The sequence below is a fragment of the Prionailurus bengalensis genome, chromosome B4, assembly GCF_016509475.1.
Source record: "Prionailurus bengalensis isolate Pbe53 chromosome B4, Fcat_Pben_1.1_paternal_pri, whole genome shotgun sequence".
Taxonomy (NCBI): Eukaryota; Metazoa; Chordata; class Mammalia; order Carnivora; family Felidae; genus Prionailurus; species Prionailurus bengalensis.
Window position 1 is genome coordinate 133,255,646 of NC_057358.1, and position 125,290 is coordinate 133,380,935.

General features: G+C 48.7%; 2 protein-coding genes, 1 long non-coding RNA gene and 1 pseudogene across 5 annotated transcripts; all 4 read left to right on the forward strand.

Annotated features, from left to right (window-relative positions):
• Positions 1-4,990: 4,990 nt before the first annotated feature.
• GRAP2 (GRB2 related adaptor protein 2) lies at positions 4,991-66,778 on the forward strand. 3 transcript variants are annotated; one of them, XM_043562665.1, is made up of 8 exons: positions 4,991-5,316; positions 46,640-46,731; positions 53,790-53,881; positions 56,515-56,634; positions 60,036-60,204; positions 62,504-62,689; positions 63,881-64,003; positions 64,628-66,778. In XM_043562665.1, the coding sequence occupies exons 2-8, from the start codon at positions 46,654-46,656 to the stop codon at positions 64,805-64,807; spliced, it is 948 nt and encodes a 315-aa protein (XP_043418600.1). In that variant the 5' UTR covers positions 4,991-5,316; positions 46,640-46,653; the 3' UTR covers positions 64,808-66,778. The 3 variants fall into 3 exon arrangements, with proteins under 3 accessions (XP_043418600.1, XP_043418601.1, XP_043418602.1); XM_043562666.1 differs by lacking the exons at positions 4,991-5,316; positions 46,640-46,731; positions 53,790-53,881 and adding an exon at positions 54,997-55,102; XM_043562667.1 differs by lacking the exons at positions 4,991-5,316; positions 46,640-46,731; positions 53,790-53,881; positions 60,036-60,204.
• Positions 66,779-68,189: 1,411 nt separating this feature from the next.
• On the forward strand, positions 68,190-70,301 carry LOC122472788. Its single transcript, XR_006294521.1, has 2 exons — positions 68,190-69,530; positions 69,561-70,301. It is a non-coding gene; the product is annotated as an uncharacterized LOC122472788 (long non-coding RNA).
• A 15,486-nt stretch (positions 70,302-85,787) lies between these two features.
• Positions 85,788-119,233, forward strand: FAM83F (family with sequence similarity 83 member F). The gene is made up of 5 exons (XM_043562668.1): positions 85,788-86,363; positions 108,196-108,363; positions 108,902-109,023; positions 111,577-112,271; positions 118,927-119,233. Exons 1-5 carry the CDS (start codon positions 85,857-85,859, stop codon positions 118,974-118,976), a joined length of 1,542 nt encoding a protein of 513 aa, XP_043418603.1. The 5' UTR covers positions 85,788-85,856; the 3' UTR covers positions 118,977-119,233.
• On the forward strand, positions 109,067-109,829 carry LOC122472790 (annotated as a pseudogene).
• Positions 119,234-125,290: the final 6,057 nt, after the last annotated feature.

The following is a 125,290-nucleotide window of genomic DNA, read 5'->3' on the forward strand; positions in this document are numbered from 1 at the left end:
TAGACTTAGACAATAGCAAAATCCTTCACAGATGGAAGTAACTTTGTTTTTAGCTCCTACGACTTCAATCATAATTATTATTTTAACAGATCTCACGATCAGTACTGACACGTAGGTAGGTAATTATAATCTAAAATGGCAGGAGATATGAAAGAAGCTGGTGTGTTTATAACATTGCTTAGCTGGCTATCATTTAGAGGAGTGAGGATAGTAGCCAGGGGGAAATTAAAAAGGTAGCCTAGAAACAGATTGTTCAGGGCCTTGAATGCCATGCTAAGCTGTTATTCTATAAAACAGTGGGGGACAAACAGCAAGTATTTCGTATAGTGAGCGATAGTTTATGAAGATTTTTTTTCTAGGCATATCTTATGTAAACTTCAAAGGAACTCTGAAAAGTAGGTATAATTATTCCATTTTACAAATGAGGAAGTTGAGTTTGGGGAACATGCATTCATTCTACATTATTGAGCACCTGCTAAGGGCCAGGCACGATGTTGAGCTACGGGAATACAAAGAAGTAATAGTCTAATTAAAAAGACAAAAATAAATTAGCAATTATAATAAGTTGCTGTGATAAAAATGTTTGGGGAGTAAAAAGAGGATTTGTCTAAATCTACATAATTAGAGAAGTCTTCCTGGAAGAGGTGAACTTGAGCTGAGTTTGAAGGAACAAATAGGTTACACAAATTGCCCAGAGATATTCAACTAGCAAGCTGTTGGGCTGGAACTTGACCCAAATTTTCAGCGTCCAATCTATGCCCTTTCCTCTACCCCAAGGACCAATTTTTGGTCTTTGATGTTGAGCTCTATTGACATTCTTTTTTTTTTTTAATGTTTATTTATTTTTGAGAGAGAGAGACAGTATGAGTGAGGGAGGAGCAGAGAGAGGGAGACACAGAATCCGAAGCAGGCTCCATCCAGGCTCTGAGCTGTCAGCACAGAGCCCAATGTGGGGCTCGAACTCATGAGCCGCGAGATCATGACCAGAGCTGAAGTCAGACGGCTACTGACCTAGCCACCCAGGCGCCCCTCTTTTTTTTTTTAATATTATTTTCAAGTAATCTCTACACCCAATGTGGGGCTCGAACTCACAATCCTGAGATCAAGAGCCACATGCTCCACCGACTGAGCCAGCCAGGCGTCCCTCCGTTGACATTCTCAGTCACAAGTCTACCTGTTGCAGTTTGAAAAGGTTGGATCCCAGTTTTTCCTTTTCAAACCCATTCATTTCCTCCTTTTGGAATGGATCTTCGGATGTCTTTGAAAGGGAGTTGATTAGGCTCAGCAAAACTGTAAAGTGTTCTCTACCTAGTGGAATTAACTTCATTAAAGTGACATAATGTGAGAGGCCCTTCTCTGCTTTCTTCCATTTGGGGGCACCATAATTTAGGTGCAGTACTGTAGCTCACCAAATACACGGTTTTACAATTATGACTTGGTGTGGTTTTTTTCTCCCCTGAACTTGGAGTTTTGTAAAAGTGAACAGTTTCCTTCGCTTGGTTTCTAGGATCTCGTTGCTTGTCATCTCCTTGGCTGGTTCCTTCTCATTTCTCTGACCTCTCAACTTTGAAGGGGTCTGTTCTCTATCAATATTCATTCCCTGGGTGGCTTTATCCACTTTCATAAATTTAAATACATTCCATCTCTCTCAACAACTCTCAAGTTTTTATCTCCAGCACTAACCTCTCCTGACCTCCAGACTCATATCTATCTTGACATCCCCACTGGTCTTTCTCATAGACATCTCAAACTTAATATGTCCAAAACCAAACTTTGGATCTTCCAAGCTTGTTCCCCCAGCTCAGTGATGACACATCCTTGCTTCTCACTTCTCAGGCCACGAACCTTGGAGTCACCATTGACACCCCTCTTTGTCACCCAGACTTCACATCTTATCATCAGCTCACCGTTAAATGCAGGGTGGCCACCAAGTCTGGGTAATATGAGGTTGGTAGGTGATAAATGGTTCATCAATGCCACAGTGTAATTCACAGTAAAGTAATAATATTGATGTTTCCAGACTTTGTGGTCGCCCTGTATATTCAGAATTCACACATTTCCCACCACCTCCACTCTCTACCACCTGTCCTAAGTTGCTGACTTCTCTTGCCAGGACTTTTGCAGTAGCTTCCTAACTGGTCTCCCTGCTTCTCCTCTTGCTCCCTTATGATTTAATCTCAACACAACAATCAGAGTGATGCTTCTAAAGCCTAAAACCCAAGTGAGATCATGTAACTCCCCAGTTCAAAATCTTCCATCGGCTCCTGTTTGACTCAGAATATAACCATGACCAGCAAGATCCTATGTGTTCCGGCCCCTGCTCTCTCTCTCACCTCCATCCTGACTCCTCTCCTCCTCCCTCATTGTATCAAGCTCGCTCCCACCATAAGGCGCTGCACTTGCCGGTCCCTATACCTGCAAAAGCTATTTCCCCAGAGAGCCATCAGCCTGGCTCCCTCACTTTGTTCTGGACTTAGCTCAAACGTCCTTTGATCTCCCAATAAATTTGCAACCCCTGCCCCCCCAACGTCAGCTACACTCTCTCTAACCCTTGCCTCATTTTATGATTCTCTATAGTAGTACAACCATCTGATATATGTAATTATTTCTCTGTCGGCCAGAAGGTAAGATCCAGGAGGCCAAGGACTATGTTTGGTTCCCTGCTGTATTCCCAGCACTTAGAACAGGCCTATTGCAGAGTGGGTATTCAAACTTTATTTACTGAATGAATGGAAAGAGAATGTCTGAATCTGTACTACTGAATGAGAAATACACCCTTTACCATAAAGGTAAGTTAAACATAATTATGTACAAGAAATTCTGATATTAACAATGACCCCTCAAAAGGAACTGCTGAAAAATTTTAAATGAGTATGGTTTTAAAAGAAAATTTCTCTATTATGGAGAAGTCCAGATTTCACATATTCTTGAATCCTCCCAATTTTGCTGATATTTTCGGAGTGTCCCAGGATTGTGCCAGCATTCTCGCATTAGAGTCTTTATTCTTAGCTTCTGCCTTTGCACTTGCTCGATTACAGAGCATCCATGAAATAGATCAGTAGAGCGGCCTCACTCTCCTGTCAGTATGCTCTATAACATGTCTGTTGATCATTACTTACTATTGAAATAACTTCTCTTTTTTTGAGATTTTCCTGTTCTGCATTCCGTCCCACACTTGTAAGGGAAAGGGTTCTATTCTGCTCCCCGAGGGGTAGTCCCCTGTGGAAAAGCAGCTTCCTCATTACAGTGCAAGCTGAAAACACCCTGATACTTCCTACAGTATCCACTTGTCTATCCACTTGTCTTTTCTCCTTCCTTCCCACTCTCACTGTTCAACAACTTCGAAACCACTGACTTGGGATAGGACTGTGACCAGAGGATTTCGGTGTCTCAAAACTGGCTGTGAAGCTACTGGGTAGAATGATGGAATCCAAAAAGGTCCTTAGACCATGAAGACTGAAGAACACTAAGGCCAACGTTGAGATGTTTATTGTTCTAAAGTCCGTGACCTGCTGTTGCCTTTAAAATTCTATCTTAATAACCTGTGGAAATAGTGGGAACTCTGATCAGACACAACTTGCATTATTTAACAAGCTTGCATTAACAAAAAGAAAATCCTGGATTAAGGAGTTGGGAATAGCAAATGACCTCCTTTAACTCATTCAATAAATATTTGTTGAGCACCTACTGTGACCAAAATATGCTGATGATTCCAAACCAGATTCTTCTTTTCTATTTCAATAAAATGGCTGAGCAGTTACAACCAAGGAGAACTCCCCCTCCCAAAAAAAGGAAATTTCAAACAAGATTTTGGTACAAGGGGGCGAAAAGTTAAAAAAGGATATCATCTCATAATGTAGCGTGAGTCTAAATTTTAGAACTCCGAACTGAGTCTTATTTTTCTTATTATTTTTTTATACTTATTTTTATTTTGGGGAGAGAGACAGAGTATGAGCAGAGAGGGGCAGAGAGAGAGGGAGACAGCGTCTGAAGCAGGCTCCAGGCTCTGAGCTGTCAGCGCAGAACCTGACATGGGGCTTGACAAACTCAAAGAACGTGGGGCTTGAGATCATGACCCGAGCCAAAGTCGGATGCTCAACCAACTGAGCCACCCAGGTGCCCCCAAACTGAGTCTTATATGATTCCCTCCTTCTTAGCCTTCAAGGAATTAATGCTAGGAAGAGCCTGTGAGCCAACATTTTCCTCTTTCTCTTGAGCCTAGTCCCTAAACTCTGACTGGTATCACGTAGCAAGTAGCAACGTCTCTTATTTTGTGCAAAGGTGCAGCGTTGGCAATCCATTTTCTAGCAAGAGCAAAGAGAGGAAGAGGCCTTCACAAGCTGCACTTGGTATGGGAACCTACGGGGGGGGGGGGCATTGTTTTTTGTGTTTTTTGTTTTTGTTTTTTTTTTTTTACAAATTTTAAGGTTAGAACAAAGGAAGCTAAAGGTGACAACAACCTTAGGTCAGTGAAAAACCTTTAAATCCTAGAAGGCCTTTAGCCCAGCCAACTCAGGAGAAAGGGAAATCTCAAAAATCTAAGTAACCAGTCCCAGCTCGTGCCTGACTGGCAAAACTGGGGTTAGAACTAATCCTGGCTCAAAACTGCTGCTTCTTTTTCTTTCTTTCTTTCTTTTTCTCCCCCCATTAAGGGTAATGTTACGGACTAAGAATAATATTATGGGCTGAGTGTACTAAGAAAGCATTTTTCGCTGGGATTTTAACTTTGTGAGTGATCCCAGGGTGATATTAAATAAGTTCCCCGAAGAAGTCCTAATTTTTCTCTGGATTCTTCAATGTACTAAGAGAAAATGGGAGCTTTCCTTCAGAGCGGCAGCAGCTTTGTTGATGGATCATCTCTAGGATTAGAGATTTTCTTATGTGAACATAATTGTTCGGGGGGGAAATTGTTAAAATTGAAACCAAGCAAAAAGAAGCAAAAGTGTTTCAGAGAACCTCCTGCATTTTAGTTCAACTCTGGCAGCAAGAAAACAAAACCGCATAATCTAAGGCTCACGCCCAACTCTCTGTAGCCCTTGTATCTGCTAGTTCCTGTGTGGTTTGCCTACAGACTACAGGGCTAACGGGGGGTAGTTTGGAGGAGGGAGTAAGAAATAAGGCAGAGAAGGAAGCACTATTAATGGATCTGTGAGCTTGTACCCTGTTTTAATGCAGTCCTTGGAAGACACAAGGTGGACCTGTACTCTGACATGCAGTAATTTTGACGTGAGACTTCACCTTCCTTCTTGCAAGAGAGGATTCTATTAACTTGGTGTCAAAGCCAAGACATAGACTCAACCTCTTCTCTTCAAAAAGGTATGTCATTATACAACACTGGGCCATATACTCTAGAGATCTTGAACAGTTTTACAATTTGCAGCATATTCTCTGTGAGTCAAATTGAATTAAAATGAATCCCTTGGGCTCTCTAAATATTGCTTTTTCACATTGTGGTCCATCAGCAAAGGTCTGTGAATCTTTGGCCTTCTCAATGCTTCTGGTGATGGGGTTCAATTTCCAGCAAAGGAACTTGTTCCTTACCTAGCTCAGCACACAAAATTCTCCACTAATTGGCTTCTGAGCCACCCCAGGGAGAGACTTGAGACCCATTACAGAGGTGAAATCCTCCCTTTCCACAGTCAGCATTCAATCCCTGTTGAAGGTGGGGGTGACGGGCTGTGCAGAAATGAGTGAACGTTGGCACGATGGGGCCAGGATTGCTGTCTTACTTACATTTCTATTTCTCTTAATATTTATCTTCCCTTTACAAAGAACACCACTTTGGATTTCTTTACAAAGAGAAAACTTTACAATGAAATAGGTTGTGAGAGAATATCGTCAATCTTTGTCTCTTTATTGATAACTAGCGCCATGTCCTTAGGGTGGTGTCCAGTTCAGGCATCGAGTCTGAAGACAAACTCCTTTATGTTCTCTGTCCCAACTGCTCCTGAATATGCGGGTTGAGTATACCCACCAAGGATTCCCCTAACTTAAAAATACCGTGTTTATGTGCCTGGAATGAGGCCTTGTTACTAGTGTATGTGTAACTTCATCTGCACGGTACTGAAAACACACATCCCCAGATAAATTAAGAGGGAAATGTTTAGGGTCTAAAAATCCAATGGAAAAGATCGCATGTGCTCATGTTATGTCGTCTGAGGGTGGGAATCCTCAGGCCGAAGCATCTTTTGTTCTACACAACTGCATTTATCATCGACTGATTCGTTCTTTAGTTGGGTCACCTTTTTGTTTGTTATTTTTGGTTTCAGAAAGAACATTTAATATAAGCAGATTCTGCTTATAAGTAGACCCAACATTGTCTATAAAACTTCATGTTTATAACATAATATGAAAGCAAACCTCTTTACAAAAGGATCCACTGTTAAACAAAGAACACCATGTAAATCTAGAGCCATCTAAGTGCATTTAGATTTCAGGTTTGAAAAATGATTATTTGGACTCTTTTCAAGAACTCTGTTTTTTGTAGACAGAGGCCTGTGTCATTGAATAAAACTACCTTTTTAGACTGGACTTGGAGTGTCTCTCATGTAGTAAACAGGAATCTTATTTTCCCTAAATTGTGATAGGTTCTTTTTTAAAATGACTTTACTGATACAGAGGGGAGGGAGGCTATCAGTTTGCTCAATATCAATATGAGTAATACCTCCATTGCTTATATGATATTCTTCTGAATATCTTCTGCATCTTAGGTCCTGATGAAATTCCTTTCATAAGCCTAATTCAGTTGCTCTTCATAGAGCCTACTTCATAGGGATACTATAAGAATAAATGAGTTCGCACAGATGTTAAGTGCCTTGGGAAAAAGGCACTATGAAAATGCAAAATTATATCATTATGGATTATTTCTTTGAAACTTGGTCGTTGTCTTTCCACTTTTATATAAAATATATATCCCTTACTGTCTGAAACCATCTCCTTTAGAACCACTGCCTTCTGGAAGAGGTGAAGTTGATCTCGATTCCCACAAATTTCGTGATTCTCAGAGAATAATACCAATTCTTAAACAAGTAACAGTTAGTTGCTGCTGGATTCATCCTAGGGATGTAAAACAAATTCAAAATTTGGTCAAGAATCTTTGAGACCTAAGGTATTTGAATCAAAAGATGGGGTTGATTGGCCCCCATTTTGTCCATTTTGAGTATTTGCTAAAGCATATCTTGATCTGTAAAGGATCAACACAGCCTCATGTGTCTCCATCTTTCTCTCCCTGTTTCTTTCTTTCTTTCTTTCTTTCTTTCTTTCTTTCTTTCTTTCTTTCTTTCTTTCTTTCTTTCTTTTGCCTGCCACTTTAAAATTCTCAGGAACAAAATAAATTTAACAAGTAAGCATTACAAACATGTATTGGGCATTTGCTATGTATTAGACCCTGTATTAGGCACTGAGCTCTCTTCAACAATGTTAATATTAGGTTTCAAGAAGCTTGAGCCAATAGACAGTCAGTAAGCAATTTTTAAAAACACTTTTCTTTTTAAGTATGCATTCACTGACAAACATTATAGAGAATGAAAAGAAATTATTACTAAGTACAGGAAGATAAAAGTCTTATATGCTCTCCAAAGACGATGTAAGACATTTTATGAAGAAAGTGAGGGAAATTGTCCAAACATAAAGAAAAGTTGAAGTATTAGTATAACGAATACCTCTAGACTCTCCTGCTAGGCTCACCAACTGCTATCTTTTTACCATATGTGTTCCATCCTTTTGGATTTCTTTCTGAAGTACTTGTAAGTTGCAGACAAAATGACACTTCACTCCTCAATAATTGGGTACACATCTAAGAATAGGGACATTCTCCTATGTAACCACAATACTAACATTATACCTAGAAGATGAATTCTAATTCCTTAATATCATCTAATATTTAGACCGTATCTAACCTTTACCATCTGACCTCCAAACGCCTTCTGTACCTTTAAAAACAAAGTAGGATCTAATTTTTATAAAGAAAAGCACATTTTGCAATCGGCCTTTATGTCTTCTTGTTTAATAACTGGATTTTTTTGAAGAGTTAGACCAGTTATCTTGTAGAATGCCCCATGTTCTGGATTTGTTGTTCCCTCATGGTGTCATTTAATTTACTCCTCTGCCCCCTGTATTTCCTGTAAACTCCAAGCTTTGACTAACACATTGATTAGATTTCGAGTAAGCGTTTTTTACAGGCTGCTCCATATCACATCTCATCAGAAGGCACATAGTGCCAGGTTGTCCGTCCATTTGGGATTCTCAGTTTGATTATGGCTCAAGGTAGCGACCTCACTCCAGGGAGCTCTCGTTGTAAAGGTACTTTCTCCACCTTTGCAATTAACGAGTTACCTGAGGAGGTGACCGTTGGTGCTGGGGTAGCACCTTAGTTCCCAACAAACTTCACCTGATGGCATTAGATGATAATCCTTGCCAAAATCAACTCTTCCACTGAGGGATCGTATCCATGTTTTGTATACTTTGAAGAAGGATTAGACCCACAAATTCGTCACTTTTAGCAGCAATAGCAGGCATTATTAAATGTATACATTCAGGCAGTAACAACTACAACAACGATAATAAGGAACATTTCCTGGGTGCTTGCTGTGGGTTTGGGGCCAATCCTCCAGGTACTACCTGGGCCAGGTGGGACAAGCTAGTCTTTCTGTGCCTTCGTTTCTCAAGTTACAAAATGAGAGGAATAACGGTACCTATCTCATCGCATTGTTTTGGAAACTAAATATAGTTGACTCTTGAACAACACGGGTTTGACTGCACGGGTCCGCTTACACTTGGATTTTCTTCCATAACTACAGTACAGGACTGTACATGTATTTTCTTTTCCTTATGATTTTCTTAATAACATTTTCTTCTCTCTAGCTTACTTCATGATAGGAAGACAGTGTATGACACATAGAACAAGCAAAGTTGGTGTAAATCGAGTGTTCATGTTATTGGTTAGGCTGCTGGTCAACAGTAGTCTATATCAGTAGTTATGTTTGGGGGGAGTCAAAAGTTAAATACAGATTTTCTTTTTTTAATTTTTTTTAATTTTTTTAATGTTTAAGAGAGAGTGCACACAAGCGGGGCAGGGGCAGAGAGAGAAAGGGAGAGAGACAATTTCCAAGCAGGCTCCACGCTATCAGTGCAGAGCCCAATGTGGGGCTCGAACCCATGAACTGTGAGATCGTGACCTGAGCCGAAATCAAGAGTTGGACGTTCAACCAACTGAGCCACCCAGGCGCCCCTAAAAGTTATACACAGATTTTCGATTGTGTCCCAACCTGCACACTGTTCAAGGAGCAACTGTAAATTACACATGTGAAGTCCCTAAAATGGTGTCTTTCTGAAGACAGGCACATTTAATGAGAAGTGACACAAATGGAACCAAATGGGAATCAGTAACAGGACCTCACCCCCCCCCCCCAGGTTTTAAGTCCTTGTAAGTAACTGAAAATCTGGGAGCCAAGATATATTTTAGGTTTTGTTCATCTGAATGATAACAGTACATTAAGCATAGATGAGGATACTTATTGCGTTTACATAGCTTAAGTCTCTGTATGAGAAACTTTCAACAAAAGATGTCACTAGGAACTGAAAAATATAGAACCATGAAGGAATAGGAAGGAAGCAAACAGAAAGGAATAATACAAGAGGGAAGTTATGAGTCCGCAGAGCCCTGGGGCAGGAGATGGTATTTTGATATAGTCAAGAGGGGAAAAAACTCTCTCTCATTTTCCACATTTCTGTACTGTATAAGATTTTACCACTAAAACACAGGAGGATAGTCATTGTCAAATTTATAAAAGCTCCCACTGGATTTCTTTATGGGACGACGGATGAGTCTTGCAAGTAGGTAACTTCCCTGGTTGGGTATCTCATACTCTCAGATATTCCAGAAGGCAGTCTCTGCTTCTGAAACAAAGAACTGTATGCAGAAAAGGCCTGAAAACCAGTGTCCGGCCCTGTACCTTCATCAGCACTACAAAAGAGTTCCAGTCCTGTCTTCTCCACTCCCTCAATTGCCCTACAGAAAGCTCTCAAGTGTAATTTTCTAAAGAGAACTAAGAATAAATGAGAAAAAAAAAATCCAACATTAATAATGTTTTTATGCACTTCGAACACAGCCATTGCTAAATTGGTTCTGCCTTTTTATGTTTTTTAATGAAAAGCAGCCTAATTGATCAATTGGTCATGAATAATACTTTTCCATTTGTTTTTCTCCACGCCGCCCAGCCTTCCAGAACCACGGGCGTAATGCGGCAGCCTACAAATGGTTTATGATTTGTGTCTTTTGTCTAGTGCTTTATGGGAAAATACTGGAAGCAAACTGCTGAGAACTCAGTAGGAACTCAGTAAATAATAAGTAGATAGTTCACTTGTTAAATATGGCTTTAAAGAAATCTCTTTCAGATAACCAGGAAATATTACAAGGGAGGTACACAAGTAGGAAAAAAAAAATAACAAAATCCCTGGTTGATTGGTCATTTGCAATTTCTATTCACTGGGGAGACTGGGTAGCTGAGTGGGTTAAATGTCCATCTCTTGATCTCAGCTCAGGTCATGATCTCACAGTTCCCAAGTTCGAGCCCCACATCGGACTCTGTGCTGACGGTGCTCTGCCTGCCTGGGATTCTGTCTCACCTTCTCTCTGCCCCTCCCCCACTTATATACACACACTCTCTCTCTCTCTCTCTCAAAATAAGTTAATTAATTTTAAAAAATTTCTATTTGTCATTTTATAGGCCATAGGTTTCCCGTCTTTTATGGAGCAAAATGTGAGGTCAGATTAGCTTTCCTCCCCTGAATAGATTTATGTTCTAAAAATACAGATTATGGAATCTCCAAGGCCAGCAAGAAAATCTCAGCCATACATTAAATACATGAATACAGTCAAATTTGAATACGTCAAGCTTTGAAGTTGATCATAAATACATTGATATCCATAGCACATAGATTCTTACTGGCAGTGGTAAGGTAGGGGTCGGAAGAGAGTGTCAGCCACACATTTAGAAACTGATGGAAGCCATAGAAATTCCTCAGGGAGATTAAAAAAAGGGGGGGGGTGTCTAGCACTCATCCATATGCAACTTTATACAGAATTTCTAGTGTTCCATGAATTCCCTGGAGTCTACACATATATTCTCGACAAGAAAATTTTCCTTTATCTGAAGTTATTTTATCCTGAGCCCTATAAAGTCTTTCAGAAGAGTGTGCACACATTATTTCATTTGATCTTTGAGGTAGACACACCACATGTTTTACCTCCAGTGTTGTAGTGTGGGAAAAGCAACGCTCTAGAATTTAAGTGACTCTCTCAAGGTCATTTTGCTAACATCCGCCAAGACTTAAGACCAAGGCTGTGAAGTGGATACGCAGGGCTCCTTGTATGACACCGGTCCGGGCACAGCATTCTGGGGACACAGGAACCCTTGATGGGCTTCTGGAGATCTGAATGCTGGCTCTCCTAGAAACTACCTGCGTGACTCTAAACAAGGCCTCGTAATCTCTCTGGGCCTCAGTTTCCTTCGCGGTCAAGTGAGAGGTTAGACCATGTGCTCCAAAGCCTTTTTGGTTCTAGTGCGAACTACTTGACCCCCCTGGGTCTGAGAACAGAGAGAAATGACCTTTTCTGCCATAGATGGCAAGACCTTTCACCCTTCCCTGGAGGTCACACAAGCTGGTGTCCAGGTCACGATGGGTCCCTTTGCAATATCAAATCCCGTTAGAAGCTATAAACATAATAGTGTTTTTGTGGGCTGCTTGCTCATTGTTCGGCCGGTTGCTTCATTTCCCTGCAGGGCTGACTGCCTCGCAGCGGATTTGCTCTCTGTGCTCTGCCTCAGACAGACATCCCGCGATTATTTATTATCCCTCTTGGTTAGTTCCGAGTATAATATGGAAATAAATAATGATGATGGACTTATTTGGGGCTGATAAACCTTATCCTTCTATAAAGGTTATTCCTCTTGAAAGACCTAAACCTTCCATCTGATTTTTCATTATTAAGGGTTATTTCCTTTAATGTCCCTGAAATGTGCTTGGAAATCGGAGACCCGTGAGAGGCCTGCAGCGCTGAACACAGAAGCCCTGCAAGTAGAAAGGATGTGACCGAGCCTTTTACTTGGGGAGATATCTGGAGAATCTTTGGGTCCGTGTAATTAGGACAAGTTCGCGTTAGCATTTGTTTCCGATTTATAAAAAATGTCTGTCACATATGCTGCCAAGGACACAAAATCCATGATGTAGTCCCAGCTTAATTCTAAGTCTCTCTAGGAAGCTAAAACAAGCAGAAAATTCTCATGCTCCCTGTGTCAGTTGCCAGACAGACCCTGAGAACCGAAGGTCTGCTCCGCGTAGCAGGAACCGCCCTGCTCTAGGCCTTTGGACTAGTCTGAGCCTAGTACTATCGACAGGGCTGGGCCGGCCACCTCAACCATCAGGAAGGTTGCCACAAATCTTTATTTGTGATGACTAGCCAGAGACACGAAATCGGGGGCCCTGTTGCTCAGTCCTTTTGCTTTGTGAGTTTTCTCAATGACCTTCAGGCTGGCGAATGGAGTTCTAGCACCTTCGTACCGAGAAGTATATAATTTGCTCAGTAGCATGTCAGGTCATTGACTGTGGGAAGAAACACTGTCCAGCGATGAGAGCAGTCTGCTCTTTGCTCCTATGTTCTGTGCTCTTTCCTCAGCTTTGTGGATGACCCACCGTGCCCTATCCCCTCCTCTGTCCTTGAGTGAAACCACACCATTCTTCAACCTGCTACACAGGACCCTTGGGAAGTGACATGCATTGTTACCCTGAAAGCACTTCTCTACCTCTGACATAATATGAGTATGCAATATCTCATTTATAAAATGCATAAGATGGTGCTTTCTTGTGTAGTCAAACTCCTTTTATGGCATTTCTATCTCTTAGACCAGTATTGGTGAGTAGACTACTAATTCACTTCATCAACTAGGTCTTGTATGATGGTGACACTGGTACCTGGTAAATACCCAAATAAACAAAGAAGGAGAAAGTGTAAAGTCAAAAAAATGCCCTAGCTGGAGAGCAATTCCTAAGACCTGGAGCCAGGCAGATGGTGCTCTTAGATAGAACGTTTTGGGTTTTTTCCAGCACGGATACACAGTTTTTATTTTTAAATGCAAGATGTAAAGGGCCGCCTGGGTGGCTCACCGGGTTAAGCGTCTGACTCTTGATTTAGGCTCAGGTCATGATCAAGCTCATGTAGGGCTCCGTGCTGGGCATTCTCTCGCTTAACATTCTCTCTCTCCCTCTCCCTCTGCCCCTCCCCTGCCTGCGCAAGTGCGCACGCAATCTCTCTCTCTCTCTCTCTCTCTCTCTCTCTCAAAAAATAAATGAATACATAAAGTCCATTAAAATGCAAGATGTAGGGAAAAGTAAGATTTACTGCTCAGCCAACTTTGTCAGCTCAAATTATTTCATGAAGTGAAGGGTCAATTAGGTGCTATTATCATCAAGAGAACAAGCTGTAATGCTCTGTCATATAGATGCTATAAAAAATTACCTGTCTGGTTACTTTAATTCATCTTTGGGCCACCATCAGCAGACATCCCCTCAATCCCTAATTCACGACACCCAGAGCTACCAAGAACATTTAGGGTAATAAAAACAAAAGAAAATGGTTCCTTTCCCCTAAGGAACATACAAGCTGTTAGGGAAACTGGGCAAATGAGAACCACGGGGCCCAACTCACGCCGAGGAGATCACAGAGCAAGTGGGGCAAGGAGGACTTTGTAGAAAGAGCTTTCTGGAGGAAGTGCACCTGCAGGAGAGGGAGGTGGCTTGATGAAGAGGCATAAGTGTATGCACACACTTGCATCCTTCACAGAAATCAGGGGAGGAACTGGGTCTTCTTCGCTGATGACCCATTTATTTTATCCATTTGCTTATGTTAAATGACAAGCGTTGAGAAGGCTCTCATGGTTTGTTTGTTTGTTTTTTCCTGGAGGAGCCAGAAATGTTACTTCTGCCACTAGAAACCGTGCCTCGGGCTCTTTCCCCAGATAGCCCACTCTTCTCTCACTTCCAGTGATGTCCCTAAATCGTCTTCTTCAAACGTTGATATCCTTGGTTCTTGTGACTCCTCTCCCATGATGGGATTTTGCATCCATCATCATTCTAAGTGCCCACCTCTGACGGACTCCCGTTGAAGGTCCCGCCTAGATCGTGGTGCCCAGAATGGGACAGAGCGCCCCAGGAGCCATCTGGCAAATGCAGAACACCACAGAGTCATTGCCTCCCCTGCTCTAGGCCTTATATTTCTATTAACATGGCCCAAGATTGTATTAGCCTTTTTGGCGTTTGTGTCACACTGCTGACTCATACCGAAATTGTGGTCAACTAAAACCCATGAGTTCCCATGCGTTACTATTAAGCCAGATCTTCCTTATTCTCTACTTACGCTATTAATTAAACACATACACACACACACACGCCTAGGCACAGAGGTTTAAATGCAAAGACATTTATCCCTACCGTACTAAGTCATATTGATAACAACCTATCAAAATATTTCAGGGGCGCCTGGGTGGCTCACTGGTTAAGTGACCGACTCTTGATTTTGGCTCAGGTCATGATCGCACAATTTGTGGGATCAAGCCTCGCGTCAGCACTATCAGAGCAGAGCCTGCCTGGGATTCTCAGTCTCCCTCTCTCTGCCCCTCCCCCGCTCCTGCTCTAGCTCTCTCTCTCTCTCAAAATAAATAAATAAACATTTAAAAATTATTTTAGAGCTAGCAAACTAGTACTGTCTCCCAGCAGGTATTTGTTGCTGGCATAGCTAGTCTCATGTTGGATCCCCCAGAACAGGTCTCAAAAAGGATCAGGACTTCATTATCTTCTTCCTATCAGTGAATTGTCTGCAACCCTGGACAAATCTACATCCTTAGATAAGTGAGCCTCAGTCTGTCTGACTTGGGAAGAAATGTGAACGGCCATTTCCTTCCCAAGGATGTACAACAGTGAGTCCGCTGCCTACAAAACTCTAAGTACAAGTTCCTTAGAGGCATATCCTGCGAGAGGAGGAAAATGTTATTTCAGGCTCTCAGCAGCTTTTGGAAGATTTGGGTATGCTTACCACTGTCCGTTATAGTAAGTAACATTCATTGCAACTGTTTTAAACCTGTAGCTGAGTGGTCTGATTTGGGGCCGTGGTAATTTCTTGTGATGTCAGTACAGTTTCAGTGCAGTTATTTGTGATTTGAGTAAACATGATAAGGTGTATCTGTTTGGTCGCAAAGCTTGGTTTAAAGCGATTCTTCTCTCTCCATCCCCTCCCCAGCTGCATCCTTACCCCAACCTCTTCCGTTAGTAAAATAAGGACTTCAAAGACCTTAAAGTTTAGGTTTCTGTCAGACCTTTGGAAACCCCTAAAAGTCTTACCAAACTAGCTTAGCAGATCATAGGGTTTCTTTCCCGACCAAAGCAGAGAACTCACAGTAACCTGTATAACATGTCTAATTTCCAGCTAATCGAAATGTTGCATTTCAAAACTCACACTTGTGAGCAGTTTTGTTTTGTTTTTTTTTTCTTACAGAAAGGTGCAGGGAACATCCGCATTTTCCTAATCTGTCACTCTAATGCAAATTTTAATGTTGCTCTCATGGCCTTGTAATCATTAAGATTCAAAGAGCTCCTCCCCTCCCCCTCCCCAGTGATTTTGATCTATGGCATCGCTATCAACTATTCAAACACCAGTGTTGATTCTACCTAGGAGCCTGTTAGAAATGAGGGTCTCAGACCCTGCCTCAGAATCGCAATCTGAACTTTAAGGAAATTCCCCTGGTAATTCTTATGCACAATAAAATATGAGAAGAACTGCCCTACGGTACAGCGTTTTCACCCCACTTTACCCAGCATCCGTCTTGTATCATAATACAGTTGTAAAATTGCATTTCGTGTTGATTAAGAATTTAGAGTAGCTAATTAAAATTTTACCGGATTTAAAGAGTTTATACACATCCAACTATTTCTCAAAGTATATATCACTGGCTTTAAAATACTCTTGACTTTCTGAGTTGTTGTTGAACAGGGGTTGTCAACAGAGAGCTATTTGATATCCCCTCCCTGCCGGGGACACCTGGCAATTCCTGGAGACATTTTTCGTTGTCATAATTTGGGGTGGGGGATGCTACCAGCGTCTGGTGGGTGGAGGCCAGCAATGCTGCTAAGGATCCTACATTGCACGGGACGGCCCCCTTAGCAAAGATTTAACCAGCCCCAAATGTCAATAGTAATAATGTTGAGAAAACCTGTTACGGAGGTATATAGTTTGTAGGTAAAGAGTCAGACGTGCAACCATACATTACACAACTCCATGGGAAAATGGAGCTTTGTGGTATGTCACAACACGGCCAGAGAACAGATAGGCTGGCAGTGGCCTGAATGATGATGGTAGGGACATGGGAGGAAGGGAGTAGGGGATCCAGCCACAGGTGAAAAGAGACATCTAGAACACATGGCCACCAGTGCTCCGTGCACAAAGACAGCCAGCTTTAGGGAACAGGGATGGGGTTCAGAGACGGGACACCAGAGATGAGCCGGGGGGAGGTTGGAGAGACACAAAGCTTCAGTCCTAGAGTGGATACTAGATATGATCCCCAAATGATGTTAGGCCTGGAAAACAAGAAAGGATTTCAGGTGTTAGCCTCGGAGGACACAGTGGATTTCAGGTAAATCCAGTAAAACAGGGACTTAGGAGCAAGACAAAATCCCATTCGCTAGAATTGGGACACCTCTGAGGCCGGCTGCTGCAGGGGGTGACCTGAGGCAGAGTTAGCCAAGCGTTCAGCCACAGTGAGCTTCTTAAATCCCTCCCAACCGAGAAAAGGCTTAGTGCTGAGTTTACAGTATGGTAGACTCGCAGGAAGGGGTCAAGTGCTTCCAGCTATGGAGAACAGTAGGCAAGGATCAAGCCAGGTCCTGACACCAGCTGGTGAAAAATCATGGGAGAGAACTGCAACAGAGCTTACAAGGTCCTTGGGGTCATTTCCCTGCTGCACCGCACCGAAATCATTTCAGAAAGATTATCTACTCTTCAACTGTAAAATTTCCAGAGAAAGATGTCTTAAAGATCGTGTTGATACCTTATAATCCATCTCAGTCAAGCTTCTTCGCCATTCCTAAGCCCAAATCCCCTTCGTGAGATGTAAATCGGCCTTCTTTCATCCAACCAGGGTGGCTATGTGCTCACATTCAGTATGCTGAACAACCCAAGAATGGCCGTACCCAGCCTTCTCTTTCCTAGGGTAAAGGATCTCCATTGGATTAGCACGGCACCCTAGGATCCTCTCCCCAACCTCTTAATCCCTTTGATACTGTCTGGAATCCTCTCCAAGTCCTGCCTGCTTGTGATAGTCACCACCAAAATGTATTTAGTAAATGTATACTGCGTGCTGACTGCCCCTTTGACAACAGAAGGCAAAGAAGAGAGAATCTAAAAAGATACATGTTGGGTTTTGTTGGTTTTCATTAGCCTCTTTTGTCTCTCGAAGGAGTTGTCATTCTTTGCTGAGTTCATAGTCCGGTTGGGGTGAGAGTCCTTAGGCTAAGTTCCACTGCAGAAAGTATTCTGCAAATACTTTCACTGTGACCCTCACCTGAGGACAATAGAGTACGCTGTCATATAAAATAGCTCCGATGTGAATTTAGCTGTGAATAAAACTGGGATAAATGCATTTGTTCAGTTCCAGAGAAGGCATTATACTGCCATGTGGATTTTGTTTCAAATGAGCTGCAAAACAAAATTCTTTTCCACAGAAAGGGATTTGTTCAAGTGAATTCGCTCACTTTGCTGCGACTGGATTAATTTCATTTCACATCATGTCTCTAAGTAGAAAAGTAAACTGATTTGCATCAGGCTAAATGGATATGTTGATGTACCCAAAGTCAGTAAGACTCATTCCAACTAGATTACAGCAATCACGGTGTCCTGGTTGTTTTAGCTTCTACAAAGTAGTTGCCAAAGCGCGCTGCTTCGGTATGTGAGAGGCAGTTTATAAAGTCACCATAGATGGAGATGTTGCAGAGCGAGAGACAACACAGAGGCATCAAAAGAGATGAGCATTTCTCCCTTCCTCCAGGTTGACCCACCCTTTCACTCCTCGATGTTACAAAAGAATATTCATTGTATTCTGTACCCGTGTTCTAAAAGCCACCATTTTATATTTTTGAGTTGTGCTGTTAGCACTGCTCAAGATACACACCCAACACCCACTCGTGGTGGCACGGGTATTGACTATGGGCTTGCTGAGTGTTCGGTACTGTGCTAAGTACCACCACCCACCCCCTAATGGACCGCTACCCTACACGCTCTCCATCCTCTCTACCTTCTGCATCACTCATTTCCAAAGCCACAATCCCATCATCCTCCTGTGACTCTCCATCGCTATCTATCTCAGGACCCTTTCTTTCATTTCTCCCAAATTGCTGACTGTATCCTGGTGTGCACTTCTAACACAATAAGGCTGCTAGTGGAAATTTTTCTGATTTCTATAGCTAGTAGTTTCTATAAGTAGTAGTTACTTTCAAAGGAAATAGCTTGTGGAGATGAGCCTGCGGTGTCACAGGGCTGTTATGTGGATCAAACGCAATAATGTGGATAAAAAAGCCATTTATAAATTGTAACATGCTCTCCAAAGGTAAATTATGACCGTATTACATGATTTTAGGGTTTAAAAAGCAGCTGGATGATATATAAAAATTCAGTAAGACTCAGTAGCACAGCTGGAAAAGGAAATGAGAGAATTTAGGGCATTGACCTCCCCATCAATAAGCTAGAGGCCCCTCAACGTCTTTTACAGCCAGAGCACGCCCATTTTGTTGAGAACATACACTCGGTTCCAAGAACCATGTCTGCTCACCATTCTGGAACAAGGCCTTCCCTCTTGCTTGAAGCTACCCCTTCCCCCACATGGCCACCTTCCTAAATCCAAGCCAGCCTTGAAGGGCTAGCCCCAAACCTGCCCCTTCTTCCTAGTCCTTCCCCAGACAGAATCAGTCTTCCTCCCCAGCACTCATGTCAGCCTTATTTATGAGGGGTTCGATCCCCTCAAATAGACTGTGACATGCTGAAGGGCAGGATCCATGCTAGCATCTGCCAGGCCCTCCCCTCAAAGTAGACAACTCAAAGTAGAGTTGCCAGAGGCTAAAAGGGGATTCCAGGGACCAAAAATGGCCTCCAAAAAAGGTTTTATCCCCAGAGACTGGTCTCAGACATGGAAATATTTTCACTCACGTAACCCATCTAAAATGGAACAGGGCCTATTAAAAAGAGTCGCAAAGACTCCATACGTGGTGGGGTCGTAGAGGCTTTTTATTACTCCTCTTTGTCCTTTCCTGTACATTGCAAACTCCTACTTTGAAGTGAGTTAAGTAACTTTTATTGGCACCTGATTTTTAGCCCTGAAGTTTTCCTGTAATTTAAATTATAAAAATCATTCTTCACTTCCAGCTTAGTTGTATTTTCTCTACTGAACATGGTCCCCCTGAAATTGTTAGTTCTTAGACTATGCTTCCTTCACACAATGCCAGATTGCATCGCACCCTTATTGAAAGGATCTCCTTGTGCAGAGTGTGTGTGTGTGTGGGGGGGGGGGTTCTTGGAGGATGAAAAGCACCAGTTTTTAGCACATTAAAAAAAATCCTTGAGCTGTTTTGTTATTTTAATACTTTATCTTTGGCAGAGCAGAAAGTCTTTTTTAGGAATTATCTCTAAAACGATTAGCCATATGACTATTGCCAAGTACGTAATAGGTGCTCAATAAATATTTTAAAAATAGATTAAAATACTATGCACTTCGAAATGAAAGATAACTTCAGTCCATCTAAAACAGAAAGCAACGGGTATAGTTTCCGATCGCTCCTCTTTTGTGTTCATTAGAAATCACAGAGGGGCACGTGGGTGGCTCAGTCGGTTAAGCATCCGACTTTGGTTCAGGTCGTGATCTCGTGGTTCCTGGGTTCGAGCCCCACATGGGGCTCTCTGCCGTCAGCACAGAGCCTGCTTCAGATCCTCTGTCCCCCTCTCTTTCTGCCCCCCCCCCCCCGCTTATGCTGTCTCTCTCTCTCTCAAAATAAATAAATAAATAAACATTAAAAAATTGAAAAAAAAAGAAATCATAGAAAAAGGGGAAAATGGGGAAAAGATCCAACACCATTATGGACTCTGCACTGATGAGAGCAGATGGTAATTTTGTGGATAGCAGTTTGATGCGCAATTATTTGAGGGATTTATTGTCATCATGGTTTAAAGCTGTGTCGTTACTGTATTACAAGATTGGCCCAGAGCCCTCATCTGATACCAAACTCTCCAGCCTCACCTCTGCTTTTTCATCAGCAGTCCACGCCCCGCTTCTGTCAAACTCTGTGCCGCGGTCCTGGCACGGGCCCCAAACCGAAAACTCCAGCCAACTCCTTAACAACACACGACCTCCCCTTCACCTGCCAGATGCCTCTTGTTCTCAGACACTGCACCCTGAAATCGGGGGCTTTCAATGAGTTAAAAAGGGAAATATAGAATTACCTCGCTCTACCAGTATTTTAAGTGTTCTTGTAGACTTAATGAGAGCTCTTGTATAAAACCACTTGAACTCTTTCTTAAGATACGCTCATTTTTTTCTCTCTTTGATTGAGCTGTTGACCTTCTGGATATAGGACCAGCTATTACCTCGAGTATGTTTGGAACTATTCTTGCCCTAACCATTCTAAAATGTAATTAGCATTACAACATTATTGTAGGAACTCATCCCCTTGGGCTGGGATCTCATTAGACAGCACAGACCGAGCAGACTCGTGCGTGCCTCACACTCAGGGGGAAAGATCTCTAAGAAAAATCCATGGCATTGGGGGGGAAGTTAAAACTGGTGATTTCGTGAGCCCTCTCTTGCACATCTCTTTGATTTGTCTAAGGATGTAAAGAGAGAGAGGACTGTGGTTCTTCTGTTTGAAAAACGAAAGCAACTCTGTTTTCTCAGAGTTCTGCTTATGCAATGTGGCTGTTCTCACAGCTCTGGGTCAATCAAAACCCTAAATAGCGCATTTTAGAACCCTGGCTTCTCCCTCTAAGAAATGCATCTCATTTTAAGGCATGATCCCATTCACCCTTGCAGCCACAGATGTTATAGGGAATGAATATTTTCCAGGGGGTAGGTAACAAACAGGGGAAAATTGAGGCCCAAGCAGGTGTAATACTTCATGGGTTATTCACACTCTTCCTTGAACATTCTCCACCTCTCCCCCATAGAAGATTTTTATTTTCTGCGTTGAAAATCATTTCATGCTGCCTGCTCGGTTATTTCAGTACGTTTCCTAACTTTTGGACCAATTCCAACTGTTATGAAATCTTATATGAATAATAATGAAGCTCTTCATTCCTGGGGATCCTGAAGGTTACCATTTTCGGTTCATCGCAGGGCGCTTTGGATGCCTCGACCGAGTCCTAAATGATCGGAACCTTCAGGAGAAAGCTTGCCTGATTCTGCCATTCACCTCCTTTATGAGTCTATAATGCGTTTTAATGTGCAGAGATAAGTCACATAAACAGTCATTTCTCATTATTATAATAACACTTTTCCTTAATTGCAAAAATATATCTGACCTGAATTTATTCTTGTCATGGCTTGTGTGCACAAGCGGAGTCTTGTTTGCCTCTACATTATATTAATAATGTATAAATTAGCTTCCCAGTGCTGCCCAAATAAGAAACAGAAAGGATTTATCTAAATCATGAAACATGAAATGAAGCTAACACTTTGTTAATTATATTTTAAGGGCAGTCTTGGCATTAGGTAGTGTAACAAAATTTAGGCCTAATTTTTGAGAGAAGATAACAGAAACCCCACTCAATTAACAAAACATTTGTTTAGCACCGACTGTGCACAAATTCTGAGAGGCAAAAGAGGCTAAGACAAATAAAATTGGCCAATTCAGTTCTATAGCCATAGCTAAAAGGCAATAAACGGCAAGGTAACATAAGTGCTTTGATTCAGTGTCAGTTAGCTTAAATATATTAAATTGAACCATATGATGGGGCGCCGGGGTGGCTCAGTCAGTTGAGCCTCCAACTTCGGCTCAGGTCATGATCTCGTGGTTAGTGGGTTCGAGCCCCGCATAGGGGTTGCACTGAGAGCTCAGAGCCTGGAACCTGCTTCGGATTCTGTGACTCCCTCTCTCTCTGCCTCCCCTGCTCGAGCTCACGCTTGTTCTCTCACTCTCTCTCTCTCTCTCAAAATCAAATAAACATTTAAAAAAACTTAAATTGAACCGTATGAAATTGACAATGTCTGACCATTTTTCACCAAAAGAAGTGGCAATTTCATATGATTCAACCTCATATTAATGCACTCTTAAAACGTACCATGTCCTAAAACATTAGACTGTTCATTTTCTTTCTGTTTTTTAAATTAAATTACTCATTTTAAGCTGTCATTATTAGAAAATCAATACAAGGTAAATACAGGTCAGAGATTTTACTCCTGTTTTTTTTATTTTTATTTTTGTAGACTCAAAATTAACATAAGTTTGTAGTTTTAAAGTGTCTGATTATATTAGATATTTCTCTTTATTTGCTTTAGAGTCACGGACCCTGCTACCTGTCCTTCCATTCAATTTTTCATGCCATTCCCACTGTGATCTTCACGCAAAACCATCATCTCCGTTCCCTTCTTTTCTGCAGAAGCGGATGTTTGACTGCAGAAAACTCCACTTTTTTGAAATATTTCTCTATAGCGGATTAAATCTAATGTCCAGTTTGACCCAAAATTATAGGTTCCCAAGAAATCAAAACAAGTTGCCATTCACGTATGCCACTAAATCCATTCTTCTAATTCCTTCAACATTTAACAAATAGTTACTGAGCACCTATTTTGCACAAGCATTGAAACTGGTCCTCTGCCAAATATGAAGTTGTATCAACAAAGATGTGTGCATTAATATAAATACAGATTTAATGCTAACTCAATACCAGGCACTGCTCCAAGCACTTGACATGTATTAATCTATTGAGCCCTGCCCAAGGGGGTGGGTACCATTGTCATATCCATTTTATAGATGGGGAAACAGACCAGAAAAGTTAAGTGAGCTTCTAGAACCCAAACCCTTAACCGAGGCACCGATAATTTATCTAGTCATGGTGGGGGACCCATGTTAAAAAGTAAGTGTTTCTCCCAAACTATGGCCCCTAAAATCTGACCAACTCCCAGAGCCTGCAGATGCCCTAAAATAGTAAGTACCAACCCAGGCGACTCGTATACAACATCAGAAAACATTTGTGCCTAACCTAATGGGTCTCCTCCCAGCTCAGGACACTGAAGCATGCCCCCTGGAGGCCCTCAGCACACCCCGGGACACACATGCTGACCTACACATTCCTGCAGAGTCACATCTTAACCCAAATCTTATCACAACCCTGCCAAAGGCCAGGCACTATCAAGAAAATGTTCACCCTTCTTCCCGTTAGGCCCCATGTGTGAACACTGATAACAGATCTAAATTCGAAGAAAATCAACAGAAGTCATCTCAGTCAACCTGAAAAGTGTAGTGACTCATTCACACCCTTTCACAGGGCTCCTACTGGGCGGCCCTGGTTCCCCGGAGCAAGCCTCCAGGCATCCTGCAGCCGGGGCACAGCACGAGGACCCGAGGAGCCTTAACTTCCTTGTGCTCAGCATCTGAGTTGCTCAGCAAGCTGCCCCTGTTCTGTGCTGCCCATGACCCCCCTGCTTATGTCCCCAGGGCAGGCTAAACAAGGTTGCCTTGGAAAAAAGAACAGAGGAGATGCTGACTTTTCAGCCCCAAGAGTAAATTCCATCACTATGGAGCTAAAATCATAACATCTAAATTTGACTCGACTGGTGTCTGCTCTTATAAATACACACACACATGTGGATGCTTAAACCATGTGTGCGGACTGCCAACAACAAAACTAAACACAACATCTCATTAGAAAGACGAGCTGGTAGACCAACTCACTAGAACAAAGAAAAGAAAAGCAGGTACTCCAATTTCACCAAACACACACACACACACACACACACACACACACATTGGTGTAGTGAAGCCCATGAGAAAACTAGTTGCCCTGGCAATGAAGGACAGTTTACGTGCTCAAGGATTTTCTTGTTCAAATTTAAAGGAGCCACAGGAACTTACTGAGCTTCCGTGGGCTAAGTTTTAGGTCTCCGTCCTGAGACGATGGTCTGTCTGGCTTCTATTTCAGCCTCTAGTAAAGCCGTAAGCAGAGTAGGTAAGAGCAACAGCTCGGGGGCCAGGCGGCCCTGGCTGGAGCGTCAGCACCGCCATTTCCCAGCTGTGCCGCCCAGGTGAGTTACTTAACCATCAGTAATGGCGCCTCCATGTCCTCACCTGTAAAATGGGAGAGATACATCCAAAAAACGGACCTGCCTGGGTTTGTTGTGAGGATCTGGTGAAATAACACATGGTAAAACATTTGGAACGATGCCTGGTTCTGAGCAAGCCTTCCACAACATGTGAGGTATTTGCAACAATAACTTGAAATGACTTCCCGCATCCCACCTGAAACTGACTTCTTTGTTTTTACCGTAAGTCTCCCAGCACTGTTAATCTCATTTTGTCTCCTTTTGTGTGCATGCAGAGGGAGGATGTTTAGCTGTCCTTGGAATACAATCTCTCCTTTCATTAAGAACCATTATTAAGTCTCTTTAAGTTTCTCTCCTGCAGTAAATGATCCAGATGACTTAATCGTTCTGCTTTACATGCTTTAATCATTTATTTGAACTTCTCAACCATCCAGATTTAGTACACACAGAAATATCATCTAGGAAACGTTGGTTTCAAAATTCCTTATCATCTGCAGCCCATGAGCTCAAATGTTTAAAATCCATTGTTTGTAAGAGCAAACTAAAGGTCTTTACCATATTAGTCAGTTGGTTTTCCTCTGTCACATTGCCACAGTCACCTCATTCTCATCTGCATAGCTCAGCACAGGCCAAAACAGAAGAGACGGAAGGTCATTCGTTCATTCATCAAATGTTTATCGAGGGCCCACCATGTGCCAGGCACTGTGCTGTGCCATAAAATTACAAACGAGACCCTCTCTACTTGGAGAAATTTACAGCTTAGGAGGGAAGATACAGAAGGAAACAAATCATTGCAAAAATCTTCCATTAAATGATGTAGTTGACTGAGAAAGTGCCAGGATACCCTTGGGGCAGAAGGGAGGGAGAACTCAGCTCTCCTTGGTGGGTCTGGAAAGGTTACACAGAGAAAGTGACTTTGGAGCCACGTTATCGAGTGGCAAGGATTGGAGAAAGGAGGAGGAGAGTCTTTGGGGAAGATGGAACACCTAGGAACAATCTGAACGTCATGTCACCCGGGAACCTTCCTTGGTGCTATTATGACTGGGGCCTGGGGTCTAGGAAAAAGACAGAGACACAAGGCTGCCCACCCTTTGGAAAGTCAGTAGGGAATGTCAAAGTCACGTGTAAAGAGTAATCTATGTATTCTTTACTAGTTATTTTTTAAAATACCTCTTAATATATGTGACATATATGAGCTAAGATAATATTCACGGAGGAGTCTTCGTTTTTAATTTTCTAGAAATTAATTTTCCAAGTACAATAAAATGGTAGCATTATTTCCATTATTTATGCCTGGCACAGTATGTGTCTTCTTACTTGTTTACTTATTATCTGACCCCCCACCCCCGGCCAGAAGACAATCTCCACGAGGTTAGGGACTTTGCCTCTTTTGTTCACATCTGCTTCCCCAGCACCTAAAACAGTGTTTGATTCATGATAGGTACTCAATAAATATTTGTGGAGTAAATGAATGAATTTCCATGTGGGTAAAAAGAAACAATCATATCCTTTGCTAATGAGGAAAGAGAGACCCTGGGACTTAAAACGGTTTTTCATGAACCGATCCAATTTGCAAAACTGGAACTGAAGTTTAAAAGCTATTTTTCTTTCTGAAGCTCTGCTTCTGGGAAAATCACAGCTGCCAGCTTAGATGGTGGTTTTAACTGCCCAGTTACAAATTCTGCACAGTTGTACATATTGGCAGAGCTCAGCTTCCTTAAATGCTCTTGGATCACTAAGGAAATGGTGATTTTCCTTATTGACTTAACGCCATTTCTTCTTTTGTGAAAAATCCCATGTGCTGCTCAATGGAACACGTACAATAAAAACCAAACATTGGGGGCCAAAAATTAAGTGAGTCTCTCGTGTTCCTCTTCAGTCGTGTGATGCTAAACCATTTCTACTTTCAAGCTGGAGGGTTCGACCGTTTTCCCTTTTAAATTTAGCAGAGTGATTATTCCTCCTGGTGGATTGCATATATGCGCCTTTTGATCTGTGAAATAGCTCGTTCCTGGGTGAACTTTAAGCTCTGAAGGAATGCCTGGAAAATACTGTTTACGAATCCTAGCAGAAATGTTTCACATTCTCTTTACTCCAAAATGGTGGCAGCAAACCACTCTCTCCAAGATTTTTCAAGAAGAGGGAAAAAGAACTTCGGGCCACAGCACTGTGGTAACAAAATGATGATCATCCCTCCCACGGATTTTACTCAATGGTCTCCTAGAAGCTATAGTGCAGGAAAGCCATCATCAGCAATTATTTATCACGAGCAGGATACTGAGCTAGGTCCATAGACTACAAAGAGGGAGGAGGCTTGGTTCCTACCCTCTGGAGCTGACAAATTAGCTGGCGAAGTAAGACACAAACCGCCAAGTGAAATTCACGGTCACTAATGGACAACATAGTGTCACACAGGATTCCCAAGAGTCCAGAGATAACCAGACAGCGTCCCTAGAGGAGATCGTCTTGAATTTGAGTTGGACCTTTAGTGGGGGTCTGGAGGAAGGAAAAGCAGGAGGCAGGAGGGTGGGAGGCAGGCGCATCAACAGGCAATTATAAGGCACTGCCATGCCTTGTAGATGGTGTCACGTAGGCCATGCATGGACGCCATTGCCGGGGGCCCCACCTGGCTGAGGTGAAGGTTGTAGCAGGTAGGGTACGGGACAGATTGGGGACGGCCTCGGATGTCACTCTCAGAACTTAGTGCTTGATTCTATAAGGAAAGAGGAGTCATCAAGCTTTTGAGCAGAAAGGATATAAGCTAAGCGGTGCTGCAGAGAAATGTAATCAAGCGGGGATCCGTGCTGTGCATTTAATTGGGGGTTCTTCAGAATTGAGATAATGAGACCCTGACCTAGGCTGGGGACAGTAAGATTATCTCCATCACACGGTACATTCCTGGGCATACTTCTTAAGGATTTCTGCCGCATCGCACTCAGTATGCCTGCCTATCTCTGTCCTGTCAGACAGCGATGCTGTGATACTGCGTGCTGCTCAGAGGTGGCCTCATTCCTTCAGAGCCCCACGGTTTGCACAGGGAACAGGCCCAGGTGTGGTCTCTGCACAAACCTCAGAGCCCACAAAGTCCACATCCTCAGTTTGCTCATACAGAAGCCAGCTCATGAGTGACGGGTGTGGGACATGACGGGATCTCCTTACTGCACTTCAGCAATGCTTCCAAAGCAGGTCCAAAGTCTGCTTTGGGGTGTGTGTGTGTCCACATTCTGGCACCATCCAGAGGAATTTGGGTCCTACCTGAAGTTGAAGCTCCTTTCTTTACTCCACCCAGACCCCTTCCCTCCAGATCCTGCCTGGGCTCTACTTTATTTTTGTCAACTCCTGGCCTCGGCGCTTTCCCCAAACGCCCTCCAGCTTCTAGCCCTCTGCTCACACCCTGCTCTTTCTCGTGTCCTGCCCTTGACTGTGCCACCCCTTTTGGAGCGCTTTACAGCCCCAGCTTAAGCCTCACCACCTTCAGGACACCCCTCCACATACACCGCTGTCTCGGCCCCTGCCCTAGGTAGACCAAGGTCTCTCTCCTGAGAGCTCCGCGCTACCTTGCCCGGGGCTCTCTCGCCGTGTCCCCGTGGTGTCTTACAATTGCCTGTTTACCTGCCGGGCTCCCACCCTTCCACCGTGAGCTCCCTGCGGCCAGGGACTGTGGGTACCCGTCACTGAACACCCAGCATCTAGCACGTACTAAGGCACGTACTGGCACTTACTAGGCATTCCAATGCCTGATGAACGAATGAATGAATGACATTCGCCTTGCTGGTGCATTCATTCATTTAATAAACATTTAGGAAGCAATTGCTTACGATCGGGACCGTGGTCGTCAACATTGAAATGTCAAAATATACGACGGCACTCAAGTTCCAAATGATGTGTGCGTAAATTATGCACGTGGAATGAACATGCACACACAGCAAAGACTGCCTCCCTCGCTACAAATACCAAAGCTAGCAAATGCAGTAAACTGTGTACCAGATGTCCCTGAAATTGACAAAGAACCGAGAACCAAAAATGACAGTTAGCTCCATAAGGCCTATAGAAGAAAAACGAAAAGAGTAAAAGAACAAAAGAACCTCCAGCAGAAGGAAGTGGCTATGGTTTTCTTCTATGCACTAGAGCTGGGGGTGGGGAGGATTTCTACAAGCATTCTATGCTGGGCAGGTTCATGTAAGTCTGAGTTCCTGAAGGGTTGGCTCTTAGGAGCTGTTAGGAAAATTCATTGCCATGCACGAGTCAGGGGACTGTTTTTTATTCCACCGGAAATTGTTAATGGGGACTGCATTAGTGGCCCCTTATTGTTCTGCCTGATGGAGAGACAGCAGGTTCACCCAAGCAGTTCTGGAACCCTGATCGCTGCCAATTAGGGGAGTATTGTCTGGCTGACATCATCAAGTGAGTATAAATATATTTATTGTGATTGGAAGGGGGAAGGGAGACAGCGGAAAGATTGAGGCAGAAGCGGCCACCCCTTGCCTGGCTCCAGCCTGGATCAAACTGAGCATTTCTGTCACCACGTGCTCTCGGTGAAAGTGGCCACTGGCTTCCTGAGGCGGAATTCACAGTCGAGAATTCAGGACTAACTAGAATTGTTTTTCCCAGAAGGGGCCCTGTCTCTCCTTATTTTTTGCTCCTCCCTCCTTCCCCTTTTTTCATGTTCACTTCTGTGGAAGCTGAATAGAGAAGAGAAAACCAGATGCTGCGTCGATCACATTTTAATTCTGCCCTGTCTGCCATGCTACCCCCACTTAGCTCATCCACAGTTCAAAGCGATCGCAGACAGAACTCACTCCCCTCTCTGCCTCCCTGACGTACGAGTCTGTCTGGCACGGGGTTTATTTCATTGTCGACCGTGGAACTTTTGTAGGAATATCTGTCATGTGTCTCAGAGCTGGGGTTGAAAGACCCTGATAAAAATAGTTTCCTGCAGCGGACTGATATGGGAGGGATTTCTCACATCTAAACGGCTAAAAAAAGGAGGCACGTTTAGTCACATCTGGTGACATTCTCGTCTGACTGGAGAGCAGGGTCTGTGTAAGCATCTGCACAGATTTAAAAACGCAGGCTGTATCCCCAAACAAATGGCTTGGTCGGATACAAATGGCCGAAACACGTTGTCATGGGGAAGGTCAACAAAAGCACTGATCCCTGGGCTGAATTTCAATTCTGGTCAACGCAGGGCCAGTCCGTCCAACCCATGACTTTTGTTCTCTCATCCTTGACTATCAGATAACAGCATTTATAGAGCCGACTTGATTTCAGCTCTTTTCCTCTGCACTTGACCTGTGAGTGCTGCTCTGTTCTTGGCACCTGCGGGCGGGAGACCCTTTCCAACGGCTACCACAGAGTAAGGAACCCCTCCCCCCCCCCCCAATTCTTTGTGTCCTGTTTGTTCCCTGCAGCCCATAGTTCTTCACAACTGCAAATTGCTCTCAGCCTGTCTTGACTTTGACAGGAACGATTTTATTACTGGTAGCACGGATATGACACATGACAATATAAGGCAAGGTGTAGATACACGAAATAAATTTATAGAGATCACTCAGCCTGAAGGCATCTGACCACCCTTATCCAGCCTGTTCCTGCTAAATTCTTCCTTCTTCAGCTGTTCAGGAATTGCCAAGGCCGACTGTCAAATTCTTTTTACCCAGCTACCGGAAAGAAGTATTTTGCTGAAATTTCAAGTCTTAATGGACAAAACACTTCATTTTTCTGTTTTCTACCTCTTGCCAGATGTATCATGTTTGGAGAACCAGAGCTCATTTATCTCCCAGGGAGAAAAAAAGTCATTCCATATTTACTGGTTAGCAAATTACCACTGAGAGTAAAAATACAGAGGAACTCTCACTCTGTTAATTAATGGGTTATTCGCCTTGGCTGAACCCTGGCTGATGGACAGCCACTGTTCCCTTCAAGTTGGCTTAATTTTCTCTCGTTGGTTTTTGTTTCCTTGAAGCAAGAAGATTTCTTGGTTCTTTCTTCGTTTGATTCTGCTTTTGAGGACTGTGCCTGTATCCTTTGGGTCTGTTTGTTTTGTAGGCCGGTCCAATTAAACCCCTAGCATTTATTGAGGAACCTGTCGTATCGGGTACTGCGGATTCCTCTGAAATCCTCCCGGCATGGAAGTTGGATGGAGTCACTTGTGCTAACTCTCCTAACCCATTGGTTTTCTGCTGTGTAGATGGGGCATGAAATAGCCATCTATCAAGAGATAGCGCCATGTCAGAAACTGAGGCTGGGTTCTGTAGTCACGGAGACCTGGGCCATACAGCAGTGCGATTTGGGGCACCTTCCTGTCTCTTCTGAGTCCTGCAGCCCTCGCTATAGATCCTGATGGGAACAGCAGAACTGTCTGTTCTTCTGTTCTTTGCTGTTCTCCATAACAAGATGGAGCCAAACAGGCAGTGAAGAGTCTGGTCTGACCACGTGATGTTGGTACAAGTTACAGACAGCTGTAAGAAGGTATTTGGGGCCTGGGCATTTAGGTGGCATTTACTATTGTATTTGACGCGTGTCACTTAGTTACAGGGATAAACCCTCTTGAACACACATGAAGTTCTGGACCTGATGGGGCATTAATTACATCTCACCTCATTTTGATTCTTTTTACTCAGGGTGCTTCCTACTAGGAAATGATCAAAGAAAAGCCAAAAGTCCCCTTGATAGCATTACGCCAATGTCAGTTTCCTGGTGCTGATACCATGCCATGGTGACGTACAATGTCACCCCCATGGGAAGAAGATGAAGAGGACAGGAGACAAATTTTTGCAACTTCCCGTGGGTCAATAGTTATTTCAAAATAAAAAGTTTAATGAGAGAGAGAGAGAGAGTATGGAATGGCAATTGGAGAAATGGGTGCTCGTGTTGGTTTTTACTTCCTGGCTGAACAAACATTTACATTTTGTTTGCCTCTTCCTCCCCTTTTTTGCATCTCGATCTTGTGAGCAGTCAGCCATAAAAGGGCTCATTTTTCTGTAGAAGAGAAAAAGGAAGCAGAGGGGCCAAGAGAAGCCCTGCCAACATTGGGTTAGAAGGCCTACTTCCTGTCTTTCCCCACTCTCTTTACCTACACCAACTTACCTTCTGCAATCACAGTCCCTTCGTCCTTCCTTCCCACTTGAGAGGAGATACCCACAAGTGAGCCCCTCCACCTACACGAGATGTCCATCCCTTCCTTGTGTTTCCAGAGCTCAGTCCTTGTACATAATCGCCCCATGTGAGTCCCTTCTAACCCTGGTTTAATAACCACCTGTCTGGCAATAGCTTCCAACTTTATATGTCTGCTCAGACTTTTACGCTGAGATCCACACCTATGTATCCAACGCCTGACTAGGAATCTCCACCTAGATGTTTCCCAAGCCTTTCAAACTCCTTCCAAATTATCTTTTTCCTCCGATGGTCCCTTAACTCTGAGAATGTTATCACCGTCTACCGTATCATCAACAGCAGAAATGGGAGAGCCATTCTGGACCCACACTGGTCAAATGTGGTAGCTGCCAGCCACGTGTACTATTCAGTACTTCAAATACGGTCGGTGCAAATTAAGATGGGCTGTAATTATAAAGTACACACCAGAGTTAGTCCAGTAAAAAAGAATGCACAATATTTCAGTAGTACTTCTTATTGATTTCATGTTGAAATGATAGTATTCGGGATATATTGTGTTAAATGAATTATTAAAAATGAGTTGTTGTTTTTTTTAATGTGCTACTGAAATATTTAAAGTTGCATATGTGGCTCACATTTGTGGCTTGCGTATTTCGGCCGGAGAGCGCCGCTCTAGACGCCTTTCTGCCTCTCAGCCACCGCCAGTTAGTCGAAGTAATACACCAGGGACAACATTAGTGAAGTGCACAGGCTGAATTTGAATTCTGGCCCTGCCGTATCTTGATACACGTGAACTTGGGCAATTTTGTTGCCTCTTTGCTCCTGAGTTTCCGCATACGTCAGATGGGTATAATAACAGGACTTACTCCTCAGGATCTTGCAAGTGTTAAATGAGATAACACGCAAAGCACTTAGCCTGGAATCAAAACCCAATGTCAAGAGGAGCACAGTCTCTCACTGTCAGATTTCAGGCCCTCACCGTTTCTGACCACTGCATTGGTTTGGCTGTCTGGAGTTCCACCTCGCCCTCCAGTCCTTCATGCTGCACCAGACTGAACATTTCCGAATGCAAATGTTAGCAACCCCTTCGGTGATTCCTCCTCACCCTTGGCATAAAGTTCAACATCCTTGGCAGGCTGTGCAAGGCCCTTCATGATCTGCCCCCCCCCCCAAATCACCAATCCCATCTCACGCCAATCCACTATGGTTATAATGAACCAGATGGTCTCCCCAACTCCTATTTACATGGATCATTCCCTCCATCGGTGATGTATGTGCCCTCGACCTGTCTGCAAGGCTCAGTTTATTTGTCATCTCACTCGGGAAGCTCCCCCTTGTCTCTCCTGCACCTGTACCCTTCCCAGGGGGGTTAGGAACTCTCCTCTGGGCTCCTCAACCACTTGAGATTTGGCTTAACTGATCTCACTTGCTTGGTCAACTTGTGTGTCTTTCCATCAAGACCGGGAGCCCGCTAAAGTCTAGGACCGCTCTCTAATCCACTCTGGATCCCCACGGAGCACAATGACTGGCACAAAGTGCGGCCCAGTAGATGTCTGCTGAGCGAATGCATAAAGCATAGGAGATAGTCCCGAGAGAGGTAAGGAGAGTGAGAGCCCGGTGAGGTCAAGCAGCAGAAAATCTGAAGACCAGACTGAGGAGAAATCACCACTCCTCGGCCATGCAGACAGAGTTAGCAGAGAAAAGGGTCTGGACAAGTAGTCAGTAATGGAGGATTAGAAATAAAAGAGAATAAAAAAGAGAAGATCAGGAGGGGAACAGAACCCCATTTGGTACCACTGGGGGTTCAGTAGCTTCCTCTACCGTGGCCAGGAAGAGGCAAAGCTCTAGAAAAGCACAAATCATATTTAAAAATAATAATAATAAAAAAAGGATGATGTATCAGCAACCAATTCAAGGATTATTTGTCATCGGGACTAGAGACACAGATAATATAAGTAAATGTCAACCTGGTGACTATGTGACAGGACTACTAATAATTCACTGGGGCCGGTGCCCAGGAGGTTTTTTTTACTGTGGTGCAAATGCCAAGCGTGGAAAAATTTGACAAGTTATAGATACGAGAGAGCAGATAGTGAATTTGAGAATAACGATGTGAAATGCCAGAATAATCACAAGAGAAGTATCTGAATACGTAAGAAGGCTTAGAGGATTCCTGCTTTAACACAAATATGGATTACAAGAAAATTCACTTACAGAAACTGAAATTCCAATCTATAAAACCCACTTATCAAAACACATAGTATTTCAGAACGCATAACAGGAGGAGCGTGCTTTTTGGCCCACACAACATTGAAAGTGGCAAATAACACACGAAAGGCAGAGAAAGTGGGAAGTATGACATTTTGTGGCTCCCTGCATATACGAATGAGAGAATATATGCTTCTACATGCCAACCATAACGTTCACAGGAACACCTAAAGGCTCCATTCCAAGATGGCGGGTCTCATGCCACAGATCGGCCCGCTCCCCAGTTTTTATGTCAGAGACCTAACAGGGCAAGCGTTGTGTGATGTGAAGGGCAGCAGAGAGAATGGACAGGACAGGGTGGAAAGGTCAAATGATTGCTTGCCATTAATCTTAACAAGGCACCATCTACCACTTTGAGATTCTTGTGGAGAAGGTAAACATTTGGGATATACTTACACTAGAATATTTGTCTGAAATTCAAATGGAACCGGGCATTCTGTATTTTATCTAGCGACCCTACTTAGTGAGGGCCACATTTCCTCACTCCTACTTTCCGTGAGCCACAGCCCGTCTCAGTCATTGTTAGCTATTTTGGAATATGCACAAAGTAGCGGGAGCTAGCAAGCACAGAGTGCCTCCTATGTGCCAGGCACCATTCTAAGTGCTTTGGGTGGCATTTCAAGTATTCAAATATCTTCACTAGAACACTAGAAGGCAGGTATTATTATCATTCCTGTTCTAAAGATGAGAAAACGGAGACCCAGAGAGATTAAACAACTTTCTCAGGATCACCCAGATAGCTGGTGGGACAGCCAGGACTCGAATTCTGGTAGCCAAACTCCAAAAGGCCAGGTGCTTGCCCACCTCACTGAATGTGGTGGCAGCACCAAGCAAGGGGTAAATACGCCGAGTCCCCCAGAAGAACAAGAGAGGAGAAGAGCATAGGGTATGACAAGGGCAGACCCCGAGTCAGGTTTAGAAGGAACAGTTGCAGTTAGACCCGATGCCTTTGTTTACGTTGGAAAAGTGTGCCCCTAACTTTGGGCAGACGCAGCCCCACATCAGGCCTCAAAGTTTGATAGAAGAGCGCCGGTTGGATTTTAGCCCCCACGGCAGGCTGAGCCACAGGCCCTTGTGCAGTAAACAACCTGCACAACGGTACATAGCCACCTGAGTCGGGTGACGGAAGGAAGACGGCTGCAGAGGTGAGGATGGAGAGGGAGTGCTTGGAGAATAATGAGAAGCCATTTCCTAAGGCATGCGTGCATGGGTGTGTGGTATTCTGAAGTCCATTTGGACTTAGATCCCCGTGGGATGGGGAAGAGATTGCTGAAGACCTAAAATGGGGGAGAGGGTGAATGGGGGCATGGTAGACAGCAGCCTAATTAAAAGACATAAAAAGGGGATGCCTGGGTGGCTCTGTCGGTTGAGTCCAACTCTTGACTTCAGCTCAGGTCACGATCTCACTGTCGCGGGTGGAGCCCCGCATTGGGCTCTGAGCAGAGCAGGGAGCCCGCTTGAGATTGTCTCTCTCTCCCTCTGCCCCCCTCCCCGACTTGCGTGAGTGCTCTCTCTCTCTCTCTCTCTCAAAATAAGTAAATACACATTAAAAAAAAAGAAAAGACATAAAAGGAAATTCAACAGGCTAGGAAAATGGACAAGGAGTGGGGAACAGAAAACACAAAAGAGGGAAAGTGAGTGAAAAAGACAAATTTCTTCCACGTTGCATTTCCCTGAGTATGGGCCTGAAAGAGAAGCTGACCCTGCTCTGGTTTACGTTCTTTCCTATAAGGTTATTAGAGCACCACGTAACGAAAGGGCCACCGACGTGTCCCAGTTTGATCTCAGGAAGGCATTGGGGTGCACTTTTCATGAGCTCCCAGGGAACAGAATGAAGAAAACCATGGAGAATGGTACGGAGTCAATCCTCAGAGTGCGTCGATGAATACGTCCGTGTCAACCTGGAGGGAGTCATTCAGGAAGAAATTGAGCTCGGAGATCACCAGTTTGCCTGCGATCACACAGCTGGTGGAGGAAGGAGCAGGACCCTCGCCCAGCTGTTCTTGACTCCAAAGCCTGTGTTCCGTTTATTACGGTGTAGAGGCCACAAAGGCATTAAGCTTGCTTGTACGGAAAGAGTCGGGAGAGAAGCCAGAGTGGGGGAATATAAATCCGTGCCCAGACAATGGCGATGGACTGAAGACCTGGCCAGTGGCGAGGCCCCAAACAAGATCTAAGCCAAAAAGACAACGTTTGAACCTCACGTTTTGGCTCCCAAAAGCCTCTTGCAGAATCACAAGTGGAGAGGCCTGGTGTGGCCCCTCTTCACGCTGGGGGACCCTGGTGCTTTTGTCCTCCTGGTTTGCTGTGGAACCCCGACGGCCGGCAGTGTCACGCGTGGTTAAAGCTCTGTCGTCCGGCTGCAGGCATCAAACGTGTCCTTCCGCTCAGCCGGGCTGAGACCATTTCCTTAAATACTGGGCTCAAACCTGTGTAACGCATTTTGAGAAGAGCACTGACAGACGGTGGTGTTACCTGAAGGAAATGACCGGAAGAGCGAGGAGCCTGAGCCCAGTCACCCGGAGGGTGGTGGAGGACCCAGGGACAGTCACAAGATTTTGAGACTTGTGAGAGTCCTCTTTATACATTCCTTTTGGTTTTTTTTTTTTTTCTCCTTAGGGAAGGATTCAAACTGAAAATTACAGCGAGACATGTGCTCCAATATAACCAATGCACCACACTGTTTCCAATTCAACCTCCCCTCTGCCCATTCTCTGTCATCTCAATAAATTCGAGAGAGACCGGGTCACGTCCAACTTTGAGAATCTGAGGTTTAGGGCATCAAAACTAGCAGTTAAAAAGAAAGAGACTACTTGAAGCAAAGCAAATACAGGCGTTCCTCAGTTCAAGCAAACTCAAATTATGACCTACATTTCCAAAAAAGATAAGAATAATTGGTAACTATTCATCGGATGGAAGTGAGGCGCATTAGCATCCCTCCTACTGACAGCTTTTTAGTGCCTTTATGGGGCGACTGGGTATGTAGAAATGTAGTTACCTCCAACTTTTGAGGGATAGACTTATCAAATGAAGCAAAGTAAACTGTTATACGGGTTAATGTCCACTTTTGCAAGCTTTGAGACCAGCGAATTAAAAAATGACCCGTATTCCAATAATAAATAGGGGCTTGGGAATATAAGTAAAAGTGACAAGAAGATTAAAGCACTTGTGACCACACAGTCATCGACTCTCTGCTTTTGTGCTTTGCCCAAATAAGAATTAAGGTAGCGCTAAGTGCAGACTGAGGGAAAGGAGAGAGGGTGCTGAGCGCGGGCTGATAGCATTTGGGAGCGAAGTTGCAACCCTGGCGACGTCAGGGCCAGAAGACGGAGGTTTTCAAATATATGACAAATGAGCCAAGCGTTCAGAGCCCAAATCAATAAACACAAACATGAAGTGAACAGACGGGAAGAGAAGGAAAAGAGAACATGAAGGCACCATAAAATGTCGGTGATACGTTTGAAGAGAAATCATGATGTGAATAGAAATTAGGAAGTGAAGGGGGAGTTGGGGAGAAAGGAGAAGCCTGGGGATTTGTAAAAGGTCTGTCTGTCTCTTCGCTGCCCTCCACTCACATCCACCACCACCCCCCCTCCTGCCCTTCTTGTAGGGCTCGTGGAATAATTTCTGATTCTGGGGGGCAGGTGTCTTTCATGCTCCATTCTTGTTTGGACTTTGCCAGCGGGATTCATGGTGTTTCTGTAGACAATTGTTATTGCTTTAGGGAACAATCAGGATAAAACAAGGAAACAGCAAGTGATAGCTCAGCCTCGGGAGGCGGCAGAAATACCGGGCTTGAATTTTGCGGCTGTGTGAGAATTGCTCCCATCAATTTCTTGGCTGAAGGACAGCCACCCAGGAAGGTCTGGGGGGCCCTGAGCTCGTTGGTAATTACCCTGAACTAGTGCAGGACTTTCCACGTTTGCTAGGACCGGCAGAGGCACCGCGGTGAAGGAAAGCGAGCACGGCCTCGCCAGCCAGCAGACTTGCACGGTAATCGCCGCCCTCCATTTCCCAGCTATGAAATGGGAGTGGCGGTCGGGTAGCGCTAGGAATAACGATCATAATCATATTAATGTAGCAAAGTGCAGGTGAGGCCCTTGGCCCATGGTAGACCATATGGATGCGTGGAACTTAGTCTCAGCCGGTTCTGGTCTCTGGACTTGGGTGAGGCATGGTCTGCGTGAGCTCCCTGCGTGGCTGTCCTGGGGCTTCCTTTACAGATAGCAGTACAGTCACTGAGCTCCAGGCAGAGGGCAAAGTTTAGAAGCCAAATTGGTCTTCTGTTTCTCAGCCTTCCGTTTCGCCACTGCCCTTTGGTTTGGGCTGTCTCTTCTCTTTACTTACGGGATTGTCTTGATTACAGGACGTTGTGTCATACCTTCTGCTGTTGCTGCAGCCGGGACTCCATAGGGAGTAGAGAGAAGCTAGCGCTCACCTGGGGTTAAGTGAACAAAAACGGAGATTTAAGAAGCCGGACAGTGGTATAGGCTTGGTGGATTTCTAAAAACGATTTGGAGACTGTTTACAAGAAAGGGAAGTAGAGGGGCGCCTGGGTGGCTCAGTCGGTTGAGCTCAGGTCATGATCTCACCATCTGTGAGTTCGAGCCCCACGTCGGGCTCTGCGCTGACAGCTCAGAGCCTGGAGCCTGTTTCGGATTCTGTGTCTCCCTCTCTCTCTGCCCCTCCCCCACTCACGCTCTGTCTCTCTGTCTCTGAAAAATAAATAAACCCTAAAAAAATTTTAATAAAAAAAAGAAAGGGAAGTAGATAGGTGAGATGCGAAATGATGGGAGAAAGAGACACTGAACTATCGAACGTCAAGGATGAGCCTATCCCTGGCGACACTGGGGATGAGGATTAATATCTGAATTCTTGATGCAGAACCTGAGGGGGGGTGGTAAGTTTTCCCAGCGAGCAAGGAAGCAGCCAAACAGATCTGAAACCAGGTCTCTCTCTGACAGCCAGGTCTGTGCCTCGCCACCGTTGCTGGCAATCTTGCCTTGCAGAGAATGGCAAGTTAGGAAAAAGAGAATAGGATTTGCTTGAGTTTGATAGAACGTAGACATTACGCTTAAAGAAAAGGATTTTTTCTTACAAAAAGGGGGAGGACGAGTGAAATTTTACGTGACGTGCTTTGAACTTGGAAAATAAATAAATAAATAAATAAGAGGGGCACCCGGCTGGCTCCGTCGGTCGGAGCGTGCAATTCTTGATCTCGGGATTGTGAGTTCAAGCCTTCCACTGGATGGAGAGATTGCTTAAAAATAAAATCTTAAAAAAGAAAAGAAAGTTAAGTTTGATAGTTCAGACTGGTGTGGATTACAGAAGAGTAGGCTGATAAATAACCAGAAGGAAGAGCAAATGACTCTTTGTCCTGGGCGTCACTTGTCTTGGCGCCACTGGGAGGGGCAGGGGAGGGGAGGGGACATGCACAGGGACACTCTCCTGATTTGTCTCCACCTTCTCCTCCCTTCCCCTTGCCATCCCTCCCCACCCAAAACCAAAAAAAAAAAAAAACAAAAAAAACCTTAAGCAGGAAAAGAGGAGCTAATTAAAAAGGAGGAAAACATCCTTGAGACCAGTGAAATCTCCCTAATCCACAGTGACAGGCAGGGACCTACAGAACAGCAATTTGATTAAATAAGGATATAAGGGATTTAGAGGGACTCTCCAGTTGTGTCAGGTTTGTCTGCACGTCTTTGAAATATACTTATTTGGCTCCCAAAGCTAAAAACAAGCTGAGGAGATGGTTCCCATGGGAAAATATTTCCCATGGAAAATTGGGAGCCATCTCAAGGCAAGGCCAAAGGGTGGATTGAGACCCTAAGAGGTTGGCAGAGGGTCTACAGGAGGTGCACTGGTAGAGAGAGCATCCCAAGGTCAGGGTGGGTGAAGCCAGCCTCGCCGAGGGGGTAACAGACTGCTGTCCCAGACGGGGAGGAGAGAACGGCACACCTCTCCCGCCCACGTCTCATCTCTCGCTCCAGGACCCGCTGCCCGTGAGTTACCTGTCATCGGAGACAGCCCTGTGGCTGCTTCCAGCCGAGGTGAAACAGCCAGAGGATGGTTGTCACGTAGGAAACACACCTGCAGGGAAGACGGAGCATACCCTGGGGGTTCTTCCTGAGCCACTTCCTTGTGTCTTCAAGACTTGCGTCAGCAGATCAACCACCGAGGAATTAATGTTCTCGGACGGGCCGTGGAGGTCCCCTCTAGCTCCCTGCCGGTCACGCGGGGGGATTTGTGCCTTCCTAGGGCTTTGGAGGGGGAAATAATGAGTCACCTAGGGACAAGAGGAAAATAAGAACGTCTCATGTGTGCAAAATCATTTAAAATGGAGGCTCTTAGTACTAAAATCTCAGCCAACTAGCCAGAAATGGTTTAGTGGAGTATATTTCACTTGTCTTTGCTTACTCTGGTTGCCATAAAGTCTGAAATGTTTATGTCCCTTAGAGAGAACACCTGTGGAAACAGGCCAGGTCTTCCAGAGAAGGCTGTTTATTCCCCTGAGATCCTGAACCTAAAGAGGAATGGTCCTGCGTCCCTGGCTGGGGAGGTCTAGATAAGCATGGGAGCTGTTGGTTGTAAATCCTTGAAAGCAGAGGCCCCTGACGGCCATTCCCAAGTACATGGCTATCTATCTGCAAGCTTGGTGCTGCCTCAACTCCCACTTAGCCTCTACACGTGGCCACAGATCCGAATCTCCAGAGAAACCAGAAGGAGGATCTCACTAGAATAGGACTTGAGGGTTTCTATTTTAAAGGCTCCAGAAGATGAGTTAGAAGTAATTCAAGAGCAGGCACAGTAAAGAAATACGCACGCCTTGTTAGACCTTCAGCGAGAAGGCTAACATTTTCAACATGGCCAGCTGATTAAGAGGTATTCTGTAAGCAGGGATTCCGCTGGTTTAGAATAGAGCACAACTGTCATTTGAAAGCCCCAAATGAGGAAAGGCCAGCCCTTGATCTCTTGGCCAGGCTCAGCCTTTTTCTTTCCTTTTTCTCACTTTCTTCTCCAAAAGAGATGGATTTGGGTCCCTAGGAGAATATTTAAGCAATAGCCAGCAGGTGAATCCTAAGGTCGTTGTCCCTCCTAAGCCTACACGTTTTCAGGAAGGGCCATCTATGACCTTTCTCAGCGTCCTGGTCCGACACCTAACGCCCAAGAAAAGGCAACTAAGGCAAAAAGGCTCCAACCACAGCTCTAGAGTTCAGATGAAAGAAAAACACACCGTAGGGGTTTCAACACGAATCAATAACCTAGACTCAAAAGCGGGAGTGAGGGTCTAGTCACTCTGAGAGGAGCAGAAACACCTTTCCAGGAAACTCAGGGAATTTAAGTGTCAGAGAGCGAGTAATTGCAGATGGCTTCTAGCTCTTTCCCGGCAAAGTAACTCATGTGCTGTAGGGGCTTGAGACTCGTTGAAATGTTAAAGTTTACACGCCTTAAAACACACAGGAGACAATGAGGACAATCACCAAACCTGCCTAGATAAAGACTGCGGGCACTCAAGATGGAAAAAAAAAAAATTTACGGGATGGAATCCACGGTTTGGGGTGCACCATTGCCCTCTATTGGATTAAATAAATCAGACCTCTAGTGTGGGAGTATGTTTTATTATCTCCGGCTGAGTTTGCCGAGAAGTCAGGGCACCTCCGAGTGGAAAATTAATTGATCCTTGTAAATGGGTCCTCTGTCTGCTGCCCCTTCCCCGAGGAAATCAATTACAGTTATAATTCTGAGGGCAGGTTGCTGATCGCGTTTTCAAACACTCAGCGTTTCCCAGGTGCCTACTAAGCACCGGTTCGATACGGTAGGGAATCTGAGGATAAATGACAGCAACCACTCCTACCATTTATTGAACGCCTACTGTGTGCCGGCGTCTTTATACGCATTAACACCCCTCTGGAGTCAATGTGGTTACTCCTGGCTAATGGATAAGCAGGACGCTGGGAAAGTGAGTGACACCTCTCGGATTTAAATCCAGGCCCATCTACTCCTAAGCCCACACTCCGTCCACTAAGCTACAACTCTTCCCCTCCAGAAGTTTACAAACTATTAGGGGAAGTAGGATATACATATAAACACCTGTACCCGGGGTCCACAACGTATAGCCAGTAGGCCAAATTCCACCCATCACATGTGTTTGCCCATGAGCCAAGATGGTTTTCACATTCGTAAATGGTTGGGAGAAAAAAATCAGGAGAGGAAGAATACTTTGTGGCATGTAAAAAGTATATGAAATTCAAGCTTCGGTGTTCGAAGTGTTATTGGAACCCAGCTACACCCATTCCTTACCGTTCTCTCAGGCTGCCGTCGGGGCTACAACTGCACGACTGAGTGGTTGTGGCAGAGACTGTATGGGCCGCAGAGCCCAAAATATTTACTCTCTGGTCCTTCCAGAAAAGGTTTGCCGACTCCTACTCTATACTCCAAGGTGAAATGTTACATATCAATAGGAGAGGCTTGTAAAAAGTGTTCTGGGACTTAAGAAGAGGGGAAACTAACATTTAACCCACCGGTGGGAGGTGTCGGAAGGATCTACAGGTGTGCTCTGTTTTAAGACTCAACACATGAAAACCCAGCATTTAAAACAGATAAGGTAAAAGCAGTTATTTGCATAACAAATTTTCCTTTTCATTTGGTAAAGGGATTCACCATGGGGTTGCTTTATAGAGTGAGCCTCTATAATGCATGCTAATATGATTCCACTTACAAATACTCTATTCCTAATAACTTTCCGAGAACATACCTATTGTGTACCGTGAGGCTTAGCTATAATCTTTTTTTTTTTTTTTTCCTGGGAGTGTAAGGTTTCTTACTGCTGAAAAGTAATGGAGCTGACCTTGCCAATTCAGCGGGGAGGGGAAGCATTCTGCGTTACCTTCTCATGGTCTCCAAGAGGGGCTTTGCCTGACAAATGGAAGAAATGCCGTGGGTTCCAAGTCTCTGCATTATGTGAAATTAACCCGCCGGGAGAATTTTACGTTTTTAGCCAACCTCCTCTTGGTAACTGCAGTTAAAGTCCTCACATGTAAACTCATCACTATTCTATCGCTTCATTTCATACACAAGATGCAAATTAATAAAAATCACAATATTTATAAGGAGCAATGTTTCTCTCTTAAAAAAAAAAAAAGAACACATTAGCTTAACTGAATTACAAGTGCAAGTCATATCATATTTAAATTAGAGCTCTCCCCCAACAAAATAGGAAGTGGTGTGGCCAGTTCAGTATAGGACCCAGTTCCTTCTTTCTTCGGGTCCTGAGCCTGAATCTTCCAGCAGCTTTGCGGTGTTATGCAATTGCTCTTTTCAAGAGATGCATAAAACGGAAGCCGCGGCTATTCATAGCCAACTTAGGAGGAGCTGAAATCTTTCAAGAAGTTTCTTGCCTGGTACCATCTCGACAGTAACTACGTGTTTCTGAACACATCCAATTAATCTGGATTTCACAGGGCGGCTCTTTTAAAGAGCCGTCTTGTGGCTTTTGTTTTCATCCTCTGTGGTGACTCTATCTTAGAAGTGGACATACATTCCTGGTATCTAAGCCTGAATGTTTTTCGGGTGTTTTGGTGGTAAAAGAAGCCTAAATGGAAATGCAAGGGCAGAGAAAATCATGCGTGGGGAAGTCCTGTGCCGCCAAATGGCGTAGATCTGTGTCGCGGGGCTGCTAATGGATATTGTGCGCAATCCATAAAGGGACAAAGTGAGAGAGACACAGAGGGAGGGTGAGAGACAGAGCCAGCATTAAGGGCAGGAGCCCTGCATGGCTCTGAGGCAGGAATCCTGGGCAAACGGCGTCGTCAACGGGCTTGCGGTGGGTGGGGGATGCTGATGGAGGTGGCTTGACTGCCTCCGGAAACTGTCACCTCAAGTTCACATTCTCCAGCAGGTAGCTTTGCAGCCATTTCTGAAGCTCAGCGCTGGAAGGAAACGCACATTTAATCTGTCTGTGAGGTTCTTTAAAGAGATGTCTCTCTCTTCATCTCCCCCTGAGGTCAGGAGCACGGTAACTGCACACAGTAGCTAGAAGGCTCCATTGCGTTCTTGAATTCCTGAGGTGGCCAGCATCAATCGATGCATCATGGAAGGTACTGACTATAAAACAAATGGACAAACACTGAGCAAAATATGGTAGTTCAGTGTTCTTCTTCCCTGGTGGTAATTCAAAAGTTTTCGAAGTTAATACTAATGGGTACAGACAAATGGGATATAAATTTCCATGCATTTTTATGACCAAACAGAAGCCCAAGCCCTGGGGGGGTGGCCCTGCTATTAGGGAAGCAGGGAGCAGTAAATGCAAGGGGAGAAATTGCAAAACGCCGTGATTTCAACGAGACTAGAACACTCCCACAGGCCCCCCTGAACGTCTCCCTCCTACCAAAGAGCATCTGAACAGATTTCATTTCACAAATGGAAATGAGACGCAAACAAATTTTTTTCAAAGTGATCTCATTAAGAGTGGGCCTGGTTTCATTGGGTTTTCAGAGCCAGGATTAATATTATAAGCTGGGGAGTTCTGTCATGCGCCCCGGGGGGAAGGCAGAGAGAGACCTGGTGCTTCAGGAGCAACGCTGCCTCACCTCCTCACGGAAGTTACGCACGGCCAGCCTGGTCCAAGCGCCCAGGCCGGATCCGAGTTCCATGTAACATAGGAAAGATCTTCCCAAGCTCAAGGTCATATCTAGAGCATGCCTTGGATATTTTTTGCATCCCTAATTTATGTGACTTTCTAATATGTTTAGCATTTGCCCTCCCCTTGTCTCCATCCTGCTTATTAAGGTAAATTTGCATAGAAATGGGATCTTGGATTTCAGGACCATTCACCTGACACTTGATCTCCTGAGGTGACCAGTATCTGTGTCAATACCATGAGGGTGACCCACAGACACCACATCTCCCTGCAAACTCAAAGCAAGGCCTTAATTAGGGGAGGCTTTTCATGTTAAAGCCAAGGGGTGAAGCAAATCAGCAAAAGCATTTAGCACTCACTAAGGAGGGCAGAATACTCCTTCCTGTTGAGTGGGCCATCCTAGGTCACAATTTTAATTTGCCTTAGATGGACAGATCCTGAAGAAAGGATACAAAAAGTATATATCTTTGTGGGGGGGGGGGGATAAATTTTGGCACACAGTTAACTATGACATTTTGCTTGGGCTCCTGAAATATTTTTTTGCCCAATAGCTATCTTTCAGATGGGTAATCGTCATCTCTACAAATTACCTTTGGAAGACCAAACAAATGTGGAAAGTCAGAGAAACGGGTCACTTGGCTGCCATCACTGTGGCAGTGGCTTTAATCCCCTGATCTCTGCGTGCCGCACCCTCCCCACCGGGCAGCCACCTTCCTTAGTCACCTAAATCTTGTCACTTGGGTGGAAATTCCCACAGAGAGGGTGATTGTGGTCCTGGTTTACTGGTCACTGAAAGTCATTAGGTGTGAGTTCACTGACGTAAAGGGGTTCAGACTTTGGCACATTCTGACAAACGTAAATGCCAAACAACAGCTTCCAAGACTGTCCCAACAGCGAACTGTCTTAGCACAGAAACAAAGGACTTGCAGGTCTTGGAGAATAGGCATCAAATTCCAAAGAGGAAAGTTCATAAAAGATGGGAGAAATCAGGAGAAAACTCTTCTGTCTTTTCTGTTTTTGAGCTCTTTTTGGCCAGGCTCCCTTGCTGAGGATAAATTCATTCAAATACAATTATTTTAAAGACAGAAAGACTATCTAGTTTTATCTCGTGCAACATTTTGCATCTATTGTTTAATTTTTAAAAAAATTTGTTTTCATCAAATTATTTTCATCAAAAATAAATATTTTTGACAGAGAGAGAGTGTGAATGGGGGAGAGGCAGAGAGAGAGGGAGACACAGAATCAGAAGTAGGCTCCAGGCTCCGAGCTGTCTGCACGGAGCCCGATGTGGGGCTCAAACTCATGAACTGTGAGATCATGACCTGAGACGAAGTCGGACGCTTAATCGACTGAGCCACCCAGGCACCCCGCGTCTATTGTTGAATTTAATCTCACATCCTTATAAGTTGAATCTTATGATCTCCACTTTACAGATAAGGAAACTGAGACTCCAAGAGGTTTAGTTATTACACAAGAACATACAGCTATTCGCCAACAAAACCAGGACTCTGCTCTATGACATCCCCCGTCTCCTAAAACAACAACAACTGTATTTCATTTGTAGGCTAACTTTCTTATTTCACACAGGCCTTGCGTATTACTGGGGGTGGGGGCATTTTAACTCAATTCAGAGGTATTATAATGGTATCTTTCAAAATGTGCTTGGCTTACACTATAATAATGCAATAAGGAATCTGACTAATCGAGTCCCCTGACTCTAAAGCCAGAATGTTTTCCACTCTCAAGCCATGTGGAAGGATGCTAAGTTCCCCACTGGCCGATGCCGCCTAATTCTCTTAAATGATTCAGATGTAAAAGAGAAAATGGCATCTGTCTAATTAACACCGCCCGGTTAGCTATAGCTGCCAAGGGACAGCCTCAGGACGATGTTTACAGTCTTTCCAGCCCCTCGGGCCCCAAGTTAGAGATGATAGTGAATCTTCAATCCTTATCAACCAGAAGCAGAGATGCCCCAGAGATGGTGACAGGCCCGGCAGGCAAAGGGCGGCGAAAGGGGAAAGGTGCTGCTGGCCTTCATTTCCCGCTCCTGGAGCTGGGGGATTCAGGGAACGACGGGAAGCAGATCCCACAGGCTCCCTCCCGCAGCAAGTCCACAAAAACAAAAGCCCTCCCTGCGAACCTGGGTCTTCCTCTCAGGCCCGGAGACCTTCGGCCAAGCGCCTACCACCTGCTAAGACGGCTAGGTGCCCGCTGCTCTGAGCCCTTCCCTGGACAGAAAGGCACAATAAACACATCACCTCTCTTCCAGCTTCACATCACGACATGGAAGCCATTGCCAAGTTTGACTTCACCGCCTCCGGCGAGGATGAGCTGAGCTTTCACACCGGAGATGTTCTGAAGGTAGGTGACGTGGGGCCCCGGGGAGCCGCGGGGGAGTTTGGGTTACTCTGGTCTGGTCACTGTGTTCATCGAACAACCCATGGCTTTGTTTCTTTTCTTTTTTAAGTTTATTTATTTATTTTGAGGGAGAGAGAGAGAGAGAGAACGAGTGGATGAGGGGCAGAGAGAAAAGGAGAGAGAGAGAGAGAGAGAGAGAGAGAGAGAGAGAGAGAGAGAATCCCAAGCAGGCTCCACACTGACAGTGCCGAGCCGGATGTGGGGCTCAAACTCACAAAATGTGAGATCGTGACCTGAGCCGAAATCAAGAGTCAGATGCCTAACCCACTGAGCCATCCAGGTCCCCCCACCCCCATGCCTTTGTTTCTTCAGAACTGCATGTGGTTTCTTTCAAAAAAGAGAAATTCACCTCAATCAAAAGGGTTCCTTCTGAGCTCCCGGGTGCCAGTTACCAGGGTACATGACGGAAATAAGTCACCATCCTTGTCCTGAGATACTTGTGGTCTGGAGAGGGAAAGAAATCCATCCAAAGGGCTCTTACAGATGTTCTCGTCTAAGTGCTCAGGGAGCACAGGTGAGGGAACAAGGGGTCCCACTCGAGAGATGGGGGGGGCAGGAAGCTGCAGCAACACCTGTGGCCGGGGAATGCAGGGAACGTGGCTGGACGTTTACCGGAAGCTCAGATGTAAGCAAGCCCGTGTGGCTTCAGTGAGCACTGTGAGGTTCAGTGTCGCCAAAACTCAACCGAGGGTGCAGGCTGGAGACAGCCGGGAAAAGATGAGTGGAACAGACATGGGCCAATGGAGGCCATGCACACCCCGGCCACTCGGGGACGCCTTCAAACCCGCCTAACACCCACACTCGAGTTGTTGTGGCTACGTGCAGAGACAAAGTGGCCTTGGACTTCCACATTCCATGCATCACACTTGCGGGCTTCACATTTTAACCCCGATTTTGAGCAAAAGCAGAAGCCCTTCTGCAGGCCATCTGGGGAGTCTGTGATGCTAATGCCCACCCCGCCACCGGCCTGGCCACAGAGCACCCTCAGAAATCCTGATTCCCGCTCCTCAGCAGCCGACATGGGCCTTCTCAGCCTGCACAGCAACACTGAGGCCACCAGTCTCGCCCCTAAGAAGTATATTTGCCGTAGTGAGAGCCTTGTCAGTACGTGACGGGGTGACTCAGAAAGTCACTTGGTTTGGGACTTGAACACCCCCAGTAAGCTCTAGTAAGATAGCTGTGAAGGGTGTGCCTTCAATGCTGGAGCTTCTCAAGGTCAAAACGTCACCTGGGCCGCCCACCCAGGGAGAGGCGACCTTCACTTCTGTGGGATCTTACCAAGGTCACAGAGGCATCTGCCACACGGTGAGCAGTCCCTCCCTTCTCTCTGGGATATTGTGACCATGTGATTATCAACCGCTATACAGGGTCCTCGCTCAAAAGAGGCCAACGGGCCAACTCCCACCCCTCATCGCCCATTGCGAACAGAACCCAATATCTTGCTCAAGAGTTTCCTATTCCTCAGAAAAGCAGAAAGAAAAAAACGTTCCTCAACTCTGCTTCTCAGTCCACCTCCTGATTTCTTTCTTCTCCGTGGCTCCCAACACCAGGAAGAGTTCCCTGTGCTGGTGCCTCTACTTCCTCACCTCCCACTGAGTCTGCTGGAACTTTCTGGAAACTGCCTCTTACCCTCAACACTCCCTTCAAGTCCACCCGTGATCTCCTTAATGTATCATAGCATGACACTACTATAGCGCCTGTAGGTGACACTGTTAGCTGTCCCTCTTCTGCATCTGACCGGAGCTCTGCCTCGCTCCTCAACATTACTCTGTCCTGAATATTCTTCTTGAGATCTCTCAAGCAATCCCCCGCCTCACGAGAGAGGAGTCTGGTGAAGTAAAAAGGAGCAGGAGTTTAGAGCCAGAGAAGTTGGGAGTTTGAATCCCAGCTGACTAGCTGTATGGCCCTGGATCAGTCCCCTGCCCCTCTGAGCTTCACTGTCCTTCATCTGCAAGCGGGGACCGTAACTATTTTGCAGGGTTTGGGGAAGGATTAGAGGTAATGGCCCCGCCTCAAAGTGGATGTTCCGTGAATGGTTGCCGTATTCCAGTATTGCCCATTCCTGCCACCGTTCAGACCATCGCCACAGCCCCTTGACTGACTTCATCACCTCCTGTCTCTTACTCCTTCAATCATTCTACGTACTAGTCTTCGGAGGATCTTTCTGGGAAAAAAATCAGGTCAGATCACCTCCTTGCTCAAAAACATTCAGCGGTTCCCCATTACCAGTTGATAGAAAGTTAAGCCACCTGGCCCCAACCCGCTCCCCAACCTCCCCAAGCTCTCGTCCGTGAACACGCACACATACATACACGCACGCGCACATACACACACCCTTGTGTACGTAATGCCCAGGTCACGCTGCAATATATACACCGAGTTTCTCGCACTCTCCCCGTACTCCAAATGCCTTTCTCCTCCACAGCCATATTTGACTACCTCTGCCTCGGAACCCTCACTAATCCTCCACACCCCCTATGGCCCCAGCAAAATGAGTCACTCCCTCGTTAGCTCTTCCACGGCATGGCAACACACGTCATTCAAGGTGCTGCTGATCTCCCCTCCCGAGACGGTTATTTATGAGCAGCCAAACCCCTGTGCTCTTACGAACACTACACCCACCTCCCATCACTGCCCTTACCCTGTGGGATCCTGACCGCCCGTGCATGTGTTGGCTATTCCACTCGCCAAAGCTCTGTGAGGGCAGGGGCCAGGTCTGCCTCAGTGTCCAAAACAGCAGAAAGGTGACCCTCCCTAATATTTGATGAATGAATGAGTGGTGGTTTCCTCCATCTAGGAGCTCCCTGAGAGCAGAGCCAAGCTGGTTCATCTTTGTGTCTTCCCAGCAGCGCCCCCCACGCAAGTCACAGCCCCAAATAGGTGCTCAGCGCAAATTGCATGAATTGTTAAATTGCATTTCTGCACGCTCGTGTGGAATTCCATCAGAAGGGCAAACCTGTCCTTTTCAAATCCTGTCCCTGGCAGCTGTGCTGATGGAAAGAAAAGTGGAGAGGGGATTGTTGGCCGAACCCCACAGCATGTCTCTATCATGGCGGTCAGTAGCCCTGCCCGTGGGTCTCTATGTATGACTGCAACATCTGCCCCTCCGCTCCAGAGATGGGTAAAAAGCCCCAAGATCTTGCAATTGCTTTCCAAAGCAGCTCTTGACCGCCCCAGCAATTTACTCCTGGGATGCTCTTTCATCCTAGACTTTTCGTGCTAAAAGACTAAACAGACTTTTTCACTAAAAGGTACAAACAATGTCTGGCGAGCTCACCACCAGCTAACCCCCTCTAGACTGTGAGTTCCCCAGGACACAGGCCTCAGCTTCCTCATCTCTGTATTCCCAGCACCTAAGCGCAAACAGCAGGTGCTCACTAGATGCCGATCAAAGGACGATGAACAAGATGATGGACGGGGAACTCTGGCCGAATGGCTCGATCCAGCTTCTCCTGTGACGGAAATATTAGGAGTCAGATAATTTTATGTTCATGCCTCAACCCCTTGGACCTGCAGCTCTGTGCGGCCCCAGACTTAACATTTTCCCTCTTAAATCTGCCGCTGTTTAAAAAAAAAAAAACAACAACAACAACAACCCAGTCCATTTCCACCTGCTTCTGTACTGTGTCTAACTCAACCCTGTTTCTTCCTACTAAAACAGTGACCTGAAAGCATGAAGAGTTAATCCTATGTAATTAACTGCAATACTTCAGATTTCTGCTATGCCTCTAAGAGCTATAATTCCATCCAATTTTAAAATTCTCCCAACTGTACATTTTGTCCTCTTCCCACGTCTAACTTATTCTCAGGCCATGTAACCCAGAAAATTATTCTCGTAGGCAACATTATACGAATTAACATACAGTAAAGTGAAGTGTAAAACCTCGTGTGTTCAGGCTGAACCCCTTGCTCGAGTTTTCATGATGGGGACAAGAGATAGGGGGAACCGAACAGACAGAGAGATGAGAAGAACAGGAAGTATGGGGCCCTGGGCCAACAACGGCAGAAGGAAACCACCTCCCCCCAAACACTCCTCTTTGCAGAAAATGAGATTCTTTTAAAACCTTGCCTTCTATACGCCATAAAAAGCCTGTAAATTCACCTCTCTGGGAACACGATCTTAGGCAGACGGAGCACCAGGTGGTGGGGAGAAATGGCCGCCATCGTGGGATAATCTTTCAGTTGCTACAGGAGGTAGATGGGTGTGAGCCACAATGACTAAAATTACAGCTGGTTTCAGGTCAGAGAACAAAGTACATAGTTGGTTCTTACCGTGATGAGCCAATTTCCACATGGCCTCTTTTACCTTATCCCCGCTCACCTTCGTATTTGACATGTGCTACCCAGCCCAAACATCGCACTCCCATGTGACGGGAGAAAGGAACTCCAAAGCCATACGTTGAGGGGTGAAGGCATGGAGTGAAATGTCCTTGTGTTCTCTGTGTGAATCCCGGGCACCAGTGCCGGGTTTCCAAGTGCTTTTTTTGACCTAGATTTTTCTGCTCCCCCCACTCCGCCCCCTCCCGGCATACACATACCCATGAGTCCTTAGTGATACCAGCAGTCATATTTAATGATAGAAACTATAAAGTTTTCTGTCCTCAGCAATTCTAGAACTCAAATATGAGACACACTTTTATTTCTTCAGAACAGGTGATTAAATTCAAAACATACACATATAACGCTTTAAAGAACTTATAAACCCTACTATGTCCTTCGGAGCTGGAGGTCTCCCTCCCAAGAATACCACATTTTGCAGAATTGTGTTTTAAAAAAATTTTAATGTTTATTTACTTTTGAGAAAGAGAGAGACAGAGGGAGGGAGGGGCAGACAGAGAGGGAGACACAGAATCTGAAGCAGGCTCCAGGCTCTGAGCTGTCAGCAGAGTCTGCTGCAGGGCTCGAACCCACGAACCACGAGATCACGACCTGAGCCGAGGTCAGATGCTTAACCCACTGAGCCACCCAGGCGCCCCTTTCAGTATGCACTTTCTGAAGGACTCCGAGGTACCAGAGCTCATCTGATCCTCACATCAGCTCGGGAGATGCTAGCTGGTTGTCACTGTCCCCATTTATCAGATGGCTAATTGACCTGCGGAAAGTCACACAGCGAGTGACAGGGCCAAGCTGGAAACCAAGCCTTCTCAATTCCAAACGCGGAGGGCCGGCCCCTTTCTTCCACCCCGGGGGTGATATTCGAAGTATCAGTTACTTCGCTGTCTTCATCTCTGCTCCTCTCTGGGACAGAGAAACCCATGGGACCGAGACTTCAACTCCACCTGCCGTAGGACGACTCTGAAATCCCCAATGCCAGCCCCGACCTCTCTGCCCAGCCCAGACACACATCTCCAACGGCTCACTGAGCTTTTCTCCTCAGACTCAGGGGGCAGCTTGGATTCACCCACATGCACCCACATGCAATCTGAAGCCCATGGGTTTTGCCTCAGACCTGCTTCTCCTCATGTATTAGCAAAGCCATCACCACCCACTCGGTCTCCCAAGGGCGAAATCCGGAGCCCTCCCAGAGTCCACTTCTCCCTTGGTTCCAAGAACAGTCACGAAATCCCGCACACTTTGCTTCCAGGTTCCTCTAAAATACCTCTTCCCTTCCCAGGATGGCTGCACTCCCTTCCCAGACTTTCCCCTGCCCAATCCGTCTTCACTTTCTGACGCAGGGCTCTTTCTTGGCTCTAATTCTGGCTGTGTTATGTCCCTGCTCAGAATCCTTTAGTGGTTCCCCATAAATTTCAAGATGGAAGCCCAGACTTTCCAACATGGGCTACAAGGGCCAGTACCTCTGGTATCCCCTCGGCCCCTAGGGCCACAATCTAACCTCCCTCGGGACGAAAGCCTTTCATTCCCAGAATGCACCTCACTTCCTCTCATCCCAGAAGTTCCTGCACCGTCTGACTTTGCCTGGGTAACTCCTTCCGTTGCCTGGGCAACCCCAGGGTCTCTCCTCCAGGCAGTCTTTCCTGCCCACCTTCTGCTTTCTCCTTTAGTGTAGCATGTCTATCTGTTACGGAGTCTTCAGCTACAAGAAACAGAAACTTAAATGCGGCTTAAACAATAATGCAAATTTATTACTTCTCGTACAAAGTCCCGAAGCAGGAGGGCTCCAGCGTGGCTAATTCAGTGGTTCAATGACACCGTTAAGCTTCTTTTCATTTTTTTGCTCTGCCGCCTTCATTATTGTTCAAGTCCATGCCGCCCGCTTTAGAAACATTCTCAGTGGGGGATGGGGGCAAATATTTGTCTTTTAATAGCGAAACTACTATTTTCTGAAATAACCAGAAGCCACATAGAGCCGAGTGGTGAGTCATATGAGTAATCAAGGGAAGTGATAGCATTTGGGGTCACAGTCAAAGAAGGACCATACAGTAATGAGACCGAACTTCTGGTTTTGCTTGTGATCTGGCTCTAAAAGCAAGTTTAGAAAAGGCATCCCAGACATGTTGAGTTACGTCCAAATTGTTTGTGAAGCACATGGAGTGTGAACACAGAGAGTTACTGTTTTCAAAGCTGGCCCCACTGGATGTTTAAGTTTTAATTTGCTTGTTGAAAAAAAAAAAAGGAACAAATTAAATTTTTAAAAGGTTCCTGGTTACCTAGCAGAGAAGAAAAAAACCACGGAGTGGCCGCTCTTGCCTTCCCAACACCTGCTCACATGAGGAACTTCAGATGCTGAGATCTGGGACACATGAGTTTCCAACATATAAAGAGAAAGGATTGCAGAGAGGCCCCTGAATGCTGAGTCTGGGAGGTCACGCCATGGTGGCGTCCCATGTGTGGATGGCACTAGGGGACAGAAATTAGCTCGGGGTCAAGGAAGCCAAACTCTAGAGACAAACCTGTTGCTCTCCCACTGGAGCACCTGTGTTGTCTCTCTGGCTTATTTCCCTCTAAATCCAAAAGGGTGTTCTTTGCCCTGCAGCCCCTTTCTTCTGCCTCTTGGCGTCCTCCCTACAATCTTCGTCCTTCCTTCCTTCTCTTCCATGTAGATCTTAAGTAACCAAGAGGAGTGGTTCAAGGCGGAGCTTGGGAGCCAAGAAGGATATGTGCCCAAGAATTTTATAGACATCCAGTTTCCTGAGTAAGTATTTCCAGCCTGCTGACACGGGCCTACCCACTCACACTCCCCTTACTTTTTCAGCAGTCACTAAAATTATCCATCCATACCCAAGACACTGTCAAAACCGGTTGCCTCTGGAGAGGGAATCACAAAGCTGAAGGCCAGGGTGGGAGGGAGATTTGCATTTCACTGCATTCCCTTTTGAATTTTATACCATGTGCATGTATCGCCTGTTTTAGGTTTATAAGCTAAACTCATCTATAACCGCAATCACAGGGTTTCCACAAATTCCACCGGGGGCGCTGTTGGCCACCCGTGTCAGAAGCTGCCTCTTCAGAGCGAGTCTTTTCTCCCAACCCCTTCCACCCTCACTAGGGACCCCACACAGCTCCCTGCCTTCCCTAAACCGTGCTCAAACCAGTGAGAACAATCAGAGTGGGGGGAAGAGGAAATTCCCTTCCTAAGGAGGAAACAGAAAAATTGAGATTGGGTCTCGTTTGTCTCAAGAATTGACCACAAAAGTTAGATAGAAATCTAATCTGGTCCGCGAGTCACAGTCTAGCCCAAAGAGCAGAGGTCTGTTAGAAACCCCAAGCGGTGTGGGCGACCCTGTGAACCAGGACTGACCACTGAACCGACAGAATGACCACTGACCTCAGCGCTTGATGTTGCCCTGTAATCTCCTCCATGACCCCCTCACACCTTCTCGCTCCTTAAGCCTCCAGCCCCTCCCCCACGGCACTGTTGACTCAGGGTCAGGGTCACTGGGACGATCTAGCCACCGGAAAAGCCCCTCTTGCCCATCCCCCCACCTGACTCACTGCATCCACCCACCTCCTGCAACTTACTGGGACACTGACTTTCCTGCAGCCGTTTGGGAAGAATCGTCTGTGCCTCTGGCAGAAACTCTCCCCTCTCTCTCTGTCTCACATCAATTCTCTCTTCCTCTCTGCTGGGTCACTCCCATCCACAAAGATGCTGCAATGTCTCCCGTCTAACGAAAAAAAAAAAAAACCAAAAAAACATTCTTGATCCCAAGTCCCCTTCCAGCTACCACTCCCCTTCTTCAAAAGAATTGTGTGCACTCTTATCTCTAACTTCTCTCCTCCTACTGAAACCTTTTTATCAAGGTCACAGTGAACAACTGGGTCCACTGTCTCAGCATGGTAGAACATAAGTTCCGTGGCAGCAAGAGTTCTTGTCCACCTTGCTCACCACTGTATCCCGAGTGCCCAGAAGCAGGTCAGCGCATAGTAGATATTTGATAAAAACCGTTGAATGAACAAGTGAATAGCTTTGGAATGATGCGTAATAACGTACCCCTGCCCGCTCGTTTAACTTATAGCGTGTGGACGTTTTTTGCAAGTCTTGAAGTCACGTGTCAAACTCCCATCAGAGGATAAGTGTGTACTTTCTAAACGATCTCCTAACTGCTGGCTGCCTCTTCCAAAATATTTCCATTGAGGTATGGCTGCTGAGGAGCGCGGCCCATTCCTCTGCCCGGCCCCATTACATTTCCTGCACAAGGCAAAAGCTGTGGCGCGGGCAGTCCCTTGTTCAGCCCTGCAGCAAAGCACGACAGATATCCTGGCAGGATCTCTAGGCAGGTGACCACCAGAAACCCTCTGCTTCCAGCCCCTCGGAGCCCAAAGAAACTTCGCCTGCAGGCACCAGGTCTGGAATAAGGTGCTCCTGTCTGGAGTCTAGGTTCCTAAATTCCAGACAGCGTAGAGAATTGCTCACAAAGGAATCCAAAGAGTGTGGGACATTCACCTTAGGGGGACGCACATACTAGCCTTCCAGGGGCAACAATGGAGCAGCCGCCTTGAGGAAATGGGGCCAGTCCCTCGTAGGGCCGCTGAGTGATCGCAAACACTCATTTCGCTCTTGTGTGGTTGAGAGGTTTCTGGCCACCTGCCCTGAGGCTGCAGCTACTGTTTGCCTTGCCTCTATGGCAGCTCTTGGCCTTCACACGCGCTCTGCCGCCTGCCGCGACACTTAGAGGCTGCCTGCCACCCTGACTGTTCCCCTGAAAGTGTAGTTTCTCCCCTGTTTCTTCTTTTCCACCATAAAGATTATTTTCCTGGATTTGGGGGAGGGCCCCGGAGCTGGCTGTGTAGACGCTGCTCTCTGGTCGCTGCTAGCCTTGCTCCATGCCACCCGGATCATGAGGGCCCCTGGGCTCTCAGGGGGGCCCAGTGAGCTCTCAGCCTGGGGGAGAGCCCACGGCTCCCCAGCTCCGGTCCCCCAGCGCCTGAAGGGGCTCCTGTCTTGCTGGCACATCATCTGTCCCTGCAGCGCTCTTTCCTAGTGACATCCCTCACATAGCTGCCAGCAGGCGGCCGCTTCCCGCAGCGAGTCACTCCCACACTGTCCCATTTTGGTGCAGTGGCACATTTCCATGATTCAGGTTTTCCAAGCGAGAGAGAGGGAAGGAACAAAGGGGGTGCGTCAGGGGAACACTCACTTGCCTCGCCTGCAAACCGCCTAGAGCACGTGTTTGGTTTTAGAGGCCCCGGCCCCCCCTTCGGCCTCTTTCTGCTCTCTACTGACCAGAGTCCCCGGCCTCTGTCCCTTTGGCTCATCTCTTCTCCCCTTCCCCTCCATCGCTCTGGCAACTCACCAAGATCCTCTGGTTTTATCTCATCTAATAGATGGTTTCACGAAGGCCTCTCCCGACACCAGGCAGAGAACTTACTGATGGGCAAGGAGGTTGGTTTCTTCATCATCCGGGCCAGCCAGAGCTCCCCAGGGGACTTCTCCATCTCCGTCAGGTACTGGCCACCCCCAACCCAGACTGCTAAGGCCGTGAGGTGACCTCTTGAATGTGACCTATTTATTGCTCAGGAGCATGGTGGCCACGGGGCCCAGGCATCTTATCAACTGGGATGCCGTCCATTTCCTTCCGATGACACATGTATATAACTCTTCGGTACGCTGGTTTGTGGCCAAATTATGTAGATGTTCATCTGCTTCCCCTTCCAGCCCAAGTGCTTCTGGAAGGACAAGATTTTATTCTATTTCATCTTTGTGCCTTTAACAGTGCCTTGCACCCAGTAGGTGTTCAATGAGTATTTGTGCAAGGAAGCGGGGCAGGAGAAGGAAGGGAGAATTCCCAGGTGTCCACATCTGTCTTGAGGTTTAAATCTGAACCTTTTCTTTAACTACTGATATACGTCGGAAGAAGGCTCCGAGGACAATTAAAATCCCAAGTCACTGCTGTAGGGGACAGAGGTGGTTGTACATGGGGGCACAAAAGGAAGGGCCACGTCAACACACTGTAATGCAGCAAGCTGACAGCAGCAGATGGGAGCCGAGGAGGGCTGGGGTGAGGGACGGTAGCAGCAAAATCTCACTCGTGTGCATGCCCGGGAGGAAGTGAGTCAGTCCAGGCATAAACATGACACAGCCCCACACTCAGAAACCCCAAGTCTGAGCACACTGCGTGTGGTCAGCCTGTCTGGAATCGCGAGTCCCATATCAGGCGTGGTGGCCACATGTGAAAGTGCATAAATTAACACTGATTTCCATGCAGGAGGAGACGTGTGCGGTGGGACCGCCTGTCAAGTTCATTGACAGGAAATGTTGGTTCAGATTGTTCAATACGCTTTGAAAGGCGTACAGCTTTAGTGCTTTAAGCGCATAAATCCAATCTCAGGTAATGAACTGAGGCCACTTTACTCTTTAGAAAGAATGGATATTTTAAGGAATAGGTAGGAAGGACTTACAAATAATGGGTCAACCATTCATATGCACGTATGCCTCTAAAGTGCTCAAAAATAGCTTGGTCTCATTAGCTTTGCCCTTGCAATCTTACTTAAACTCTTAATTTTCCTTAACTAAAACTTTTTTTTTTTTTTTCACAGCTTAGGCAGTAGTAAATTTTAGCTCAGGCCTACACTGATGTATCACAGATTCTAAATTTGTCAGGTTTTAATGCAATTTTGCTCTATTGATAAATCCTACAACCAAATCTCTTTCTTAAGGGCCCCGATTACAGACTGGACCCCGGAAATGGTTACATTGAAGGGCATCTCTCGGTGCCTTTGGTTTGCATGAAGTGGACTGTGGCTTTTCAGCTAGAAATCATGGTTTATATTTCCTCCACTAAGGTGAATTCTCCAAAACGGTCAGCCTTGACTTCTGCCAGTGCAGCTCCTTGTGAATATCGCCATAATCATGATTATATCTCTTGCAGAAATGTGGCATAATATATTCCAAAGCAAATCATTTTCATTTATTCATACATCTGCTTTCTGTCATGCAAAGATAATTAAGAGCTAATTGTAGTCCTATCACTTAGCATTTGTTAAGGGTCTGAAACACTAGGTTTTAGAGTCTGGAGCCCTGAGTAACACCCTTTTCTCGGCCCCTCTCTGAACTTGACACATTGGTGCAGCCACTCTCTCTCCATGGGCGCACATGACCAGCTGCAAGCCTGACATCCAGTCCTCTCAGCTCATGAGAGAGCAAGGGTTAATGTTTCTCTCTCTGTTTCTTTGACTAAGAGGTGGTAGATGAATAATTATATCACAAGAATATTTCCTCCTCCACGCACAGATGTGAGGAGTAATGACTTAATGAATTAAGCCGTGTGGTGTTAGAGTGAAGAAAGCATCTGTTAGGGGCCACCTCCAAGGGGAAGGCCGTGCAGTGATTGCAAAGTCAGTTCTACCCCAGAGCAGTCCAGCAGAGGTCACTGCGCAGGCTCACCTGGCTCTGAGCAGAGCCCAGCCCATAAGAGGAGACTGAAGATCAGTCAAAATTCCTGTCCCCTCTGAACATGGACCACTGATTCCATCCTTAAGAAACCTGCGCTAACCTTCCGAGGTATCTTTACTCTCCAACTCTCTTTAAATTCGTGACCTTTCTGTTGGATCAGGCAATTCGTATCATTAGTTTATTTTTAGACATAAATGTGTGTCTGTTTGACAAATAAACTTGACATCCAAAAGAGAAGGACTTGGTGATGGAGAAACACTGAGGAATTGAGCTGTTACTAATTGAGCTATTAGTAAAGGCCAAGGTCCCCCTTTCCAGATGAATAAAATCCAATTTCTCCAATCCTGGTACAAATATTTCCAGCTGGTGCTAAAAGGTGCCGATCTAAAAGAAGTTAGCATGTGCACACGGTGTGACAGGCCCAATTCGCTAGACTGGAATCAGAGAGCGAGGTTCTTGCCTCAGCTCTGCCACTCACTCACGGTGGCCTTGGCCAAGCCCCCGCCACCTCTCTGAACCAGCGTCCTCCTTCATCTGTAACGTGGAGACAGGGCTAACCAATCTCAGAGGTCCTTTACAATGACAACACCACATCACTATATAACTTTTCTCCCCTAAAAGTTCAAAATCTTCTGTAACCTTACTTATGTAAAACATAAACCAAGACCGAGAGATCGCCTTTATATAGAGAACCGATTGTGACACATTTCTCAAGGTGGTCTCTTACTGTCCAGAGCTAGTTTATGGGCTTAAAGGAGCTGGTTCAAAGTATTTCTGATAATGGAAAGGTCACAGGGGTGAAAAGCCCTCCCCTCTGAGTCTTGTCAGAGTTCTTAGCATAGTACAGCACTCAGGGATCGCCACGTTTCAAACAAACATTGTAAAGAGTCCTTAACCTTGTAGTCATTAAAGCACTCAGAACATTTTTTTCTTTCCTTTTTTTTTTTAAAGAACTTTTTAAAAAATATTTATTTTTGAGAGAGAGAGAGAGAGTGTGCGAGCTGGGGAAGGGCAGAGAGAGAGAGAGAGGGGCAGAGGGTCTGAAGCAGGCTCCCGGCTCTGCGCTGACAGCAGAGAGCCCGATGCAGGACTCAAACCCACAAACCGTGAGATCATGACCTGAGCCGAAGTCAGGCACTTAACCAACTGAGCCACCCAGGCACCCTGGAAACATTTTTTTTCTTATGAAAGGTCGGCTCCAGTGTCAGAAAATAGATTATCTTCTGCTGATGTAAAAATCCTTTCTAATGCAGCCTGTGTCCTGAGCGGTCCCTCCCACAAATCTCCCCTTAGAATTTAACTGAGCCAGCCCCACCTGCCACTGGATGGGCAGGCACTTGTGGTTCCATTTCCTGCCCAGACAGAACTCCGGCATCCCTGGAGGCAGTCAGTCCTGGGGGGTGGGGACATTGTCGTGATGTAATATACAATGTGGATTCTCCTTGATCTGTAGGCATGAGGATGACGTTCAGCACTTCAAGGTCATGAGAGACACCAAGGGTAATTACTTCCTGTGGACAGAGAAGTTTCCATCTCTAAATAAGCTGGTGGACTACTACAGGACGACCTCCATCTCCAAACAGAAGCAGATCTTTCTGAGGGATAGAACCCGAGAGGATCAGGTACACCTCAGGCCCCGATCAGCCCAAGTCTGGAGATTTTAGGCAACATGAGTCCTATGTGACCCGTCAAGGCAATGCATTTGATGGGCATGTCCTCTGAGTATTCTGGAAGACAGACTCTCAGATCTGGAGGTCAGATCTCAGTTAAACCCTGTCTTAACACTTCCTAGCCATGTGACTTAGGAAAGTTGTCCAATCCTGAGTTTACTGATCCGTAAAACCAGAAGGTGGTGATACCTAGCCCACAGGATGGTTGTGAAGGTTGGAGAAGATAATGTATCCCCTCCCCTTACGTCATTCCTAACAATGCTACAAACAACACTCAGCAAACATCAGCTCTTACCTGTAGATACTTTATTTTGTTATTATACATACTACTACATCATAGCTTTCAGCCTAGCTTAGGAGTTGTCCAGAGATGAAGGCCAGGGGGTCACACACAGGGATGTTGGCGAGCAGCCTGGAGTCTAGGACTAAGGCAGTGGGGAGAGCTTTGTCACAGGAAGGAGGGTGGGGGTGTTGGAGGAAAAAAATTGACCTGGAATTCTTGCTCTTAGAACATTATGAAATAGAAATATTTTAATAAATTATTTTCTTAAGTTTATTTATTTTGAGAGAGAAAGAGAGAGAGCAGGGAAGGGGCAGAGAGAGAGAGGGAGAGAGAGAATCCCAAGCAGGCTCAGTGCTATCACCGTATGATCACAAACTGTGTGATCATGACTTGAGCTGAGGTCAAGAGTCAGACGCTTAACCAACTGAGCCACCCAGGTGCCTCTAGAGTATCATTTTAATAGAAAATGCATCAGACAAACCTAGCTTTAAGTCCTGACTTCATCACTAACTGTCCTTGTTGCCTAGCCAAGTTAAAAAACCTTTCTGAGGGTCAGATTTCTCATCTGTAGAGTGGAGAGAAAAGAATACCTCCCTCCCTGGACTGTTGTAAGGATTAAACAAGACAGTATAGTGATAGCACTTGCCATAGGGTCTGGACAATAGTAAACACCAAGGAAAAGTTAAGTTGCCTCCTGTAGGTAAATTCACCGCCCCTCCCTCCCCCCGCACGCACACACACACATTATAAAATATCTTTCAAAGGAAATGACATGGTTATAAGAAAGAGGGGGGTATTATACGAAGAAGCCTTCTCTGGAATAGTTGAAATCCCAGAAAACAAGTTATCTGAAAAGGCATTGAGACTTTCAAAGCAACACATGCCCTGGGGAAGTAGAGAAAACCATTTCAGGTAATTGGTTAATTGTAAGCTTGAGAAGTGACAGTTCTAGGAAAAAAGGGTGTTCCCAGCAAGTGCCCATAAAAGTTCAGAAAGAAAACAAAGGTTAACTAAAGACCTTGTGAGTTATTTTAATCAAGAAACAGACAGAGGTATTAATTTACTAGGATGTGCATGCAGAGTTAAAAGAGTTAGCATAAAAGTGCATTAAACTAGATTAAACGAGTTCATATTCGTAAAGCACTTAGAGGGGCGCCTGGGTGGCTCAGTCCGTTGAGCATCCAACTCTTCATTTCAGCTCAGGTCATGATCCCAGCGTCACGGGCCTGCTTGGGATTCTTTCTCTCCTCCCTGTCTGCCCCTCCCTCTGCTCAAGGGCACACACTCTCTCTCTCTTCAAACAAATAAACTTTTTTCTTAATTAACAAAATAAATAAATAAACAAATAAAGCACTTAGAATAGCGCCTGGCATATGTGAAGCCCAGGGCCCTGTGTAATTGTTAAATAAAAATAACCAGAAAGGACCTCTGAGTCACAAGGTTATGGCCGCATTAAGCAAAAAGCCTTGCTCCTTCCCAGCATGCCCAGCGGCAGGCCTGGTTTCCATGGTGCTGCAAGAGGGTTGCTGTGTGGGTCTCTATCACCAGGCTATAAATGACAGTTAAAAATCACGCAAAGTCAATAGCAGAGCTTATCGGGAGGGCAGGCTGTCCCGTGGTGTGGCAACACGAGATAAGGAGGGGTGGCATTGTGTCAGTGAAACAGAATATTTGGCCTGATTACACAGAGGAAAACAAGCCCGCTAGGAAGGGACTGACTGGGTAGCACGTGGAAAGTGAACCAAAGGCCCGAAATCCCCAACCTGGGAGAATCTGAGAACGTAGAGGCCACTTCTGAAACTGCGAGGGCCCGAACTGTCACCGGTTGTGTTTAGGCTGCCCGCCCCCCTCCAGCTGTTTCTTGGAGCTGTCTCTCCAGCAAAGTCTGGAAACAGCTGCCAGAAGGGCGGGGTGGGGCCGGGAGATTCGGGAGGAGGATGGAACCACATCACCTTCGTGCTGTCCCAGGGTCACCGGGGCAACAGCCTGGACCGGAGGCCCCAGGGAGGCCCCCACCTCAGCGGGCCCGGGGGAGAAGAAATCCGGCCGTCGATGAACCGGAAGCTGTCGGATCATCCAGCGCCCCCTCCCTCGCAGTACCCCCCGGCACCGCCACAGCAGCAGCGCTATCTACAGCACCCCCACTTTCATCAGGTACCTCCAAACAACGACGTGGGCACAGCGAGGTAGGGAAGGGGAGGCTCAGGCCACTTAGTGTGGGAAAACTCCCTACAGTGTCACGTACAACCGTCCGTGCCTGGGCGTCTGTCGTGGTCCTGGGACTGTGGGCGGGGGAGGGCCATCTGAGGCCCCGGCCTCACCAGGGCTGACGAAGTTCATAAAGACCCGGGACCTCCCAAATGGCAGAAATATGATAACGTGATGTAGGAACTGCTCTTGGCAAAGAAGTCTCTGTGAATTCGTCGGCTCCCCGCCGGAACACACATACACACACGCACGCACGCACATTCTTACCCTGGGGATTCAGCGAACCGTTGCTCCATTTTCCTGTCAGCCCCTTAACCCATCTGGCTGTGGAGATCCACAAGAAAAGCAGTTTAACACCCACAATAGAGCCTTGCTTATTTATTTATTTATCCCCTGCCTTGTTCCAGATGGGATTGGGGGCCGCTTACCGAGACGGACAATACAGCCAGATAACATCGTTCCTAAATTCCTCGGTAGGGCATACTAAGCCCTTTGTGAGCCGTTTCCCCAGCCTCTCTCCTGCAGACTCTCCCCAAACCTCCCCACCCCCCACCCTCCCCACTCCTGGAGCAAACACACATTCCAGCAACACTGCACTATCTTTAGTTACCGGAATGATCGATTGTGTTTTCTCTCATACCTTGGGGGCTTTTTATATGATGTTCCCTTGGCCTCAAATGCCCTCTCCTGGCTGATCCTTCTCCTCCTCTAAGCTGGAGGCCAAGGATCACCTCCTCTAGGAAGCCTTCCTTGATTACCCTGGCAGACTCAGACATTCTCTTTACACTTAAATGTGTATGGTTTCCCCTCTAAACTGACCCTCCATGAAGACAAGGACCTTTTCTTTCCAGCTACAAATCCCCGGTGATTAGGACAGTACTACACACGGGGCAGGTGCCTGATAAATATTCTTTGATTGAATGAATGAAATCTGGCATGGTCTTCACAGCCGAAGGTCCCTTTGCTATCCTTCCACCTCACCCCACCAGCTGGGGCTTATTGTCATCAGCAGCAAGTATTCTTGGAACAGTGGCTGTGTCCATGGCATCTGAGCGAGGCGCGGGGTTTGGGGGGGGGGGGTGCGGGCTGAGAGGGATGTGGTGCGGTGACAGGGTCCTCCGTTATATGTGTTTCTAGGAACGCCGGGGAACCAGCCTTGACATAAACGACGGGCACTGTGGCGTGGGCATGGCCAGCGAAATGAACGCCGCCCTCATGCACCGGAGACACACAGACCCAGTTCAGCTCCAAGTGGCCGGGGTACGTGAACCTTCCCTCTCTGGGCTCAGTGAAGGCGGCAAGAGGGGCACTTAGGGAAATGGTCGGTCCTCCAGGAGAGACACGCTGCTGGGAGCGCAGAACGGAGGTGGTGGGAACCCAGCAAGTGAGGGCGGAGAGGTGTCCCCGGGGCAGAGCCGATCCCGGTCTGTCGTCGTCTGGCCGCAGGGCCTTGCCCTGTCCTGGCTCCGGCTCTAGCGGAGGGAGATCTGTCGCCTTTTTCGTTGCGATCCATCTGCCTCGGTCGCGCTAGCACCGTGGGCTGTCAGCTTGGGCACGCTGCCATCCTCTCTGTCCCCTGAAGACAATAAAAAGACCACGTACCGATGTAGGGAGAGTAGTTGTCCAGGATTCTCTTGGGGCCTCGGAGAATAACATCTCCGCGGGTAAAAGTCCTGAGTCTCGGAGTTCTGATATCGTGCAGCGAGGTGTGCTTGCAGCTCCGGCGGGGTTTGGGGCGTCTCTGGAGAGCCACAAGCCAGCCTCCAGGGCAGACTGCTCACGGAGGACTCTGTCTGGCCGCAGAGCCTCCTCCGTGTGACCGTGGCTCCCAAGGCCAGCCCAGCCGCCCTGGCTCGGCAGGACCCCTCTGTGTTTCCCCGACAGCGAGTGCGGTGGGCCCGGGCGCTGTACGACTTCGAGGCCCTTGAGGACGACGAGCTGGGCTTCCGCTGCGGAGAGGTGGTGGAGGTGCTGGACAGCTCCAACCCGTCCTGGTGGACCGGCCGCCTGCACAACAAGCTCGGCCTCTTCCCCGCCAACTACGTGGCCCCCATGATGCGATGAGCCCCTCCCGGTGGGGCCCGAGGCTTTCGTCTGAAGCTGCCTGCAAGAGAGGGGGCAGGGGAGAACAGCTGGAACTACGTGTACATCCGTGTATATGCGTGTGCACACACACGTGCCTATGTGTACGTGCATTCGATAATAGTAATTTATTGGCGATGCGGTCGGTTCATTAGTTGATATGAAAGGAAGTCAGGTGGAGAATTCTATTCGTACTTGTTTTTCTGCTCTCCCCTCAGCGGGTGTGTGGAAGGCAGGGGGAAAGTTGGGGTGGGGGGGGGCAGAGACATGAAACCGAAGTTCTTCCTGTCCTTAAGATGGCACCGCTTCCTCCTGGTCTTGGGACTTTCACTGAGACTAGCCGAGCAGAGATCCACATCCCGGCGTTAGACGCAGAACAACAGGGTGGAGCCGGACTCGGTGGGGCCACGTTTTGGCTTTACCTCCGAGCCCCGCTCCCCTCGAGGTTTTGCAGGGCAACGTCCCTCCTGCGCGACCAGGGTGGGCACTGCTGGGCTGAGACCAGAGGAGCAGCCACACGGGACTGGAGCAGCGGGTGCCTGGAGGCCTGGGCGAGGCTGGCCTCCTGCCCCGTGCTCAGCGGAGACCTTCGCCTCCCTCGCCGGAGTGCTCCTCAGCCCTGAGAAACAGAGACCGTGAGGAGCCCAGCACTGGCAAATGGCGGGTTTTTCACAAATCCCCAGTGGCTTGCTTGGGTGTCACCTCTGTTTCCCCGGATACCAAGAAAGCAGCATCTGACATTCTGTAAAGTGCTCGGAGAAGCCCTGGCTGAGAATGCGGGACTTTAAAGCCATTGTTTTACAACTCGCAGGGTGTCTCTTTGGGTCTCTATTGGTTTTCCGTTGTCCTGAGGATGCTTTGCCCAGTGGCAGAGAGGGAAGCCCACTCCACAAGAGCATTGACTAGCAATTGTTGATCGGTTGACTGATTGACTGAACTTGACCCTGGGAGGGAGCCGGCTTTGACGGGAGCTTCCTGTTGGATCTGGCCGTAGAGTCATTGCTGGCATCCTCTCTCCAGCCTCGACCCAAGAGCTGCCCCTGGGGAGAGGGACCCCATTGCCCCTGTCTCTCCTGCCACCTCAAAATAGAATTATGTTTCCTTGGGCTCAGCTGGGGGTGTGGAGCACAGGCTGGCCTGGCTGGGGAGAAGGGACCCTGGAGAAGGAAACAGTGTTTTGGTGGAGCCTGGGAGCAAACACGTCTGTGCCGAGAGACCTGAGAAGAGGGTGTGTGTGTGTGATGAGGCCTAAGTGACAGGCCGGGTGCATGTGTTGGTGAGGGAGAATGACGGGGGGTGAGGTGTGCCTGCTCCTTTGTCTTCTTCCCCAGCCCTTCTTGCTCTAAGGAGTGATGGGGGCAGCCGTTATCGAGGGTGAAAGGAGAAGAAGAAAGAGTGTCTGGCTCAGGAGCAACTGTCGGGGTAACACAGGCTGCGTCCCTTTGACTCTGAATGCTACGATTCTGCGATCCCTCTGTTGTCTTTAGAGAAAAAGGGGAAAAGAAGGCACTCCACGGCGAGTCTTGGGAGGAAAGAGAAAATAGCCCGAGAGAGGCAGGGGGAGTCAGGTGATGGTAAGGAACATCTGGCTCGCAGCCTTTAGAAATCAAAGAACAGAAAGGAAAAGGTAGAGATGTTTCAAAAGATCAAGGGGCAGCGTGAGACACAAAGGGAGGGAAAGGGAGCAAGATGGTAAGTGGGACAGGCGAGGAAGACGTTGGAGTAGAGTCAGCAGGCCGGCCGGCGGCTGACAACCAGGGGAAGGAGGGATCCAGCAGGTGGGGAAGGAGGAGCTACAGCAGAGCCGTGAACGCCACGGAAGGCAGGGACCAAGACACCACAGGAACGAAGAGGAACGAACAGGGAGAAAGAAAAGCAAGGCAGAGAAGACCTAAAAGCTATTTTGGTGCTAGGTAATGTGAACATGTTACGGTAAATAAAAGCCAAAAGTGATGTTTGATTTTACAGTATTTACAAACCATATGCTTTAAACAGCCCACAAACCTCATCCATTTGTCTGATTATGTGGGAGGACCAGCCCCAGTGAAGAGAGAGGGAGCTGATTTGGTTCTGGCCTGGATTTTGTGCCTTGAAACACGTCTCGAGAAAGCAGTGATACGCCCAGGGCCCTTGTTTGGCCAGGCTGTGTCCCGTGTCTGTGTCACACTCCCCTCCAGGGACGGGGGTCACTGGCCTGCAGAGGTTGACCGCACAGTGCGGGCAGGGCTTCCAGAACCCCTGGAACTGGATGTTCTGCTCCACCCCGGCCCGAGTCTTTAATTGAGGTGCTAAAACAGCCTTGCCCCTGCACATCACGTGGCTCAATGCAGAAGGAAGCAAGAATCATCCTAACCACCCACAGGGAGCTAAGGCCCTTAGGGACCAGGCTAAGAGGACAAGGACCAAACTATCCATATTGGGGGGGTTGGGAAGCAATGTCCCTGGGCCTCTGGTGCTGCCTGGAGGAACGCATGAGGAGCTGCTCTCTACCTGACAGCATTTCCAGTCCACTCGGCCCTCCTTCCAGCCACAACACAATCAGGGAAACAACACCTTGTCTGTGACTTCAGCTGAAATGCTCTGCATGACCTGGGGGCAGGGAGCTTCCAGAGAAAGTCTAGTTCTGGCTGAACCAGTTCGGTTTTCCTAACGCCCTGCTGAGGCTCGCTGCATGTCAGATGTCTGGTACCTGCCACTGCCCACCCGCTTTCAGATGGCCTTAGGCATCTGATCTGAGGCAGCGCTTCTCAAAATTAATGTGCCGGTGAGTTGCCCAGGGAATGTGGTAAAATGTAGGTTCTGATTCAACCCTGCGTGTCTACCAAGCTCTGAGGTGATGTTACTCCGTCCACGGACCACACTTTAAGTAGCAAGAACAAAGAACTTCGCAGCTAAAAAGCTACAAAAATCTAATTAGATCCCTTTTCTCGGGATATTCGGGCACTTCTCTGTGTTGCTCACAAATAAGTCACTCTGAGCAGAGACAGGACTCAGAACTGTCATTATGATGTCATTCCTATTTGATGGCCGGGTGACTTTTGTCAGCATCTTCATCTCTACCAAAAATCAAGCAACTTTAGGGTGAGAGGCATCCAGATGAAATACAAACAGGGGTTGCCCCGTAGTGATTATTTTATTATTTTTTTTAATTTTTTTTTCAACGTTTATTTATTTTTGGGACAGAGAGAGACAGAGCATGAACAGGGGAGGGGCAGAGAGAGAGGGAGACACAGAATCCGAAACAGGCTCCAGGCTCTGAGCCATCAGCCCAGAGCCCGACGCGGGGCTCAAACTTCCGGACCGCGAGATCGTGACCTGGCTGAAGTCGGACGCTTAACCGACTGCACCACCCAGGCGCCCCCGTAGTGATTATTTTAAAGAGAAGCAGAGGTTACAGAAGTTGTGAAACATCTTTCTCAGGATTCTTTGAACATAAAATGGACTCGCATCAGGTGTGGTCCTGCTCGGAGGCAGGGGGATGGCCCATGTGACGGGGGCACTGTCAGATTTCATTCACCCAAAGCGAAACAGGTCACAGTGGGCACTGATTGGCATGAGCAAATACTTGCTGTTTGCCTTGTCTAAAGTTAACTCTTCAGCCTGTGTAGACCAAAACAAGGTCACAAGAAAAACATATTGTCTCGATCCTACTCAGGGTCCTCCACGTCTCTCCCAACACCACAGCTGTGCCACCATCACCTCTCCCTTAGGCAACTGAATAAGCCTTGACACATTTCTCCCTGCATACTCTCTCATCCCCAGTCCATTCACACAGATGCCAGAGTGATCTTTGTAAAACACAAGTCTGATCACGTCACTCCCCTGCCACTGTGCTTAAATTTGAATCCAAGTCCTGATGTGGCCCCGTGAGGTCTCGCATTGCCTCCCTCTCCAGCCTCCTCTGCACCCCTCCCCTCCTGGCTGCCATGCCTCCACCCACTGGCCTTCTCTCGGCCTCCAGATGCCCAAAGATCGGTCCCCAAAGCCTTCATACCTCTTGTTCCCTCTTCAGCTTAAACGTCACTTTCTCAAATTGTCCTTTCTTGGCCTTAATCTAAAAGAACCCTTCCTATTGGATTATCTTGAGGTTGCTGGTGCTTTCCCTGATTAGCACATATACCAGTCTGTTGGACTATTGGACTGTAAGCTCCTTGGGGGCAGGGATCATCTCTGTTTTGTAAACCACTGTAGGTACAGCATGTAGCACTGTGCCTGGCACACAGAAGGCTCAACAAGTATTTGTTTCATGAATGAGCAAGCGAAACCTGCCTCATGTCACCTAGCATTCATTCTATAACCCAAAGGTCCTGGGCCTTATGGACCTGTAGGTGTAAACAAAGTGATATTCACATTGATGCCCAAGTTACAGTAGCTTTTAGCCAACGGCCCTCAAGATCTCCAGTTACTTCCTAGAGTCCAAGGGAGGGAGGCTGGTATCTCTCATGTGTTTGAGCATCAGTCAGCTAATGTCTCCTACTCTGGCCATGTTCCATTGTCCCTGAACATCTTCTGCAGAAAGTGTCTTTCCTGATGCTGCCAACCTACTGTGCACCTGTCTGCTGATGAAATGGCCCAGTCCTTCAGGAAACCAAATCTGCCCTGCAGTCCACGTGGCAAGGCAGTCATGGAAGAGGAAGCGTGGAGAATGGCCTGTACCTACTTCTGAGTAGCCCTTGTCCCTGATCCCCAGAGAGGCACTTCCTAGGTCTCTGATCCCCAGAGAGGCACTTCCTAGGTCAAGGGACCCTCACAGCTCATTCCCTTCTCACCAGAGCCCTCTCTCCATCACACAGCACAAAGGAAGCCACCTTCCCCACCATCTCTCTTGTTTGCCTCTCTCCTTATTGCCCCTTCCTCCTTCAGCTGAAAAGAAACGCATTTGTACCTGTTTGTGCAATAGATATCACCTAGTATGCCAGGGGACATGTACCCTGTTGTACAATCTGGGCTCAGCTCTAATTCACTCATTAAACCAACTATTTATGAAGCATCTCGTAGGGGACAGACACAATCACTCAGTAGGTCCTCCACATCTCTTTACACTGCCCTCTGTCCACATCTGTGCCACAGTCACTGCCTCATTTCAATCCTCTCTTGCTTCTCTCCCAGGCAACTGTAATAGTTTCAGAACCGGTCTCTCCACCTCTGGGTTGGCCCCCTCTAATCCAGCCCACTGACTACCATTGAGATCGTATTAACATGCAAACTTGATGACATCAGGCTTCTGTTCAAAAGCCTCCAGAGGCTCCCATTAGCTTTCAGGCTAGAGTTTAAACTCCTTGGCTTGGCACTAATGACATTTTGTGATCTGACTGCTGCCTGTTTGTTTAGCCACAATGCCCATCTCCCCTCAGAATGAGTCACGTTGTCTCAGAACTCAGGGTTTTCCCATTCGGTTCCCTCTGCCTGGAATGCCTCTCCCCCACCTTTTTGTCTAGATCAGTGGTGTCCAATAGCACTTTCTGTGATGATGATGGAAAAGTTCTCTATCTGCTCTGTCCAACGTGGCAGCCTCCAGACACTTGTGGCCCTTGAGCATTTGCAATGTGACTGGTGTGAGTGAGTTAAATAGTGAGACATGGCAAGTGGCTACCTTATTGGGCAGTATGGATCCATGCAACTTCTACTCACTTTGAAATACTTAGCCCAGGGCTCAAGTGGCCCACTGGGGAGCCATCCCAACTTCATGGCTGCTGAAGATGTTCCTCCTTCATTTTCCTATAAGCATCCTTGTTGTGCTTCTATCCCGATATTCAGAACTCTGTAATATGGTCAGTGATTCATTGAGCCTGCCTCCCCCACTGGACTGAACATTTTTTTTAAATTTTTTAAAAGTTTTTATTTATTTTTGAGAAAGAGAGAGAGAGAGACAGATCATGAGCAGGGAGGGAAAAGGCAGCAGAGAATCTGAAGACAGAATCCAAAGCAGGCTCCAGGCTCTGATGTGGTGCTTGAACTCATAAACCGCGAGATCATGAGCTGAGCCAAAGTTGGACACTTAACCAACTGAGCCACGCAGGAGCCCCTGAACATTTTTGAGTGCACAAACAGTTCACCCAATAAATGGTTGATGCAGACATGCATTGGTATACTGATAAATGTTTAACAACTGTTCTCTGAAGGAAAGCCCTGATTTGTCACATTTGCCGGTTCTGTGTTGTGAATATTCCTACCATGTGTCAAGAGTATGAGAAGACAAGCCACAGAATGAGAAAAGATATTTACAAAAAAACCTATCTGATAAATAACTGTTATCCAGGGGCACTGGGGTGGCTCAGTTGGTTGAGCTTCCAACTCTTGATCTCAGCTCAGGTCTTGATCTCAGGGTTGTGAGTTTGGGCCCCACAGTGGGCTCCACACTGGGTGTGGAGCCTACTTAAAAAAGAAAAGAAAAGAAAAGAAAAGAAAAGAAAAGAAAAGAAAAGACAAGAAAAGAACTGTTATCCAAAATAAAGAATTCTTAAAACCCAATAAGAAAATGAACAACCCAGATGAAAAATGCGCAAAAGGGCTGAACAGACACCTCACTGAAGAAGATATTAGATCACAAATAAGCACATGAAAAGATGTTCAACACTATATGTCACTAATGAAATGCAAATTAAAATGATGAGATACAATGACACAGCTCTTAGAAAATCTAAGGTCCAGGAGCACCTGGGTGCTCAGTTGGTTAAGCGTTCAACTCTTGATACTGACTTAGGTCATGATCTCATGGTAGTGAGATTGAGCCCTGCATTGGGCTCTGTGCTGACAGCATGGAGCCTGCTTGGGATTCTCTCCCTCTCTCTCTCTCTGCGCCTCCCCTGCTTATGCTCTCTCTCTATCAAAGTAAATAAATAAGCATTTTTTTTTTGTAAATCCAAGGTCCAAAACACTGACAACGCTAAATGTTGGTAAGGATGTGGAGTAACAGGAATTCTGATTCACTGCTGGTGGGAACGCAAACTGGTACAGCCCCTTTGGAAGACAGTTTGGCAGTTTCTTACAAAACTAAACATAGTCTTAACATATGATCCAGCAATCATGCTCCTTGGTATTTACCCAAAGGAGCTGAAAACACATGTCCACACAAAAACCTGGACATGAATGTTTATGACTGTCTCATTCATAATTGCCAACTCTTGGAAGCAACCAAGGTGTCCTCCAGTAAGTGAGTGGATAACTAAGCTGTGGTAGATCCAGACAATGGTACGGTATAAAGTGCTAAGAAGAAATGAGCTATCCAGCCATGAAAAGATATGTAGAAACCTTAAATGCCTAGCACTAAGTGAAAGAAGCCAATCTGCAAAGGCTACGTACTGTATGATTCCAACTATATGACATCCTAGAAACAGCAAAACTCTTGAGGCGGTAAAAAGATCAGCAGTTGCCAAGGGTGAGGTGGGAGGAAGAAAAGAAGAGGTGGAACACAGAAGATTTTTAGAGCAGTGAAACTATTCCCTGTGATACTATAATGGTGGCCATATGTCATTACACATTTGTCAAAACCCATAGAATGCACACCACCAAGAGTGAACCCGGAGGTAAACTATGGGCTTTGGGTGATAATGATGTGTTGATGTAGGTTCACCAGCTGTAACCAGTGTACCACTCAGGTGGGGGTGATTGATAACGGGGGAGGCTACGCACGTGTGGGAAGTATAAGGAAACTCCGTCTTCTGCTCAATTTTGCCGTGAACCTAAAAGTACTCTAAAACAAAGTAAGTCTATTAAAAAATTAAAAAAGAACCCCCCACCGTGGCTGATTTCAAACTACCAACAAGACATCAGTGAATCCGGAGCAGGGATTAGATGTGCACAGTTGGCTCTCATGAGCAGAGAGGAACCAGACTCAGCACCACTGCCTGAATGAATGAATGAATGAATGAAGTGTGCTAGGCACTGGCAGTGTAAGAGAAGCCTTCAGGTCCTTCAGGAAGAAGTCTATTCAACCTTCAAGAAGCTGGTCCTGTAGTTGCAGGTTCTGTTTTAGTTCCAACGTAGGAGACAAAGAACCAAGGAGTCATATCTTTGACTTACTCAGCGAGAGGGACATTTGTCTCCTTTGGGTCTTTTACTTTTAATATCAAGCCTTGTCCAGGCATCTATTGAGCGCCCCACTCAGACTGAGCCTGAGGCCACGAAAGCAAGAGTATCCATCAGGAGGATGAAACCCTGACTTGAAGTATCTCAGGCAACAAGGAGTTTATATCGCATACAAGGCCAGAGGTAGGGCAGTTCCTGGCTTGCTGAGTTCAATGGTTCAACGATGCCATCCTTTGAACATCAAGGGTGTCTCTTCCTAGTGGCTGTTGCAGTACCAGACATCCTGTGCGGACTGACAATGTCAGTTTAAATTTGTGAGGAAAACCTTTCCCAGAAGTCATATGGCAGCCATTCCCTCGGATCCCATTGGCATGACTAGATCACATGCCATTCCTAAACCAGCCATTTCCAAGAGAATGAGACCACCGTGACTGCCTTAGACCAATGGAAGGGACCCTGTAGGGGACAGAACCTGAGAACCCAGGCAGAGCCCTGCCCTAAAGGAGGAAGTGGGTGGGGTAGGGTGACAGTGGGCAATGACCTTCAAGACCTAATCTACAGGAAATGTTAGAAGAAGATGCACAAATCTTATGACCAGGGCATTCCATAAACGTTTCTTGGGATAATTAAGGAACAAGAAGGCAAAGTGAGGCAGCACAGCTCCTCAGCTTTCCCCTCGAAGTTGAAATGCCTACATGGACACACACACACATACACACACGCACGCTTCCATCAGCCCTCCGCAATGGATTCCCACGTGCGTATTAAGCCAGCATGTTAGTGAGGACAGCTGCCATGCTATTCACAGAAACCAGAACCATACATAGTGAGGCCCTGGGTCTGCTCTGGGGACAGAGGCCCCGGCCAGCCAGGTCTGTGCCACAATCCCGGCAATATCACTGATGTTGGCGTGAGACTTCTCCACTCAGGGGCTTCCAGGTTTGCCTCTATCCAGGGTCATTTGTGGCCACGTTCTGACGTGGGCAATCCCACCGCAGCGGGACTGAATTCCCCAGGGTGGGCAGCACATGGTTCCTCCCTCCCCCTGCTCTGACCTGGTTATGGGGAGTTGCTAGGTAACGGCTACGCAGCCTCTGCTTCCCACGCTGGAGGAGGCTTGGTTACCATGGCAAGTCCAGATGAGGTGGGGGATGCAGGGGAAAGGGAGCATTGGCTGGGGGGTCCCTAGCCTGGACTCTGGGCCATTGGACCTTCAGGAAATCTCTTCACCCCTCCGTGCCTTGTTTTCCTTGCCAGTAAAATAAAGGAGGGGCTAGGTCTCTTCTTGCTCTAAACCACTGATGCGTGCAGATGGCATATACTAAATAGACACTGATCCTCAGACTCCTTTTAGGTAAGAATGACTCAAGACGGGCGCAGAAAAGGAATGGACTGAGTTGTGTTTGAGATAAAAGAGAGAAACTAGCAAGCCTGTGTCTCTAGTAGGACAGATAAAAGTCATGGACATCCTCCCTTCTGTTGACAGTAATTTAGCTTCTGAAATTGATACTCACGAGTCCCTGGGACTCCCTGGGTCCTTTACTGAACCTAGACTTCCTAAGGAAGTCCCATAATGGGTGTGTCGCCTTAGGGTACCTGGCTTGCTAAAGGCCCATCCCTGGGCTCTGCTGGCTTTTCTGTCCCCTGGAGCCATGTCACAGGCCCAGCCCCCTGGGGCCAACTCTTGACTTGTGGAGTTCTGCACAAACCTCTAGGATTGGCTACTTGATCCTGCCCTTGATCTGAGCCCTGGCCCCAGCCTCTTCTTTCATTCCTGTAGTAAGATCCCTAGCCAGGCCCAAGTGCTGGGACGCCTGTGGTACCCAAGTTCTCCCCTCCCCGTCTAGTTCATGCCAGTCCCTTTCCAGAATCCAGATCCCCACTGCTGGAGTCTCTTAGCACTGGCTGCCATCCTGCCTGTGGACACGGGCTGCCGCTCTGTTCCCTGTCTGTGCTTCACCCCCTTAACCCTCCATTGGCCTCGTGCCGGGGCCCCCGAAGGCAGCTGGCTCCCTGGGACCACCACCACCATCTGATGTCCATTGTCACAGGTGGCCCCTGTGACCCCAAAAGAGAGGTTGGGCCCTACCCATTCCACCTCCAGCAGCTGGTCTGCTTTCCACCTTCTTCCTCGGACCCTGCCTCCAGTTCTAAGTCTTGGCAGCTCCTTATCCTTCCCCTGCCATATACACAGGAAGAACAGGGGTATGTCTGAGTGTGGCCCAGGGTGCTGGAGTCCTATCAGGGAACATCCTCCACACCCACTCAACAGCTGAGTTTCCCGCTTCCTGGTCAGGAGCAGAAGGAGGAATCCGTACCTTGTATGTAGGGTGTGAGAACGAGTAGGGTGTCAGGGCGAGTGGCCTTTCAGCCGCCAGCTGTGATTTGGGGCACTCTAGAACTTCCTGGTCCCGTAGAGAAAGTACATCCTTGAACCATGTACCCCAGGCCCCCCTCCCCTCTGGCTCTCCCCTACTTTCCCCTGCAGGCAGTGTGGAAAAGTGGAGAAAGCCGAGCTTTGATTCAGGCACACCCGCGCCTCTGTCCAGACTCTGCCACTGACCGTGTGAGCCTGGACCAGTTACTTGACCTCTCGGAGCTAAGCTAGAGAACCAGAGACAAAAGCACTAAGTGTCATGAGACATAAACACAGTTAGAGGAACGGCTTGGTGAGGGCCTAGCAAATAGAGGGCGGCCCCACTACACCTTCCACTGTGGCAGAAACAGCCTTCTTTGCCCCGCCCCACCCCCAGCGACATGTTGTTGCAAAGGCCTCCTCTCCTTTGAAACTTGCCCGTCCTGTACTCAGCCCTCCTCAGGGCGAGTCTCTCTGCACCTATCACACCGATAGCCTGCTGAGGTAGTAAATCGACTTTGGGAGTAGACCTTGCCCGCCTCCTTCCAGGGGATGGCTGCCCTGTAACAGTGGCCTGCAAGGGACAAAATGCTGAGGGTTTGGGCCAAATAAAGGAGGGATTCTTGAAGGGAGAATGGGGCCGTTACTTCCTCTGGCTGCTCTGCCTGCCTCCAGGCTCTCTGCTTCTTTACACATCACTCCACGCAGATCAGGCACCTTCTCTACTAAAAACTACCCCACCCCCACCCCCGCCACCATTTCTGGATTGAGGTTCAAGCTGTCTCCCAGAGACGGGGCGGTGAGAGGGAGGCAGGACCTCGGGGTTACTCTCTGCCCTGAACCCTGCAGATTCCTCCTTTGCTGACTCAGCTTGCAGGTCCCCCACCTGGAGTCTCCCACCCTTCCTATTGCCCCCTGTCCATGTCCTAGCCAGCCTGCAAGGCCAGGGAAAATGCCACCTCCTTCACAAAGCCCTCCTGGATTCCACCCTCAGAGAGTAACTCTTCCTCTGCCAAACTGTCGTCTCCTGACACGGCTCTTCTGGCCTTGCCCTGGAGAGGTGGCTGGGCTCAGCACCTGTGCCCTGCGGTCTAGTCCCCAAAGACAGGGATGAACAAACACTACATAAGTCATTCCAGCCCAGGTCCCTTGGTTGGGACCGGAGCTGTTTTAAAATTTGTCTAAAAATGTTTCAGACACACCCCAGTTCCCGGCACTGCGAGCTCTTGGGAGGGGGAGGCGGTTCGTCAGCAGCTCCGTGCCCTACGGGGGTGAAGATTGCTCAAGCCGCCCCACGCTGCCTGCACCGCCTGGCAGGGCATGCCACTTCAGGAGCTCTGTGCCACTACCAGGAAGAAGTGAGAGAAAACCCCATCGCTTCCCGTGACTTCCTTCTGAGCCCCTCCCCAGCCTTAGAACTGGAGCAGCCGGCTTTCCCATGTTGTTGGAGCACACCAGGGGCTCTCTCTGCCTCTGGCCTGTCCCCTGCACTCTGCCAGGCACATCCCGCCATTTCCCAGCTCACACACCATCTGTGGCTCCCAGCTGCCAACAGAGCTAAGTTCAAACTCACCCTGGAATTCAGAGATTCAAAAACGTTCATGAGGCAACCTGTATTTCTGGCCCATCGCCTCTCCCTGTCCTTCCCCCATCCCTGCAACATGCACATGTACATATTCCCATATGTGTAGTCACATGCACACACACATGCACACACACGCACACATATATACACGTGCACATGTATACACACCTACACATGTGCACACAAACACAAGACCAAATACACTTACACACACACACCGTAATCCAAATTAATTTGTCAGTTTCGCCTGTATTTGCCTTGATCATTACACTCATTTACTCATTCATGTATTCGTTCATCCATTCAACATTCCCTTAGTGCCCTTATGCAAATAAGAAGGGTACGATTTCCCTGTTTCTCCTGGGAGTCGCTGCTGCATCCAACGCTCCGCCATCTCCTCTGTGTGTTTTAAGTCCTATAAAGCCCAGCCCAAGGTCCACCTCCCTGCACAAGCCTTCCTAGCTTCTCAGCCCTGGAGTAGCTGTCCCTGCATTTGAGTTCCTATAGCCATGCCATGTAAAAGAACTTTCCGGGCACCTGGTTGGCTCCGTCGGTTTGTCTGTTGGTTTCGGCTCAGGTCATAAACTTGCAGTTCATGAGTTCTAGCCCCACATTGGGCTCTGCAATGGCAGCACGGAGCCTGCGTGGGATTATCTCTCCCTATCGCTCGCTCTCTCTCTCTCTCTCTCTCTCTCTCTTTCTCTTTCACTCCCTCTCTCTCTCTGCCCCTTCGAAGCTCGTGCTCTCTCTCCCCCCCCAAAATACATAAATAAACATTAAAAAAATAGTCTGTGATTATGGAAATGTTCTATATCTGTACTATCCAGTATGATAGCCATTGGTCCCATTGGCTACTGAGCACTTCAGATGTGGCCTGTGTGACTGAGGAACTGAATTTGCCACTCTAGAAACTCTGTTTTTTAAAGATTTTTTTGTTGTTGTTTTTTTAAGATTTTTTTAAAGTAGACTCCATGCGGGGCGTCTGGGTGGCTCAGTCGGTTAAGCATCGGCTCAGGTCATAATCTTACTGTTTGTGAATTTGAGGCCTGTGTAGGGCTCTGTGCTGACAGCTCAGAGCCTAGAGCCTGCTTTGGATTCTGTGTGTGTGTGTGTCTCTCTCTCTCTCTGCCCCTCCCCCACTCACGCTTTGTCTCTCTCTCTCTCTCTCTCTCTCTGAAAAATAAACATTAAAATTTTTTAAAATAAATTAATTAAAATAAAGTAGACTCCATGCATAACGTGGGGCTCAAACTCATGACCTCTAGATGAAGAATCATATGCTTTACCATCTGAGCCAGCCAGTCACCCCTAAATTTCTTCCTTTCGTTTAATATTGATTAATCTGTTTTGTTTTGTTTTTTAATGTTTATTTATTTTTGAGAGAGAGAGAGGGATCAGGGAAGGGGCAGAGAGAAAGGGAGACACAGAATCCGAAGTAGGCTCCAGGATCTGAGTGGTCAGCACAGAGCCCGACATGGGGCTCGAACTCACAAACCTCAAGATCATGACCTGAGCAGAAGTCGGATGCTTCACCGACTGAGCCACCCAGGCACCCCAAGCATATGACTCTCGACCTCAGGTTCATGGGTTTGAGCCCCATGTTAGGGCATACAGCTTACTTTTAAAAAAATGCCGGGGCGCCTGGGTGGCGCAGTCGGTTAAGCGTCCGACTTCAGCCAGGTCACGATCTCGCGGTCCGTGAGTTCGAGCCCCGCGTCAGGCTCAGGGCTGATGGCTCAGATCCTGGAGCCTGTTTCCGATTCTGTGTCTCCCTCTCTCTCTGCCCCTCCCCCGTTCATGCTCTGTCTCTCTCTGTCCCAAAAATAAATAAACGTTGAAAAAAAAAAAAAAAAAAAAAAAAAATGCCCACTATGTCATGTACCTACCACACATATCAGATTCTCTCTCTCTCTCTCTCTCTCTCTCTCTCTCTCTCTCACACACACACACACACACACACACACAGTCACACTGTGAAACAGAATGGCTAAAGAAGGATCCTATTCATTTGAAATCGCGTTTTGCATTCCAGGCTCTTCTTGTTATGTTCTTACTGTATGCCAGGGGAAATGAGAAGATCCTATCCAGTTTTAAGAAGGTATTCCCAGTCAGTTTGAAGTAAAATCGTGGTGGAGGAGTGGGGGGACCAGGGCAAAAGTCCAGCACTTAAGGTACAATACCTGGGAACTCCTTGATGAAGAAGACCGTCCTGCCCTCAAGGAACCTCCCACCTGTGGGGGGAGACAAACCATTACCATACAGAATTTGAGTTTAACTGAGGCTAAGCATGAAGTGAGGGCACTAGCCCAGACCTGGAGGGCCAGGAGACACCACGGATGGAGTGACCAAACTGAAGACTCAGAAAAGTAGCTGGTGGCCTGGAAAGGAAAGCATCTCAGCAGGGGGAGCTCCCTAAGCCAAGACACCACATGTCAAGGAAGGGGGAGTAGACGGAAGGAATCTAATTGGTTTGGACCATAATGGTGGGCCATAAGTGGCCACAAGGTGTTTGGGCTTTAGTGTATGGGTAGTGGGGAGCCCCGGAAGAGTTTTATGCAGGGGAATTATCCTTTATATTTGCATTTCGGAAGGGATTTGAGGGGGAGAAGATTGAGTTAGGAGGCTCTTGCAAAAGTGTGGGGTGGTTGGGGGAGCTGGGGTTGGGTGGCAGTGGGGATGGAGTGAAGAAGACTAAAGAGAGAACAGAAGAAGCCTCTTCTGGCCTGGTAGCAGTGAGAGAGGGAAAAGAGTCAAGACCCATGCACGTTTCCCACTTGGGCAACCAGGCAGATGGTGGTGTCATTCTGGAGGAGAGAGATCCAGAAAGAACAGTGGAGGAAGGGGGTTGAAGAGAAGTGGTGTGGGTTCCTTTGGAGACTTCCCTGGCGGTGGAGGTGCCTGGGAGGACGTCCAAGTACAGATGACCAACGGGCAGCCGGATGAGCTGGTATGGAGTCATGGAGACTGTTCTGGAGCTGAGATGGAAGCATGAAAATCATTCCAGCCAGGGAGAGGTGGGACCGCCCTTGGAGCGTGGGTGGCCCAAAGGACAAGAAGGCCAGAGATGAGCGCTCGGGGACACCAGCCTTTGAGAGGTGGATGAAGCAGCCTGGGAAGGAGTGGCAGGGAGGTGCGGATAAACCAGGGAACCTGAGCGTCTGGGAAAGTGGGGGCAGTTGCAGAGTGACTGGGGAGAGGAGCCTCTATGCTTCCAAGGTTGCAGACACAACGTCCCCAAGTCTGGAAGTTCTGGGAGGACAGGAACTTGCCTAGTGCCCAATCAGTACTCAGCAAACCATTCACGAATGAAAAGATGAAGCTTTCAGTAAGTCATGGCTGGCCGGGGAGAGGCCTCGCTGCGTTCCTTCCTGTGGGCCAGCAGAGCTGGTCAGGGGTGAAAACTGTTCATTTAGCTCAGTCCTAGGGTCTGTATCCTCCTCTCCACGGTGCCAGCTCCAGCCACCTCCTCTTATTCTCTCATCTTCTCTGGGCATAGGCAGCAGGCACGAAGGGTCCCCAAAGGGTCTTTTTTAATGTTTATTTTTGAGAGGGGGGAGGGGCAGAGAGAGGGAGACACAGAATCCAAAGCAGGTCCCAGGCTCCGAGCTGTCAGCACAGAGCCCGACGCGGGACTCGAACTCACGGACTATGAGATCACGACCTGAGCCGAGGCCGTTCGCTTAACCAACTGAGCCACCCAGGCGCCCATGAAGAGTCCCCCATGTTTTACGACAGGCGCTCATGACACAAATTCGCACCGAGGAGAAAAAAGTCAACCCTGGAGAATGGTATCTGATCTATCATGAAGTGGGCTATTTTGGGACTCGAATTACACAGGAGGGCTAGACACGCACAGAGATGAACACAGTTACAATTAGCATTAACTACAAGGTGTCGTATCTTTGCTGCACACACAGCCGGCAGCCGGCAGCGTGCCCTGGGGAGAGAGGAAGGTGAACGAGTGCCAAGATGGGAGGGGGCAGCATCTGCTGGAGGAGGAAGCAGCATTTCTCAGGAAGGCACAGTCACCTTGGGCAAAGTGGCCTCCGATATTGGAAGTGCCAGTTTGACAGGCTCCCCCTAGCTCGAGGAAATTCCAGACCCAAGAAGGAGGGACTGGTACAGGGCCAGAGGCTTTCTCTTAGGGTGTCACCGCCTCATGGACCATCCCCAGACACAAAGTAGATAGAACCTGTGCATAAAAGGAATCAATTTCCCCACGGTTCAGGCTTTTTAAAAATCTCAGTGAAAATGCACGGAGTGTTTGAAGGCCTGGGGGTCAGGCTTCGAGGACAGGTGCCCTAGAGTTTCCACTTGCCAGCTGATAACCTGGAACAGGTCGTCCAGGGCCTCAGTTTATTCGTCTTTAACACCCCTCCGGAATCCTTCTTCACAGTCTATTTCACCAGATTAGGGCGGATCAGATTAGATGATTATATGGTAAAATGCCGTCTCTGAGAGCAGCCAATATCCCCTGCTTCGTAAAGAGAGCTGTGGGCATCTGACTCCCAGCTAAACAAGGCAGAGCCGCCAGGACGGCTAGCTATCATGTCTGAATCCTCTTTTTTAATCCCCAGTGGCGAGCATGTTATCTAGGACACATTCACAACTCAAAAATGTTGGTTGAATAAATAAGTCATTGGTCCCTAAAGGGGAATATTACAAAAAGACCACAGCATGCTTCATATCAGTTACAACCAGGAAATATTTTTTTTCCAGTGTGAACTACTACTAAAATATTCTGTTCTGATTCTAACCTCTGTCCAATTCCAACTTATATCACATAACATTTGTATAAGACACAAACCAGGTCTTAATTTTTTTTAACGTGTATTTATTTTTTGAGAGATAGAGACAGAGCATGAGCGAGGGAGGGAGGGGACAGAGAGAGAGAGAGAGTCACAGATTCTGAAGCAGGCTCCAGGCTCCGAGCTGTCAGCACAGAGCCCGATGTGGGGCTCGAACTCACGAACCACGAGATCATGACCTGAGCTGAAGTCAGACGCCTAACCGACTGAGCCACCTGGGTGCCCCAACACAAAGCAGGTCTTAATCATTGCATTTTGACAGGAGCTCTACGTGAGCAAAGACCTGGTTTTGCTCAGAGCTGCACCATCATACCTAGAACAGAGCCTTGTGCTTAGTAAGGCTCAGTAAGGATTTGTAAATGAATGAACGGTTTCTAACCCGTAACACCGTGCTAGGCATTCAGCAAATATTTGTTGATTTGTTGATTTGATGATTAAGCAAGGAGAACACTGTCTCTTACTAATGCCCCTTTCTAATATTCTCAACTGAGGTGGTATAGCAAGGTGGGTGGGTAGGCAAGCTCTGGAGTCAGATGATCTGGGTTTGAATCCTGACTCTCCTACTCACTAACTAGGTGACCTGGAGTAAGCTACTGAACCTCTCTGTGCTCCAGTTTTCTTACCTATAAAATGAAGATGATAGAAGGGTCTACATGGCTCAGTGTCCGACTCTTGATTTCTGCTCAGGTCATGATCTCACACTTCACGGGATCGAGCCCTGAGTCAGGCTCTGCTTTGACAGCCAGACAGCCTGCTTGGGATTCTCTCTCTCCCTTTCCGTCTCTGCCCCTCCCCTGCTCACTCACTCACACTCGTGCTTTCTCTCTCTCTCAAAACAAATAAATAAACCTTTAAAAATAAATAAAATGGGGATACTAATAATTTTTTAAATAGGGTCACATGAATTCACTTGGAGGATCCATCAAACATTTAGCACAGTGCCTGGCACATAGTATTGCTGCTGTTTTTTAATGACCATATCCGTCTCTTAATAACCTTCCCTCTAGCTACAGAATAAGATAAAAAAATCAAGGTCCCCACAGTTGGGCTCCAATGTCCCTCTCTTTCCAGTCCCATCTTCCCACACTTTAGCACTAACTACGCTTTCCTGGCTTGTCTGCTAGGCTAGACACTCCACTAAGCAATAGGTACCCATTCATTTATTTCCCTTTTCATGAAGGCCTGTAAGGGAGGACATTTTATTGCACATATTTCACTGAAGATGTGACCAAGGCTCAGAAAAGGGAAGTGACTTTCCCAGGGACACACAGCTTATCCCAAGGAAGTGAGATTCCATTCCAATTCCGCCCTGACCTGAAAGTTCATGCTCTTATTCCCTGGACTCTGAAACCTTTGCTATGCAAAGTGTGGTCTGTGAACCAGCGCTACCAGCGTAACCTGGAACTTGCTAGAAAGGAAGAATCTCAGGCCACACCTCAGACCCACTGAATCAGAATCTGCATTTTCACAACAAGATACCCCAGGTGATTTCTATGCCCAGGAGTTGGAAGCACTGTTGTAAACCCCTTTCTAGGGGCGCCTGGGTGGCTCAGTCAGTTAAGTGTCTGACTTTGGCTCAGGTCATGATCTCGCAGTTTGTGGGTTTGAGCCCCGCGTCGGGTTCGGTGCTGACAGCTCGGAGCCTGGAGCCTGTTTCGGATTCTGTGTCTCCCTCTCTCTCTGCCCCTCCCCCCACTCGCACTGTCTCTGTCTCTCTCAAAAATAAATAAATAAAAGAAACCCTTTTCTACCAGTCAGACACAAATCTAATTAAATCAGTACTAGATCTCATTTAATCCCAACAACTATCTGGGAGGTATCAGGAGGTCAGCATTGTTATCCCATTTTGCAGAGGAGGACACTAAGGCTCTGAGGGTTAAGTATCTTGACCTGAAGCCACATATGCCTGATGTCAGCATGATGTTCTGTCCATCTCCCTCTGCCTGGAGTGTCTTCACTCCCTCTGTCCCCTTGAAATCTCATCCTTTAGACTCTATTCAAAAACCCCTCCTGCTGAGTGAAGCCTCTCTTATGCACATCCCATTGGGCAGATTAATGATTCCTTCCCCCATAGTCCCTGCAGCTCGCGATGCACATACCTTTCTCTTGGCCCTAATTCATTCTGTTTTTTGGTTTTTTTGTTTTGTTTTTTTTTTTTTTTCAACGTTTATTTATTTTGGGGACAGAGAGAGACAGAGCATGAACAAGGGAGGGGCAGAGAGAGAAGGAGACACAGAATCGGAAACAGGCTCCAGGCTCTGAGCCATCAGCCCAGAGCCTGACGCGGGGCTCGAACTCACGGACCGCGAGATCGTGACCTGGCTGAAGTCGGACGCTTAACCGACTGCGCCACCCAGGCGCCCCTAATTCATTCTGTTTTAAAGAACTATGTGCTAAGTGCATACTGCATGCCAGGCACATGGCGGGCGTTGAGTAAATGTCTGTGCCCAAAGCACTGCGGCTTGAGTTGATCAAAGTACTTTCGTCACACCTGTGCTATCCTCCTGGGCATCCCTGTTCCTCCCACCTACGCCCACCCCCCCCCCCAGCTCCCCTATGCCCCTGGAGCACAGTCTGGCATCTCTTAGTGCCTCAAAATCACTAGGAAGCAAACTAAATGCCCTCCATTCTAAAGGTGAAATATGTTTAAAGATTAATTAAGAGTAGAATGCTGCCAGGAGTGAGGCCTGGGCAATTCCTAAGGGTGCTAAGGTGATAGGCAGCTCACGACCCAACACCACCAATCTTCGGGCTGACACCACGTGGCAGAATGACCAACTGTCACAACAGTGGCAGCTATTTGAAAATCTAACCCTCATTTTCTCACACCATCAAAGGAAGGCCCAGAGATAGTAAGCAACCTCTTCAAATACCCAGGGGTTTAAAATCAGGTCCTCAGGAACCTTCTGTCATTTCGTAAGCAGAAAGGGCGGAGGTGGCTGAGATGTAGGGCAAAGATCTCTGAGACACAGAGAACCCAATAGTCCCCATGCACTGCCTCTCCTTTTCTGGGAGGCCTGGTAAACCACGTGCTTCGAGGCCTCAATTTCCTCAGCTGTAAAAATGAGGGGGTTGGGCTAGTTTCTAATGCTTCTTCCAGTTCTGAGATGCTGTGCTATAAAATGGGAGAAATGTGAACCTTTGGTTGCTATGATCTGAAAATATTTTGAATGTGGAGAATCAAATTGTACAGCAGTGCATGAACAAAATAATATGTTAATGACTAAGAAGATTGTATTTAATCCAATGGGAAACAGCAGAGCAGCCCACTGCTGGTGATGTGTGTGTGTGTGTGTGTGTGTGTGTGTGTGCATGCGCGTGCGCGCACGGCTTTTTTCCTTGAGCTCAAGCATGTACTTTGAAATCACTAATACAGTAATCAGGCCTCTGGCAGCCTATCTTGCCCAAACACACACACACACACACACACACACACACACACACACACCACACGCACACACACATCACTTCACATTAAAATGGGGGACATTAGATCGCTGCTGCTTACATCCTTGCAGTATTTGGATTTTTTTTTTTTAAGAATTTTTTATCGTGGTGAAGGTGCTGTATTGAGAGCTTCTGGAGCCCTCTGATCTCAGAACTAGGACATGCATGTGGGTCGGGAGCTGGGGGGTTTTATTAGCATTTTGCTTTTGCACACCGACTGCCCCCCTCAGCCGTCACAATCCCGTCTGGTTGCAGGGCCCCCAGACCCTCAACGAGGGGAGTGGTCAGATCCACCGCCCCAGAGGCACCCGGGCCAAAGCACGTGCTCGCGGCCATAACCGCGGGGGAAATGAACGCGCGCCGCCTGCTACGTGTCCGGCCGGGCGAGGCGGCGGGAAGGGTTAGATCGCCACCGAAGGGTCGGGGCCAGGAGGCAGAAGCGGGCCAGAGGCCTCACGTGCGTCTAACTAGCACACACACCACCCCCACCCCCCACCCCCCACCCCCCACCCCCCCCGCCGCCCGCCCCTGCGGGTCCCTGCCCACCCTGGAGCCCCGGACCCGGGTCGGGCCCAGCAGGCCTAGGCCCCGCCGCTTCCCCTGGGAACCCCCCAGGCCACCTGCCGGGCTAGCTGGCCCGCAGGCGGAGGGCGCGGCCGCCCCTCCCCACCCGACGGCCGCGCCCGCGCCCCGGCCCGCGCGGATTGGCCGACCTCGCGGCCAGGTGAGGCAGCCCCGCCCCTCGGCTCCAGGTGCGGCGGTGGGACCGCGGCCGCGGCCCGGGCCGGGACGGGCGGCCGAGGCGCCATGGCCGAGTCCCAGCTGAGCTGCCTGGACGAGGCGCACGTGAACGAGAGGGTGACCGAGGCGCAGGCCGCCTTCTACTACTGCGAGCGGCGGCGGGCCGCGCTGGAGGCGCTGCTGGGCGGCGGCGAGCAGGCCTACCGCGAGCGGGTCAAAAAGGAGCGGCTTCGGGACTTCCTCTCCAGCCAGGAGCGCCAGGCCCTCCGCGCCGCCTGGAGCCCCTACGAGGATGCCGCCGCCGCCGCCGCCGCCGCCGCTCGGGGCAAGAGCAAGGCCAAGGCCAAGGCCCCGGCCCCGGCCCCGGCCCAGGCCTCTGCGGAGCCCGGAGAGTCCCTCGCCTACTGGCCCGACCTCTCCGACACCGAGGTGCCCCCGCTGGACCTGGGCTGGACCGACACCCGCGTCTACCGTGGCGTGAGCCGCGTCACCCTCTTTACCCACCCCCCCAAGGAGGAGAAGGCGCCCCACCTCAAAGAGGTGGTCAGGCAGATGATCCAACAGGCACAGAAGGTAGGCCGCGCCCCCGCCCCCACCAAGTGCAGCCCCTTGGACCAGGCCCAGTATCAGAGGCAGGGCCTGGGGCAGGACTTCCTGACCACTCCCAGGAAAATGGGCCCAGAACCTTCCCGTAAGTCAGGGGGACTGGTGAGGCCTCTAGAGAAGATGGATGTGAACCTTGGTGAATTAGAAGGTGCTGGACAGTGGTTTGTCATCATTATTGCAGTGTCCAGAGGGCTGGCTTTCCTCTGCCCTGTGCTTTTACTTCCCTGTCAGGTTCCTCTCTGTAGAGAAGGGTGGGGGCTGTAGGGTTTTGTGGGAAAGTGGGCCACTCCAAAGTCTTGATAATAACCGACGTGAGGCCCTGGGATTTACAAAACATATCTTAGGCCATTTTTTCATTTGGTCTTCAGTCATCCGGAGGAACTGGGTAGTGAGACTTGTACACCCCTACCCCAGCCATGCTGCTCTGAGGAGGCCCCCCAGAGTCAACGGGGGCCTGGCATTCACACCCCCTGGGGACCAGTACTAGAAGTCAAGCAGCCAGGAATGAATGAAGAAATGTATTGTGAGCACCTGCTCTGTGCCTGGCTCTGTGCTGGACACTTTGGACTCAACAGCTGAGGGTGGGGGGAAGCTCTCACTTATCGTGGCTGCTCTGCTTGGGGGTTGAAAGGAGGGGGGTATTCAGAATGGCCGGTTGGAATACTGATGGGCCAGTAGGTTGTGGGGCAGGGAGAAAAGTTTAATCTTTACTCTGTGCCCTTGGGTAGGGGCACCTGGGTAGGGTTTTTAGATAAAATATAGGACAGCCCATTAAATTTGAATTTCAGATAAACAACAAATCATTTTTAGTATTAATATGCCTCAAATATCGCATGGGGCATATTGATATTAAAATGTTATTTGTTTACCTGAAATTCGAATTTAATGTGGCATTCTGTATTTTTATTTGCTATATCTGACCCCCCCCCCCACACACACACACAGAGATTTGTTAAGAAACACCAGCAGCTTAGGGGTGCTTGGGCGACTCAGTTGGTTAAGCATCCGGCTCTTAGTTTCAGCTCAGGTCATGATCTTACGGTTCGTGAGAGCCCCACATCAGGCTCTGCAATGACTGTGCGGAGGCCTGCTTGGGATTCTCTTTTCCTCTCTCTGCCCCTCTCCCCTCTCAAAAAGTAAATAAATATACATTAAAAAACAAAACAAAACACAGCAGACTTTAGTGCCCAATTCAGAATATACAACAGGAGTGACTTGGGTTCACCATTCTAATTCAACTCAATGGATGTGGTTGGAGTCCTGTTACCTCTGGAGGCTGAAGTGGCCTGGCAGGGAAGACTAATCTAGAAAGACCAGTCCTGGCGCTTCTCTTCCAGGAAGAGGGATGCTTCCTGGAAGAAGGAAGGAAGGGTTAACTTTCCCATACTCCCTAAGAAATTCCTCCCTATCTGCCTGAGCTTTCTTTGTATATTGCATTCTGCAAAAGAGAAAAGCCAGTTTGAGAAGAGAAAGGACCAGAATGGCAGTGCTATGCAGCAGGCTGCAGCTGGCCTAAGGGGTCAGGTGTCATGATGGGATACTAAAAGCCTTGATTTGTTAGCGCTTTATATGGGCCAGCCACTCTGCTACTAATTTGCTTTCATTTTCTCGTTTGCTTTTCACAACAACTAGGCGAGATGGGTATTTTCCTTATTTTTTATTTTTTTATTTTTAGTTTTTGGTTCAGAGCAATATTTGCCAAAGGTCACACAGCTAGTAAGTGGCTGCACCAGGATTTGAAAGCCAAAGTCCTTACTCTTAACCACTGTGCTACCCTGGCCTGCTGTCTGATGACATTGCAGCAGGATTGAACCAAGCAGCTTGAATGGAGCTAGCCCCGTCACAACCTGGGGGTGTGTGCCCTGTTACCAAAGGCAGAGACAGGACACCTGCCCACTGGGGCTGCTGGTCCCATTGGGATGTCAGGAGTCTCCTGTGTAATGCAATGTTCTTAGCTCTTTAAATATTTAACAACAGAAACTTTAACAATTGTGAACACATCCAATATGTACATATTTAACTAGTCGCTATTTCCTGAGTGCCCTGTGTGCCAAGCACTAGCCATAGAAGGATTTAAGCTGTGGTCTTTGCCCTCCAAGAGTTAACTTAAATGCCGAGGGATGTGCTGGAAGAAAAAAGCGTTTTTGAGCCTGATGTGCCTAATCTAGGAGGGCTTCCTGAAGGAGGTGAATTGCAGAGTTGAAAAGCGGAAAGAGAAGGACACTGGAATGGGCAATTTCTCCGATAAGGAATTTAGGAGCAGGAATGAGAGATTTTTCCTTCAAAAGAGAAAGCAGCTCTGGCAGGAGGAAAGGGCTACCCTGGTGGGAGTTGGTACCGTGTAGGGCCTGGGTCGAGGATCTGAGTCCAAAGCAGGTGACCAACCCCCTGGAAGAGGCAGCTTCTGACCCTGCCTGTGCCCACCCAACTCCCAGGCCTTCTGGGCCCCACATATTCGTCTGTGCGGCACCTTCTTCTCAAAGACCACGTGAAATAGGCAGGCCAGAGAGGTTGGCCTGTTTCACAGGTGAGGAAACTGGGGCACAGAGGAGGAAAGGAGCTTGCCCAAAGGCCATGTTGTTGGTTATGGAAAGACCCAGATCCCTGGCTTCTGCTCTACAGGCTACACCCTCTGACCCCTGTCTGCTTCACCCTCACCCCAGCTGGTTTACACTAGATTCTTCCCCCTTCCTTTTCACCCTGAGGCAGGGAGTTTCCTTTGTCTCCAGGGAGAGTCAGCCTGCTGTGAGGCCAGAAGGGGCAGCCAGAGATGGTTAGATGAGGGTGACTATGGAGGGGATGCACGTCCAACTGTGTCCCAGACGCTTTCCTATTTTATCTCATTTAATCTTCAGAATGACCTCGTGAGATGCTGTCATTTTTACTCCTGAATGACAAACGGGAGTGGCTGGGACATGCCCGCAGCCGAAGACCAGTGAGGGTTTCGAACCTGGGCCTCAGAGATATGGAGAAAGGAGCCTAACTAGGGGACACTTTGAAAATCTGATGGGAGGTGGGGCGGGGGGGGGGGGGAGGCAGAGGCAGTGAGGACACAGCCCAGTGGGTGGAGGTGTGGCCCGGGAAACTGGGAGGACGGCCTTGGAAGCAGCAGTCAAATTACCTGCTCTCTAGGCCTCTGTGGATGGAAGAAGGCCCTTGGGGCTGTGCTAGATAGCTGGCATTCAAACATTTGGCCCTGTTTACCTTTGGGGTGGGGTTTTGTTCCCTGCTGTTCTTTCCCCCTTGAGTGATCTGCTTGTTTTAGTGTCACTGAACGATGGACTTTGCTTAAACTACAGGCTGAAAAGCTGCCTTCAGGGACTGAGAAATGAGTCCCTAGCCTGTCCCACGGTGGCAGAGATGCCCAGGGGAGATGGCTACTGTGTGGACTGCTGCGATCATCTCATCGTAACTGCAGAGAGCTGAGGGGAGGGGCGGGGGGCGCGGTCGACTTCGAGCAAGACCACGTGTGGACCGGGAAACTTTTGCTTCTTATCTACAAGGGCAAAGTGAGAGGACCAAGCAGCTGCAGTTTGGATGGGCTAGTGATTTGGGAGGAGAGTGTTCATCCGATCATGGGACAGATATCTCCAGGTTACTGTGTGCTAAGCACTTTAGTAGAAAACAGACACATAAAACGCACCCCTGCTCTTAAGTAGCCTAATGGTCCACTAAACCATCATTAGCGTATACAGTTGGATGCGTGCCTGACAGCGGGCGTGGCAGCAGGGGCAGAAACCCAGGCCCGGGTTAGGGAAGGGCCTTTGATGCCGGGGCCTGGCTACAAGCGTGTCTGAACGCAACAGGAAGGCTGAGGTTGCACCTGCACTCACCCATCTTTGCACCCAGGCTCCCCCGTGCCCGGTGGTGTCCATTTTTGAGGCTGCTGGGTGGGTTTAGAGAGATTGCCTATGCTTCAGGAATAGAAAACTTACCGGCCCCCCCAATCTCCTGGACTGACCCTTGGCCCTGCACTCCTGGGCCCCGCATCCAAATGCATTTCACTGCCTACCGCAACCTTTGAACCTCAATCATCATGTGAGGCAGAATATTATCTTCATTTCTCAGATGAGGCCTCTGAGGTCCAGAAGGGTGAGAGGACTTATCTTTAGACCAAGGACAAGGAGATTATACAGCCTCCCCAGGTACCTGGTCAGGGAAGATGACAAACACAGCCCAAGAGAGGGAGGCTGGTGGCCTAGGCAGCTTTGATTAACCAGCAACTCTTCATTCCTGTCACAGTAAGAGGATCAGACCTGCCTGGTTGGTGGGGGACAGAGGGCCGTGAGCCACAGGCCTGACCTTACCCTCCCCTGCCTGCTGACAGCTCTGTCCCCTTTCCCTCAGGGCCCGGCTCAGGCGCCACCCCTTTCTTGGCACTTTATCAAATTTTCAATCCAAAAGTGACCTTTTGGTTCTCAGACGTGGCTCCTCGTTTGTCCCGCCTGTGTGTCTGGCACACGGCTCGCTTTGGGAGAGCCCATTTTATCCTTGGGGGCCCAGAGCTTTGGAAGAGCCAAGAGTCCACCTTCCTCCTCTTGGTCTGCCTCGCTGGGCCTCAGCCGTCACAGAGGGCCAGTGATGTGTATGAGTGGCTGGCCACCCATTTCTCTCCATCCCTCCAGCAAAGCAAGTGTCTAGAGAAGTCCCCTGCTGAACTGCACGTTACCCAGGGGATTCCTTTAATCCCCATTGTCATAAACTGTCCGGCAGCAGAGAAGAGAATGCTCTAAACTGGGGGGAGGGGCAGAGGGATTTGGGAGAAGGCACCAGAGCAGGAGATGTGTGGTTTGCCAGGTCAGCAGCTTGGTTAGAGGTCTGGGCAGCTGATGGGGGTGAACAGCTGGGAACACATGACCTGGGGGTGTGGCAAAGTCTTGGAGTCTCTGGCTCTCGGTGCCAGGAGCCTCGCCTTTGCAGGTGGCAGCCTGTGCCGCTGGGTAGAGCCCACTGTTGGCCACTGTTCCCCTATTGGCCTCAGCCGGTGCCTCCCTCATTCAAGTTCATCCAGTAGATAGTACTGAGCACTGTCTCGTACCAGGCCCCATGCTTGGCATTGGGATATAGACGTGAAGCAGATGCAAAAACAAAAAGAGAGAAGTCTGCCCCACCTGACCCTTCTTCCTTACACATAACCATTCCGCACGGGCTTTCTTTCAGAGCCCCGGGAAGCTCCTTGTCCCACCGAGGCTGGTGGATAATGGTGCAGCTGCCGCTCCAGGGGCTGGCTGAGCGCTTCACAGCCCTTCCGGGATCTTGCCCCAGCCTGTCCCGGCATCCCCGCCAAGCCCTGAGCTCTTTGGCCATTGGATTCTGAACGGATTCTGAATGTCTCTCCTTTATGCTCAGTCACTGATCCCGGGAGCCAGAATTTCTGAGCAGTGGAGACCCAGCTTCATGTCAGGGTCAAGGACAGGCTCCTAAGTTGAAAGGTCTTGGTTTCTCTCCAGATCTGGCCAATTACTGGCTGTGTCCGTTGGGTAAAGCACTTCTTGCTCTGGGGCTCCTGACCTGCAAAATGGGAGGATAATGCCTAGATTTCTGGATGGTTTTGAAAACCAAGGAAGTGGGGCGCCTGGGTGGCGCAGTCGGTTAAGCGTCCGACTTCAGCCAGGTCACGATCTCGCGGTCCGTGAGTTCGAGCCCCGCGTCAGGCTCTGGGCTGATGGCTCATGGCTCAGAGCCTGGAGCCTGTTTCCGATTCTGTGTCTCCCTCTCTCTCTGCCCCTCCCCCGTTCATGCTCTGTCTCTCTCTGTCCCAAAAATAAATAATAAACGTTGAAAAAAAAAAATTGAAAAACAAGGAAGAAATTTGTGTGAAAGCTAAGGATACCAGTTAAGTATTCCACAAAGGTCAATTGTTCTGGAAAGTAACTGCTGCCTTCTCTGTCTTCTCACAGAGCAAGGGAGGGACGTGTGGCCGAATTTCCTCCCAGGAAGTGGGGGTGCCGCAGCCAGCAGATGAGTTAGGGGAGTTAGGAGTCACCTCTCATTGTTGGGGTTGGGCATCCTGTGCAGGTGTACTTCCCGTTTTCCTCCTTAGAGTGAGAGAGGACCGGCTTCCCACTGTCCCCCAGCCCCCTGCATTTACCTGTTGGCTTTGATTTGGTAGCAGCTGTTTGTGGGGCTGGGGCATCTGAGTCCTCAGCCAAAGATCTTCTCTAGGATCTGCCGTGGGCAGAGACAGGACAGGATGGTGCAGAGGTGCCCTGGTTCCTATATGGGGGATCCCCAAGGGTGTTCCCATTGCACTGTCATCCAGGAGGGCTGGCTGGCTGTGAGACCCAGCCCAAGGAGCCTGAGGGCAGTCTGGAAATATTCCTCAGAACTAAAGCTTTCCTGGGTGGGCAGTAGGGCACAGGGGGACAGACCATGTTTCTCTCTTTGGAGGAGAAGGAGTCCTAGGCTTGGTTCCTCTGAAATCTGACACTTTGGGTCCCTGAACCTCTGAGGACGGGTGTTTCCCAGGGAGCTCAAAGGTCGAAGATGGGGCCTCAGTAAAGGGGGGCCTTCTTCATGACCTTCTCTTGGTCTTGTGGGGAACAGATCCAGGTTTATCAGGCTCAGTCTCAGGAGACCAGGCCACAGCCAAGGGTAGGAGTACCCAGTTGGGATCCAGGAGCCAGAGTGTCCTCATTCTTGCCCAGGTTGTCTATGTCCTTGCCCACTAGGTGACCTTGGGCACATCATTTGACCTTGCTGGGCTTCTGTCTCTGCATCTCTGAGTGGGGATAATTCTTGCCTTCTAACTTTCACAAGATTGCTCTGAGACTCTAAAGCAAGACTATGAGACAGCGCTTTGAAAAAGAGGAGTAATGTATGCAGATAAAAGGGATTTCTATTAAGAGGGGCTAACATCGTTGAAAGATAGGTGCTACGCTATTTCCTTTAATTAATCCACTCCTCAACACCTCACAAGGGAAGCGCTATCTTCCCCGAGGCGCAGGGAAAGTACAAGATCATGGAATTCCTAAGAGGCTGACCGGGATTCCACCCAGGTTGGAGTTCAAGACTTGTGTCCTTCTGCTACAAATGCCATTACCCTTGGGTACTGCCCTCTGGGGCCACCTCTTCCCTCTAAAACTTTCAGAAGCAACGTGTATTTGTTGCCAGCCAGGCTCTGGGAAGCTCACAGACTAGTTTGGAGACGGACAAGTACACAGCTGCTAGGTGCTCTGACCTACGCCGAGTGGGTGAGAAGGTTCTCTCCACTTGGAGATGTTGGGGCAGGCGTCACCTGGAAGCTGAGGGTAGGTAGCTTCCAGGGACCTAGATTGTCCTCTTTTTTGTTTGTTTGTTTTTTATATTCTTCCATTTCTTTAATTTAATTTTATATTTGTTTTTAAATCTATATCCAAGTTAGTTAGCATATAGAGCAATAATGATTTCAGGAGTAGATTCCAGTGATTCATCCCCTGTGTATAATGCCGAGCTCATCCCCAAAAGTGCCCTCCTTAATGCCCCTTACCCATTTAGCCCATCCCCCTACCCATAACCCCTCCAGCAACCCTCAGTTTGTTCTCTGTATTTAAGAGTCTCTTATGTTTTGCCCCCTCCTTGTTTTTATGTTATTTTTGCTTCCCTTCCCTTATGTTCATCTGTTTTGTATCTTAAATTCCTCATATGAATGAAGGCCTATGATTTTTGCCTCTCTAATTTTGCTTAGCATAATACCCTCTAGTTTCATCCATGTGGTTGCAAATGGCAAGATTTCATTCTTTTTGATTGCTGAGTAATACTCCATTGTCCTATATTGTCCTCTTAATGGCCCCCTGGGACTTGTGACCTCACTGACAAGCTGAGACCTTGATGGGGTTCCCAGCCAGCACCCCTAGTCCTTCCACACTCTCACCCCTAGCGTGCTGCCTCACCTTGGCTGGTGGCCAGGTCCACCTCCCTTTTCTCAGAATGTACAAGGCAGAGCCTGTTCTTGGGCAGGATTCCAATCTGGGGGGGCAGGTGGGGAACAGGGCAGAGAGCAATCGAGCGGGGTGGGTCCTGGCTGATTGCCTGCCTGTGCTCCTGGTGGTGTCCTGAGCAACCCCCACCTCTCTGAGTCACTCTAGCGATCCCTGCTAGATCCCTCCCCCACCGCACCTCGCCTCCCAGGTGCTATGACCAGTCAGCTTTAGCCGGCTTTTCCTTCTCTGAAATCCGTGGAGTCTGTGGACTTGCTAATGATCCCAGAATCTTAGCCCTGGAATAAAGCCTATGGCTTTTCTAATTATTAGTCTCTCTGGCCCAAGTTTCCAGTTATCTGGAGGCTCTTCCTGGCACTGCCTGTATGGTGGTCATCACTCTGTTGGGCCCCTCAAAGTACTGCCTGGGCATGTGGGAGGCTCCAGATAAATATTCTTTTTGTTCTCTTTTCTAGCAGTGAGTCAGCAGATGCTTGGGGAGGTGGCAGGGATCAGGGTGCTTTACCTTTTGGTGGGTCTCTGAGGACAGACTATGAGTGTTCTTAACTCCCTTTTCCACACATTTGTTCATTCATTCAATATGTTTTACTGGGAACCTACTACATGCCAGGTTCAAGAAATATACAGTGGAATAAAACGTGGACCCTGACCTTAAGTCTAATGGAGCTAAAAAGACAAGCTGTAGGGCATTTGGGGGAGGAGTCGATAGCTGTCATTTGGGCACTTAAATGTCAGACATGCAGTGCCAGCTCTTTAAGAATATATTATTTCATTTAATTTTCACAACAAGCCCGCAACTTTCCATTTTACAGATGAGGAGACTGAGGCTCAGAGAGGATAAGGTCACACCGCTGGTAGCTAGCGGAGCTGGATGGAACCAAGTCTGATTCCCACGGAGCTGCAGGGGAGCAGAGGCCTCCCAGGAACTGACAGCGAAAGCAGCCAGTCTGGGAGGGCGGGCAGGCCAAGGGCGGGGTCGTGCAAGGCCAGAGGCCAGGGAATGCATGGATTCACTTCATTCCCTGCACCCCAACGCCCTCCAGACAGCACTCCCCAACGCACCCCTCCCTGCACTCTCCATGTGCCTCTCTGGGGAAGCCCTCCCAGGTAGCATCACCTGGCAGTGGCCACAAAGTTATCCTTTCTGCTGCTCAGAACCTCCCGGGTAAACTGCCAGTTCCAGTTGCCTTGCCTTCTTGGATGATCAAGAAATACCTCAACAGGTACTTTCCAGTCCTGCCTGGCTCCACCCACATATTGTCTAGCACTCAGAGCTCCAGACCAGCAACCCAGGCCAGCAGCTGATCCTAAAAATCATCTGTGTATCTTCACCGGAATTTTTTTTTTTTTAGCAGCTGATTTATCTTCCTAATTATGTTTAGCTTTAAGCTAATGTTAAAACGAGCTTGTATTAGATAATTTTCACTAATTAACACCAACTTAATGCAGGGAAGTCATCCCAGAAGCCCGCCGTGGGGCACGGAAAAGCTGGCCTAGGATCTTAAGAAGAATTGCTATGCTTACTCCCTAGCGGGTCACATATGGCTCTTCACGGCTGAATTAGTTGACCTTGCTCACGTGGGTACAGTCTTTTCTCTGTCTCTGGAGAGCCGGCCTGGGTCTCCTTTGTATTGTCCCCTTCATCAACTTAGTTTGGGGTATGGGTGTTGAGAGGGAGACGGTCTCATAGGGTCACATCAACGGGGAATGAGTCCCAGTGGCACAAGCAGGGAGACATGACCCGCGGGGTCGGGAGCAGAGCCTGGCACAGAGGCCGGGCGGTCTGGGAGAGGAGGCAGCCTGGCCGGGTGGAATTGGGCTCTGCGGCTGCCAGTGCATCCAGGGAGCCTGGTGTTTAATGACGACTAATTAGTGAGCTCGAAACAATGTAAGCTGGCTACAGACAGCTGGGAAGCTTCAGCTGACAAAGCGCACATGCCCTGCTGGCGGAATGGGGGCAACTTGGCCTCCAGGCGGAGAACAGGGCCCCTTCTGGTCTTGGCTCTGCCCTCTTGGTAGGCCAGGGCTCTGGTCCAGACTGCTTCCTCAGCATCCCGAGGGGAGCCCCCTACTCCGGAGGTGTTGTTGGAACATTCAGTGTCAGGTCCTGGATTGGAAGGAATGACGGGTCTCTGCCCCCACCCCTCAGGTGCTCAGGACAGACACAGGCCTGAGCAGACAAGCATCTAGGGCAAACACCGCCCATCCTCGGGACTGAGGACAGGAAATGATCCTGGGAGGGCCTCTGGGAAGAGTGAATTAGGGCCCTCAACAGCGAAAGGGCGGTCCAGTCACCGCAGGGATAGGGTGGTGGCAGCATGAGTTAGGGCACGAGTTGTGCAGGGGGGGGGGGGTGTGAGGGGGTTGCTGGTGTGGTTGGAGAACGTAGAGCATCTGGTGTGGTGGGAGTTTATTGTCAGGGGAGGGAGTGGGTTGGAAGCACGTGAGGGGTCTTCAGCTGGGCTAAAGGCTTAATTCTGTAGGCAGCCTGGGGCCAGCGTTTGAGCAGAGGAATGACATGTTTCGGGTTGTGTTGTTGGGTCCACCTGCCAGGAGGGAGAGGGCCTGAGAGGGACGGAGTGAGCTGTATCCCATCAAGCTGACCCTGAGCACCTGCCGTGTGCTCAGCGAGAAAGGGCAGGGCCTGGCCATCCGGGGGAATCTCTGCATTCCTGTGCTTCCTCACAGGAACCGTGGGGTAGAATTCAGAGGTCTCGCCGCCAGCGTGGGATCCCTGGCTCCAAAGTCTGCTTGTCCCCCTGCAATACACTCTTGGACCAGGGATTTAGCAGAATGAATCTGGAGCCCAGGGTGGGGCAGGGCGAGGCCAGGCAGTGTTCCCCTGTGCAGGCCTCCCCTGTTGGCTCCGCTCTCCTTTGACCCCAGGGAGCTCAACACAAAGCTTTCTTATTCAGTCGTTCACACCCTACGTGTGCTGAATTGGTGATAATTCCAACGGAGCCTGTTGAAGCCTTGATGACAACAATAAGTCTGGTGTACCCAGAGTGCTGAGAGCCCCCCCCCCCCCCCCCCCCGCCATCCCCGAGGGAGTTTCTGTCCTGCCACGGCAGGCTTGCAGGGCTGCGTTAGCCCCTATGACCGTGAGATTCCCGGGGACCACTTCCAGGTCCTCCCTACTCAGGCGGTTGTTGCTTATGGTGTTCCCGCTGGTCCATGTGCAAGTACAGACACCCAGCACTGCTCGAGGAACAGTGCACTGTACAGGCTCTTCACTTAATTGAGCTGCCCTTCCCCTCAATTAGCTCAAGTTCTGACCTTTCTGCAAGTGTAGTGTTGTCTAGGCTTTAATCACCACCCCAGGCTGGGCCTGCTGGGCATGGTATTGAGCAAAGGAAAAACATCTCCACCTTGATGTCTGAGCCTGCGGGCGGCTCCTGGCGGCCCGGCTCCCTGGGAGCTCGCCCCCCCCCCCCCCCTCACTGGCTCTCTCCTCTGTCACCCCTCCTCTGAAGTGGTGGCCCCTTTGTTCAGGGTTCAGTCTCTGAGGAGAGAAAACGGCACCAGTATTTACCTACTGCTCACAACAGGCCAAGCGCCCAGCTCCTTGAGCCGCCCACATTATCTCACTAAAAACCCAGAACAACCCGGTGAAGGCATCACCTCCCCGTTTCAAAATGAGGAAACTGGTGCTTAGATGAAATGACTCGCTCAAGGCGGTACAACCAGTAAGACTTTCTGCTTCCAGAGAGCAGATTCTCTTGCAAACAGCAGTCAGGCCATCCACCACCTGCGTTCAGATCCCCTGCAGGGGAAGGGTGTTGCTAAAATGTATTATTTAAGGACCCGCTGGATCCGAATCTCTGCGGATGGGGCCCTTGAAGCTGCACATTCAACAGGCACATCCCCGTCCCTAACCCACCCCAGATGACCCTTTATACGCTGAAGTCTGACAACCACTGTCCTGTAGACCTTGGTCCCTCTGCGGAGATCAGAGGAGACTGCTGGCTGCCCGACCCAGCACTACCCTCCACGGGAAAGGGAAGGACTACTCACTGTTCCCAGACAAACTGACTCCCCTGGGCTGCCAGACAGAGGGCCAGCTGCTGCCCTCCCTACCCCAAGGAACCTTAGGGCTTTAGGTGTGGGAGTTAGCCTCCTTCACCCTATAGTGAGTTTAATGACCCCTCATAACCACGCAGCTTTTTGGTGGGATTTTGTGAGCATGACCTCATCTGAACCTCCCAGCAGCCCTGGAAGGTAAACGTCAGGCCCCAGGCTCTCATGTAGTCAGTGGGAACCTGAACGACCTCTGTGCCTTGGTGGGCTTCCTTCCTTCCTCCCTCCCCAGAAGAACATGACCGGCAGCTGGCACCCCTGCAACGAACAGGCCTGGCCTGTGCCCCTCCCTGCCCAGTGCCTACAGCTCCACGTCAGCAGAGCCCGGGGGGGGGGGGGGGGCGGGAAGCAGTGAGGGAGAGAGTGGCATTGTCCCGCTCTACTGAAGCATCCTGGTTTTGTGTGACTTCAGGTGGCCTGGGGTCCCAGCCAGAGTAGATCCGTGCCCAGAGCTGCCCTGTCCCCATCACTTGGTGAGAGGGCCGGGGACAGCTTAGTGCTGTAGGGAAGCTCAGGACTGGGGTCAGGCCCAGGCTTTAGTCCCATCTCTGCCCAACAGAGTAAATTAACCTTGGAGCCGGGCTCTAGCTGTAGAAGTTTCCTTCTACCTCTGAGATTCTTTGTGTCTGAAATGTCCTTCAGTGCGGGGGCTAAGTACAGAGGTGCAGCCTGTGCCCGGCACACAGGTACAACCGAGAGGCTTTGCAGGACTGACACGCAGCCCAGGCTCCACTTAGGGCCCTGCATCTCATTACGCGGAGGACAGGCTCTCTTTTGTAATTTTCACGAAGGTGGCTGCTCTACGTGCTGGTTGCAGCCCTGCTTCCTGGCCTGATGTACTTGGTGCAGACTTCTACCCCTACCCCTTGGTTGAGAACTGTCCTCACTTACGGACTGGCTGCTCCTTTACGATCTTGGGTGGGTAGAACAGAGGCAAAGAGATCAGACCTTTGAGCTGTGGCTGAGGTGGCAGTCCTAAAAGGTTCCAACTTCTTTCCCCTTCTCTGCACCCCTGAGGAAGATCTTTCTTTTTTTAATGTTTATTTTTTATATTTATTTTGAGAGAGAGGGAGAGAGAGTACAGAGGAGGGGCAGAGGGAGAGGGAGACAGAGAATCCCAAGCAAGATCTGCCCTGAAAGTGCAGAGCCCGATGCGGGGCTTGAACTCACGAACCATGAGATCATGATCTGAGCTGAAACCAAGAGTCAGATGCTTATCTGAGCCACCCAGGCATCGCAGCCCTTGAGGAAGATCTTTAACTCTGCCTTCCAGCAAGATGATCTAACCAAGAATATTGCTCAGTATTATTTTTTTCCTCCACCCCAGTGCCTTGTCATTAACGAAATAAAAGAGATAACTATAAAGCTACATCTGCACCCCACAAGTACATTCAGATATTCACTTCACAAACACAGAGAACTGACCTGGTGTTGAGACAGCCCCCGAGGGTAGAGATTCTGAGGGAAATCAGATGGTCCCTGCCATCCAGGAGCCACAGCCCAGTAAGGGACAGAGCCGGTCAGCAGATGTTACAACAAAGTGTCGGACCTCTGACTTGCCTGGAATCCAGTGTGGGCAGGAAGCAGGGAGTGGCAAGCATTGCTGGGTAGGGAGAAGTTCGAGAAATTCTTGCCTGAGCCTCGAAAGCTGCATAGGAGTTTCAAAGGGGTATGAAAGGAGGAGGAACAAAAGAACTCAAAACTGCCTGATACGTGTAAAGGTTCTCAAAAGAGAGTGGGGGGTGAGGGAGATGCAACTTTGCCCCCCGGAGACACTTATCAGCGTCTACAGACATTTTTGGTTGTCGCCACTCTGAATGACACTACTACCACCATGCTGCTAAATATCCTGCCATGCACAGTACAGCCCCCACAACAAAGAAATATGGGCCCCAAAAGGTCAATAGTGACACTGTAGGGAAACCCTGTGCTACGGTAATTGTAAGGACAGAGGTGAGGTGGCCTAAGATGAGGCTGGAGACGAAGAAAGGGGCCAATCATAAGGCCCTTCAAGTGCTGAGCTAAGGAGGAGGGAGGGCTCTGGGACCCACTGGTTCGTGAGGCCATTGTCTGGGGGAAATCCCTGCCCTGGAGAATGAATTGGAGCACAGAGACTCGTAGGAGAGACTGGTTAGGAAGCTGTTCCAGAAATTTGGTAGGAAATGAGGGGGCCTGAGTGGGAGCAGCAGTGCAGTGGGAACAGAAAGTAGTTGACCCAGAGCAGGTGCACGGAGCAGGTAGGACCTGCTGGACTTGGCGACCAACTGGATGTGGTCAGTGGGGAGGAGGAGGAGGCCAGTAGACTCGGGCTTCTGGACAGGGTGACTCAAAGGATGTTGATTTTGGAAGTGCCCGTGGGGCAGGCTGGTGAGATCCACACCACACAGCTAGACTGGGTCATCCAAACACAGGAGGGGTCTTGAGAGGAGCTGCCTTGGAGTGCCTGGGGAAGGTCGGGTCCTTTTTGGAGTTTTATTATCTCACGGTAATTAGGGAATCCAGACAGAGCATCTGAAAAGCTGGCAGTTTAATTAAAGGCAAATGACAGATAGAGGGAGATTCTCCATGATCCCCTGTCCCTACGCTGAGGCAGGATATCGGAGGAGGAGATGTTAAGCTAACCAAACACCTGATGAGCAGTATTGCAGCCTCAGAGCCTCTTTGCCAGTGCCTGCAACAGCTTCTAAAAACTCCTGCCACCTCAAATTAACCTCTCTCTCTGGGTGCTGCACATCAGTGGGTAACCAGGGAAAGGACACTGGGAACCTGCTGGGGGCGGAGGTGACTTTTCTCTCCTGATGAAATCTGCCTCCCCGGGTTCTGAGCCTGTGACGTCCTTCTTTTAAAATCCCATTTTCCATTGGCACCGGGAGTCTCCAAGTTGGGTTTGGTGCGGAGGATCACGTGGCCCGTTAAACACCACGGCAGAGAGATTTGGGAGCTGGTGTTCCTGGGGTTGAAGCTGAATGTCAGGCAGTGCCCGCAGGGACCAAAGCGGACGGTAATTATCACCTCTCCTCCACAACGAGATTGCAGGAGTCAGAGAGCAATTGATTTCTCTTCCCACTACAGATATTTCACTGTTTAATTGGTAGTGACACAGATGGCTGGCTCTCACCAGGGTGCCGCAGACCAAGCCTCCTGAAAGGGGGGGGAGGGGCCCCGGGAATTGTGGTCCGTTCACATCACATCCTCCACTAGGTGGGGGTGGGTTGCCATGAGGGCTTCCAGCTCCCTGCTTGCTTTTGCAATTACGAAAGGAAAGCAAGAGTGTGAATCCAGAAGCACCTTAGAGCCAGTCAAGTGCTCCCCAGCGATGCATTGAGGGCTGCCTCTGAGCTGGACACTGTGCACAGCTTGGAAATGAGCAACGGCCTCCGGCCTCAGATGGCACTTGGGACGTAAGGTATCAGAAGCCCTGCAAGATGGGGGGAAGCGTGTTCTGATGCAGCAGAGCCTGAAGCGTCCAGTTCAAACCCTCCATGATCCAGCCCAACCCTGTTATACTCACCACTCTGAACTGCTCTGGGCCAACTGGTGTGTGTGTGTGTGTGTGTGTGTGTGTGTGTGTGTGTGTGTGTGTTGGACCTCCAGTACAGAGCTGCCATCATCAATCCACAGAAAGTCCCTTCCTGTTTTTACTTTCTCCCTCATTCCTTCCCCCCTGCACTGATAGCCACTCTAATGTGCTCAGAATACATCCCTGCACATGTCTGTATCCTTGAAAAACATATGCAGCATTGGGGAGCCTGGGTGGCTCAGTTGGTTAACCGTCCGACTTCACCTTGGGTCGTGATCTCGCAGTTCGTGAGTTCAAGCCCTGCATCGGGCTCTGTGCTGACAGTTCAGAGCCTGGAGCCTGCTTCACATTCTGTGTCTCCTCCTCCTCTCTCTGCCCCTCCCATGCTCAGGCTCTGTCTCTCTCTGTCTCTCAATAATAAATAAAGTTTATATACATATATATATATATTTATATATATATAATGTATATATATATAAAACATATGCAGTGTTATTTTATGTAGTGTACTTTTATTTATATAGTTGGTATTGGGCTGTAGATCTCATCCTCTGACATCTTAAATCAAATTATCCATTTCCAAAAGAACTATCCAGATTCTGCACTGGAACTAGTATGTTGCCTCTGTTGGCTACCTAGTACTCCGCGATGTACATTCCTCACATTTTCCTTACCCATTCTTCTGGAGATGGACAACGAAGCTGTGGCCAACTCCTTGCTATCCCAAAGAAAGCTGCAGTGAATATCTTTGTTCCTGCCCCTTTATAGAGTATTGCACAGATCCAAGAGATCCAAGAGTGGCATTGCTGACTCGAGTTATGCACCACTTAAATTTTCCTTAAATCCACCAAGCTCTGCCCACTGCTCTAGGGAATAGCCGCACCCAGGTCCCCTCCCACCAGCAGTGCATGAAGCTTCCCCTTTCCTCACATACCAAAATTTAGGATTATCCAGGTTTCTCATTTTTAGTTAATCTTATAGTTGTAAAGCAGTATCTCTCTCTCCCTCTCTCATCTCTTTGCTTTAATTTGATTTTTTCTCTGATTACTAATGAGGTCTGTTTCTCTTTATATACTTATTAGCCATTCAAGTATCTCCTCTAGGAATTGCCTGTTCCTACCCTTTGCCCATTTTTCTAATTAGTTCCTTGTCTTTTTCTTGCTGATTTGCAGGGATCCCTTGTAGAGTATTAATTCCTTTTGATCGTAAACATTGCAGTATCTTTTCCCTGTCACCAGCCAGTTACCTTTGTCTACAGCATTCTCCTAGGAACAGAAAATCCTAATTTGTCAAATGCATTATTTTTTAAATTTCATTTGCCTTTTGACTTGTGCTTTTAGACTCTTAAGAAGTACTCTTGGGGAGCCTGGCTGTCTCAGTCAGAAGAGCATGCGACTCTTGATCTTGGGGTTGTGAATTTGAGCCCCATGTTGGGTGTAGAGATTACTTAAGTAAATAAAACTTAAAAAGAAATACTCTTACCTATCTTATCAATTCCTTTATTGGTTTTATCTTTCCCATTTAGGTATTTAGCATAGCTGAAATTCACCTTTATATATAGCGTAAGGCAGGGATACACTTTTTCTCTCCATAGTAAGCCAATTTCCCAATAACATCTGCATAGCAACATCCTTTCTCGACACTGAATTGCGATTCCACCTCTATCAGACTTAAAGTTTTATATGTTTATAACACATAATTGTTTCTGGTCTCTCAGTTCTGTTCCATTAGTTTGTTTTCTAGTTCCTTCCTGCCTCAGCACCTCAATGCTTATTACTATGGCTCAGCAGTATGTCTTACTATCTGGTAGTAGAAGTGTCCCTTCTAGATTTTCTTTTCAAAATTGACCTCGCTATTGTAGATCTTTAGCCTTCCCTGCATCGTAGAAGTATTTGAGTTCTTCAAAAATAGTTACTGGACTTTCACTGGAATTGCGTTGCATTTTATTAATATGGGGAGAATTCGATTTTTCAAACATTGAATCATATTATCCATGAACACAATTTTATCTCTTCATTTATTCACATTTTTAAATATCCTTGAATAGAATTTTCTAAATTTCTTTTCTAAATTTCTTTTTTTAATGTTTATTTGTTTTTGAGAGAGAGAGTGAGTGGGGAAGGGAGAGGGACAGAGAGAGAGGGAGAGAGAGGATCCGAAGCAGGCTCTGCACTCACAGCAGTGAGCCTGATGCGGCGCTCAAACTCACAAACCTGAGATCATCATGACCCGAGCCGAAGTCAGATGCATAACTGTCAGATGCTTAACTGACCGACCACATGCCCTAAACTGCACTTTTGGTCTTATTTTCCCCTCCCCTCTCCTTTTTTTAGTTGAATGACACTGTAGCAGAAGAATGCTGTTGGTCTTTGTAAGTTTTTCTTATATCTGGAAATCTTGTTAAATTCTCCTGTTAATTCTAATAGTGTTCCTCTGCATTTTACTGGGTTTTCTGTAAAAATATCATCTCCACATGCTGGTAGTTTTGTCTCTTCTAATCCTTCTATCTCTTCTTCCTCTCTTCCTTTCCTTTCCTTCCTTCCTTCCCTCCTTCCTTCCTTCCTTCCTTCCTTCCTTCCTTCCTTCCATCGCATTGCATTAGTCAGCACCTCCAATACTTTCTTCTCCACAGCAGTGGTGACAGTATTATTGATGTTCTCGAGACTTAAAGGGAATGTATCTAAAGTTTTTCTTTTTTTTTTTTTTTCAACGTTTTATTTTATTTTTGGGGGGACAGAGAGAGACAGAGCATGAACGGGGGAGGGGCAGAGAGAGAGGGAGACACAGAATCGGAAACAGGCTCCAGGCTCCGAGCCATCAGCCCAGAGCCCGACACGGGGCTCGAACTCACGGACCGCGAGATCGTGACCTGGCTGAAGTCGGACGCTCAACCGACTGCGCCACCCAGGCGCCCCAAGTTTTTCTGTTCAGCATGTCTCATGTGGCTTTTTTGTAGATAGCCTCTATCAAGTGAAGGAAGGTCCCTTCTTCTATGCTTGGTTTTTTTGAGAATTTTATTCACAAGCAGGGATCTCATGTTATCAAATACTTTTTAAAAAACTATTAAAAAAACTGTTAATATGTGATTTCCCCTCCTTGACCCCATGAATGTTATAAATTAAAACAACAGATTATCTGATGTTGAATCCTCCTTACATTTCTAGGATAAAGCTTACTGGATTGTGCTGTATTATGTTTAATTTGCTTTTAACGAATTAACCATGTCACCTTCATTTTCAAATTCATCAAAGTATAAATAGTCCTAATATTCTTTTTACCATTTTTTACTATTTCTTAAATAGTACGATTTCTTTTTTTTTTTTTTTTCAACGTTTAATTATTTGTGGGACAGAGAGAGACAGAGCATGAACGGGGGAGGGGCAGAGAGAGAGGGAGGCACAGAATCGGAAACAGGCTCCAGGCTCCGAGCCATCAGCCCAGAGCCCGACGCGGGGCTCGAACCCACGGACCGCGAGATCGTGACCTGGCTGAAGTCGGACGCTTAACCGACTGCGCCACCCAGGCGCCCCAATAGTACGATTTCTTAAAAAGTAAATATTGGTATAGTTATTTCTCTTTCTTCACTCCGATTTTATTTGCATTTCCTGTTTTTGTCAGTCTTGTCAGAAGTTTGTCTCTCTTATTTGGTCTTTTTAAAGAACCAGCTTTTGATGTGATGTCTCTAAGACATTTTACAGCTGTCCCATCTCTGTAAAGCCTGTATGGTGCAGTGAAGGGAAGACTCTGGAGTCAGAGAGACTTGAGTTCAAATCCCTGTTCTGCTACGTGCTAACTCTGTGACCTTCGGCACATTATTTAGCCCCTTTGCATTTTCTTCCTCATCTGTAAAATGAGAACAGTCCTCCTCATGGTGAGGATCAATTTAGAAAATTTACTTAAAGAGAGGCAACTAAGTGGCTCAGTTGGTTAAGCGTCCAACTTTGGTTCAGGGCATGATCTCACGGTCCATGGGTTTGAGCCCCATGTCGGGCTCTGTGCTTGCCAACAGCTGAGAGCCTGGAGCCTGCTTTGGGTTCTGTGTTTCCCTCTCTCCCTGCCCCTCCCCCACTCATGCTCTGTCTCTCAAAAGTGAGTAAACATTAAAGAAAAAAAATTTTTTTTTAATTTACCTAGGGGCGCCTGGGTGGCTCAGTCAGTTGGACGTCCAACTTCGGCTCAGGTCATGATCTCCCCGTTTGTGAGTTCGAGCCCGGCGTCGAGCTTGGTGCTGACAGCTCAGAGCCCGGAGCCTGCTTCAGATTCTGTGTCTCCCTCTCTCTCTGCCCCTCCCCTGTTTTTGTGCTCTCTCTCTGTCTCTCAAAAATGAATAAATGTAAAAAAAAAAATTAAATTTACCTAAAGCATCTGGAACTGTGCACAGCATATTGAAAGTGTTCAGTGATGTTAGTCTCTGTCCTCAGTGCCTTTGTTTATGCTGTGTTTTTTGCCTGAAATGCCCACTTTGTAGGCTTCTGCTGGCCCACATGGAAGTCTTGTGCAGATTAGGAAAAGGCGTCCCTTCCTCAGGCAGGCACATCTTCCACTCACTCTGTCAGCCCAGAGCCCATGTGCAGTGCACAACCTGCGTACCCATGCACGGCAGCTCTGTCCACTTGCCTGCTTGGTTTACCTCCCGGTTCATTTCTCATTGTTCCCGAGGCTGCCCATTCTTCAGGTTTCAGCCTCCTTGATGAAGCCTTTCTTCTCCCTTGGCTAGAAGTAATCACGCAATCTCTTTCCTTCCCTGCCTCCCTCCACTCCTCCTTCTCCCCTGCCCCCACCAACCTTGAACTCACATCACATGTCATTTGTACATGTCTTAAGGCATTTATCTCATTTCGCCTCACGTTTTAGTTATTTTGTGCAAACGTCTTATCATTCGAGGGGATTAACAACCCCTTGAAGTTAGGGATTATAATTTGTCTTTAGATCCTCCCTCTGCCTGTGAAGCTCAGTAAATGTTAACTGACATGGATGATTGAGTATGAAAGGTAGGAGCTGAGAATAGTCTTAAATAATGTTGTGTGAATGGTGTGATGGGGACGGGGGGATGGTCTCTAGAGGCAGAGGTAATGGTAGAGCGCATGTGAAGGTGGTGGGATGAAAGGTACTACTCACTGAGCTTACCATGGGCCAGTACTGTGCTAAGTGCTCTCATGGTTCATCTCCCTAAGCCCTCACAACAAGCCTTAGAGGCAGGTGCTAGTATTAGCTGGGGCTCTGATAAGTCAGTGGCGGAGCTGGTACACTAGGCCTGTTCTGTGTGATTTCAGAGTTGGGGCTTTCAATTATGACTGACAGACTCCCTCAACCATACAGCGATTACCATTTATTTAGGACTTCCTACATACCAGGCACTGTGTTTGATGCTTTATGGACGTCATCTCTAATCTCCGTGGCAGATGCGTAAAGTACAGGGTACAGGGTATCCCCGCTTTGCAGATGAGGAAACAGAGGCTCACCAAGGTTAAGTGACTTGCCTCAGGTCACAAATATAGGAAGTTGTTATAACCAGATCTCTTGACCCCAAAGTAGGCCCTTTCCCCTGCTTCACACACACAGTGCTTGGGGTCAGCAAGAAAACCCCGCAGCTGGTGAGGAGACAGGTTTGCATAGGAAAATGGAGGAAGCTAAGGTTAGAAAGGCAGTTCTGCCTCGGGCCACAGAAGGCCTCACTTTCCAGGACTAGCTTTTAGAAACCAAGAGTCCTGGGCTGTGACCTTGACTCAAGGGTCGTGTCGCATGACCTGGCCACTTGGAGGCCAGGGGAGTTTGAGCTACCTGGAGCCCTGCCTGGATCTGCACCAAGGGGAACATAGAACTTCGCACAGCTATAGGGAGATCAAAACAAACCAGGCCTGCAAGGAGGTGGGTGTGAAAAGATCTACAGTCCATCCCGTGCCTCTCAGTGACCTCGTCTTCTTCTGCCTACTTGTTTCCCTAGGTCACTAGGACCATCTCTCCTCAGCCTCCTAGATTGCCCTGATCTGGCTTCAGAAAAGCTGCCGGAGAATGCCCAGGGTGGGATGGTGGAGATTTGTCCAGGGAGAAGTACAAGTAGCACAGCCTGGACCCCCAGGCATTTCTCAGAGCACAGAGCCCATCTCCGGGCTCAGACGTGCTCAGAGATGGGTAGGGACGTGGAGAACCCAGGAGTGGTGCAGATGGGGTATTTGACTCTTGGCCACCAGTTACCCAGGCCCCGCTGGCCCTCTCTGGGCCACACTGTATCCCTGTAGTTGTGGAGTCACCACGTGCCTCACCAGTGCCCTTCCACACCCAGGTCATTGCTGTGGTCATGGACCTCTTCACTGATGGTGATATCTTCCAAGACATCGTGGATGCTGCGTCTAAGCGCCGGGTCCCGGTGTATATCATCCTGGATGAGGCAGGCGTAAAGTTTTTCCTGGAGATGTGTCAGGGCCTGGAGCTTGCCGACTACCGTATTCGGGTAAGTTGTACCACGGGGGTAAGGGTGAAGGGTGGGGAGGAAGGGCAGGAGGTGAGATAGAGTCTGCCTCTCTCTCTTCCTCTACTTCTTCCCCAGTTCAGGGACACAGATGAACATCAAGACCTCAACCCCTTTCTTTCTGTCTAAAGCCTTGCCCTGTGAATTGATAACCCTAAATTATATGCCCAGCTTAAATTTTATCTCAAGACGGTTGAGGCTAAAGAGGCAGCTCTGGCCCAGTCCTGGGGAGCTAACGCTGCAGAGTCACTGTCAGGGTCAAAGCTAGGACTGTGATTCTCTTCTGGGGAGCTTTTGGAACAGGAAGGAACTACTCTGGGCTCATCCATATTCAAAGCAAGATTTGCTAATTTCCTCCTGCTCTTCAAATGGGGTTCCAGTTCTAAGGCTGTAGAAAGTAGAGTCTAGTATAGACAGGAGTCAATAGGCAGGGTTCCATGAACAAGAGGGTTCTTTCTCTGCCCACACAAAACCTCAGAGGCCCCCAGCCTGAATGACAGTGCCTTTCTCTTCTCAACAGAACATCCGTGTCCGCTCTGTGACAGGTGTTGGCTTCTACATGCCCATGGGGAAGGTCAAGGGGACCCTGTCATCAAAGTTCCTAATGGTAGATGGTGAAAAAGTAGCCACTGGATCTTACAGGTGAGTTGGGCCAAGACAGAGAATGGTCCAGGAGGTCTTTTTTTGTGTAACAAATATACAATGTGGAAGACTGGGCTGGAGTCTCCATAGTCATGGGTTTAAGACACATTGTCTGATCTAATGACAAGAGCCTCCTGGCCAGTCCCTTCCTTCAAAATTTCTGGATACTGGATTATTCCAAAAAGAGGGTCAACTCTTACTGGGCATCAAGAACGGTCTGCCTTTCATGGTCCACAGCAACGGGTTGCATTTTGAGGCTAGTTGTTGGGACAAGTAGGAAGCAGAATGGACCAGATCTGGGAAAGAAATGTGAGGGTGTGGTCTCTTTTGCCCAGGCCCGTGGTACCAGCAGGATGAGTAAACGTTGCAGTCTTCATTCTGCCAGGAAGCTCCGTAGCCACCAACGGAGATCAGAAGTGACATTGTGAACAGGACAAAGAAGCCCACTTGGGCACAGCCCTGAAGGCCAAGCCTTTGCAGGTGCTTCCCACGTAAAGGGAATCGTACTGGGAAAAGTAAGGGTTGAAGCCAAGCAGCCAAATTCTGCCATCAGGAAGTATGTCAGGGTCCATTTGGTCAAGAATGGCAAAAAAAAAAAAAAAAAAAAAAAAAAATCACAGCCTTTGTGCCCAGTGGTAGTTGTTTGAATTTTATTGAGGAAAACGATGAGGTTCTGGTTGCCGGATTTGGTCGCCAAGGTCATGCTGTCGGTGACCTTCCTGGTGTTCACTTTAAGGTCGTCAAAGTAGCCACTGTCTCTCTTTTGGCCTTTACACAAAGGCAAGTAGGAAAGACCAAGATCGTAAGTCCTGCTAGTGAAAACATGACAATAATAAATTTTCACAAGGGGTACATGGGTGGCTCAGTTGGTTGAGCGTCTGACTATGGCTCAGGTCATGATCTCACCACTCGTGAGTTCAAGCCCCACATCAGGCTCTGTGCTGACAGCTCAGAGCCTGGAGCCTTCTTCTGATTCTGTGTCTCCCTCTTTCTCTGCCCCTCCCCTGCTCATGCTCGCTCTCTCGCTCTCTCTCTCTCTCTCTCTCTCTCTCTCAAAAATACATAAACATTAAAAAAATGTTTTTTTACTTTTCACATGCCAAAAAAAAAAAAAAAAGGTAAGGGTATGGTGTGGAGGCAATGTCTCCCAAATTCTGATTCAGAAATAAATTACCAGGAACACGAGAGACTATATCTCAGCAGTCTTTGCCCTCCAAGTGTACTAAAATCTGGGTGAGGAAAGAGACCTGGGCACAGGAAACAATCAACAAATGTCATAAGTCCTCTTACATGGTTAAAGTGTAGTGGTTTGCAGACATTAAGTGCTCTAAAAACCTAGAGAGGAGCTAATCATGGAATTATTGGAATGATATTAACAATAGCAGCATATCACTTATTAAAATGTGTGTGCCAGGGACTGAACTAAATGTTGTCTACATGGTATCACACCTGAGCCTCACAGTACCTTTGTGACTGTATGTCCTATGAGCCCCACATTACAAGGCATACAAGGGTACAAACCAGGTTGGTGGGAACGCAAACTGGTGTAGCCACCCTGGAAAACAGTATGGAGACTCCTCAAAAAAGTTAAAGATAGAACTACCCTATGACCCAGCAATTGCACTATTAGGTATTTATCCAAGGGATACAGGTGTGTGGTTTCAAAGGGGCAGGTGCACCCCAAAGTTTATAGCAGCCCTATCGACAATAGCCAAGTATGGAAAGAGCCCAAATGTCCATCGACAGATGAGTAGATAAAGAAGATGTGGTGTGTATATATACAATGGAATATTACTCAGCAATCAAAAAGAATGAAATCTTGCCATTTGCAACTATGTAGATGGAACTAGAGGGTATTATGCTAAGCAAAATTAGTGAGAAAAAGACAAATATACGACTTCACTCATATGTGGAATTTAAGATACAAAACAGATAAACATAAGGGAAGGGAAGCAAAAAGAATATAAAAACAGGGAGGGGGATAAAACATAAGAGACTCTTAAATATAGAGAAAAAACTGAGGGTTGCTGGAGGGTTGTATGCGGGGGGAATGGGCTAAATGGGTAAGGGGCATTAAGGACACTTGTTGGGATGAGTACTGGGTGTTATACGTAGGGGGTGAATCACAGAAATCTCCTGAAATCATTAGTGCACTATATGCTAACTAACTTGGATATAAACTTTAAAATATAAATAAATAGATAGATAGGTAATTAAATAATTAAATGATTAAATAAATAATATGTATCTAGGAAAAAAAAAAAGAAACCAGGTTGGAATCCCGGCCTGACTTCCCATGCCCTTGCCTGCTTTCTGCATTTGAGGCCAAGACCTGGAAAAGAGGGAGGAAAGATGTGGGTCGGTAGAGGGAAAGCACCCCAGCGAGAAGGCCAGGAGCTGTCTCCCACCGGCCAGCAAGGCGTCTGGCCTCAGCGGTAGATCAGGTTGGGGCAGGGGCAATGGGGTATTGAGAGGGACTGCCAAGGGACTGCTGGCAGGGCGAGGCCACGGGCTGGGCCTACATGTCGTGTTTTTCTGTCCCCACGTTCCCAGGTTCACCTGGAGCTCCTCCTACGTGGACAGGAACCTTCTCCTCCTCCTGACGGGGCAGAACGTGGAGCCCTTTGACTTGGAGTTCCGGGAGCTGTATGCCATCTCTGAGGAGGTGAACTTGTACCAGGAGCTGAGCCTGGCGGGAGGTGCCGGGAGGCTCAGCCCCAACTACTCCTCCACCGTGGCTCGCAAGCTGATCAACCCCAAGTACGCCCTGGTGGTAGGCAGCCGCCATCCGCCGGGCGAGATGATGCGCTGGGCCGCCCGGCAGCAGCAGGATGCGGGGGGCGACCCCGAGGGGCAGCAGGAGGGCAGCAGAGGCGGCGAGGCGGCCCGGCGCCTGGAGAACTTCCTGAGTGACCTGGTCACGCTGGAGCAGGTGCTGCCCCCCGTGGAGCCCGTTCCCTCTGGAGAGCTGATTCGGAAGGACGGCAGGGCTATCTCCCACCTGCACATGGACCTGAAGCCCAAACCCCGCGAGGCGCTTGTCCGAAACGGCAAGGGAGAAGCCGCCAACGGGGAGGCCACTCCGGCCAAGGAGGGCAAGCGCTTTAGCAACAGGTTCTTCAGTCGCCGGGCCAAGAGGCCCACGGCACCCAATGGCACAGCCAGCTCCCTCTCCACCGAGACCTTTGCGGAAGTGGAGTTTGTGCCGGGGAAGAAGTCCAACGAGGACTCCAGCGCTGACATCTCAGGTGAGCCCTCTGCCCTCTGCCCTGTGCCCGGTGCTCCCCGGGCCTCTGGGCCTCGTCCGGGAGCGGTGCCTCCCATCTGCGGAAAGGCAGCTTGCTGTATGCAGAGAGCAGGAGCTCTGAGGCCAAGACGGTCCTCAGTTCCCACCCGACCCTGGCCTTTCTCTGCCTTGTGATGGCGAGCCTACCACCACGGGCCCGGGGTCACGTCCTCTTGTCTAAAAGCCGGGAGGGCACCTGCCTCGCTCAGCCGTTCTGAGGACAAAGTGCTCAGAGCAGTGCCGCACGTGCAGTAGTCTGAGAGCCGGCGTTTCTAGTACTGGAGGCTCGGCAACTTTCTCCTCTGTCAGGGAAGAAGCAGGCACAACGCAGCTGAGTGGCCTGACCCACGCCTGACCTCTGCCTCTGAGTCTAGGACTCGTTCTCGAAAATGTGTTCCTTGCCAGATCACCTGTCCTCACGATCCAACCTGGGCAGACACACCCTGCCCTCCCTGTGCCCCACCAATGCTCTGACCCACTTTCCTCCTTTCTGTTTTAAACAGTTTGACTTGGTTCTTCCCTGTGCTTATTTGATTAGTGGTGTTTGCCATGCTGCTTACATTTGGGAGAGATCGTTCCTGCTGGCAGTGTCTCTCTGGGATCCCCTAGAGGTCTGGGCCTTTATCTTTCTCCAGAGCAGTCTCCGGTATGGCCTTTCCAGAGGCTGGTGGTGACAGCCGGGACCGCTGCTGGTACCTTTTCTCACGGCAGCGTCTTTGAGTCGAAGGGGGCTCCATGTTGGGATTTCTCCTGTGGCTGGGATTTCTCACTGCAGCAGTGAGCCTGGCCTCCCACCTGGCCAGGTAGCTGATGGTGGGACCTTGCCCTGGGCGGCCCGAGTGCTTCCAGGACTCCTGTGCCCCGCCCCCCCCAGCTTTGACCTGTTTGTGGCTTCAGCGTAAGAGTCACAGCTATCTTCCCCTCTGCTGATTCCACGGCCCTGCTACAGAAACTGACACTCAGTCTGTGGTTCTTAAAGTTAAGACAGGCCCGGGAGTCTCTACAAATTTGGGGCACAGCAGGAACGCCAGTGCCATACTTCCGCTTGGCTGGGAAGCATTTATGGGGCACCTGCATGTGCCAGGCCCTTCGCTAGATGCTTTCTCTCTCACTTGGCCCTCACAACAACCACAGAGGGGGCTGGCGGAAGCTCGGACAGGTGAATTAGGTGGTCCCAGGGCACAGTAAGTGGTAGTGGGGCCAGGACTCAAACCCAGGCCAGGGCCCGTGTCCTGTCAGGGAGGGGTGGCTGCCCCCCCACACCCATCCCATTCCCTCCTGGGCTCCCTGGCGCCCCCAACACCAGATGCTTTGCTGCTTTGCACCTCTTGTTTAGAGGGAGGGTTGCCATGGTGAACACCTGGCAGGGAAGGGAGAAGGAGGGGCAAGCCCAGCCACAAAAGGGCCATTTCCCAAGTCCTAACTGGAGGTGAAGCTGGAAGTGAAGCTGAAGCTTCCTCTCCCTTCAGCCCCTCACCCTGAGGTGCTGTTTCCATAGAAACGCAAGGCCCGTTGCCTTGTCCCTCCCTGCTGCCTTTCCTAAGTCTCAGCAGCCAGTTCCCCTGCTTGGAGACTTGGACGGTCACTGCTGCTGCCCTCTGAGTGTTTGCATGTGGTGCCCGGGAGCCAGCCGAGCACGTGCAAGTGCACCCTGGGGAAGCTCCTCTCCTGGGTGCCCGACACACGGCACATGGTCAGGAAGGCCCCAGGGATGCCCGGAGGATCACACTGGTCCTTCTCTATCCTTCAGAAGAAATACGGACTGGCCTCACGCAGCCCAGCCTCTGCCCACCTGGCTGAGTATCCAGTTCCCAAGGGCCTGAAATTCAGGTTGCCAATGAGACCTTTCCTCTCCCTGCTGCTTGCTTCCCTCAAAGGCAGAGGCGAGAAGCCGGACTCCTCTCCCCAAAGGCCCTTTTATTGTCCTCCAGCCTCCCAAATGTTTGGCTGCATCTGGACTGTCCTAGTGCCTCGTCTCAGGCAGAAGCTAAGTCACTAGGACTCTGTGTGCCGGAGGGTGGTGTTCCTGACGTCATGGGGCCCCCAAGGCTGGGACTAGTAATTTCTGTACTCTCGGAACGTCACCTGGGAAGGAATCACTTTAGCTTAGGGCCCTCATCTAAGGAAAGGATCCTTTTCCTACAGTGAACATGCAGAACATCATCAGAATAGACATCAATGTGGGATCTCAGCTCCCAGTACTTTGCTCCCCATACGCTGGACATATCCTTTCCCCTCCCTGGGGCGGTTTCCTGTTCGAGAAGAGGAAGAGTTAAGCCAGGGAGGGTTTCTGAGGTCCCTTTGAGCTCCTGATTCTGACTGTCTGCTCTCTCCCTGCCACCCTCTTGTCAAGGGAGAGCCTGAGCTGATGGACAGGGTGGGTGGAAGAGAAAAATAGAAAGCTAAGTGCTGGCAGCCTGTAAAATTGCTTGGTAAGAAGTATATAGTTGTCAAACAGCATGCAAATGTTTGCAAGCCCAAGTGTGGCCCTTGGGAGAACCTTTGGAAATTCCTTCCTTTAGGTCTGGGGATCCAGGTGGGGGGGTACATGGGGTTGCAGCCCCCACCCCCTTGCCTCGTGGTGAAAAGGCTCATTGCGCCCTCTACTGGTGGAAGCTAAACTCCTTTTCCTTCTGGTTTTTCTCTCAGCTGAGACCTTGTTTCTGTGCTGGATGCACTTAGCACCTTTTCCCAAGCCTGCCACCAGTGTCCATCCAGGAGCTTGGGACAGGCCCTCTGGGCAGAGATCCCAATCTCAGGGAGCAGCATTCACTGGAGAGCCTTATTAAAACCCAGTGAGGAGGGGTACCTGGGTGGCTCAGTCGGTTGAGAATCCAACTTCGGCTCAGGTCATGATTTCATGGTTCACAAGTTCGAGCCCCACTTCAGGCTCTGTGCTGACAGCTCAGCACACCTGGAGCCTTCTTCAGATTCTGTGTCTCCCTCTCTCTGTGTCCCTCCCCCACTAATACTCTGTCTGTCTCTCAAAAACAACAACAACGACAACATAGGAGTCTCTACCACTGGCCTGGGCTCAGGAATCTGCATTTTAAACAAGTGTCCTGGGTCTATGTGGGGAGTCCCCAGAGCAGCAGATTATGATGACACTTGGACAAAGCCCTGCTCTCACGAGGCTACCAGCCTAGGAGAAGAAGTTCCAGGTGATGTCCTGGGGCCACTCCCAGCCCCTCCAGGAAGATCATTGGGAAATGGCCAACACTCTTGACCATGGTTAAGGGAAGAAAGGCACAGACGTTCCCTGAGCAGATGCTGGGTGGATACATGCTAAGTGCCTTCACACAGAATTCACAACCATCCTGCCTGATGACATCGTTTCACAGACAGGAGGTGCAGAGAGGCAAGCCTCTATGTCCATGGTCATGCAGTGAGAAAGGGCATTGTGATCTCTTGCCTCCCAGGGCCTTGCACAAAGCATCCTGGTTATCTCTGGAAAGTTAGGGTTAGTGCCATTTCCCTACATCTTTAAAGATGTTTTGGAAGGGGCCAGAGGCTTCTTACACAATGGATTGTCCCCCTGGTATCCCACCAGTGGAGAGGAAGAAGAGAGTGGCCATTTACAGCCCAGAGTGCCTCTAGGTCACCAACCTCCAAAGTCCTCTTGCCCATGCTTTTCCCATAGTTCTCTGAGGTGACTGCAGCAACAGTTGCATTTCTAGAACTCTCCTCGATTCCCGTGATTCATGCATGGGGGAGCCACCATAGCTGGCAATGTGGTCTGGTTCCTAGTGCTGTGGCTGCTGGGCTCCTGGGTTTGGGACTTCAGGCTCTTCTGGGTCGCCCCCAGGAGCTGGAGGTCTCAGATATCTCTCTGGGAAATCTGGGCCCCTGTCCAAGATAGAAGGGTGGGAAAGTGCTTCTGGGGTTCCGAGCTCCATAAGGAGCCTGTGGGCCTCCAGTTCCAGGATAAGTCTACTCAAGAGCTGTCTTATGAAGAGAGAGTTTCAGAATTCAGTGTCACTCTTGAGGCGCATGGGTCATGCCCCAGCTGTTGCTGAAGGTCTGATTTGATAAACCCAAGCTTGGTTACCAGCCAGGGCCCCAACCACACAGCAAGGTGAGGGGAGCCAGGTGAGCATCCTTCGAGGAACCGATCCTGCCCAGTTCTGGAAAAGAGGCAAGCATCCTTATTCTCACCGGCATATGCCATAATCCCTATGCCCCTCCAGGTTCTCTTGGGCCTAGCCAGGGCTTTCATCACCATCTAGGTGAGTGAGGGCATGTACCTCACCCGGTCAGTATCTATTGATGCCGCTATTATTGTTAGTATTGGTCTGAACCTTTAAGTAGCTTGCCGCTGCCTGGTCATACGTTTTACTCAACAAGTACATATCTACGCAATGTCTGCTGTGTGCCAAGCACTGCTCTAAGTTCCTGGTACAACAGTGAACGAAACAAGCAAAGTCCCTGCCCTTATGGAGTGAATACCGTACTAGAAAGAGAGGGGCAGAGGAGGGCAATGACCCTTTCATAAAGGGTCATTGGGAAGGCCTCTCGGACAAAGGGACAAAGGGGTATTTGAACAGAGACTTGAATGAAGGGAGGGAGACAGCTGCGTGGACATCCAGAAGACGAATCTTCCAGAAAAGGGGAATATGAAGTCCTGAAACCCATAGGGAGGTAGAGCCCACGGGTCCTTGGCTGGTGCCCCAGGTGCCTCCTCCTCCCCCACACCTACTTTCAGTCTTACTACAGTGTTATCTCCCTTTGAAGTTTGACCTTCCCTTTGGGCTGCCCATGGCCGTTCATGTTTTCTTCCCTGTGAAGCTGAGCAGGTCTGATTCTCCCCAGTCTCGCCGAACACCTGCACGTGGTGGGCTCTTAGTCAATGGGCACTGAAGGAATGACGGAACACAGAGAATTCACCCTCAAACCAATTTCTCTGTCCGAGGCATGCGAATGAATCCTGTGTCCAAAGAACCTCTGCAGGCATCTGTCAGCTTTCTGGAATGAGTGGGAAGCACACCCAGGCAAACTTGGGCTGTCGCCCCTGCCGCTCCCGGCTTCTCTGAGCAGGAGGGCAGGAGCGGGGGCAGAGCTCAGTCTTAGGAAGCAGGCTCCTCTAAGCCACACTCCTGCCCCTGCTTCCTGATGCAGGGATCGATCCACTTACCTGCCTCTAAAATGCTGCTGCCTCAGGGGAGGAACTCAGCATCTGCTCAGTAGGCCAAGCACATAAAACAAGCCACTGCGGAGAGGAAGCCGGGATGGCTGTGTCCATTGCCGCAGCAAGGGGACTGCGGGACAGCAGCAGTAATCACTTGGGCAGAGCTGCATCAGACGCGGCCCGGCTCGGAAGATGACCCATGCTCCTTGACCCTTGGAGCCCTCAGGGAGGGGACGGCACAGTCGTCCTGCTCCCCTCCCTCCTCCTCTAAGCCTTAAACGCCTCAGGCTTGGTCTCCAAGGAGGCCAGGCAGGACCTGTAGCAAGTCCTGAGGAGTGAGTCCAGTCCACACAGACCAGGTGGTGGTTCGCCTGGGAGCGAGGGGGGGGGGGGGGGAGGGGGGACTTTGCTGCAGTCGAACCTGTTCAGTGTCTCCCTTGCTAATGGCCCAGAGAGGAGGCAGCCGCCACCTTAATTAAATTCACAGCTGGAGTGATCTGGGAAGGTGGTGTGAACGCAGGGGAGGTGACCCTTGCAGTGTAGAGAGGGACCGGCAGGAAATAACTCAGCAGCTCCCACCTGGGAGGAAGACAGCCAGCGCCCCTGAGGACAGAGGCCACCTCAGAGGCCAGGGCTGCCTCCCAGCTCCCTGCTTCCCCCGCAGCTCCCACAGCAGAAATCCGGCCAAAGGAGCCTCGGGCCTCTGCTTGGGATCGTAAAGGAAGCAAAAATGGCTGGAAGGGGGCTGGGAGAAACGGGCTTCTCTGGCCAGGAGAAAAACAGCGTTCTCTCCCCCTTTCCCCTCGGTGAAGTGCGCTCCCTTATCCTCTGTTCTCAAAACCACCCCTCTGAGCGTGTGGTCTGTGCCACGGTACCTGGCTCTCAGTCAGCCTGCTGACCCTGGTGGCCCCTTCCCGGGACGCCTGCTCAGTGGCAGGAGCTGACGCTGGATGTGGAGGGCTGTGGCGGCTGCCGGCCCTGACTGACTCCGGGAGCTGGTGGCCCCCTGTCCCTCACTGTAAGGCAGGGCTAATGCTACCTTCTCCAAGTGCCGCCGCCCAGGCGGGATTACCCGAGAGAACGACTGGTTGTGCTTTGTAAGCTGTGAGGCTGCAAACAGTATTAGCTTCTGGCAAACTGCCTCTTGGAGAGACTTTTAAGTCATTGACTGTAGCTGTGGATTAGGGTTCTGGATCCTTCCCCCGCCCCCACCGCTGAGGTCAGGAGATGGCGGATCCCTTTGATATCCCAATCAGTGACAATCTAGCTGAGACGACCAGACCAGACCGGGAGAACCTTTCCTTTTGCTTTCCGGGGGGGGGGGGGGGGGGGGGGGGGGCCCTACTGACTCCAGATCAGCAGCTTGGCAGGGAGACAGTGACCCCAGCCCCTAAATTTGAGGCTTGAGCTGTGCACAGGAGAGGAGTGGGAGGCGAGTCTGCTGAGCGCTTCACTTAACGTCCTCCTTCGCCTGTGTCCCTTGTCTCTGCAGGCAAAACGAATCCCAGTCCTTCCAAGGCCAGCAATTGCGTGATCTCCTGAGCCACACAGGCCAGCAGTGGGCAGGACCTGTGGATGCCCCAGCCCTGTCCTATGGAGAATACAGGTCAAACCCTGCGCCAGTTTGCACTTCGGACCCTTACTTGCTTCCTGCCCAACAGCCTCCATCCTGGCCTCAGGGACCCTCAATCCCAGATGTGAGAGTCGGCAGCACATCAAGACAATCACACGCCACCGCCGTGAGACTGTCGCCGCCGGGCAGGGGTCACTCCTTCTTGTTTACATGAAGTGGAAGCTTGGCTAATGTCTGCTCTCCTTTATGCCAGACCCCCTCCCTCCACTGGGCCAGCCTTGCCCTGCAGGTCCCCAGATGGGGTGAGCCCAATGCGATAGGGTCTCCAGGGCAGCCCCAGCCCCCTAACTTCTCCTTCCCCGGGCTTCCTGGTGCTTCTGGTCCCCCAAGAGGCTTGGTGGGATATGAGGGAAGAGGATGGGGCTCTGAGCCAGGGAGCCAGTCTTCCCCAAGTCTCTGAACTCAGGGTGGAAGGGGCAGCTAGGGCAGCCGGGGCACCGGCCGCTGTCACCTTCCCAGCCTGGTTCCTGCAAGGCTCCCGTACTAGACCCAGAGTGAAATGAGGGGAAGGCCTCTCCTCAGCCAGTGCCAGGAGCTGACTCTGCCATTCAGAGGGCTCTTGTACTGAAGTCTCCTTCCCCTCCCTCCCCACTGTCTTAGCAGTCTCCGCGCCAGTGGTCCAGACCTCCTTGGCTATTGCCTGCTGCAAGCACATACGGGGGTTCTTCTAGTGCCTTTAGCTGGGGCTGCTGCTTCCCTTTAATGTGCCTTGACTTGCAGCCTAGGGCAGGGAGAGAGAGCTTGGTTGGGAGTGGGAGGCTCAAGCAGTATGGGAGGTTGAGCCCTGCAGACAAGAGCATTTGTCCTTTCCCCCACCCCTGAGATAGCCCTCAGCCCCCTTCACCAGCCAGTGTGCCTGCTCTAGTTACAGTCCAGCCAAAGACCGGCCTTCGTCTCCTGCCAAAGGACAGGCTGCATTTAGGAGCCTTAGCCTCCCCTCATTGCCACAACATTGGCCAGGGACAGCAGCCTAAAGTCGCACATTGCCCCCTCCCCACTTGTGTGACTGATGGGGTCTGAGGAGAGATTTCTGGAATGGACAACAGAGAAATCGCCAGACTTCGGGCTCTGAGAGCCGACTGCTGGGGGGCCCTAGCCACAGGGGGGGCGGAGGGGCCCGCATCGCCCAGTGGAAGCGCCCCCAGGTGGCCTCTTTCAGCCTCTTCTGAACCAAACTCTTGCTTTGTGTCTTTCCTTCTGCAAAAACCCTGGGGCACCAGCAGCACCTGGGGGAGGAGCCCAGATGCTTGCTTGAGGGAGGACACTGGGGGCACTGAAGCAAAGCAGGAGGTGAGATGGCCCAGTGCAGTTGTTGGAGAACCTGGCCTCTTGTGGTAGGAGGGGAGGGAACAAGGAAAGGAAAGGTGAGCCTGGTTCCCAGGGGCTCCTCTCTATCTTGAGGCTAGCTTCTAGGGTGTTGGGTGGGGGGGCAGGGGATCCCCAACCCACCTCCCTGAGCTTCTATGAGGATTAAACACTTCCTGGGAAGTGCTGGCAATGTGGCACGTGCTTGTTCTGGAGGGGAAGGAAGGGAGAGAGGAAACCGGGGGAGTGGAGGGTGGTGGTAGGGGGACAGGATCGCCCTTGGTGGGGAGAGTAGACGCCTCTGGGGACAAGGCAGGAGGCCCGGGGAAGGGACCAGCTCCTAAGGGCTCTTCCCAAGGGCTTCCTGTCTGTGCCCAGCCCCCCACAAGAGAAGCTGGCCTACGGCACCCCTTCCCCTCTCCTGACCCAAAGTGGGCCCTGTTCTTTCCCAGGCCTGACATGTGGGAGGATCCACACTGGAAGCTCCCACTCACTGCAGCCTCGAGCCCGGCCTGCCCTTTCTGCCTCAGTTTCCCCACGTGCCAAGACGGGATCTTCTCACTTTCTTCATAGGCACGGAGGTGGGAGAGCCTGAGGAAGCACCACCGTATAGTGGGCGGAGGGCTGGCGGCTGAGGCGGGACACCTGCCTCCACCACGGCCTGTCTCCTCCTCCCCTTCGGAGGTTTGGACAAGATGGCCTCTGAGCCCCTCCGGCTGTGAGGGCCTTGGAACGAGACAGCAGTCCAAAGATTGCTGGGGATCTTGAAGCACTAAAATGAGGCTACTGGTGTTCGCTCCTCTGCCCAGGCCCGGCCCACTCTCCGTTCTGCCTCTGGGCTTCTGGCTTTTAGTACATCTGCCGTCTGCTCCAGCAGTTGCACACACTTGGCGACGTATTCTCCCTCTCTCCTCACATCTCGAGGATACATCTGGCATTCTCAGATGGATGATAAGTTCAAGGGTGGATCGTGCCCTTGGTACCCACGCTGCAGCATTCACAGTGGGAAGGCCTCCGGGAGGGGCAGGGATGAAGCAGGACTCTCAGTATGGGGCCCTCCCACACCCCCCCCCCACCACCACCAAGTTGCCCACTCTGCGTCCAGTTTCCGTAGGCTGAGTGCCAACAACTGACACAGCTCCTTGGGCACGCTGACCTCTGATGAGCAGAGGCAGCTGAGGGCCGAGACCCTGGGGTGGCTGCCACCTGGATCCTGCCACGTGGGAGCGGGGAGTACAGGACCCCTGCGCAGGGCTGAAGGCTCCCCCTTGAGAGTCGGCAAAACTTCCCAGTCTCCTGTGCCATGTGTCCCCTGGAGATGGTTAGTCCTATCCCTGGTCATTCAAGGGTGCTTTCAACACAGCCTCTCCTAACAACACTACCTCTGCCTGTGTAGAACTTAATAGAAGAGGCAAAAAAGGTGCCCTTGAAAGTGGAGAAAACAGTCCAGAGAGGGGAAGTGGGCCTTTTTTTTTTTCTATGATGATTTTCTTTTTAATTTACTGAGCCCCTACTATATGCCAGTGACTGTGCCAGATGCTTCAGTCACCTGCAGGCTTCAAACTAAGAAGAGCTCAGGAAAGAGCTCTTGCAAAACTGTTGCAAAAACTTTTTCCTGGGCATTTGGGGCTTGAGCTTCCCAAAGTCGTGTGATGAGCAGCCCGGGCCTTATTCCCATTTTTCAGATGAGGAGGTACATGGGATTGCCATGTCACCTAAAATGCAGATCTAAGCCTGCTCCTCTAGCTCGGGGCTTCTCACCTTCAACACTGGGGACACTTTAGAGCCACAAAATTCTCCATTGGGAGAATGACACATTGCAGGACGTTTACAGCACCCCTGGCTTCTACGTACTAAATGCCAGTAGCACCTCTCCTCATGAGGCAACTAAGAATGTGTCCGGACGTTGCCAACTGTCCCCAGGAGGTGAAGTCACCCAGTTGAGAAAGACTGCTCTGTGTAGCCTTAATGCCCAACGGGCTGCTTCTCTGACGTGCTTTCGTGTGCATGCCCCTATGAAGCAGTTGCCTTTGTTTGCCAGAACGCCCTGGCCCAGAGAGGTGGGTTCATTTGCCAAAGACTTTCCTCTCTGTGACCGACGTGTATCTTCTATCTTTGTTCCCGTTACCTTGCTTAGCTCCTCACTGCCTTGTGCTCCCTGGAACAGGTGTGCTTATGTGCGCACATCTGCCTCACTCCACAGAGCACCCCGTTAACGTTTCCTCCCAATCCGTTCCCCTCCCTTTAGCGTCAGTCAAGTCCTACATGGAAAAGCACCATTGGACGTTCCCGTGTGCTTGCCCAACAGTGTTCTCACCCCCAAAAGACAGCCAGGGCCGACAGCAGAGAAACTTCCACGCTCTCCAAGTCGGGCCAGGTGGGAACTGCTTACCTGGAGCGTCACAAGTAAACAACAGCGAAGCCCCCTTAGCAGCAAACAAGCCCTGCCATGCACGGTGGGTGTAGTTTATCACCTGGCTGTGTGCCACAGTCGTTCCTCCCTGCCCAGAGGGCCCGGCAGCTGTCACTGTAATCGTCCACACGGCTGTTCCAGTGGCAGGAGGTTTGGTGCAGCACAAGCACCCCAGGCTTAGCAAGCGGAGCCGGACCGAGGTTGAAAGCATATGCACCCCAGAGAAGGCCGAAAGCCGGCAGGTGTACGCGTGAGTGATCAGCCAGCAGCTGATAGGTACGCGTTCTGTCCTTGGGGTGCCTACCCAGAAGTGGTAGTTGTAGTTGTAGTTCTGTCCATCTGTCTGGGTCACTGTTGTAGCCACAGTATCTACTTCATTGTTAAATGATTGAAACCTTGACAGCCACTTGATACAGATAATAAGCCAGGCTAATCAACATGGGTGGTGTCAGAGGCTCCAGAATTGATCATGACCCTTTCAGTCTTGTTCCCGACATTCTGAGACCGTGCATGGAGGCCAAACAGGATTCTGCTCTCTGCTACCTAATTTCCTGGGAACTGCTACGTCTTTCATGGGGCGCCTGGGTGGCTCAGTCGGTTAAGCGCCCAACTTTGACCCAGGTCGTGATCTCACGGTTCGTGGGTTCGAGCCCCACGTCCGGCTCTGGGCTGACAGCTCAGGGCCTGGAGCCTGCTTCTGATTCTGTATCTCCTTCCCTCTCTGCCCCTCCCCCTGCTAACACAAAAACTCTCCTGTGGAAAACAAATCTTTTCCTCAGGAAAGACTTCTCCTTTCAGCATGTGTCCTCAGTGGACAGTCTTCCTCTCCCAGTTGCTCCAGACTGGGTGGGCCGCGTCTCCAGGCCCCTCTGGTGGCTCAGGGGTGACGGCACGCTTCCTTTCAAATTGCTAACACAAAGACGGGACGAGGAGGTGAGGGCCTTGAGGTGAAGAAATTTGTCGAGCCACCCAATAAGTCATGGGTAGGGCTAGAATCTGGTTATGTGGACCCATCTAGAGCAATGTTACTGCACGCGGCTTCTCCAAGTGACAGCCAGTTGGAGACAAGTTTTCATCCAGTAAAGTGGCTAGAAGTTAGGTATTGTCTGCAGCCACTACAAAGCAACTCCAGGAACAGACATCCACGTCACAGGAGACCAGCTAGGACCTGCCACAGAAACCAGCAAGAGCATGGGGAGTCCAGAGGAAGGAAGGAGGAAAACGCAAGAAGAGGCAGCGTGCCTGCAGTGGCCACGGTCCACTGAGCACAAGCAAGGGAGAAGCGCATGCCATCCTGTGCTAAGAACCCAGAACCAGGCCTGTGATTCATATTTCCTGAGTGCAGCTGGAAGAGCTGGCTCATCTCTTTCTGGAAGGCCTTGGAAGTTAGGTGATTGGACAAGGAGAGGCACTTCACTGCAGCACTTGGAAGACTTTATTCATTCGTTCCTTCAATTGACTGTGAGATAGGCCTGAGGATGAAGGGTGGGCAAGGAAGGCCCTGGTAGAGCTTGTGTTTTTGGGGCATGCCGTTTGCTTTGACCTTGGCTGAGGCATATGGTGGCCAGAGGATAGTCCTCAGGATGGACAGTTTGGCGCTGGATTCCCCACCCTGCCACGTGCTAGCTAAATGACCCGGCAAACTGCCTCCCACCTGGAACTTCGGTTTCCTTATGTGTAAAATGGGAATAATCTTGGTGCCACTTTCCAGAGGCCGAGGGGAGCAAAGCACTTAGCACAGGCTAACATTCAGGGAAGCTTAGTTACCAGCTCATGCTTCTGGCGGTGTGTTCTGGTGAGGGATTTATCGTTTCCCTCTTAGGACATTCTCTCCTGGATTCTCTGCCTGCTTTCGCATTGAGTGGTTGGCACAGGGCTAAATTCCCGTCAACTGGAAGAAGTTTCAAGGCTGAGGGTTGGGTTTTTGGGGGTTTTTTTGTGTGTGTTTATTTTTGAGAGACAGAAATAGAGAGAGACACAGAGCGTGAGCTCAGAGAGAGAAGGGGACACAGAATCCAAAGCAGGCTCCAGACTCTGAGCTGTCAGCACAGAGCCCAACGCAGGGCTCGAACTCACAAACCGCAAGATCATGACCCGAGCTGAAGGTGGACGCTTAACCAACCGAGCCACGCAGGTGTCCCTCAAGGCCCAGGTTTTGAAAGAAACGTGGAGAAACCCTGCCAGAGATGCTGTTTGTGAGCAACTTTGCTTGGCAGGGCCCCATGTTCCCCGGTGCATACCCACCCCCACCCCATCGCCGTGGGTTTGTTGTTTCCAGGCTTGGAAGAGGGCCACAGTCTTATGTGGTTGTGAAAAAGTCCCACAACTATTCTTGATAGTTTTGGATAAAATAAACAATATCAGTTTGTTCCTTCATTTATAGAATACAGATTAAACCCAAACCAAAAAAGAACCCCCAAATAAAAAAACAGCACATCCAGAAAAGCCTGCCAACCTGTATCAAGCCACTGGACTTCCCAAGCCAGTCCTATACCCTATGGGCTC

Excerpts from the sequence above, each read along its gene's own strand:
- GRAP2 (XM_043562665.1), top strand. The coding sequence starts at position 46,654 with ATGGAAGCCATTGCCAAGTTTGACTTCACCGCCTCCGGCGAGGATGAG. Across the intron at positions 53,882-56,514 it reads ATAGACATCCAGTTTCCTGA|ATGGTTTCACGAAGGCCTCT; the intron begins GTAAGTATTTCC and ends CTCATCTAATAG. Across the intron at positions 60,205-62,503 it reads ATAGAACCCGAGAGGATCAG|GGTCACCGGGGCAACAGCCT; the intron begins GTACACCTCAGG and ends GTGCTGTCCCAG.
- FAM83F (XM_043562668.1), top strand. The coding sequence starts at position 85,857 with ATGGCCGAGTCCCAGCTGAGCTGCCTGGACGAGGCGCACGTGAACGAG. Across the intron at positions 86,364-108,195 it reads TGATCCAACAGGCACAGAAG|GTCATTGCTGTGGTCATGGA; the intron begins GTAGGCCGCGCC and ends TTCCACACCCAG. Across the intron at positions 108,364-108,901 it reads TTGCCGACTACCGTATTCGG|AACATCCGTGTCCGCTCTGT; the intron begins GTAAGTTGTACC and ends TCTTCTCAACAG.